This window comes from Camelina sativa, chromosome 2, assembly GCF_030686135.1.
Source record: "Camelina sativa cultivar CO46 ecotype springtype chromosome 2, ASM3068613v1".
NCBI lineage: Eukaryota > Viridiplantae > Streptophyta > Magnoliopsida > Brassicales > Brassicaceae > Camelina > Camelina sativa.
Genome location: NC_141881.1, coordinates 14,311,650 through 14,435,079, shown reverse-complemented (window position 1 = coordinate 14,435,079; position 123,430 = coordinate 14,311,650). Strand labels below are relative to the sequence as shown.

Sequence of the window (123,430 nt, the reverse complement as noted above, 5' to 3'; positions counted from 1 at the left end):
ACATAGGATGTGCATTGATTATAAGAAGTTGAATGCTGTATCTAGAAAATATCATTTTCCTCTTCCTTTCATTGATCAAATGTTGGAAAGACTAGCTAGTCATCCTTATTACTGTTTCCTTGATGGGTATAGTGGGTCCTTACAAATCCCTATCCACCCAAATGATCAGGAAAAGACAACACTTACTTGTCCTTATAGCACTTTTGCCTACAGACGCATGCCACTTGGCTTGTGCAATGCTCCTGCCACCTTTCAAAGGTGCATGACATCGATTTTCTCGGATTTGATTGAGGAGTCAGTGGAAGTGTTTATGGATGACTTCTCTGTATACGGTTCCACTTTCTCCTCCTGTTTGTTGAATTTGTGCAGGGTATTGACGCGATGTGAGGAGACGAACCTGGTGCTGAACTGGGAGAAGTGCCATTTCATGGTTGAAGAGGGGATCGTTCTAGGACACAAGATTTCCGAAAGAGGAATTAAGGTTGACAAAGCTAAGATTGAGGTCATGGTTTAGCTTCAACCGCCTAAGACAGTGAAGGATATCAGAAGCTTTCTGGGACATGCTGAGTTTTACAGGAGATTCATCAAGGACTTCTCAAAAATTGCAAGACCATTGACAAGGTTGCTGTGAAAGGAGGTTGAGTTCAAATTTGATGCAGCATGTTTGGAAGCTTTCAGCAAGATCAAGGAGGCCTTGGTTTTGGCACCCATAGTTCAACCTCCGAATTGGGATCATCCGTTTGAGATTATGTGTGACGTGTCAGACTTCGCAGTTGGAGCAGTTCTGGGACAACGTATTGACAAGAAGCTTCATGTCATCTACTACGCGAATCGCACCTTCGACGAGACTAAAGAAAGGTATGCTACCACAGAGAAGGAACTCCTAGCAGTTGTGTTTGCATTCGAAAAATTCAGGAGTTACCTTGTGGGTTCGAAGGTCATAGTGTATACCGACCATGCTGCTCTGAGACACATCTATTCGAAGAAGGATACCAAGCCGAGACTGTTGAGATGGATTTGCTTCTTCAGGAGTTTGACATGGAGATCGTTGACAAAAAAGGAATAGAAAATGGAGTTGTAGACCACTTGTCAAGAATGAGGATTGAAGATGTTGTTCCAATAGATGACTCAATACCTGAGGAACAACTTCTGGTCGCCCAGGTTTGTGAGCAGATGCATGACACCGGGGTTGAGAACCTAAAAATCAACTGTATGGTGATCACTTTGGATACTGCACCATGGTATGCTGATTTCGTGAATTACAAGGTCTATGGAGAAGTTCCTGATGACATGGATCCCTACAGGAAGAAGAAGTTTTTCAGAGAGGTCAACCACTATTTCTGGGATGAACCATATCTGTACAAGAGAGGTTCTGACGGTCTGTTGAGAAGATGCATAGCCGAAGGGGAAGTACAGGGAGTGCTTGAGCACTGTCACGGCTCCACCTATGGTGGTCACTTCGCCACGTCCAAGACAGCTCAGAAGGTTCTTCAGGCAGGTCTCTGGTGGCCAATCTTGTTCAAGGTTGCTCACAGTTTCATCACCAAGTGTGATGCTTGTCAAAGAATGGGCAACATCACAAGGAGGAACAAGATGCCCCAGAATCCGATCCTAGAAGTAGAGATATTTGACGTTTGGGGAATAGACTTCATGGGACCTTTCAACCCTCCATCAAATGGTAATGTATATATTCTGGTGGCAGTTGATTATGTTTCTAAGTGGGTTGAAGCCATTGCCAGTCCTACCAATGATCACAAGGTCGTTTTGAAGTTGTTCAAGAGTATAATCTTTCCAAGGTATGGGATACCCAGAGCAGTGATCAGTGATGGTGGAACTCACTTCGTCAACAAGGTGTTTGAAGGTATGCTGAAGAAGTATGGGGTCAAGCACAAGGTGTCCACCGCGTATCACCCTCAGACCAGCAGACAGGTTGAAGTCTCGAATAAGCAGATCAAGGGTATCTTTTTGAGGATTGTTGGGGTTTCGAAGAAAGATTGGTCTGTCAAGTTAGACGAGACTCTATGGGCATACAGAACAACGTTCAAAACGCCGATAGGCAGAACACCATTTCAGTTGATATATGGAAAAGCATGTCATCTCCCTGTGGAGGTTGAGTACAAGGCGCTTTGGGCTATTAAGTTGCTGAACTTGGATATTGACACGACTCAGGCTAAGAGGACTCTGGACGTCCACGAGTTGGAAGAAATCAGACTTGATGCATGTGAGAGCTCAAAGATTTACAAAGAAAGAACCAAAATTTTCATGATAAGAAAATTGTTGTCAAGGAGCTCAAGGGTGGAGATCAGGTTTTGCTGTTCAATTCCAGACTTAAGTTATTTCCTGGAAAGCTTAAGTCTAGGTGGTCTGGAACTTTTACAGTCGAAGACGTTCTGCCATTTGGAGCCATCACTCTTCTGAACAAGGATGGCAGCGAATTCACTGTGAACGGCCAAAGAGTACAAAAATATTTAGCTGATTAAGTCCGACCAGAGGGGTCTTTTGTGCTCCTCTATGAACCCTAAAAGGCATAAAAGCTGAAAAGTCAAGCTAGGGACTTTAAACAAGCTCACTTGGAGCCATCCCTCCTGGAAAGCTTAAATCTAGGTTGTCTGGAACTTTTACAGTCAAAGATGTTCTGCCATTTGGAGCCATCACTCTTCTGAACAAGGATGGCAGCGAATTCACTATGAATGGCCAAAGAGTACAAAAATATTTAGCTGATTAAGTCCGACCAGAGGGGTCTTCTATGCTCCTCTATGAACCCTAAAAGACATAAAAGCTGAAAAGTCAAGCTAGGGACTTTAAACAAGCTCACTTGGGAGGAAGTCCCAAAGGTATCATTGTAAATATTTTTTTAGGATCCTTGTGTTTTTGATTTTGGTTTTTAGTTTTATTGTGTTCAGGAATCTACAGAAGGGAGTATGAGCAATACAAAGTGAAAGTAACAGTCAAAAAGCCCAATCGACTAGGAAGCTTAACACGCGTGGAAATCGACTCGACCGTCAACTCATCTCACCGTGACCTGTGCACTCGACCACCATCTTCACTTGTCATTCGAGTCAATCATCTCCTACTCGAGCGGCGAGCTCAACGCAAGTATCACTTCCGTCGCTCCTATTCACCACCACTCGAGTCGGCACCGTGCGACTCGACCCATCCGGCGATCCTAGCTCGTTACACGACTCGACCGACGCAACTCGATCCTCTGTTCCGAAGTATCCCGCTCGAGTCAACTCTACCCACGACTAGTTCTAACTTGATCCTTCCGAAGCTTTAGTCGCAGTCCCGGAGAACAAACACGCATCAGTCACCCTTCGACACGACCCTCGTTGTTACACCACACGAGCTGAACGACTCGACTACCGGATCATCCACCTCGCTCGAGTTGACGTGCGTACACTTGACCCACATCGACCTGCTCTCCACGCGACCTGCATGAAGATCCACTCGCGTATCATCACGATGTTGCGACTCGACCGGACCATCTAACCCAAGTCGACGACATGCAGTGCGACGAGCAGCCAATCACTTATCAGAACACGCAAGCGGTTGAGCAGCAAGTTGACCAACAAGCTAAGACCACTCCCGCGGATCCCGAACACGGTGAAGGGTAGAGCCAGTATTACGCACCAACTCCTTGGGCGAGCACCGACTCCTTCTTTTACTACTGAGGTACTCCTACATTTCCTTTGTATATACCATCTCATCTTTGCATTGTTTCTATTATGATTCTCAAATCCTACTTCAAATTTCTCTTACACACGGGACTGCGTAATTAAAGTTTGGGGGAGGGTTTGAGATGATGTATCTGATGATGTTTTCTGTGATTCTTATTTCAAATTTTTGCATCATATCATATTTGAGTCTGCATTCATCTATTTGCATAGAAAAGCCATAAAAATTTGAAAATTTTCAAAAAATTTCACAAAAACAGAGTGTTCATGTAGTTTGCATTTGCATATTAGGATTGAGTCTAGTTTTGTTCATTTAGGAATGTTGCATTTAGCATAGGGGTTGATGATGATTGTAACCTTGTTAACATGCTGAATTCAATAGGATAGGATCAAGGCCCTTGTTATTAGTTCTTTGATGAATGTTGATTGAACTTGAAATGTAAGACTGAACCAGGTTTTGAATTCTCGAAATTGCATTCTAGTCTTGATTGAAGCATGTTTTGAATTGACATCATTCCCTATCTACCTGAACCTAATCCTGACTTGCAATTATCTTGTTATGCATTGAAGTTGAACTCATGGATACCACATACATACTTGGATTATCTTTCTCAGTTTTACCACCCTTGTTAATCCAAGTAGCTGATTCCCATCTTTGGAACAGTTTCCCGCACCCTTAACCAACCGTTCTTTCAAGCCAATTGTATTTTTGAGTGTGAGGCCTTTTCCAAGTTGAGCTTGTTAGAAAGTGTTAGGTTCTAACCGACAAGAGTAGGATCCTGTGTAGTTCTAGTTCGTGCTATCCGGACTAGTAGGACTAGGTGAGAACTCGATTTTGGGGTTTGGGATTTGAATTGTACTGAAAAAGGAAAGAGAAAAAGGGTAAAGAGTCTTTAGGAGGGGAAATGTGTTATCAAGGTTTACAAGTCTAGTAAAGGATGTGGGTTGTGTAATGTAAAAAGTTATTGGTTCTGGGCATAGAAAGAAAAGTTTAGACAAGGAAGAGAAAGCAAAATGCTTAAGAAGTCTAGAGTTCTAAGAAGAAAAGAAAGAGAACCATAGTGATAAAAAAGTTTCTCATCCGCTAGATTGATATGAAGTAACCTCCTCCTAAGGCACTATAAGAAAACAGGATATTTACGACTACGATTGGCGACTAAATGTGTAGTCGGGAAATTAAGCGACTACTTGCCAACTATCTTACGACCATTTTACAACTGCGTAACATTAGTCGTAACTCAGACGTTATTTGCCGACCAAATACAATAGTTGGTATTGTAGTCATTGATTGACGACCATTATACGACTAAATGGGAAGAACTTAATTTTGTTGCATCAAAGCAGCTAATTTGGCGACTACGTAGCAACTCTTTCTATTAGTCGGTAATTTGGCTACTAAGTAGTGACTAATGTTTTGGCATTCTTCACATATAAACTATAAATACATTTTTATATATTAATCTCATTTTCAAAGGCACAAACAAAATATATGTAAGTAATATCAATCTCATTCTCATATATTAATCTCATTCTCATATTAATCTCATTTTCAAAGGCACAAACAAAATATATGTAAGTAATATCAATTTTTTATGCTTGCTTTACTATATCTATACTTATTATTAATTATTAATTGTTAATTGTTTTAGACTTGAGCTTTTGTTTTCTATTAGTACAGTTGTGAATTGGTTGCAAAGTGAAAATTACCTATGAAAGGTGAAGCTCAAGAAAATGTATATGAATCAGTAGGTCTGATCTTTTAAAATTAGTATCTTCATTTATGCTAAGTCATAAAATGTAATTTTAATTTAAAAATAGAAAATGTAATTTTTATTATAGTAAGTATATATGTAAATAATGTTTGTAAATTTAAAGTGATCAATATATTATGTAGTGTATATATAAGTAGTATGCTTTAAATAATATGTAAAGTAAATTAAATTATATAATTTTTATAAAATTAATGTTGGCTACTGACTGGCCACAAACAAGTGACTAAATTCAAAAAAAATGTTATTACGTCTTGGACTAGATTTTGGACCAGATTTTGGACTCTAAAACAAGTCCAATTGTTTAAAATATTTTGCACCAACTGATCCGCAACTAATAAGCGACTAAGTTTAAAACATTTTGGGTTAATTAAACCCGGGAATCCATTTACGCGGTCCAGCCCATAACCCTAACAAACGAGATAACCCTAATTTTTCAACCCTAATCTCTCATTTCTCACCATCCTTCATCTTTCTTCTGCCGATTCTCTCTCAATCGCCGAAACCCTAATCTCTCAATCTTATTTCTCACCATCCTTCATCTTCCTCCTGCCAATTCTCACGATGCGTCCTCTTAAGAAGCCTGGACGAAAGAGGAATGTTGTCGCCAACGCTACTCTCAGAGTCGGTGGCTCTAACCCTCCGTCAAAGGTGAGAAAAGTCAACCCTCTACCGGCTCAATACAACTTCACGCCGGCGGCTCAAAATCCTACGCCTCAGACGCCACAAGTACAAGTCCGCATTTCCCCCCAACTTTTGACGTCAGCCGCACCCCAGGTTAGAAACTATCCACCACCACAGACTCTATTTCAGAACTCCATGAATCGAAGCGTTGATGATCAACCAACTCGGTCATTACCAGAAGTTCAGAACAATCCTCTGGTGAGATCGAATCCTTTGCATGATTCTGCAAGATCTCCAGCTCAGAACAATCCACCGGTTCGATCGAATCCATTGCATGATTCTGCGAGATCTCCAGCTCAGAACTCTCCAGCTCAAAGTCATCCTTCTTCTCACGGTAACAACTTTGACGAGTCAGATCCAGTGTTGCCGGAACTCCGGGAAGCCTAACACGACTTGGTATGTAAACACGTTTAAATCTCCAGCTCAGAACATGTTTTTATATGTTTTCTTCTAGATTAGAGTTTGTTTTCTAGATTAGAGTCGATGACTTAGTTGATTTTAGATGACACACAACATCACTATTGTTTATTTTTTTGTCGAGTACATGTGTTTTGTCGAGTACATGAACTATTGTTTATCGTGTTTGTCATTCCCAAGTCTCTCATCATTTAGTAGTAATTAGAAGAGTATATGTGTTTTGTCATGAACTATTGTTTATTGTGTTTGTCATTCCCAAGTCTCTCATCATAAGAGTATATGTGTTTTGTCATGAACTATTGTTTATTGTTTTGTCATGAACTATTGTTTATTGTGTTTGTCATTCCAAGTCTCTCATCATTTAGTAGTAACTAGAAGAGTATATGTGTTTTGTCATGAACTATTGTTTATTGTTTTGTCATGAACTATGGTTTATTGTGTTTGTCATTCCCAAGTCTCTCATCATTTAGTAGTAACTACAAGAGTATATGTGTTTATTCATGAACTATTGTTTATTGTTTTGTTGAGTATATGTGTTTTGTCATGAACTATTGTTTATTGTTTTGTCATTCACAAGTCTGACTTGATTCTTATGTTATGAGGTTTACTCGTGATGTCAAATCACAAATGGTGCGGAAGATTACCAAGGTTTTTACAAACAAATTTGATGGTCCATTCTACAATTGGTCATGTGTGCCTCCGGATAGAAGAGAAAGATACTTCCTTGAGTTTGCAGTATATTTTTCTGTCATATATCATTTATAGATAGGTTTTAATTGTTGCTTATCACTAACTTAATTCTATTTTCTTTTTCCTAGAAAACACACACTTGGGATCCATTGATAACAGGGACAGTGCAACATTTTTTCTATGAGATATGTCAACGCCGGATGAAGAACATGGTAAGCGACGTTAGGACTAGTCGAGTGCAACCTAAATGGATCGAGGGTGAACTCTGGAAAACAATGGTTGCACAGTGGGATAATGAAGAAGCACAAGAAAGGAGTCGAATCTATTCAAATGCTCGTATGTCAGACCGTAGTGGTCTCGGTCCACACTCGCATTTATCTGGGCCAACATCGTATCAACAAGTTAAACAAGGCTTGGTGAGTAACTTTAACTTATGTCTTAACCTTTCTTTTGTAACTTTAACTTATGTCTTAACTTTTTTTTTTTTTTTTGTAACATTCCAGGAAGAGAAACTTGGGAGACCGGTGAGTCTTGGTGAGGTTTTCAAAGAGACACATACAAGGCCAGATGGTACGTATGTCGATCGAAAAGCCGAGAAGATCTTCTCAACATATGAGAAAAACTTACAAGCTAAGATATCTGAGATCGAGTCAGATCCTTCACGAGCTCAGGAGCTCACAGCAGAAGATTATACGACTATCTTTCTTCAGGTAAAGTACCATTTTCACAATCTATATTTAAAGAGTCTTCAAAACTTTCATTTTCAGAACTAACAGTTTCATTTTTTCTTTTCTAAGTCCGCTGAGAAGGATTCACGAGGTAATCTTTTTGGACTTGGAAGCCTCAAGGATCATCTTCAGGATCTTCTCAATGGCAAGAGCTATCAACGAGGAGAGTCGTCATCGTTTGTAGCATTACAAGAGCAAGTGAAGGAAGCTCATCGTATAATTGAAGAACAAGCTGCTCGTGAAGCAGAACACTCCAAAGTTCAGGCTGAGCAACAGAAGAAGATAGAGCACTTGGAAAAGTTCATGCGTACGATGTGTCCGGCCTATGTCGAATTCCAAGAGTCTGAATCAAGTGATGCATCCACCGCCACTCCAACACAACAATCTCCTTTTTAGGTTACTTCTTAGGCTACTTATTCGGCTACTTATTATGGTTTAGATTCTCTTTTGGTTATTATGAACTTGTCACTTTGGGATGATGTGTCAATCATAGTTTTTGATTGATCATTTTTGGTTCTCTTTTTGTAATTGCTAATGTGGTGAACAAATTACTATTGTGGTGAACTTTTGGTTATTAAAAATATGAATTTTAGGTTTCTGTTTGATTTGAAATTCTATTTATAAAACAAAACAAAACAATTTTGATTTTAATCACTATAGTCGTCAAACCAGTCATTAAATCTGACTTAAAATCGTCGTAACATAGTCGTCAAATAGTCGCTAAATAGTAGCCACAGAGTCGTATAATTTAACGACAAATTCACAACTATTTTCAAACTAGTCGTAAACTACTTCTGTCAATATTTTATTAATCGTAACATAGTCATCCAATAGTCGTAACTAGTAACGACTAACTTACGACTATGGTTACAACTACAAGCCATAGTTGTAATATTGTCGCTATTTACCGACTATGTTACGACTGAATTTCCTTACCAACTACCGATTTACGACAACAAATATTAGTCGTAAATTAGTCGTTATGTATGATTTAGCGACTATTTAGTGACCAATAGTGCAGTCGTAAATAACCTGTTTTCTTGTAGTGAGGCTAAGTTAAAAGAATGAGAGAATGGGTTTTAGAAGAGATATCGACGAGGGGTAGAGATAGGACCAACTTCTGGGTTAGAAAGTTAGAGCTAAGTTTCCTTGGGACCTTTGGGTAGACGGGGTACTACTCTTGTATGTATCAGTTGGTTTAAACTTTTAGCCTTCTCTTAAGCTCAACTCATTTTCGTGAGAGATCCCTGTTCTATATTGTTAAAACCACTTGCAAAGGAGACCATTTTTGTCTCTACCCTTTCACCCCAGCCAAATAAGTTTGATGACATTGCATAGCTTGATTCATGGTTCTTTGTTAATGAATGTTAAAGGGAATGATAGAAATGATGGCATGTGTAGACTAAGGTTCGTAATCGTTTCAGGTTGTGATGAGCTTGTCTAAAGTTTTTAAACAGAGTTCCTTCACCATGCATCATAGAACTAATAACAAGGACCTTGATTCTAACTATTCTATTCAGCATGTTTTAGGTTCTGAGACCCCATCTTCAAACCTCTCTTCCATACTTTGTTCTTGTTTGTTTGCTTGAGGGCAACCAAAGAATAAGTTTGGGAGTTGATATGTATATATTTACATTCTTTCATCATGCTTTTGTCATTCATTTTGTTCTCTTAATTCATTCTTTTGCATTGTTTTAGGTCTTTTTTGCATAGCATGCATATCTAGGTAGTCTTTGCATTGGTCTTGCACGCATCTTGCATATTGGAGTTGTTTCAGGTGTTTTAGGAGGTGTCCAAACAATCAAATGCAAACAAGGATCAGGAAAGCAGTGAAACGACTCGATCTACACTACCCATCGATGCAAGCTTCCACGTCTTTGATCGAGTCGAGTGAAGATTTTACTTTGGGATTCAGCTTTCGACATCTTCATCAAAGTTGTAGGGAATTGAGTCATCTTTCCAATGCAGTTTATTGCAAGCCAATCGGAGTCGGGGTTCATGAGTTATCTCCGTTTTAGTGGATGCACGTACGTTCAGAAGTCCGACTCGACCCGCACGCAAAGGAGAGCTCCCACTCGATCGGATGTTAGCAGCGACTCGACCAAGACGTCCCGGGATGGCTCCTGAGCACCCTCAAGACGTGACTCTATCAGCAGCTCTCAGACGACACCTTTCAAGCTCACTCGATCGATGTTCTCAAGGTGCCACTCGATCGACGTTCTCAAGCCGCGACTCAATTGACACTCTCACGATGCGACTCGATCGATGCTCTTAAACCAACGTCCTGGTTTTGTCCTGAAGACGCGTCCGAGAAGGATTCCCGAACCGACGTTCTATATTGTCGTTTTATGTTTTAGAGATTTCCATGTTTTACTATAAATACGTTTTGTTAAGTTTTCAGTCGGACATCTTATCTTTTAGCTCGTTTTGTTCTTAAGGTTTTACCTAGCCACCTAAAACGCTCTCACACTTTGTATTCCGATATTTTTGAGATTTATTCAGATTTTGCATTTGATTCCTTCTACAAAGTTGTTCATCTTATTTTTACCTATCTTATTATGCTTGATTCAATGATTTCTGTGTTTGCATCCTTGACTATGATTTTCGGATCTGAGTAGTGTGGTAGTTCTTGAGGATGGGATAGATTAGGTGGAGGATCTTAGGATGTAGGGTGTTTAAGCTTGATTTGTATGATTCCCTTCTGGACTAGAGTTAGAATTGCTAGTTTCTCTCTGATCAATTGGAACTAGGCTCGAGGCATTTCCACACCCAAAAGGTGTTTGATGAAATGTCTGACCAACTAGTGCCAGAGACTTACGTTCCTAGTCTAAGAGATTAGTTGTCTAGGATGTCTGTTGACGTGAATGAACTTGTTTGTCATGCCTGCTCGACCACGTTTCTCTAGCGAGAGCTAGGTATGGAAGGGGTTGAGTTTGAGTAGCTTTTGCCAAGAGATTGGATTAGCTAAGTTGTGATGTTCATTGTTTAGGGATAGTTTGCTTGTGGTATGTTAAACACTCTCTAGACTAGGATACTCCACCGACATCAATTACCCAATCCTTAGGACTTCTTTCTTTCTGATTTTTATTACATTCCTGGAACTGTTTCGTTTGTTCATGCTTAGAATCGTTTTCGGTTTCACTTATTCTTGTTTGGTACTTGTCATACATTTTCGTTTATGATTATGTGACTCATTTCCGTTTTGTATTTTGACCATTCTAGGATTGTTAGAAAAACACTCTTTTTGAATTGGCTTAACTTGTGATTTCTTGAGTGATAGTAAGATTCCCAATTGGATTAACACCTTAAGTATTACAACTGCATAAGGTTAATTGAACCTGCTAGGATAGACACACAAAAATCCTAGTATCACATGCCATCTACAAACACAATTAAAGGCAACAAACAGGGATCTGTTTGAATCAGAATTAAAGAGAAGTTCAGAGACTGAGAAAGGCAAATGCAGAAAGAGAAGCTAGGGACAGCGCAAGGAAAAGGTTCATTTTTACTTTGTTACGTTTTTTCATCTTGTGTACGTACTGAACATGTTTACCCGATAAGAGTCTTGATATAGCTATTAAGATATATGAGTAAATATATTACTGATATACATGGGATACTACAAGACTTGTGTGGCACTGGGATGGGTTGCAATTATAGACTTTGGTAAAGATCAATTAGCATTCCATGTATCGTTTTCTTCAGTTAATTGTACATGCATTTAGATATTTTGGTAAAGATACATTTGGATGCCTTAATGTTTGGGACGTTCATGTTGTGCTTTACTGAATCACTTGAGGTATTTCTTCTATCTTGTCTAGATTGAGCATAAATATAGATTGGTTGGGGTTTGTGTTGACACATACGTAGGGTGCAAATATTGCAGGAGAGTATGGATAAGTTGAAGGCAAGATGTTCAAACCCGTTTGTGGATCAGAGCAAAGCCGCAGCTGTAAGCACTGAGTGGGAATCGTATGGTAACGATGTCGGAAGCTTGAACCCTGCTCCACCAGCTTCGCTTTCTGCCAATGTAGCTCAAGATTGGGAGATGTTTGATTGACATTTTATTATTGTTACTACCTATGTGGCCTTTTTCTTCATCTCTTTAGGAAACTATGTAAGTAAAATATGTTTTGTGTAATGAATGTTCTCCATAATTTATGTAATATTATATATATATATAAATCCAATTACACAAATTTTGTAAAACAGTGGTCAAATATACAAATTATATTCAATTAAATTCATATAGCAAAAAAATAATGATATGACATTCTACACACAATTTGTAACAAATTTATGACAAGTAATTCTGAAGATTTTTGTGAAAAAATAGCTACAAAATTTTGTGACTTTGTATAACTGTAAGGTACTGATCTTTATGATGCATACCTTAACAAATAGGAGTAGATAAATATAACAATTAGTAGCAACTTGCGACAAATTAATTTGTTTATAATTTGTAGCTATTTGCGATAATTTGTTATAAAGAAGAATTTTGTGACGACAAAATAGTTACAATCTTTTTTATGGTCTCAAATCTATAAAAAATTTATTTTTGCTAAGCATAACCGGTTATAACTACAAAACTTTTTGTAACTATACATTACAATTTTACTAGTGGCTACCACCAAGAAAATGGAACTACTGAAATTTAGCAATGTGATTGTCAATAAATGGAAAATCCAACTTAAAGAAAGTGTCTACAATAACTAAAGGAAAAAGAAAACTAACAATTTTTAAAAAAATATATTTACTTGCCGTTAAACAACTAAAAAGTTATGCTTCTGAACTTGGAAATTTGGAATGTCTACAAATTAAATAGTTAGGACTAGGTTTTTTATTTCGAGGGGTTAAATTTAGGAGTTAGGACTACCGTTATGTCCTTGTGGATATGCTAGCGTAAGAAATCACTCTTTTTTTTTTTTTTTTTTTTTCAATAGATCTTCTTCAAGCGTTTACTTGGATTCAAGAATCTATCAATCTAAAATGTCTTTTGATCTTTTTTTTCTCTATTTTTTTTAATATGTATGTAGTTGCAACGTGATGCGGAAGGCAAACAGCTCAAGAGAAGATTCAAAATGGTCAACTCTAGATAGAAACATACTTGCCACTATCTTCGATAAGCTTGACATGATGGACATTACCATGGGAGCTTCACGTGTATGCATCCATTGGTTCCTTGTCTCTCACAACAAATTACTGTGGGAAACCATCGACCTCACGAGGCTCAAACACAAGGGAAAAAATGTCCTCTACAAATACCGGGTCGACAAAGAAGCCCTAAGCTTTAGTAATCTTTCAATTAAGATGAGCCGGTTCTTCTTTAACTTTCGTAGAGTAAAACGCATAAAACTCAAGAATCTAATTGTTGAGATCACTAAGTTGAGCCGCACGGCTCCACGTAATGTGTTCTTTAACTTTAATTCCTATTTACAAAAGGAGGATCTCATGTTTGTTGCTGAGAGGTAAATCTCATCTTTATAGCTAAATAATAAACCATATATATATATATATATATATATATCTATAGCTCATATGTGTTTTTTTTTTTGTTTTCCAGGATGCCAAACATAGAGAAACTTGCTTTACCAGTTCCATTGTCACTGCGTAATGAGAAGAACTCATTTAGGTTTGCGTTTAGTCAGTGGAAGAATCTTAAAACACTGGTCATGGCTTATAATGAATTTACCTGGTTCTCATTCGAGATTCGAATTGTGGGAGAGAGCTGCAGTAACCTCAACAACTTGAAACTTATGGGTGATTTGGGAAACGACGATGCTGAAACAATCGTACATTACCTCCAGAGCCTCACTAGGTTGAGTTTGCGATGCTCTTTGATCGATGTTGAAGGAGTTCTCCTGCTAATCAGAGGTCTTCGAAACCTCGCTATCCTTAACTTGACACATTGCGTAATCTTGGGCTGGTATCTTATGATAAATGATGTTGTACAAGCTGCCACTCAGAAGCTTGACAAACTTATCACATGTGCAGAAGATGATTGTTCAGTTTGCGAAGATCGACCTTCCGGGGAGCATAATTTTTACAGGAAGAATTGGCGAAACGACGAGATAAAAGAACTTGAATTCTGAAATTTTGAAAAGGTTTCTTGATGTGTCTAATTTGAAAAAGTTATCGGAATCTATTTCTCAACCTCCGTTTACTTATGTGTTGTTCTTCCATTTGATAGATCATATCATAATATGCTTCATTTAATATGAACTGGATCGTATAGAGTTTTTCAGCATTTGATTTAGGCAACATTGACACACATAATCACAGAGGAGTGTCACGGCACCCTACAATTCTATCAACGACTTTGGTACTCATTGGGCAAGTCTTCAAGAAGGAAATCAACTTGATGCATTAAACTTAACGTAGAGAGAACTCTCAAACGTCGTGAAAGTTTAAATGAGGAGAAGATCTTAACTGTTAAAACTGAATAATATCACATAGTTCAGTACTATATGTTTAACTATCATGAGCAAATCTACGTAATTAATACCATAGTTTGTGATGCTCTACCGTCACCATGACAGCAATTTTATCACTAATCACATGTCTTAAAAACCTCACCATTCTTAACCTGTCACATTTCAAAGAGTTGGACTTCAATTCTAAAAGGATACATGATGACAATCTTGTTCAAGTTGCTGCAATGCTGCCACTCAAAAGCTTGAGAAATTTATCATATGTTCAGGAAACGATTGCAAGGTCTGCGAAGGTGGACCTAACATATTTGAGACGACACATTATTTTTTACGAAAAGAATTATTGATGTTTTATCCCGGATCCCTTCATTTCAAATACTATATTCATTCCATTTGGCCAGTGGAAATATTGTTATGCTTAAGATTCACTAAAAAAACCGATAGATGGGTTACACTCTCGTTATATTATAAGAAAACATTTCAAATACTATAGTCTAGAGGTATGAAAGCATGAAAGTGTCTTCCTTACAACAACCTAACACTCTCTACATAATCCGAAAAAACCACTGCTTTTGTCTCCCGATGCTTGAACTTGTAGTCTCCGTGTAATTTAACCTTGATTCCTCTAAGACTATTCGTGTCTGGATTGTAAAGGAAAACATAAAACTCATTATAATAGAACCGTGGTGCCAAAATTAACTCACCTCTATGAGTTGTGCCTCTGATAACTCTCAGATCATATTGTTTCCACTTCTTCCGAATTTTGATACTAAAACTTTCCTTCAACCATCCTAGATTCTCGGCTTGCTGATCCAAAACCCACACTTTCAAATCCGTCCCTGTGGTAGTGGCTAAAGCTACTTTCCCCTTGTAGCTAATCAAAGTTGAAAGATATAGAAACGCAGTTGGAAAATCCGCGGATACACTAGTAAAAAGATCCAACTTTTCCGACCCCAAATCGAATCTCATTAAGCTCAACTGCAACAAATCATCGCCCGTATAAGCAAGATAAAACAGAACTCCATCTATGCACACACTGTTAAGCACAGGACCATGAGGAGTTCTATAATCAATCATTCTCCATGGTTTGTTTTTATCTCCCAATGTGACTACTTGATGTTCAGATGATAGTTGTAATACTCGAGTTCGATCACCAGGAGGGCCAGGACGATGTTGCAATTTTTCCTTCATGCACAACACCAATAGTTTGTACTCATCATTAACCGGATCGTACCCGAAAAAACTATGTGCGACCGTACTGCTGGTTTCGACTCTAGGTATAGCTATGGATGTACCGGTGCTAGGGTTAACTATGCATTTATGTAGACCATATCCTAGGTTTATCAAACCATTGACATAATGAGAATGGTAGGCAGACTCTGGAAACGGACATGTAACACGTGATAGATAAGACGTTGATGATGATGTAGACAGCGAGAAGAAGTGCCAAACTTCGCAGTTCCGTTTTCTATCGAAGTCAATAAACGCGACCAGTAGACGAGGCTGCATCATGGAAGAGTACCTAACCTGGAACGACGTGATGAAATCTCGACTCCGTATCACTCCGGTCCAAAACTTAGAGAGTAGGAGACACCTAGCTACGGATTTCAAAGGCAGTCTTATAAATATATCCATCGCTAGTTCCACAGGAACATCATCGATGTTCATCTCTTTCAAGATTTCAGCAGAATTGTTCTCAGTTTTACTCTTCTTCGATTGACTTGTCGCCATGATCCTGACCCCCGCTCACTCTTGTTTAGAGAAACCCTAAATATCTCTAAGTCTCCCTTGATGTTCTTAAGTTCTATATAAGTTGAAATAGAGAGGCAACAGGCCCATATAGTCCAATAAACTCGCAAGCGTGGGATATTTTTGGTATTTTAATTTTTAACTAAATTGAAAAAAAACAAAACCCTAGTTAACTTTTTCACAAAACAAAATTTCCTCTTACCCAGCACTCGCCAGTCGCCACGAAAATGACCTAAGCAAGGTAGTTCTTCTACGTCTATCACCTTGCTATAGATTATGACTTATTACTACTATTTTTTTTTTTGTTTGATTATATTGTTTTTTTATGATGCTTTCGCTTTGGCTGGTTGTTCTGTTTGTTTACTGTTTTTGTAGAAAAAGTTTTTAAAATACTTTTTTCTAAGTAGCTAGGTATTTTGCTTATAATTGAACCTCAAATCACGACCGAATATTAAGTGCTTACAAGAACTGACTATTCGAATCTTTTTTCCCTAACATAGCTTCTTTGGTTTTGTTTTTGTTTTTGTATTTTTTCTTAAACACAAAATTAAGTTAAAGATCGTTGACATATTTTTGGTTTTAAGTACGTAGAGATGCAGTTTTGGTGTTGTAAATAAGTAGCATTATTTTGTAAGACACTACAATGTTTTGTTTCTGTATGTTAACCATTGACATATTCTTCTTTTGTTTGATAATGAAAAGTACTCTATTTCTCTTATTCAAGCTTTATGTAAATTCAAGAATCCATCTATCAACAATGATTTCAACATTTTTTTCTTCACCTTTTTTTCCCTTTGTATGTAGTTGTAACGTGATGGAGAAGGTAGAGAGCTTAGGAGAAGTTTCAAAATGGGCAGATGCAAACAGAGACATACTTGAACTTATCTTCAATAGGCTCAACTTGATGGACATTACCATGAGAGTTTCACGTGTCTGCATCTCTTGGTTCCTTGCCTCTCACAAAAGAGCTTTGTGGAACACCGTCGACCTCACCAAGCTCCAAGAATTAGATGTTTCCAACAGTTTTGTCTTTAAGAGTAAAGTACGACCAATCTTCTTTTACAAGCACTAGGTTGACAACGATGGAGGCCTTCATAAGAATCTTTTGTCTAAGATCATCTCCAGGTTCTTTCATGACTTTTTTGAAGTAGAAGGTGGCATAAGTCTCATGACTCTATTGATTGAGATCACCAAATTGAGCCGCATGGCCCCGAAGACTTTGTTCTTTCACTTCAATTCCTATATACAAGAAACAGGTCTGAAATTCGCTGCTGAGAGGTAAATCTCATCAATCATCTAATCAGATTTTCTTGCATGCATGGTGTGCCTCTCATACGTTTTTATTTTTATTTCTTGTGATTTTGTTTCTCAGGATGCCAAATATAGAGAAACTTGCTTTACCAATCTGGTCCTATCAAACCGAGAATTCATTGCAGTTTGCTTTCAGTCAATGGAAAAATCTGAAAACATTGATCATCGCCCATGAACACACTTTCACCGGGATATTTAGGTTTCACGCTGTGGGAGAGAGCTGTAGTAACCTAACCAACTTAAAATATTTGGGTTATTTGGCAGAATACAATACCAGCGAAATAGTGCGTTACCTCCAAAGCCTCAGGAGGTTGAGTTTGCGATGCTCTTTGATTAGTATGGAGGTAGTTAACAAGCTAATTACCGGCCTTCGAAACCTGACGATTCTTAACGTTTCACATTGCAAAAACTCGTTTAGTTTTCTTCCTATCGAAAAATCTACAGAAAATTTTGTAATACCCGCTGCCACTCAGAAGCTTGAAAATTTTATCAGTTGTCCTCAAGATTGTATGATTTGCAAAGATAGATGTCGTTACTCCTGGTCGTATCTCGCTGAGGATTGGCGGAACGACGAGATAAAGGAACTTCAATTATGAAATATATGAGAAGAAGTGTTTAGTGCTGATGCATGGTTTAGTATGTAATGTGCGTTTATTTTTTTTAGTTTAAATTTTAAATTTTAAATTTTAAATTTTAAATTTTAAATTTTAAATTTTAAATTTTAAATTTTAAATTTTTTACTCAAAGATAACTTTAAAATATATAGTTTTCTGTTCCTATTGTGTTGAAGCTTTCAATTTATTTCTGTAATCTTATTATATAAAGAAGATTTTGACATGTGTAAAAGTTAATATTTAATAGGAAGAATTTGATTATAACAAAAACAAATATTTATTAAAAAATATATTAATAATATAAAAAGATAATTATCAAAAATTACAAAAATATAAAAAATTACAAAATTTTGTAAAATAATTATGAGGAGATTATATATATAATATATATATTATATATTTCATAAAATTCAAAATTATAATATTACTTATTTTTAATTTTAAGTTATTAATTCTACAAAAACTAGAAATAGGGAATAAGGAAAATATACAATTAATTATTAATTCTAAATTTTGAAAATACTCACTTCTATATAAACGTCAATCGTCTCATATTTTTCATCTAATGAAATAATTTATTCAAAAACATTGCTTTCAACTTTGTTTAATTGGGAAATTTTTTTAATGGGATGGTAAATTTTTCTTATTTTTTTAAACCATAATTTTCTCCTACTTTTTCCTTTCTCAGTTACGAATATGTAAGATTAATATGTTGACCCAAAAAACGATTAATATATGCGTCTTCGTTTCCTAATACTGTATTTTAGAATTTATTGTAGTATTTTTATATTGTTTTGTTTAATTTATATTTTAATCTTTGAATTATTTGGGATTCACATATTACCGTATTTCTAATTTTCTATTATTTCTTAAATTATGTCAAAATAATTTTCTTCTGATTTCTCAACCTTGATTGGTTGGTCATAAACTCTTTTTTTTGCAAACATAATTGTTACCATTATTCATTCAATCCCAAAGGGAGATAACAAGTAGAAGCTCATCAACATAATAGGTGGATAAAATAGGCAAATTAAACACAAGCTTACAACAAACATAGATAGATAGATTGGAAAACACATAAATCGTTGTTGATCGATCCATAGGAGTTCGAAGACTGTGACACCCTGGTTTGCGGAAAGGTTTAAAAGAATTGATTTGGCCACCTATGTCACCAAAATGCACTTATATTTTCGGTCAAGGGTCTTGAGAAAACTTTATGATAGGTGACCTTTCTGGAAGTGATTGTCGGAACTGTGCGAGTGAGGACAAAACACAGGAAATGATCATTTGTTGATTTGTAGGGTCGGTAAACAAATTTTTAAAACCTCCCAAAAGAGAAATGAGAGAACCTTGCGTCCAACCTCGTCCACCATGGAGAGAACCTTGGCTGTACCTTCCTCCCTTAGGGAGATAACCTTGCGTCCAACCTCCTCCACCTCCCTCCCTTGGGGAGATAACCTTTTGTCCAACCTTCTCCACCATACAGGACAAGCTGTCACCAATTGAGCTGCAAGCTAGCAGTGGGCTAGTGGGGTCAACGGGACAGATTATTATAGAAGGTGGGCCCATGGTCTGAGAGTGGACATGGGCTCACTAAGCAAGGTGGCGGTTGGGACGCTACAGAGACAGAGGCTATATCATGGTGTTTCAAAGAAACTTCCACGAAGACATTGGAAAATTAAACATTAGCTACTATCAAAAGATTTTGTGAAGTTAGAAAATTGTTTTTACTTTCATTGGTTGTCGGAGCAGAGCCAATGTTCTCTTTATGGTGGAGAAGGTTGGACACAAGGTTATCTCCCCAAGGGAGGAAGGTGGAGGAAGTTGGACGCAAGTTTATCTCCCCAAGGGAGGAAGGTAGAGCCAAAGTTCTCTCCATGGTGGAGGAGGTTGGACAGAAGGTTCTTTCTATAAGGGAGGAGGGCGGAGCCGAGGTTTTCTCCATGGTGATCATACATTATTGTGATGATACATCATTGATTAGTATACTATGTAATATATTTTTTATTTCAAAATGTTATTTGAGCTACATCATGGTGTGTCAAAGGCACTTCCACGAATATATTGGAAAATTTAACATTAGTTACTATCAAAAGATTTTGTGATGTTAGAAAGGGTCTTTAGTTTCATTGATTTTTGGAGCAAACCATTTTGAGATAGCTAAAAGAAGTGAACATGTTCTCTCCACACATGAGGAGGGCAGAGCCGAAGTTCTCTTTATGGTGGAGGAGGTTGGGATGCAAGGTTATCTCCCCAAGGGAGGAAGGTGGAGAAGGTTGGACGCAAGGTTATCTCCCCAAAACAGGAAGGTGGAGCCATGGTGTTCTCTATGGTGGAGGAGGCTGGACGCAAAATTCTCTCCATAAGGGAGGAAGGCGGAGCCGAGGCTCTCTCCATGGTTGGTCATACACTATTGTGATGATACATCATTGATTAGTATATTATGTAATATATTTTTAATTCGAAATGTTTTTTGAGCCAATAATTTTATTAATTAAAAAAACTATGCAAAAGTGAAAGTAAAAAGACAAAATAGTTGGCTTAATGTGTTCATACAGACATTTTCTAGGTGGTGCTAAAAAGTATATTTGTAATATAGAGTATATTTAGGTGTTAAAAAATACGCTTTTAATGGTAACATAAATAAAAAATTTGTAAATGGATATAAAATCAATATATTATAGCAAAATTAAAATTTATAAATAATATAAAACAAATTTTAATATATTTTTATTAAATTTAATTTTATTTACAAAACTTTAAACCTGTACATCGGGCGGGTCCTTATCTAGTTGTGTATACACTTGTATATGTACAATTTGTAAATAATGTATTTCTGAATATAGAAGATTCACACTTTCAATGCACACCATTCATACATGACGATTAGAATTATGTGTCCTGTACATTTGTTACACACTTACACTTACGATCAAACTTCTCATATACTAGGTTTGTACTCACAAAGCTTTTCAGTTACTTCTCCTCAAATCGGATTAAAAGGTTTCAGCGGGATACGCAGATATAACAATAATTGTAAAATTATCAATCCCCTGATTTTTTCTTTTTGACATTTTTAAATTGACAAACCACAATCAATAGCAAAATTCCTACTATGTGGCATAACACAATTTAGTGGAATCGAACTCTAATGGAAAAGATGGAGTCAAGATGACTTAACCACTGGATACATCCCCACTATCAATCCTTTAAATGTAATGTTTTCGTTTTCAAAAATCTGAATTGTAAGACATGTAAAAAAAATCAAAATTCTTTTTATTATATGATGTGATGATAGCTGTAAAAAAAATATGAAGGAGAGCCCATAACATTGTTTTCGCTATGTGAAAAAACGCTCTCAGGCACCGGAGTCCAAGATGACTAAAAGGTGTTATGTTTTCAAATTGGAATAGATCTCATCCACCCTTTCTTTCCTTTTCAAGTAATGTTCAAAGTTTCCAATGGACAAAGCAATGGTGCTCCTCGTCCCCGACAGATCCACACGACATTTCTGCTCCCCTTCTCACCTTTTTCTCATTGTCTAATCCTCCTCAAATACTTTTCCTCTTGTGACTCTCCTTTCTTATGCTTTTGATTTTCTGCACCCTGCAATCTTTTCAACTCGGTTCTCTGCTCTTGCTATGTATTCAAAAAAGTTATGTGGCTCTCTTTAGTGGCGATTTTTTGTTCCCTGCTTTCCTCTTTGTTCACTCACTCAAGAAATGAAGAACTCTAACCGGAATGGTCAAGCCACCAGGGATACTACTTCCTCAGAAGATGATGAGCCAGTCCGACGCCCAGCTTTGGACAATGCCTCCTAATGTGTGTAGAATTTCACTCCAAATCTTTTACCTGAAAAGACTACACGATGACTAAAAGTGCACAGTTAATCAATTGTAGTATTTTAGGATCGATCCCACATAGAGTAATAGCAAACACAAATTGAATTAAAAGAGAAAGAACTATGGCTAAGACTAAAGAAGAGATTGGGGTTTTGGTTTTCCTAATAACTATTGCAAGAAAATAAAAAGGTTTTAAAACTATAAGACTAAGGCGTTGGGCGTTTTGGGAGTCATCTTAGGGTTTTCATGGTTTTAAGCAATATTAAGTGTAAGATCTAATAAGTAAATACTAATTTTCGGTTTAGGTTATCAACTACGAAACACTAATGAACTAACAAGCTATTCTCATAGAATGAAAGTCTAAAGTCTTCACACTCCGTTACTCAACTTTCGTAGGCAACGTCGCATGTCAACCAGCTAGCTAAACAAGTTCGATACATTCACCAAACCTCGCAACTCAACTTACGCAGGTTACGAGCAAGGCTTCGGTATAACACTAGTTCGGAGAAGTAGGATAACACGGTTAGCGCTCCCATTCTCTAGATCAGTGCTTGGTGATCAATCCAAGCATAAGCATTAAGATAAAGATGTCCCAAAAGAACTCTAATATAAAACCGAAAATAAGATCTAACAACCTAATAGAAGCGAACCTATGAATTCCCCTTGAATCATCCCATAGAACCCAACAAATTAAACTACTCGCTCATGATGCTAAGAAACAACAATGATATTATAAAGTATAGCATCAAAAGTGAATCAATAAACAAAAGGGGGTTAAAAGTAAACTTCTCTATTTGTCACAAAAGTAACTTGATCCCAAAGCAAAGATAGTATGAAAGAGCTAGAAAAAGTAGAAAGAGAGATTTGGTGTCTTTGGCGATGGCTTCTAAGAGGAGGTGAGAGAGGACGAGCTTCGACGGCGGTAGAGGAGTCTCTGGTCATCTCTAGGTCGGCTGCTGGTGGCGTGGATGAAGATCTTAGAGGCACAAAGGAAGCACACCCTGAAAACCCTAGGTCTTAAGAGTATTTATAGGGTTTTGTTTAGGGTTAGGGTTTTGTAAGTGTAGAAACGTCTTCTCTTCTTAAGTGCAGGATAAGAGGCGGCGAAATAGGCTTATGGACCGTGGAGGAGGCTTGGACTGGGCCGCCGTGATGGTCGGTGGTCAGGCCTTGAACAAAAGCCCATCGTTAAGTCGGTTGGATGAATTTCGGATGGATGAATGGATTGACTTGGTTCCACTTCGAGGAGAAAGATGACTCTTCCAGCTTTCCATAGACACCAAACATGAGATATTTTGAGTTCTTGAAGCTCTCCAAAAGTTGCCCGTACTATAAAGCTCTGAAACTTTCCTAAAACGTATTTTCTTTCCTTTTTTGTCCAAATAGCTATTAAACCTGTAAAACCTTGTTGAAACCTGAAATACTTGATAATAGACATTTTATGCCTAAAATCTCATCAAACTCTTCCTAAATGCATATGAAAACTATAGCTAATATAAGTAAAATAATGATGTTATCAACTCCCCCAGACTTAGGGGGATGTATTCAAACCATGATTTTGGAGAATTTGATGGGATTTAGGAAATTTTAAATTTTGATAGATTTTAGGGAAGTTCATATGATTTTCTGTAAAATTCTTTCAAATCCCACCTAAAACCATGGGATTTGGATTTCTATATTTTTAACTAAACAAATCCTCCAGAATCCTCCAGAATCCTAAAAATTATTAAAATCCTAATCCACAAAACTGTTTTGAATAACAGTGGATTTTAAAGTAGATTTTTAAATCATCAGTTCAATAACAGTATATTTTAATAGACTTTTTAAAATCCATGATTGAATAACATAGAATTTGTAAATTTCACACAAATCACTTAAAATGTCAAGTTGAATACAATGGTCTCTCGGTCTTCCTAAAATCAATGGTCTCTCGGTCTTGTCTTCCATATCTAGGATGTGAAAGTCGGTAGGAACTATGCAGTATCCTACTACAAGTTGTAGGTCTCGAAAAAATCCGTCGGGAACCTTTTGTGATGAGTCTCCAAAGACTAGACTGAGGTTGGATGGAGATATGTCTCGCAATCCTAGTGTATCGGCTACACTTCTTGACATAACATTAACATTAGCACCAGAATCACAAAGAGAGTTAGAGAATTCAATGCCAGTTATGGAGCATGAGCAAACAAAACGTCATGGGTCTTCAGCTTTAGGTAGTCTCCTTAAGGGGTAGTGGCTTGCGGTTTCTTTATCAAATGGACATGTCATGCGAATGACATCCTCATAATAGTCAAAGAGTGGTACCATAGGCTTGGCTTCACGGCAGTCAAGGGCTGGTATGGCTGAGATAGCATTGCAAAATCCTTTAGGATTCTCTTGGCGTGGCGTGGAACGGCATTAGCGGTTTGAGCAACTTGAGTTTCAAGCTTCTTGACATGGATAGAAATGCTTTCAAACTTCCCATTCAGTTCGGTATAGATGTTATCCATCCTTGAGTTGATATCTCTTGATTGCTTTTGAAAAGCAACAAGGAGTTCTTGCATCTTTGTGTCGGTATTAGCATCAGCTTGAGTGGTAGGCGCCTGGGCTGGTCTGGATTGGAAAGGCGGCTTGTTGTGTTGAATTGAGGTCTCGGCTGAAAGTTGTTGTTGTTGTTTCCACCAAAGTTGTTTCCTTGAAAGCGGTTAGCTTGCTGAGGATAGTTCTGATCTTGGGGATTCTCCACATTAGGGTTCCTATAAGAAAGGTTAGAAGTATTTCTAAAATTGTTGTTGAAGTTGTTGTTGTACCCACGGTTTTGGTAGTATCCTTGAGCACCAACATAGTTGACTTCTTCTTCTTGGTCATAAGAATCTTCTTGGAAAGGCTCCATGTTTCCATTGTTAATAATCTCACAAGAGTTTACTCCACTTTGTTGGCTTCTTAGAAGTTGGTTCATCATGTTCTTGAGGTCGGCAATCTCCTTAGCATCAGAATTGCTAGAACGGATGGTTCTATCAAAATCGGTGCAAGTGTTGCTACTACTTGCGGCAAGGTTGTCGATGAGAGCTCTTCCTTCTTGAACTGTTTTAGTGGTGAAATCTCCGTTGCTGGCTGTGTCGAGTGAAAGTTGATACTTAGGGTGTAATCCTCTATAGAAGGTACTTAAGAGGTTACCTTGAGCGAAACCATGATGGGGGCAGTCACGTTCATAGTCCTTGAAACGTTCCCATGCTTCATAAATTTTTTTGACCGGTCCTTGTTAAAAACTTTGCAGCTTGTTGCGAAGAGAGTTGGATCTTGACTTGGTGTAGAAGTGGCTAAGAAAGGCTGACTTGCATCCTTCCCAGCTAGTGAGCGATCCAGGTGGTAGAGACTTTAACCATCTATGAGCCTTGTCGGCTAGAGAGAAAGGAAAAAGCTTACACTTCAAGTAATCTTCGGGAACTCCATTGGTTCTTGTTGTAGAGCAGATTTCTTCAAAAAGATCAATGTGGTCCATCGGATGTTCGGTAGTAAGGCCATGGAACTGATTTTGTTTCACCAAACCAATAATTTGAGGTTTAATCTCGTAGTCACGTCTTGGAGGATGAATGATACGGATAACAGCGCGGTCTTGAACGAATTGGTTAGGAGCATCATAATCGGCTATGGTAAGGTTAGGTGTGGCACGTCTTAGAGGGTGCACATAAGCAGGTTGTCTTCCGCCAGCTTGAGGAAGTGGTGGATTAATGACGAGAGCAGGCTGGTGAGGAGGAACATCGAGGTTGTCTCCCTTGCCTAGAGGATTAGCATCACAAGGAGCTTGTAAGTTGTCTCGGCCAACTTCAGGGTCGAGTTGCGGATCAGCGGCTACAAGGTTGGGGTTGCCACCTTGTGCGAGAATTGGTTCTCCTTGCTCGTCAAGGGCAGGAGGTATCAGCGGTTGGTCGAGGTTAAGGAAACCTTGGTCCTGGTTCCTTTCTTCGGCCATAAGTTGTTGTCTTCGAAGTTTCATGATTTCACGTTCTAGTCGATCAATGTCTTGAATTGGAGATACGGTTCCGGAGGGTTGGCTCCTAGTCATGCACTACAAAATCCAAAAACAGAAACTAAAAGGGAAAATAGAGGTTATCAAAAACAAGAAAATTAAAACTAAAATTGAAAGATTTAAAAGAAAAATTTCAAAGTATCTTAGACGAGAGTTCTTATCAAATTCAATGGGCACCTAGTTACTCCCCGGCAACGGCGCCAAAAAGCTTTGATGTGTGTAGAATTTCACTCCAAATCTTTTACCTGAAAAGACTACATGACGACTGAAAGTGCACAGTTAATCAATTGTAGTATTTTAGGATCGATCTCACAGAGAGTAATAGCAAACACAAACTGAATTAAAAGAGAAAGAACTATGGCTAAGACTAAAGAAGAGATTGGAATTTTGGTTTTCCTAATAACTATTGCAAGAAAATAAAAAGGGTTTAAAACTATAAGACTAAGGCGTTGGGCATTTTGGGAGTCATCTTAGGGTTTTCATGGTTTTAAGCAATATTAAGTGTAAGATCTAATAAGTAAATACTAATTTTCGGTTTAGGTTCTCAACTACGAAACACTAATGAATCTCATAGAATGAAAGTCTAAAGTCTTCACACTCCGTTACTCAACTTTTGCAGGCAACGTCGGATGTCAACCAGCTAGCTAAACAAGTTTGATACATTCACCAAACCTCACAACTCAACTTACGCAGGTTACGAGCAAGGCTTCGGTATAACACTAGTTCGGAGAAGTAGGATAACACGGTTAGCGCTCCCGTTCTCTAGATCAGTGCTTGGTGATCAATCCAAGCATAAGCATTAAGATAAAGATGTCCCAAAAGAACTCTAATATAAAACCGAAAATAATATCTAACAACCTAATAGAAGCGAACCTATGAATTCCCCTTGAATCACCCCATAGAACCCAACAAAGTAAACTACTCGCTCATGATGCTAAGAAAAAACATTGATATTATAAAGTATAGCATCAAAAGTGAATCAATAAACAAAAGGGGGTTCAAAGTAAACTTCTCTATTTGTCACAAAAGTAACTTGATCCCAAAGCAAAGATAGTATGAAAGAGCTAGAAAGAGTAGAAAGAGAGATTTGGTGTCTTCGGTGATGGCTTCTAAGAGGAGGTGAGAGAGGACTAGCTTCGACGGTGGTAGAGGATTCTCTGGTCGTCTCTAGGTCGGCTGCTGGTGGCGTGGATGAAGATCTTAGAGGCACAAAGGAAACACACCCTGAAAACCCTAGGTCTTAAGAGTATTTATAGGGTTTTGTTTAGGGTTAGGGTTTTGTAAGGGTAGAAACGTCTTCTCTTCTTAAGTGCAGGATAAGAAGCGGCGAAATAGGCTTATGGACCGTGGAGGAGGCTTGGACTGGGCCGCCGTGGTGGTCGGTGGTCAGGCCTTGAACAAAAGCCCATCGTTAAGTCGGTTCTTCTTATGTCGGTTTATAGCACGTCCTGGTAAATCGGGCATAACGTTCTGATGGATGAATGGATAGACTTAGTTCCACTTCGAGGAGAAATATGACTCTTTCAGCTTTCCATAGACACCAAACATGACATATTTTAAGTTCTTTAACCTCTCCAAAAGTTTCCCGTACTGTAAAGCTCTGAAACTTTCCTAAAACGTATTTTCTTTCCTTTTTGGTCCAAATAGCTATTAAACCTGTAAAACCTTGTTGAAACCTGAAATACTTGATAATAGACATTTTATACCTAAAATCTCATCAAACTCTTCCTAAATGCATATGAAAACTATAGCTAATATGTGTAAAATAATGATGTTATCACCTCCCTGCTCAATAGGTTCCTTATCACTCTGATAGGGCGAGTTTTTCATACCACTAGAAGAAGTATGGAAGCGTTTTTGGCCATATGCCAAGTGCTGGGATCTAGGATGTAGATGGAAGGGTCTGTGGTTTTGACTTGGGGAATGGAAGATTCCACATCAACTTCAAAATAGAGAACGACCTGCAAAAAGTTCTCAAGAAAAGACCATGTCATTTTAATAAATGGACATTCTCTGTGGAGAGATGGAAGCTCAATTTCCAAGAGGATCTCTTGAGCTCTGTTCACTTCTGGGTGATGGTTTGCAACATGCCTCTACAATGCTGGGTGGAAGAAGCATGTAGGGGAATTGGAGCTGTTGTTGGTCGGGTGATAGAAGTTGACACAACGGAAAAAGGGTTCAATTCACCGTAAACGTCACTAAATCCCTGAAATTTAAAAAGAAGTTTGGGTCTCTCTAACCTATGAGAAGCTGCACCGATACTGCTTCTTTTGCAAGATGATATCGCATGAAGAGCAAGACTGTCCTCAGCTCAATGAGCACCAAAATCATCTCAGCAGAGACAGGCGAGTGGTTGTTGACCCTTACAATGCTCGGAGATCTGAGGAGGAGAAACCTTCAGCTCATCCTCATGAAAGACACCACCGCGATGTGGTCCGTGGGAGAGAAGAGAGATGAGCGGTAGGAAGAAACAATGAACACTGATATGACGCATAGCCCCCTCGAGACGAAACAAATCACTCCTACCAGCAGAAGAACCCATCTTCCAATCGCCCTGTGAGAAGGATCTTGTATGAGTCTCAAGATATATCTTGATTTTGTGAGCAAACACATCCTATCTTGCAATGCGATGGGACAGAGAAGATGAAACACTCCTCCATTAGTAGATAGACATCCATCCAATCTTCTTCGTGGTCAAAGGAAAAGCAAAAAGAGGCAGTAAGAGGAGCAAACCGTAGTAAGCACTGGGAACAGCTTGTCCAAGGAGAAACAAGGGTTTATGTAGTCAAGGGACAAACCTCGTAGAAGAGAATCACCTCTCCGAATCAGGTCTCCTCTTATGGAAGAGCCAATCAGAGAGCACCGACATAGTTTCCGTAGACCTCTTCGCCACCAATCAAGCTGGTCAATAAGAAACCACCCCTTGACAACTGCTGTTGTCAAAGGCAAAGGGAATATGGTGGAGAGCAAGGAAGAACACCTGGTGGAGGGGGATGAAGGTGAGGAACAGGAGGACCTTTAACTTAATTTCGGCGAACTTTGAATTTGGATCTTGTTTGGGTACTGGTGGTGACGGCGGAGCAAAAGATACCCAACTGCCGCAGCTCCAACATAACCTAACTATGCTCTTGCTCTCTGAAGGATAGAACCAGATCGTAAATTTGGCAGATCCTGCTGATATCGCAATCGCCGGTAACCTGGTGGAGGAGGAACTAGTTCTCTCAGATTGGGAAGTGGAAGAAAACCAAATTAGGATTATAAACAAAACTGGTGTGATTCAAGGAAACAAATCGATCCCCTCTGACTAGGAGAACCTCATCAAGGGAGATGATGTATCCGATAGAGAAATTATTAAAGAAGGCATGCAAATGATGCATGAGCTGGAGAAGGAGATGATCCTTGATGGTCTTCTTGAGAATGAAAATCTCCTTGGCGAGGACCTGATGGAAGTAGAGCGTGATAGAGTTGTGGATTCCGATGATAGCCAGGAAAAAACATTCTCGGAGCAGGTGATTCCTATCATTCATCGTCCAGCGGAGTAGCATACATCAGTGTCGTCTCAGTCCCCATCGAGCAAAAGAACAAGATCACCAAGCAATGAGCAACGTGGGAGAAATTCAAGGCAGTCTACTGGGCCAGAGAAAGAAGCTAGGGGTCTAACAAAGAAAAACTAATATTTGGGTCAAAGAAAGCTGAGCCCAAGAAGATTGTCCCTTGAAGCCCAAAGTGTGGGCTTTGTTGAAAATCCATGGTGTTCCCTTCATCTTCCCTACTGGGCGAGGTAGAGATTTTGGCGCACTCGATCAGAATTTGAAAATGTTCCCTTGGGTGATGTGGTACATTTGGAAGACAAGAAACAAGAAAGTCTGTAACAACCCGTCCCGTGGACCCCACTAGCCTCACTGCTAGCCCACTAGCCTCACTGCTAGCCGCCCCAACAGACCCCAAGCTGGCCCTGCAGGGCATCGATCCTAACCCATCACTGTGGATATCCCAATCCACCAGCAGGTTATTGGTGCGTCAGGCGTTCCTCGAACCCTGGTCCTCACCCTTTAAAAACCTTCCCACAGGACAAGTTGCCACCAATTGATCTGCACGTCAATTGGTGACAGCTTTTTTTATGTGACAACCCGTTCCGTGGACCCCACTAGCCTCACTGCTAGTTGCCCCCATAGACTGGCCCTGCAGGGCATCGATCCTAACCCCTCACTGTGGACATCCAAATCCACCAGTAGGTTATTGGTCACCAGACGTTCCTCGAACCCTGGTCCCCACCCTTTAACAACCTCCCACAGGACAAGCTTGTGGATCTGCAGCTCCCCACCTTTTGAACCCTGGTGGATCTACAGCTTAATTGGTGACAGCTTGTCCAGGGGAATGTTAAGCTTTTATTAAGTTTATATATATATCAAAAATATAATTTTAAAAAATGAGAATCAAAGTTTTCATCTATATTAACATTTTTATCTACATTAAGAATCGAAGCTAACATGTTTTGAAAAACAAAATAGGAATTAAGTTGTTGTTTTCTTTGTTTGCAAAGAATTTAGAGATATAATATCTTCAAAAAATAATAGAAGTGTCATTAATATTGTATAGCTTCTATTTCCATAAAATATTGATTGCAGTTTGTTATATTTCTAGTATGAATGGAATGTAAAATATTTAGGAAACAAATCTGATGTAATTGTTATTTTAGGAAATTTTCTAGGGGTTAAGATTGTAAATAAAATTTTAAATAACTACAACTAAAAGGGCATAACACAAAATGTACTTAAAAAATATTAATATAGACTAGGATTTAACCTGCGGTACACCGCGGGACAATATTTTTAATTTTAAAAATTTTAAATTTATATTATATTTATTTTTTATTTTATTATAGATTTATTAATTTTTAAAATATAAAATTTTACAGGTATTTGATATAAGTATTCAAAGTATAGAATTTTTGTAATGTTTTCAAGGTTTTAACCCGTGTGGTATATGTATAGTCTAGTAATATATTTATCTCCTGGTACACATCTAAAAGTCTTTAAGAAAAAAAAAAACAATTCCACTTAACTCCCTATATGGGATTAATGCCAACCCGTCTTACCAAAATCAAAATAAGTTTTTGCGTAAAAAGAAAATAATCAAAATAAGTTTTTTTATCAAGTTTAGTTATGTTAATTTTTTTTCCCAAATTGGCATATTTTTATAGTTTATAATTTTTCCATGTCAATATATATAGTTTATGATAATTAATAGAATTTTAATTTTTTGGTAATTCCTCAAAAAATAAAAAATAAACCAAATTATATGGGGGTTTTCAACATATTTAATGTGACAATTTATAATTGGATTTTCGATTTAGAAAATTTATTAATATTAATATAATTATGGAGATTGTAAACTTTTGTGATGGAAAATTTGTTGTATTTCATTTAAATTTGAGAGATTCTAGCATCCATAAAAATAGTTTTGGAGATTTAATAGGTTAAAACTTTAATGGGTAGAGTTATTTTTGGAAAAATCGGAATGTATAGATGTTGTTAAGATTTTATGGCAATAAATGTAACAAATGTTGGTCAATTTAAGAAAGTTTAGTATTTGAGTTTCTCTGCAATGTTATTTATGGAATTATTTTAAGGGTTAATATTGTAAAAAACAAGTTAAATAAGTAAAACTTAAAGGGCATAAACCAAATTGTACTTCAAAAATTTTAATATAGATTTTAAACCGCGGTACACCACGGGACAATATTTTTACAATAAAAAAATTAAATTTTAATTTTGTTTCTTTTGTTTAGTGTTCAAGATTGTATAATTGTACTTTAATTGTTAATTATAAAATTTGATCAATTATATACCGCAGACACGTGACAATTATTTAGTTTTATTTATACTAATGTTACATTTGTAGCGTATCAAATTTCTTATGGTTATAAAAATAGAAATTTTTACTGCTTTTTTAGATTTAACCCGTGAAAGAATTATTTTTACATTATTATATTTTTAAAATTTTAGTGTTTTTAAATTTAATCCATAAGTTTAAAGTTGTTTAGATTTAACCCGTGAAATAATTATATCCATAAAAGTTATTATGCAGTATACCGCATATTAATTTATATTATAAATACTCCAATTTATTAGATTTAACGCGTGAAATAATTATTTTTGCATTTTTTATCAGCATATTAATAACCATTAAAGTTTTAATTGTTCATATGAAACAATATAGTTATTACTGAATACAATTAGAGTTTTTAAAAGAAGAAAATATTGTATAGATATTTTTGGCATATGTTATTAAGTGTAATAAATTTCTTAATATATAAATTATTTTAGGAAATTATAAACCAAATTTGTAGAAACATTTTAGGAATCTAATTGATTCTGTTTGTATGTGCAATTTTTTAATGATTAACTTTGTAAATAAGTATAACTTAAAGGACACCAAATGTACTTCAATTTATAGAAACACCACGGGATAATTACTTAGATTTATTTATTATAATGTGAGAAATCTGAGGAATCAACTCCGAAGTACCTCAAATCAAGTAATGTAGATGACTAAATATACATTTTACAATCAAAATATGTAAAGCAAAAATTTCTATATAAAGTCTATACAAACAAAATCTCTAAAAATAGTTTTTGTGATTTTATGGGATTAAAACTTTAATGGGTAGAGCTGTTTTTGGAAAAATTGGAATGTATAGATATTGTTAAGATTTTATGGCAATAAATGTAAAAAATGTTGATCGATTTAAGAAAGTTTAGTATTTGATTTTCTCTGCAATATTATTTATGGAATTTTTTAGGAGTTAATGTTGTAAATAAAAACTTAAATAAGTAAAACTTAAAGGGTAGAATCCGAAATGTACATCTATATATAGATTAATCAAATCAACCCTTGAAGTAAACTTGTCTCCTTAATTTACAAATTAATTAATAAATCATATTATCTGAGTGTCGGACCCCAACTCTTATTATGTAGAAGCATTAATCAAATCAACCCTTGAAGTAAAATGGAATTATTGAAATTTAGCGTGTCGATAGATGGAAAGTCAAACTTGGAAATTTTCTACATTGACTAAAAGAAATAAGAAATAACAAAGTGAAAATATATATATATTTGGAATGTCTGTATATATATTTTCCCGTCAAAGAAACTAGAACGTACTCTATAACCTATGCTTCTGAACTTGGAAATTTGGAATGTCTATGAAATATTAGGACTAAGTTTTTTATTTTTTTATTAAATTTATGCAAATGTAAGGCTTTCTTCATAAATAATGCTTTTTATTATTTATAGATGTTATTCTCTATTTCGCTTGTTCAAGCTTTTACGTGGATTTAAGAATTGAAGGTATTTTTATCTAAAATGTTTTAAAGCTGCTGTTTTATGTACGTATGTAGTTGCAACGTGATGGAGAAGGCAAACAGCTCAAGAGAAGATTCAGAATGGTCAACTCTAGATAGAAACATACTTGCCATTGTCTTCGATAAGCTCGACATAATGGACATTACCATGGGAGCTTCGCGTGTATGCATCTATTGGTTCCTTGTCTCCCACAACAACGACAGAACTCTGTGGAATACCATCGACCTCACCAAGCTAAAACACAAGGGAAAAAACGTCTTCTATAAATACCGGGTTGACGATGAAGTAGAAGAAGCCCTAAGCTTTAGTAATTTCATAATTAAGATCGACAAGTTCTTTTTTAACTTTTATAAAGTAGAAGGTATAAAACTCAGGGATCTATTGATTGAGATCACTAAGTTGAGCCGCACGTCCCCGCGGAATTTGTTCTTTAACTTTAATTCCTATTTACAAAAGGAGGATCTCATGTTTGTTGCTGAGAGGTAAATCTCATCTTTATAACTAAATAATTAAAGCAAATATATGTATATATAGCTCATATGTGTTTTTTTTTTTTGTTTTCCAGGATGCCAAACATAGAGAAACTTGCTTTACCAGTTTCATTGTCACTGTATAATGAGGTGGAGTCATTTAGGTTTGCGTTTAGTCAGTGGAAGAATCTTAACACACTGATCATGGCTCATAATGAATTTATCTGGTGTTCATTCCAGATTCGAGTCCTGGGAAGGAACTGCAGTAACCTCAACAACTTGAAACTTATGGGTTATTTGGAAAATTACGATACTGTGCAAATCGTGCGTTACCTCCAGAGCCTGAAGAGGTTGAGTTTACAATGCTCTGAGGTCTATGTTGAAGATGTTATCTCGCTAATCAGAGGTCTGGGAAACCTCACGATCCTTAACCTGACACATTGCCGATACTTGTCCAATAGTTATATCACGAGAAATCATATTGTACAAGCTGCCACTCATCAGAAGCTTGAAAAACTTATCATGTGCTCCAGAAATAATTGCAGAATTTGCCAAAAAGAGCGACCTAGACTGTTTGGGTGGAATACTTATTTCGAGAAGTATTGGCGAAATGATGAGATAAAGGAACTTGAATTTTGAAAAGTTCGAAAAGTTTTGTTAATGTGTTTTGATAAGTTATTGGATTCTGTTTTCACAACATCTATCTTAAATATTGTTTCATTTGATATATGATATGCTTCATTCATTCAGTCTCTTTTTTATTTTAAGTCAAATTTTGTTTTCCTCTCTGTTTTTCCCACCTTTTCTTTTTGTTAACCTCTATGATTTTCAAATGAATGTGACGTTTATCATTGGAAATTAGGCAAAGTTTAGCAATTGACATAATCTCGGATGAGTGTCACGGCCTTCAATTTGATTGACGACATACGTGTACTCTTTAGGCAAGCCTTCAGGAACAAAATCAACTTGATTTTCACGTTCGATGATCTTTTTCATTGTAAGGCCTTAAATGTAATTATTAGTTGCTTTTGATATCCCTTGGTCAATTCTTTCAGTTGGTGCTAGCTTCATTGCGTTTGTCCTAAAGTAAAAGCGAAATTGCACCAAAGACGGAGATATAGATTAGTTTGTCTTAACGTTTTCAAAGAGCATAATTTGGAATTAAAGAGGTAGGTGGAAAAAGCTTTGTGAAGAGAGTAGACGAAATACTATGGCTAAAGGTTTTTTATGTCTAGGTATCAATGCAATGCTCTTACACCATATATGATTTGTGTAAAATAGTTGAGAGCTTTAACTTCAAACGTTTAAACTAGTGGATGAGGGAACATGTGTACTATCAAACTTTTTTTTCCAGTTTTGACTTTTTGGAAAATCTGCAAACAAAAAATCATCACTTTGTCAAAGGACGACGACAAAGAATTAGGTTTATGTAATTATAAATTTATGGGCATGCATATGATATGTTATGCGACTTATTATTGAACCTTTGGTACACATATTCAAACCTACTTATTGTGTTACGTATTGTCCATAAAGGTTTCTTCATATAAATTCATTGTTTTCTTCTTCTTTTTCTTTAGTCCTCCAAAACATCTAATAGTTTTTTTTTTTCATTTTCTTATAGAGGATATGGAGAGATTAGATGGTGCAAGAAGAATCCAAAGATGGACACTCTCTATAAAATCTGTCCTTAGTTCAATGTTTTTTTATTCTTCCTCTATTTATGTAATTTTAAAAATTTAAGAATATACTAATTCATAGTCTATCTAAATAAATGTATTATTTTCTTTCTCACTTTTGTAGCTATGGTGTGATGTTCATGAGATCAAGAAAAGTTCCAAGCTGGGAGAATATGGATAGCGATATTTTAGCCAAGATTTTCGAGAAGCTCAATGTAGTGGATATTACCGTCGGAGCATCACGCGTCTGTGTCACTTGGTTCCTTGCCGCTCACCAAAAATCTCTATGGAAAACAATCAACCTCGCCAATCCCAAACTCGTCGAGTTCAAGCATCCTCGAGTAAAAAACTCGCGGCTCAAATCCCAATATGTAAACGTAGAAGAAGAAGGTCTACACAATATGAGGAAAATTTTGATTAGAGTTACCAAATTCAGTGGTACAGTTCCGACAAATTTGTTCTTCAACTTCTATTCCTTTGTAGAAGATGAGGATCTCATCATTGCTTCTGAGAGGTAAATCTCATATACTCCTTGAATTTTGAATACCAAGAAACCGAAAAGGGATCTGCCTCCTCTCTCTTTCTCATAATTCTTGATTTTTCAGGATGCCAAACATCAGAAACTTGTCTTACCTCAGTGGTGCAATTTACGTGAGAGTTCATATAAATTTGCATTCAGTCAATGGAAGAACCTTCACACATTAATCATCTCTACACACTTCTACAGCAAGGGGATAGTCGAGTTTCGATTCATCGGAGAAAACTGTACAAACCTCACCAACCTAAAACTGTCGGGTCACGTCGACCCATATATAGCTGAGGGAATTGTGTGTTACCTCCCAAAGCTCAAGAGAGTGAGTATGAGATGTTGTGTCATCGACTCTACTCAAGAAGTTTCCTTACTCATCACGTACCTTCAAAACCTAACGATCCTCAACCTCTCGCATTGTATGTTCAAAACCTCATTGAAGGATTCGTTATTTGAGGAGAGTTTCATAAAAACCGCCACTCCGAAGATTGACACATTAATCATGTGTTCGGAAGTCGGCTGTAGGTTATGCGAAGATCGGTCTCGCATATTAGGTTCAGATGCTTATTACGAGAAGCATTGGCGTAATGATGAGATAAAAGAACTTGGTTTCTGAGATTTTGAAAAGCCTTAGCTCATGTTTTCCCAAAACCAAAAAATTATGATCTAAGATTATGATCTAATATGTAATGTAGCAGGCTCTTATTAATTATACTATATACAGTATACAGTATATAAAACACTGTCATTACAAGATGTGTGTTGTTACTATGTTTCATTTGATAAATCATGTTCATGTTCATGAAATAGGGACGTTAGTCTCTAAAATAAGGAGATTATGAATATACAAAAATGTAAGTTTCCTAAGCTAAAATAAAGAAATGTAAATTATACATTAACCAGTTTTAGGAAAATTTCCTAAATTATCATATTGACAATATCGACTTGTTTGGAGAAAAAGTAAGAGACTCTCTATGTGAACCAGAGGTTTCGAGAAGGCTTCGAAACAATTCAAAGACTCTCTTCTTGGGTTTTTCTCTTTTCTCTTCTCCTTCTTCTTCATGCTTAAGCTGTGATTCTCGTTGTTGAGCTTAAGTGAATCATTGATCTTTCTTACTGATCTGAATTGGGTTTGTAGTTTCTTGAATTGGGTTAGACCTCTTCACATCGACGGATTGAAGGAAAACAAAAATAAAAAATCTCTTGTTTTTACTTCTTTTGATTTCTTGTTGGATTGATTATGAAATTGGGTGAGTTGAGCTGTTACAAAGTTGAGATTTTGAAACATACTCAGCCATAGAAACGTAACAAAAAATCTAACCTTTGTGTTCTTCTTTTTTTTTGTCTTGCATAGAAGGTGTTCGACAGATTGCTCAAGAGTGATATTAATCTGTTTTGTAAAGTGGTTTGAGAGTTTACATTTCAGAGTTTAGTTTTTAATGTTAGTTACGATGGAGATTAGGTCAGACGGTCTCAAGGTTCTTCTTGAAAATTCTCTGTTTACGACAAATTCGACAACTCTTCTTCTTAGGAATTATGTTGTTCAACAGTTTCCAAGGTTTGTTTAGGGTTCTTGACTTATTCTTACTTTGTTTCTACTGTGTTCTATCTTTTATGTGAGTTCAAGAATTCAACTATCTAAAAATGTGTTTAACCTTTTATTACTCTGTTTGTAGTTGTGAAGTGAAGGAGAAGGTAGACAGGTCAAAAGAAGTTCCAAAGTGGGAAACTTTGCACAGAGACGTACTTGCTGTTGTATTCGATAAGCTCGAATTGATGGACCTTACCTTGGGAGTTTCACGTGTATGTACTTCTTGGTTCCTTGCCTCTCACAACAAAACTCTGTGGAACACTGTCGACCTCACTAAGCTCAAACAAGTGGACTTCTCCTATTTTGTGGTGTTTGAGGATCGAGTCCGACCAATCATCTTCTTTGAGCACCGGGTTGATGAAGAAGAAGTAGCAAAAGGCCTAAGCTTTAAGAGTATTTTTATTAAGATTAGCAAATTCTTTTTTGACTATAGTGTCGTACACTTAACCCTCATGGAATTACTGGATGAGATCACCAAGTTGAGCCGCATGGCCCCGAAGAATTTGTTCTTTCACTTCAGTTCCTATGTAAAAACGGAGGATCTCATGTTTGCTGCTGAGAGGTAAGTCTCATCTTTTATGTAAATCAATCATAGCTGAAGTCATGTTAAAGGAGGATCTCATTTTTTTTTGTTTTGTTTTCTTTAGGATGCCAAACATAGAGAAACTTGTTTTACCGGTCTGGTGCTATAAAACCAAGGAGTCATTTCAGTTTGTGTTCAGTCAATGGAAGAATCTTAAAACACTAATCATTGCTCAAGATTATCAGCTTTGTACTGGGACATTCGACTTTCAAATCGTGGGAGAAAACTGCAGTAACCTTACAAACTTCAAATATTTGGGTTTTTTGCAAGACAAGAGTGTTGAGCAAATCGTGCGGTACCTTCAAAACCTCAAGAGGTTGAGTTTACGATGCTCTTACGTCACAATTGATGGAGTTATATCGCTAATCACAGGCCTCCAAAACCTCACAGTTCTTAATCTCTCACATTGCGTATACTTGGCTTTGGATCCTGACACGGTGCCTGATGACTATTTTGTACAAGCCCCCATTCAGAAGCTTGAAGAATTCATCAAATGTACACCAGATTGCAAGATTTGCAAACCCTGCTACTCCTGGTCGTATCTCTCTGAGGATTGGCATAATGATGAGATAAAGGAATTTGAATTCTGATATATGGAAAACCTTGGTAGACGTTTTGGAACAAATGATCAGACTTTTAACATATATGATGAATGTTGTCTCACAAGTATAGATTGTGACTGAATCTTGTTTGTTGCATAGTTCCTCCTCTGAGTCAGCCAGCTAAAATGTTCAAATCAAATGATACACACATAACCTAAAGAGAGTATAGGTATGAGTGTGTACATTTGTATTCATCACAAAATCTAGTGAATTCAATAGTTAGTCAATTATACATAACCTACCATCACACAATAACAATGTAAAATGTAAAGATTAAAAAGTGCAATACCAAGCCCTGCAACTTTAAATTGAATCTTCATCTTTATACTGTCATGATCTCCATCGACTTCAGTCCCATAAACATGAAAGACTTTTACTGAGCATTACCCCACATTCTTTTATCTTTCTTTCGCTACAGTAGATTTTAAAGTCAAAGCGAAGCTCGTTAGATGTCACATCTCCTTCAAACTCAAAGATGTACAAATGATCAGTAAAAGAGTAAGATAGAGAGTAGCCAATAGGTTTGCATGGAACAGAGACGCCAGGATTATGTTTTTCCATGATGAGATACGATATTCTCATCTCTTTCATACCAAACACCTCCTTCTCCTTGTCACCACCTTCACCAACCAGCAAGATACAAGCCTTAAATCTCGAGGTTTTGGAAAGAGGCCTTTTATTCAAATTTACCATCACGGAACTTCCAGTATTAGCTCGGTAAGTGAAGTTCTCAGGCACTTCCTCACCAGGTAAGACTGTACAGCGAGTACTGGTCTGAACGATGAGTTCCCTCGCTTCTTTATTTAGTTTGAAACAGTTAGTAAACTGAAGATGCTTTGGATTGTGAAAGAAGCAATCGAGTCTCACTAATGACTCGCAGTTTTCTGCCCTTAGATGATCTAAGGAATCCGGAAGCTGTGGGATTGACACTAGCTTCTTGCATCCGATGAGTGTAAGAAATCGAAGACGAGAGACTTTCTTAACCCACGGAGAGATCTCTTGCATTTCTTTATCTTCAAATACCAACGATGTGATGATATCAAGAGCATGCGGAAACTCCTGGAGGTTTTCATTGAATGACATGCCCAAGGAAGAAAGATTAGGCCACGACTTTATGGACGAAGGTACTTCTTTTATCGCAGTTCTCGCGAGATTTAGGAGCCTAATATGTGTGGAAATCTCAGGAAAACTTTTCAGCATCAAACAATTACAAAAATTAACTTCGTCAAGAGATTCCAAGTTGATGTTGGTAGGAAGAACCTCTAGCTTTGAGCATCCTATTGCAATCAACTTTTGCAATTTATGAAGATTCCCAATAGAGGAGGGCAACTCTACCAGACTAGTGCACATATCAAGTTTCAATGTTTGGAGATTAGTGGCATTTCCAATAGAGGACGGGAGCTCTACCAGACTTGAACATCCCATGAGATTCAACAAGGAAAGATTATTGGCATTTCCCATCCAGGAGGGAAGCTCCACCAAACTTGAGCATTTAGAAATGTCCATTTTTTTTAGATTAGTGGCATTCAAGGAAGGGAGCTCCACCAAACTTGAGCAGGAAGAAAGAAACATATGTTGAAGATTAGTGGCAGTTGAGAGATCAGGTAGTTCCTTTAGGTTTTTCGACAGACTCAAATTCACCCACTTGAGGTTACGAAGGGGCTGTACAAATAAGCAAAGAAAACACATTAAATTACTAATAGAGTGCTAAGATCAGTCTTTTTAAAACCTAAAGTGTAAGAAAAAAAATTTAGGAGAGAAACACATAACAATTCCTTACCCGATCTCCTTCCCACAACTTCTGAAGTTGGCTGTCTATCATATATAATTCGACTAGGCACTCCGTACAAAAATTGGAAGGCAGGCATGTCATTGGAAAGCGATCCCAATGTAGTAATCGTAGTTTTTGAGATAGATGGTTCAAACCTAGTGGTAAGCTCAAATTATGATTTTGATTATCATACATACACTTGAATCTTAAGAATTCAAGATTAGACATCCCCTCAAAAGCCCTTTCACTTATACTTAGTTCGCCTGACAATCCAGATGAGTCAAAATGTATGCCTATAACATTTTTACTACCCTGAATACAAAGAACTGGTTAGTCATCAAAAATATTTTAATTTGGATACTGGAGGAGCAATCTAATGGAAGAATAAAACTAAAACTAACCGTGTCATTAGTGAGTACTTCACATATATCTCTAGCATCAACCAAAAACTGACGCTTCCCAGGTTTAATAATGGATTGGTTCCCAAGCTCACGACAGACAATTTCTTTACCCAATTGTACTAGCAGATTGTGCATATATACACATCCATTTTCAACAGATATGAGAGATTTCTCAGATAAAATGCGAAACTGTTGCTTCACATCCAAGAAGCTCTTTCCGAGATGATCTTCCATTAGCTCAATCATTTGATAATTGAAAAGACAAGCTATATGAACGAATAAATCTTTATCTTCATCACATAACGCATTGTAACTGAACATTAAAATGCTTTGAATGCTGGCATCGAGGCGAGTTCTTAGCCTTGGTAGTGCATCTATCCACTCTTGCTTAGACATTCCTCGGAAATGGGAGCCCATAACTCTTAACCCCAATGGTAGTTTACCCAAAAGGTTTGTAACTTCCCATGAAAGCGCCTCTAAACCCTTTTTAGGGAACTTTTGACCAAAAGCATACATACAAAAGATGTGAGAAGCTTCATATACTGACGGGAAATCCACCTTGTAAATATGGTTGATGCCATGTGACTTCAAAAGTTTTTGGTCTTGAGTTGTGATGATGATCCGACTTCCATGACCAAACCAGCTAGTCTCTTTTGCGATGGCATCTAATTGTATAGACTGATCAATGTTATCAAGAACAATCAACACTTTCTTGTCGTTCAACCTATCTTGTACAACTCCAAGATGAGGAATCTCAATATCCTTGTGGTTGAGTATCTGGGACAAAAACTGTTTCTGTAAGTACAACTTTGCACTATAGTCATCAGAAGACACTCGCCTTGTAGACGTTAACTCTTTGATATCCTCCATAAAGACGCTCAACTCAAAACTGCTCGAGATTTGGTTATACAGAAATCTAGCGATGGTGGTCTTCCCAATCCCAGATGGACCCCAAATCCCAATCATCCTCACCTCACCCGATTCTAGACCTAGCATTGGTCCCATATTTTTCATATGAGCTCCCATTCCAGCTAAACTGTTGAAGTCTCTTGATGGTGTGGAGTTATTCAACTTATTTGAAACATCCATAGCTATTTTATCTATCATGTCAGCTTCACTAACCCTATGAAAAAACACCGAGAGCAATATGTTTAATTGTAACATATCCGTTAATTATGTGTAATTGCTACAAATAAACATTCGTTTAATGTGTTTGCAAAATATGAATTAGTTAGCGTAAGTAGGAGTTAAGAGAGATAACCAGTTGCGTGAATGCTCTCCAGCGATTGTGGCCACACCCTCCAAAGCTATTCTCCATCTCTTAATCTCCTTTCTCGGTTTACCTTTACAAGTTTTATTGAATACTTTCCCAAAGGCTCCCATCTGTTTCTTGACGTCAGTTGGATCTACATCATAGAAAATGGTCATCACTATTTGACTCAACTCTTCTCTACACTTCATGATCTCCACCAACTCATTCAGGCACCACGAAGAAGAAGCGTAGTTCCTCGAAAGCAAGACGATGGCGATCCTTGATCCTTTGATAGCTTCTATGAGCTCAGGACCAATTGTTTTACCCCTCTCGATATCATTATCAATGAATGGATCGATTCCTTTTCCTCTGAACTCTTTAAGGATGTGGGTAAGAAATGTTTTTCGGACATCTTCCCCGTGGAAGCTCAGGAATACATGGTGTTTCCAAGTTCTTGACAAAGACGATGGAGGAACTGATGAAGGAGAATCTATTTCTCTGTGATTGTGTTGGAACCTGAGTTTTCTGAAAAACGTGGAAAAGGAAAAAGAAGAATTCATTAGTAAGCTGAAGAGAGGATCTAGATCTAGAACACGATGGAGAAAGGATTAACAAAGAGGCATTTGTATATATATTGCATACTGAACGTTGACTAGCTTTGTTGGTGAGTCTTCATTTTAATATTTTTTTTTCTAAAGGTATCTATTAAAAACAAAAAAAAATTGTTTATCTATTTAGGAGACGGGTTGGCGCCTAATGAATAATGCTAAAACTATTTAAGGTTTACAGCTTTTATACCAACTCTAAACGACTAAATCTTCTAGTATATAGTTGGTTCTAATTACTAAATATTTTTTCTTTTTAAACTATCTTTCAAATAATCCGGTAGGTGTATCAAAGGTTTTGGTTTAAAACAAGCTGGAGTGGTGTATCACGGATTCACAGTCACAGGGTTTGAAGCTAAACGGGACTAGCACTAAGCAGGGTTTTAAGACAAATTATTGAGCGCTAAAGCAATACAACAACATACCAAATCAGTGATCAGCTCCAGCCCCTTCTGCTCCCACGGTCTCTGAATCCTTGAAGCCCTGTTTCCACCACATAAACCCTCGTTAATAACAAGTTTACAAACATCATATATATATATATATATATATATATATTTAATCAATGGGAAAAAATACAAGTATAGTGGAAACTTGAACAATGTGCCTTCGTGTCTATGAAGTGGACATTGATGTTCTCCTTTGTTTTGTCAGATGGAATAACCAACACAAAAAATAAAAATGAAATGTGGAGAGAGAGAGAAGAACGTACAGGCACACAAACACTTTCAAGGAATCGTATAATCCCCATTACCCACTGTGCTCTAGTCAATGTCCCGATCAAGAGGAAGCCCTCTTGTGAACAGTCCCACCATACTTATCTTCTTGACCGCCTGCAAACAATTCGTTTACAAAAATTAAATACCATTCCTACTGCATCAGATATATATGCTTTGGGCTATTGTATTTCGACAAAACGACTTACATTTCCAACGGTTTCTCCCTTAGCATTGTTGAGGAATGACACTAGATTGTCTGCTGGATGAGAAACGGTTTTGCACATAACACTCCAGCAGCGTAACCTCCTGCAAAACTCACCCCGAGGCTGCACTCACTCTCTCTATATAAGGTGTAAGTTCCTCCTGTTCCTATTAAAACAGAATACTAATCAGACCTTTCATTTCTACAACAATATGATCAAGCAAAAGCAAATCCCAACGAACTAATATGATTAAACCGACCCTTTGCAGGATCTATTTCAAAAGCCATCTCAACATAGACGACAATAGCAAAGTTCGAAAGCATCGGAGCAGCAACAAGATCGGTATACAATTTCCATAAAACCAACAAAGGTAAACCAATTTCATGTTGATGCATAACTTTCTTTCTTCTTAACATGACTCAATATCTCAAAAACTTGACAGATGAAATCAACACCCACTGAGATTTTAACTTCATCATACTCTAATTAACTTGCCTTGTTAGTTGTTAGTTGTCACGAAACAGCAGGAGATTGAGAAGACATGGTAAGATGAAGGAGGTTAGAGTTATGTGAATTCGAGCTTGGATTCGTCGCAAAGTGCGAGACTGTGCAAAGTCTCGTTAGCTTCTGATCGAGCATCCTCCAAATTCACCGACGGCCGACCGATTTGGAGACTCGAAGATGAAGAACCTTCGATCGCTCTTCGGATCACCCGCGACGGACATGACCACTTGAACCCGCACACCAAACGGATTATGTCCGCTAGACCCGCTAATTTTTGGGCTTCGAAAACAAGGCCCGTATCCGCCCTGCTATACTAACTATGTAGTGAGCTACCCCCGCGGACCAAGGACCCAGTTGAATGTTTGGTATAACTATAAAGGTATATGGTTCTCACACACTACACCCAAATACTGTACTCACTTTCTCAACAAGCTGGGATAATAATATGCTTAACCTCCTTAGGGATGAGTCTCAAAGAGTACAGTTGTACATACTCTGCAGCCTTATATACTAAGCTAGTGTATAATACAAACTTAAACCAGAGAGTTAACCGGAAATAACCGGTCATTAATCCAGTTATTGAACTATCGAACCATTCACTCTAATAGAAATTGAATGTGATATGCATTTCAATCATCAGCTCTAAGCAGAAAAACGTAACAAAAATCTAACCTTTGTGATATTTTTTTAGTCTGCATAGAAGGTGTTCGACAGACTGCTCAATAGAGATATTTAGTTATGATGGAGAGATCAGACTGTCTCAAGGGTCTCAATCAAATTAGATTGTAAAGTACGTAGTCCTCGAGGATTGGGGTTTTCAATCTTTAATGTGAGTTCAAAAAATGTGTTCAACCTTTTATTACTCTGTTTGTAGTTGTGAAGTTGTGGAGAAGGTAGACAGGTCAATAGAAGTTCCAAAATGGGAAACTTTGCACAGAGATACTTGCCGTTATTTTCGATAAGCTCGGCATGATGGACACTACCCTGGGAGTTTCACGTGTATGTACTTCTTGGTTCCTTGCCTCTCACAACAAAACTTTGTCGACCTCAACAAGTGGACTTCTCCAGAACCTCAAGAGGTTGAGTTTACGATGCTGTTTCTTCAGGACCAGAGGAGTTTTATCTCTAATCTCAGGCCTCCAAAACCTAACAATTTCTCTAATCTCTCACATTGCATATACTTGGGTATGGATCCTGACTGTTATGGAAGGATGATTCTCATTCAACTATACACAAGAGTATTTATACAGAATGTGAAGACTAGGGTATTCGTATGAGAGTTAATAGACAAGATACTACTTTACATATATAGATGATTGGTATCCGATCATCATTGATATGATTGATACGAATCTCCTTGATATCCCCCTCAAGATGTAGGCAGTTGTCTGACGCCAATCTTGATCCGAAGCTCCTGGAATCGCGTACGATGAAGAGGTTTAGTAAGGCCATCAGCTAACTGATCACGCGTAGATATATGGGAGACACGAAGAGCACCGGACTGTATATGACCTCGAACGAAATGATAATCTAGAGCAATATGTTTCATCCGAGAGTGGAAAACCGGATTGGCACATAGATAAGTCGCACCCATGTTATCACAGTAAACAACCGGCACAACCGTTAACACAACCCCCATCTCCGATAAGAGTGAACAAATCCATTGCAATTCAGACGCAGCATTGGCTATGGCACGATATTCAGCCTCCGTTGATGATCGTGCGACGCTACGTTGTTTCTTCGAACTCCACGAAATAGGACTGCCACCAAGATACACGATGTACGCATTTGTAGACAAACAATCACCAACATCACCTCCCCAATCCGCATCGGAGTAAGCGTGAACCGTTAGGGGACAATCTGCGCGTAGGAAAATCCCATGGGATGTTGTCCCAGCCAAATAACGGAGAACCCTTTTAACAGCCTGCCAATGATCCGTCGTCGGTTGATGCATATATTGAGAGAGCCTATTAACCGCAAATGCAATATCAGGACGAGTAAATGATAAATATTGGAGACTACTGACAACCTTCCGATATTGCGTGGCATCAACAAGTGGTGTACCAGAGTGAAGAGTGAGCTTTGGTGATTGAGCCATGGGAGTAGCAACCGGTTTCGCACCAATCATGTTAGTACGAGCTAGTAGATCCGTGACATACTTTCGTTGCATGAGGTGTAATCCTTGTCGTGATCGAGTGGCCTCTATCCCCAAGAAATAGCTTAGAGGACCAAGATCCTTGAGAGAGAAGCGAGCGGCAAGGGAGACATTAAACGGTTGCACCAAAGATGATGGACCCGCAATAATAATATCATCTACATAAACAAGGACGTAGAGGAAATCATTATTCGTCTTGTAAGTAAACAAAGAGGTATCGGAGAGAGAACCAGTAAACCCGGAGTTAAGAAGAAACATCCGTAGTTCTTGATACCACGCCCGCGGTGCCTGTTTCAAACCATATAGCGCCTTACGCAACCAACAAACATGATCTGGACGATCGGGATCCACGAAACCTGGTGGCTGCGAGACGTACACCTCGTCGGTTAGAGTGCCTTGGAGGAAGGCATTGTTAATATCAACTTGATGAATGCTCCAGTTTTTCTTGACCGCAACTTCGAGAACTAGTCGAACCGTTGTTGATTTAATAACCGGACTAAACGTTTCCTCATAATCCAAACCATATTGTTGATTAAACCCCCTCGCAACAAGTCTCGCTTTGTACCTTGCAATTGAACCATCAGGATTATATTTCAGTGTAAATATCCACTTACAAGGTATCACATGTTTTGATGGCGGTGGTTTCTCCAGATCCCATGTGTGATGACGCATCTGAGCATCAATCTCCTCCGACATTGCCCTCCGAAAATTTGGATCCTTTAAAGCCTGAGCTACGGTTGTGGGGATAAGAGGTGTTTTGACGGCAAGTAGATTAAGTTTCTTGTTAGGTTTGGTGATGTGGTTCTTTGCTCTCGTCGTCATAGGATGAAGGTTTTGGTTTGGTGGTGGAACATGATGATGGGGTTGAGGTTCCGGTTGTGGTGCGACGGTGGAAGTCGTGGTGGATGTGGTGGTCATTGTTTGCGAGACGGGACGTGGTGACGACGAAGAAGGAGTAGATGTGTTTGATGGTTGTCGGGGTTGTGGGCTCGATTGGTCTGTTGGAGATGGGCTGGAGATTGGTGTTGTTGGGCCTGGTGAGTGTTGTGGGCTTTGACTAGCGGATCGCGGCATGTTAACAGACGGAGGTGACGACAAGCGAGACTCAGATGGTGACGTTGAGGACGATGTAATCGGCGATGTTGGAGATGCTGATGCTAGAGGAGACGGAGGTGTGTGCGGTAACACCGGAGAAACTGGAGCCGGTGATGGTGGGTGAAGGACGGAGCACGGAGGCGACGAGGAATGAGTTAGTGGCGAGGGTAACACGACCGTTGATGGAGACGGCACACACTCAGGCGTAGAAACACGTGATGCAGGCGACGATGGTAGTGAAGAGAATGGGAACTCAGTCTCAACAAACTGCACATGGCGTGACGTATAAACACGACCACTCGTAATATCCAAACAAAGGTTCGCACTTTGAGTAAGTGAGTAACCAACGAACACACACGGTGTGGAGTGGCTCTCAAGCTTCGTTGCACGATATGGACGCAACCAAGGATAGCACACACAACCAAAAACACGGAGCTTCATATAATTTGGAGGCTGGTGAAAAAGCTTGACGTACGGAGATATACCGTTGAGAACGTCGGTGGGCATCCGGTTTATCAAGTACACAGCGGTTGCTAGAGAATAGGGCCAGTAGCCCTGCGGAACCGATGCATGACTTAGAAGTGCTAGACCGGTCTCAACCACGTGACGGTGTTTTCTTTCGGCGATACCATTGTGTTCTGGTGTATGTGGTGGTGATGTGAGATGGGATACGCCATGAGAAGCCAAGAAGGAACGCAATGCAATGAATTCGCTACCATTATCAGAATAAAGAGTGCGGATTTTGTGTTGAAATCGGTTCTCCACAAGAGCCTTAAAGGCGACAAAAACTTCCTTGACTTGAGATTTTTGCTTCAACGGGTACAACCAAGTGTAGCGGGTGTAGTGATCAATAATGACAAGATAATACTTGTAGTGATCAGCGGACAATATAGGCGATGTCCATACGTCTGTGTAAAGATACTCAAGAGGTTGTGTGGAGGTGATTGTGTTTGCATGAAAAGGCAATTTGTGACTCTTATTAATCAAACAGTCGGAACACGACCATTGTTTTTGCGAGGAAGTGGAAATAGGCAATGAAAATTTGGAAACAAGTGCCTTTAAAACTGTAAAAGAGGGATGCCCAAGGCGATAATGCCAAAATGAGAGGTCGGTTTTCGGTGAAGGCGATGTAGAGAATGCGGTGATAGTGTTACGTTCAACCGGCCACTCATATAGCTCATTCCTAGTCTTGCCTTGGAGCAACCGGACCCCCGTGCTGAGATCCTTCACCTGAAAATGAGCAGGATAAAAATGAGCTGAGACTTGATTATCGTTGCATAGACGATACACCGAAATAAGATTTTTAGACACATTAGGGACATAAAGAACATCTTTAAGCCTAAGGGAGCGAGAAGGTGTGGGAAGTAAACCGGAACCCGTGTGTGTTATCGGAATACCAGATCCATCCGCAAGAGTGACCTCCTCGCCACCATTGTATGGTTGGTGAAGAGACAGATTCGCAAGGTCCGATGTCAAGTGATGTGTTGCACCGGTGTCACAGATCCATGGAGTGGTGGGAGACGAGGAAGTCATTGCAAGGTTCGCGCGTGGCTGCCATGGTGGCGAAGAAGAGTAACTTGATGAGGAACCACGACCTTGAAACTGGGAACACCAACGAGCGCTGTGACCATGAACTCCACATATTTGACAACGTCCCTGATAGCCACGACCTTGGGAACCACGACCATGAGAGCCTCGTGAGAAATGCGACCGTTGCTGCGAACCATGTTGACCACGAGACGAAGAGGAACCTCGGTTGGTCGTATTGTTCTTGTGGGTGACCATGTTTGCAGACGCAGGTGTAACAGAGGAAGCGGTCATCAAGGTTTGAATCTTCAACTCTTGATTAATCAACTTCTCAAGGACCACATTCAGAGAGGGTGTTGTATCACGACCCTCGATCTGATCCGTAACAGGCTTATATTCCTCGGGTAAGCCACCGAGGATGTAATCGATCTGATCTTCATGTGGAATAGGACTCTCGAGAAGTGCGAGTTGATCGAACCTCACCGTGAAGCCTTGAAAGTACTCTTCAATGGATTTGGGACCTTTCTTCCAATGCTTAAGCTGGTTGTGGATTTGGAGGATATGGCCACGACTGGGTTGAGCAAACGTGGTGTGGAGAGTTGTCCAGATCTCCGCGGAAGTGGTAGCTTTGGAAAGCAGAGACTGCACCGAGAGAGACATCGCACCAAGGAGACTAGAGAAGATCAGCTGATCTTGACGCTGCCAGTGTTTGTGAGCCGGATTCACGGTGGTGGTGTCATCGGAGGTGAGTGTGGCAGCAGGTGCAGCCATAGTGCCGTCGAGATAGCCGGCAAGGTCATAGCCTTTGCACAGAGCAAAGACCTGACGTTTCCACATCAGGAAATTTGTCGAGGTCAACTTAGTGACGTTAGACATGTTGACATTAAGAAGAGAGGTGCCATCGGGTGTAGCAACAACTTCAGAAGTAGAAGACATGATCGAGACAAGAAACAGGGGAAGAAGGAGAAGTAAGACGAGGAAGAAGTAGAAAGTGACCGAAAAAAAAAAAAAAAATTTTAGGTCTTTTGTAGATCTTTACTGCTCTGATACCATGTTATGGAAGGATGATTCTCATTCAACTATACACAAGAGTATTTATACAGAATGTGAAGACTAGGGTATTCGTATGAGAGTTAATAGACAAGATACTACTTTACATATATAGATGATTGGTATCCGATCATCATTGATATGATTGATACGAATCTCCTTGATACTGACACGGTGCCTGATGACTATTTCGTACAAGCCCCCACTCAGACGCTTGAAGCATTCATCAAATGTACTGAAGATTGCACTGAAGATTGCACGATTTGCAAACGTCGCTACTCTCTGAGGATTGGCAGAACGATGAGATAAAAGAATTTGAATTCTGAAATATTGAAAAGCTTCGTAGATGTTTTGGAACAAATGATCAGACTTTAACATATATGATGAATTTCGTCCCACAAGTATAGATTGTGTCTGAATCTTTTGGGTTGCATAGTTCCTCCTCTGATCCTCTGAGTCAGCTAGCTAAAATGTTCAAATCAAATGATATTAACGTATACAACACAAAAAGTAAAGAGTATAGGTATGAGTGTGTACATATTTTCCAGTTATATACAGAAACTACAACATTTTGCGAATTAAGCAACATATACTGAATTCACTCGTTAGTCAAATTACACATAACCCAACATCACACACTGATACACATAAATCAACAACTTAGCCAAGCCCTGCAACATATGAATCTCATTGAATAAATTTCACTCGTTTGCCTCTATTCTTCGTCTCTACACTGTCATGATCTCCAACGACTTCAGTTCGACAGTTCCAGTGTTAATTTCGTAGCATTTATCTTCAGACTCCATCGCCATCTCTCTCTCTCTCTCTTCATGTCCATCAATATGACAGACTTAGAGTTGGATTACCCCGCATTCTTTTATTTTTATGTCGCTATGGTCGACTTTGAAGTCAATGAACAGCTCGTTAGATGTCATATTCCCCTCAAACTCAAAGATGTACAAATGCTCAGTAAAATAGCGAACTGGAGAGTAGCCCGTAGGTCTGCATGGAACAAAGACGCCAGGATTATGTTTTTCCATGATGAGATACCATATTCTTATATTTTTCCTAACAAACACCTCCTTCTCCTTGTCCTCTTTATTAACCAGCAAGATACAAGCCTTAAATCTCGAGGTTTTAGATAGAGGCCTTTGATTCAAATTTACCACTACGGAACTTCCAGTATTAGCTCGGTAAGTGAAGTTTGCAGGCACTTCTTCACCAGGTAAGACCGTAAATTGAGTTCTATTCTGAATGATGAGTTCCCTTGCTTCTTTATTCAGTTTGAAGCATTTAACAAACTCAAGAAATTTCTTTGAATTGTGAAAGGAGCAATCGAGTCTTACTAATGAGTCGCAATCTTCTGCCCATATGCTAATTAAGGAATCCGGAAGCTGTGGGATTGATACTAGTTTCTTGCATCCAATGAGTTCAAGTAACTGAAGACGAGTCAATTTCTTGACCCACGGAGAAATTTCTTGGATTTCTGTATCTTTACATACCAACGATGTGATGATATCAAGAGCATGCGGGAATTCCTCGAGGTTTTCATTGAATGACATGGCCAAGGAAGAAAGATGAGACCATGAGTTGATCGACGAAGGCACTTCTTTTATTGCGGTTTCCTGGATCTGTAGGAGCCTAATATTTGTGGAAATCTCAGGAAAACTTTTCAGCATCAAACAATCACATAAATGAAGTTCCTCAAGAGATTCCAAGTTGATGTTGGTAGGAATAACCTCTAGTTTTGAGCATCCATTTGCATTCAATTTTCGCAATTTATCAAGATTTCCAATAGAGGAGGGCAGCTCTACCAGACTAGTGCACATATCAAGTTTCAATACTTGGAGATTAGTGGCATTACCAATAGAGGACGGGAGCTCCACCAGACTTGAACATCCCGTGAGATTCAAAAAGCAGAGATTAATGGCACTTCCAATCCAGGAAGGAATCTCCACCAAACTTGAGCATTTAGAAATGTCCATTTCTTTTAAATTACTGGCATTCAAGGACGGTAGCTCCACCAAACTTGAGCACGAAGAAAGAAGCATATGTTGAAGCTTAGTGGCACTTGAGAGATCAGGCAATTCCTTTAGGTTTTTCGACTCAGTCATATTCAACCACTTGAGGTTTCCAAGCGGCTGTACAAATAAGCAGAGACAACACAAGAAAGCACATTAAATTACTAGCTGGCGACCTTAAGATTTAATTCACATAATAACAGATCAGTCCTTTGTTAAGCCTAACAGATGTAGGCAAAAAAAATATATTGTAAAGACAAATCAAACAAAAACTTTAAAGTAGGAAAGAATTAAACACATGAAAGTTCCTTACTCGATCTCCTTCCCATAGCTTATGAAGTTGGCTGTCTACCATATATAATTCGACTAGGCACTCCGTACCGAAATTGGAAGGCAGACATGTCATTGGAAAATGTTCCCAATATAGTAACCGTAGTTTTTGAGATAGATGATTCAAAGCTTCCGGAGAGCAGCATAACTTACGACTCCTATTACAATACATACACTTGAATCTTAAGAATTTAAGGTTAGTCATCCCTTCAAAAGCCCTTTCACTTATACTCAATTTGTCTGTCAATCCAGACAACTCAAAGTGTATGCCTATAACACTTTTAGTACCCTGAAAATAGACCATAAAGAAAGGTAGAGGAACTAGAGATGGTTAGTCATCAAATAAATTTTAATATTCAGAAAGTACTCTAATATATAGAAGACCAAAAATAGAACCAACCGTGTCATTAGTGAGTACTTCACATATATCTCTAGCATCAACCAAATATTGACGCTTCCCAGGTTCACGAATGGATTTGTTCCCGGTCTCATGACGAACAATTTCTTTACCCAATTGTTCTAGCAGATTGTGCATAAATATACGCCCATTTACAATAGAAATCAGAGATTTCTCAGATAAAATGTGCAATTGTTGCCTCACATCCAAGAAGTTCTTACCGAGATGACCTTCCACTCTGTCAATCGTTTGATAGTTGAAAAGACAGGCTATATGAACAAATAAATCTTTATCTTCATCACATAACGCATTGTAACTGAACATTAAAATGCTTTGAATGTTGGCTTCAAGGCGAGTTCTTAACCTTGGTAGTGCGCTTATCCATTCCTGCTTAGACATTCCTCGGAAATGGGAACCCATAACTCTTAATCCCAATGGCAGTTTACCCAAAAGGTTTGTAACTTCCCATGAAAGTGACTCAAAACCAGTTTTGGGGAACTTTTGATCAAAAGCATACATACAAAAGATGTGAGAAGCTTCATATACTGACGGGAAATCCACCTTGTAAATATGGTTGATGCCATGTGACTTCAAAAGTTTTTGGTCTTGAGTTGTGATGATGATCCGACTTCCATGACCAAACCAGCTAGTCTCTTTTGCGATGGCATCTAATTGTATAGACTGATCAATGTTATCAAGAACAATCAACACTTTCTTGTCGTTCAACCTATCTTGTACAACTCCAAGATGAGGAATCTCAATATCCTTGTGGTTGAGTATCTGGGACAAAAACTGTTTCTGTAAGTACAACTTTGCACTATAGTCATCAGAAGACACTCGCCTTGTAGACGTTAACTCTTTGATATCCTCCATAAAGACGCTCAACTCAAAACTGCTCGAGATTTGGTTATACAGAAATCTAGCGATGGTGGTCTTCCCAATCCCAGATGGACCCCAAATCCCAATCATCCTCACCTCACCCGATTCTAGACCTAGCATTGGTCCCATATTTTTCATATGAGCTCCCATTCCAGCTAAACTGTTGAAGTCTCTTGATGGTGTGGAGTTATTCAACTTATTTGAAACATCCATAGCTATTTTATCTATCATGTCAGCTTCACTAACCCTATGAAAAAACACCGAGAGCAATATGTTTAATTGTAACATATCCGTTAATTATGTGTAATTGCTACAAATAAACATTCGTTTAATGTGTTTGCAAAATATGAATTAGTTAGCGTAAGTAGGAGTTAAGAGAGATAACCAGTTGCGTGAATGCTCTCCAGCGATTGTGGCCACACCCTCCAAAGCTATTCTCCATCTCTTAATCTCCTTTCTCGGTTTACCTTTACAAGTTTTATTGAATACTTTCCCAAAGGCTCCCATCTGTTTCTTGACGTCAGTTGGATCTACATCATAGAAAATGGTCATCACTATTTGACTCAACTCTTCTCTACACTTCATGATCTCCACCAACTCATTCAGGCACCACGAAGAAGAAGCGTAGTTCCTCGAAAGCAAGACGATGGCGATCCTTGATCCTTTGATAGCTTCTATGAGCTCAGGACCAATTGTTTTACCCCTCTCGATATCATTATCAATGAATGGATCGATTCCTTTTCCTCTGAACTCTTTAAGGATGTGGGTAAGAAATGTTTTTCGGACATCTTCCCCGTGGAAGCTCAGGAATACATGGTGTTTCCAAGTTCTTGACAAAGACGATGGAGGAACTGATGAAGGAGAATCTATTTCTCTGTGATTGTGTTGGAACCTGAGTTTTCTGAAAAACGTGGAAAAGGAAAAAGAAGAATTCATTAGTAAGCTGAAGAGAGGATCTAGATCTAGAACACGATGGAGAAAGGATTAACAAAGAGGCATTTGTATATATATTGCATACTGAACGTTGACTAGCTTTGTTGGTGAGTCTTCATTTTAATATTTTTTTTTCTAAAGGTATCTATTAAAAACAAAAAAAAATTGTTTATCTATTTAGGAGACGGGTTGGCGCCTAATGAATAATGCTAAAACTATTTAAGGTTTACAGCTTTTATACCAACTCTAAACGACTAAATCTTCTAGTATATAGTTGGTTCTAATTACTAAATATTTTTTCTTTTTAAACTATCTTTCAAATAATCCGGTAGGTGTATCAAAGGTTTTGGTTTAAAACAAGCTGGAGTGGTGTATCACGGATTCACAGTCACAGGGTTTGAAGCTAAACGGGACTAGCACTAAGCAGGGTTTTAAGACAAATTATTGAGCGCTAAAGCAATACAACAACATACCAAATCAGTGATCAGCTCCAGCCCCTTCTGCTCCCACGGTCTCTGAATCCTTGAAGCCCTGTTTCCACCACATAAACCCTCGTTAATAACAAGTTTACAAACATCATATATATATATATATATATATATATATTTAATCAATGGGAAAAAATACAAGTATAGTGGAAACTTGAACAATGTGCCTTCGTGTCTATGAAGTGGACATTGATGTTCTCCTTTGTTTTGTCAGATGGAATAACCAACACAAAAAATAAAAATGAAATGTGGAGAGAGAGAGAAGAACGTACAGGCACACAAACACTTTCAAGGAATCGTATAATCCCCATTACCCACTGTGCTCTAGTCAATGTCCCGATCAAGAGGAAGCCCTCTTGTGAACAGTCCCACCATACTTATCTTCTTGACCGCCTGCAAACAATTCGTTTACAAAAATTAAATACCATTCCTACTGCATCAGATATATATGCTTTGGGCTATTGTATTTCGACAAAACGACTTACATTTCCAACGGTTTCTCCCTTAGCATTGTTGAGGAATGACACTAGATTGTCTGCTGGATGAGAAACGGTTTTGCACATAACACTCCAGCAGCGTAACCTCCTGCAAAACTCACCCCGAGGCTGCACTCACTCTCTCTATATAAGGTGTAAGTTCCTCCTGTTCCTATTAAAACAGAATACTAATCAGACCTTTCATTTCTACAACAATATGATCAAGCAAAAGCAAATCCCAACGAACTAATATGATTAAACCGACCCTTTGCAGGATCTATTTCAAAAGCCATCTCAACATAGACGACAATAGCAAAGTTCGAAAGCATCGGAGCAGCAACAAGATCGGTATACAATTTCCATAAAACCAACAAAGGTAAACCAATTTCATGTTGATGCATAACTTTCTTTCTTCTTAACATGACTCAATATCTCAAAAACTTGACAGATGAAATCAACACCCACTGAGATTTTAACTTCATCATACTCTAATTAACTTGCCTTGTTAGTTGTTAGTTGTCACGAAACAGCAGGAGATTGAGAAGACATGGTAAGATGAAGGAGGTTAGAGTTATGTGAATTCGAGCTTGGATTCGTCGCAAAGTGCGAGACTGTGCAAAGTCTCGTTAGCTTCTGATCGAGCATCCTCCAAATTCACCGACGGCCGACCGATTTGGAGACTCGAAGATGAAGAACCTTCGATCGCTCTTCGGATCACCCGCGACGGACATGACCACTTGAACCCGCACACCAAACGGATTATGTCCGCTAGACCCGCTAATTTTTGGGCTTCGAAAACAAGGCCCGTATCCGCCCTGCTATACTAACTATGTAGTGAGCTACCCCCGCGGACCAAGGACCCAGTTGAATGTTTGGTATAACTATAAAGGTATATGGTTCTCACACACTACACCCAAATACTGTACTCACTTTCTCAACAAGCTGGGATAATAATATGCTTAACCTCCTTAGGGATGAGTCTCAAAGAGTACAGTTGTACATACTCTGCAGCCTTATATACTAAGCTAGTGTATAATACAAACTTAAACCAGAGAGTTAACCGGAAATAACCGGTCATTAATCCAGTTATTGAACTATCGAACCATTCACTCTAATAGAAATTGAATGTGATATGCATTTCAATCATCAGCTCTAAGCAGAAAAACGTAACAAAAATCTAACCTTTGTGATATTTTTTTAGTCTGCATAGAAGGTGTTCGACAGACTGCTCAATAGAGATATTTAGTTATGATGGAGAGATCAGACTGTCTCAAGGGTCTCAATCAAATTAGATTGTAAAGTACGTAGTCCTCGAGGATTGGGGTTTTCAATCTTTAATGTGAGTTCAAAAAATGTGTTCAACCTTTTATTACTCTGTTTGTAGTTGTGAAGTTGTGGAGAAGGTAGACAGGTCAATAGAAGTTCCAAAATGGGAAACTTTGCACAGAGATACTTGCCGTTATTTTCGATAAGCTCGGCATGATGGACACTACCCTGGGAGTTTCACGTGTATGTACTTCTTGGTTCCTTGCCTCTCACAACAAAACTTTGTCGACCTCAACAAGTGGACTTCTCCAGAACCTCAAGAGGTTGAGTTTACGATGCTGTTTCTTCAGGACCAGAGGAGTTTTATCTCTAATCTCAGGCCTCCAAAACCTAACAATTTCTCTAATCTCTCACATTGCATATACTTGGGTATGGATCCTGACTGTTATGGAAGGATGATTCTCATTCAACTATACACAAGAGTATTTATACAGAATGTGAAGACTAGGGTATTCGTATGAGAGTTAATAGACAAGATACTACTTTACATATATAGATGATTGGTATCCGATCATCATTGATATGATTGATACGAATCTCCTTGATATCCCCCTCAAGATGTAGGCAGTTGTCTGACGCCAATCTTGATCCGAAGCTCCTGGAATCGCGTACGATGAAGAGGTTTAGTAAGGCCATCAGCTAACTGATCACGCGTAGATATATGGGAGACACGAAGAGCACCGGACTGTATATGACCTCGAACGAAATGATAATCTAGAGCAATATGTTTCATCCGAGAGTGGAAAACCGGATTGGCACATAGATAAGTCGCACCCATGTTATCACAGTAAACAACCGGCACAACCGTTAACACAACCCCCATCTCCGATAAGAGTGAACAAATCCATTGCAATTCAGACGCAGCATTGGCTATGGCACGATATTCAGCCTCCGTTGATGATCGTGCGACGCTACGTTGTTTCTTCGAACTCCACGAAATAGGACTGCCACCAAGATACACGATGTACGCATTTGTAGACAAACAATCACCAACATCACCTCCCCAATCCGCATCGGAGTAAGCGTGAACCGTTAGGGGACAATCTGCGCGTAGGAAAATCCCATGGGATGTTGTCCCAGCCAAATAACGGAGAACCCTTTTAACAGCCTGCCAATGATCCGTCGTCGGTTGATGCATATATTGAGAGAGCCTATTAACCGCAAATGCAATATCAGGACGAGTAAATGATAAATATTGGAGACTACTGACAACCTTCCGATATTGCGTGGCATCAACAAGTGGTGTACCAGAGTGAAGAGTGAGCTTTGGTGATTGAGCCATGGGAGTAGCAACCGGTTTCGCACCAATCATGTTAGTACGAGCTAGTAGATCCGTGACATACTTTCGTTGCATGAGGTGTAATCCTTGTCGTGATCGAGTGGCCTCTATCCCCAAGAAATAGCTTAGAGGACCAAGATCCTTGAGAGAGAAGCGAGCGGCAAGGGAGACATTAAACGGTTGCACCAAAGATGATGGACCCGCAATAATAATATCATCTACATAAACAAGGACGTAGAGGAAATCATTATTCGTCTTGTAAGTAAACAAAGAGGTATCGGAGAGAGAACCAGTAAACCCGGAGTTAAGAAGAAACATCCGTAGTTCTTGATACCACGCCCGCGGTGCCTGTTTCAAACCATATAGCGCCTTATGCAACCGACAAACATGATCTGGACGATCGGGATCCACGAAACCTGGTGGCTGCGAGACGTACACCTCGTCGGTTAGAGTGCCTTGGAGGAAGGCATTGTTAATATCAACTTGATGAATGCTCCAGTTTTTCTTGACCGCAACTTCGAGAACTAGTCGAACCGTTGTTGATTTAATAACCGGACTAAACGTTTCCTCATAATCCAAACCATATTGTTGATTAAACCCCCTCGCAACAAGTCTCGCTTTGTACCTTGCAATTGAACCATCAGGATTATATTTCAGTGTAAATATCCACTTACAAGGTATCACATGTTTTGATGGCGGTGGTTTCTCCAGATCCCATGTGTGATGACGCATCTGAGCATCAATCTCCTCCGACATTGCCCTCCAAAAATTTGGATCCTTTAAAGCCTGAGCTACGGTTGTGGGGATAAGAGGTGTTTTGACGGCAAGTAGATTAAGTTTCTTGTTAGGTTTGGTGATGTGGTTCTTTGCTCTCGTCGTCATAGGATGAAGGTTTTGGTTTGGTGGTGGAACATGATGATGGGGTTGAGGTTCCGGTTGTGGTGCGACGGTGGAAGTCGTGGTGGATGTGGTGGTCATTGTTTGCGAGACGGGACGTGGTGACGACGAAGAAGGAGTAGATGTGTTTGATGGTTGTCGGGGTTGTGGGCTCGATTGGTCTGTTGGAGATGGGCTGGAGATTGGTGTTGTTGGGCCTGGTGAGTGTTGTGGGCTTTGACTAGCGGATCGCGGCATGTTAACAGACGGAGGTGACGACAAGCGAGACTCAGATGGTGACGTTGAGGACGATGTAATCGGCGATGTTGGAGATGCTGATGCTGGAGGAGACGGAGGTGTGTGCGGTAACACCGGAGAAACTGGAGCCGGTGATGGTGGGTGAAGGACGGAGCACGGAGGCGACGAGGAATGAGTTAGTGGCGAGGGTAACACGACCGTTGATGGAGACGGCACACACTCAGGCGTAGAAACACGTGATGCAGGCGACGATGGTAGTGAAGAGAATGGGAACTCAGTCTCAACAAACTGCACATGGCGTGACGTATAAACACGACCACTCGTAATATCCAAACAAAGGTTCGCACTTTGAGTAAGTGAGTAACCAACGAACACACACGGTGTGGAGTGGCTCTCAAGCTTCGTTGCACGATATGGACGCAACCAAGGATAGCACACACAACCAAAAACACGGAGCTTCATATAATTTGGAGGCTGGTGAAAAAGCTTGACGTACGGAGATATACCGTTGAGAACGTCGGTGGGCATCCGGTTTATCAAGTACACAGCGGTTGCTAGAGAATAGGGCCAGTAGCCCTGCGGAACCGATGCATGACTTAGAAGTGCTAGACCGGTCTCAACCACGTGACGGTGTTTTCTTTCGGCGATACCATTGTGTTCTGGTGTATGCGGTGGTGATGTGAGATGGGATACGCCATGAGAAGCCAAGAAGGAACGCAATGCAATGAATTCGCTACCATTATCAGAATAAAGAGTGCGGATTTTGTGTTGAAATCGGTTCTCCACAAGAGCCTTAAAGGCGACAAAAACTTCCTTGACTTGAGATTTTTGCTTCAACGGGTACAACCAAGTGTAGCGGGTGTAGTGATCAATAATGACAAGATAATACTTGTAGTGATCAGCGGACAATATAGGCGATGTCCATACGTCTGTGTAAAGATACTCAAGAGGTTGTGTGGAGGTGATTGTGTTTGCATGAAAAGGCAATTTGTGACTCTTATTAATCAAACAGTCGGAACACGACCATTGTTTTTGCGAGGAAGTGGAAATAGGCAATGAAAATTTGGAAACAAGTGCCTTTAAAACTGTAAAAGAGGGATGCCCAAGGCGATAATGCCAAAATGAGAGGTCGGTTTTCGGTGAAGGCGATGTAGAGAATGCGGTGATAGTGTTACGTTCAACCGGCCACTCATATAGCTCATTCCTAGTCTTGCCTTGGAGCAACCAGACCCCCGTGCTGAGATCCTTCACCTGAAAATGAGCAGGATAAAAATGAGCTGAGACTTGATTATCGTTGCATAGACGATACACCGAAATAAGATTTTTAGACACATTAGGGACATAAAGAACATCTTTAAGCCTAAGGGAGCGAGAAGGTGTGGGAAGTAAACCGGAACCCGTGTGTGTTATCGGAATACCAGATCCATCCGCAAGAGTGACCTCCTCGCCACCATTGTATGGTTGGTGAAGAGACAGATTCGCAAGGTCCGATGTCAAGTGATGTGTTGCACCGGTGTCACAGATCCATGGAGTGGTGGGAGACGAGGAAGTCATTGCAAGGTTCGCGCGTGGCTGCCATGGTGGCGAAGAAGAGTAACTTGATGAGGAACCACGACCTTGAAACTGGGAACACCAACGAGCGCTGTGACCATGAACTCCACATATTTGACAACGTCCCTGATAGCCACGACCTTGGGAACCACGACCATGAGAGCCTCGTGAGAAATGCGACTGTTGCTGCGAACCATGTTGACCACGAGACGAAGAGGAACCTCGGTTGGTCGTATTGTTCTTGTGGGTGACCATGTTTGCAGACGCAGGTGTAACAGAGGAAGCGGTCATCAAGGTTTGAATCTTCAACTCTTGATTAATCAACTTCTCAAGGACCACATTCAGAGAGGGTGTTGTATCACGACCCTCGATCTGATCCGTAACAGGCTTATATTCCTCGGGTAAGCCACCGAGGATGTAATCGATCTGATCTTCATGTGGAATAGGACTCTCGAGAAGTGCGAGTTGATCGAACCTCACCGTGAAGCCTTGAAAGTACTCTTCAATGGATTTGGGACCTTTCTTCCAATGCTTAAGCTGGTCGTGGATTTGGAGGATATGGCCACGACTGGGTTGAGCAAACGTGGTGTGGAGAGTTGTCCAGATCTCCGCGGAAGTGGTAGCTTTGGAAAGCAGAGACTGCACCGAGAGAGACATCGCACCAAGGAGACTAGAGAAGATCAGCTGATCTTGACGCTGCCAGTGTTTGTGAGCCGGATTCACGGTGGTGGTGTCATCGGAGGTGAGTGTGGCAGCAGGTGCAGCCATAGTGCCGTCGAGATAGCCGGCAAGGTCATAGCCTTTGCACAGAGCAAAGACCTGACGTTTCCACATCAGGAAATTTGTCGAGGTCAACTTAGTGACGTTAGACATGTTGACATTAAGAAGAGAGGTGCCATCGGGTGTAGCAACAACTTCAGAAGTAGAAGACATGATCGAGACAAGAAACAGGGGAAGAAGGAGAAGTAAGACGAGGAAGAAGTAGAAAGTGACCGAAAAAAAAAAAAAAATTTTTAGGTCTTTTGTAGATCTTTACTGCTCTGATACCATGTTATGGAAGGATGATTCTCATTCAACTATACACAAGAGTATTTATACAGAATGTGAAGACTAGGGTATTCGTATGAGAGTTAATAGACAAGATACTACTTTACATATATAGATGATTGGTATCCGATCATCATTGATATGATTGATACGAATCTCCTTGATACTGACACGGTGCCTGATGACTATTTCGTACAAGCCCCCACTCAGACGCTTGAAGCATTCATCAAATGTACTGAAGATTGCACTGAAGATTGCACGATTTGCAAACGTCGCTACTCTCTGAGGATTGGCAGAACGATGAGATAAAAGAATTTGAATTCTGAAATATTGAAAAGCTTCGTAGATGTTTTGGAACAAATGATCAGACTTTAACATATATGATGAATTTCGTCCCACAAGTATAGATTGTGTCTGAATCTTTTGGGTTGCATAGTTCCTCCTCTGATCCTCTGAGTCAGCTAGCTAAAATGTTCAAATCAAATGATATTAACGTATACAACACAAAAAGTAAAGAGTATAGGTATGAGTGTGTACATATTTTCCAGTTATATACAGAAACTACAACATTTTGCGAATTAAGCAACATATACTGAATTCACTCGTTAGTCAAATTACACATAACCCAACATCACACACTGATACACATAAATCAACAACTTAGCCAAGCCCTGCAACATATGAATCTCATTGAATAAATTTCACTCGTTTGCCTCTATTCTTCGTCTCTACACTGTCATGATCTCCAACGACTTCAGTTCGACAGTTCCAGTGTTAATTTCGTAGCATTTATCTTCAGACTCCATCGCCATCTCTCTCTCTCTCTCTTCATGTCCATCAATATGACAGACTTAGAGTTGGATTACCCCGCATTCTTTTATTTTTATGTCGCTATGGTCGACTTTGAAGTCAATGAACAGCTCGTTAGATGTCATATTCCCCTCAAACTCAAAGATGTACAAATGCTCAGTAAAATAGCGAACTGGAGAGTAGCCCGTAGGTCTGCATGGAACAAAGACGCCAGGATTATGTTTTTCCATGATGAGATACCATATTCTTATATTTTTCCTAACAAACACCTCCTTCTCCTTGTCCTCTTTATTAACCAGCAAGATACAAGCCTTAAATCTCGAGGTTTTAGATAGAGGCCTTTGATTCAAATTTACCACTACGGAACTTCCAGTATTAGCTCGGTAAGTGAAGTTTGCAGGCACTTCTTCACCAGGTAAGACCGTAAATTGAGTTCTATTCTGAATGATGAGTTCCCTTGCTTCTTTATTCAGTTTGAAGCATTTAACAAACTCAAGAAATTTCTTTGAATTGTGAAAGGAGCAATCGAGTCTTACTAATGAGTCGCAATCTTCTGCCCATATGCTAATTAAGGAATCCGGAAGCTGTGGGATTGATACTAGTTTCTTGCATCCAATGAGTTCAAGTAACTGAAGACGAGTCAATTTCTTGACCCACGGAGAAATTTCTTGGATTTCTGTATCTTTACATACCAACGATGTGATGATATCAAGAGCATGCGGGAATTCCTCGAGGTTTTCATTGAATGACATGGCCAAGGAAGAAAGATGAGACCATGAGTTGATCGACGAAGGCACTTCTTTTATTGCGGTTTCCTGGATCTGTAGGAGCCTAATATTTGTGGAAATCTCAGGAAAACTTTTCAGCATCAAACAATCACATAAATGAAGTTCCTCAAGAGATTCCAAGTTGATGTTGGTAGGAATAACCTCTAGTTTTGAGCATCCATTTGCATTCAATTTTCGCAATTTATCAAGATTTCCAATAGAGGAGGGCAGCTCTACCAGACTAGTGCACATATCAAGTTTCAATACTTGGAGATTAGTGGCATTACCAATAGAGGACGGGAGCTCCACCAGACTTGAACATCCCGTGAGATTCAAAAAGCAGAGATTAATGGCACTTCCAATCCAGGAAGGAATCTCCACCAAACTTGAGCATTTAGAAATGTCCATTTCTTTTAAATTACTGGCATTCAAGGACGGTAGCTCCACCAAACTTGAGCACGAAGAAAGAAGCATATGTTGAAGCTTAGTGGCACTTGAGAGATCAGGCAATTCCTTTAGGTTTTTCGACTCAGTCATATTCAACCACTTGAGGTTTCCAAGCGGCTGTACAAATAAGCAGAGACAACACAAGAAAGCACATTAAATTACTAGCTGGCGACCTTAAGATTTAATTCACATAATAACAGATCAGTCCTTTGTTAAGCCTAACAGATGTAGGCAAAAAAAATATATTGTAAAGACAAATCAAACAAAAACTTTAAAGTAGGAAAGAATTAAACACATGAAAGTTCCTTACTCGATCTCCTTCCCATAGCTTATGAAGTTGGCTGTCTACCATATATAATTCGACTAGGCACTCCGTACCGAAATTGGAAGGCAGACATGTCATTGGAAAATGTTCCCAATATAGTAACCGTAGTTTTTGAGATAGATGATTCAAAGCTTCCGGAGAGCAGCATAACTTACGACTCCTATTACAATACATACACTTGAATCTTAAGAATTTAAGGTTAGTCATCCCTTCAAAAGCCCTTTCACTTATACTCAATTTGTCTGTCAATCCAGACAACTCAAAGTGTATGCCTATAACACTTTTAGTACCCTGAAAATAGACCATAAAGAAAGGTAGAGGAACTAGAGATGGTTAGTCATCAAATAAATTTTAATATTCAGAAAGTACTCTAATATATAGAAGACCAAAAATAGAACCAACCGTGTCATTAGTGAGTACTTCACATATATCTCTAGCATCAACCAAATATTGACGCTTCCCAGGTTCACGAATGGATTTGTTCCCGGTCTCATGACGAACAATTTCTTTACCCAATTGTTCTAGCAGATTGTGCATAAATATACGCCCATTTACAATAGAAATCAGAGATTTCTCAGATAAAATGTGCAATTGTTGCCTCACATCCAAGAAGTTCTTACCGAGATGACCTTCCACTCTGTCAATCGTTTGATAGTTGAAAAGACAGGCTATATGAACAAATAAATCTTTATCTTCATCACATAACGCATTGTAACTGAACATTAAAATGCTTTGAATGTTGGCTTCAAGGCGAGTTCTTAACCTTGGTAGTGCGCTTATCCATTCCTGCTTAGACATTCCTCGGAAATGGGAACCCATAACTCTTAATCCCAATGGCAGTTTACCCAAAAGGTTTGTAACTTCCCATGAAAGTGACTCAAAACCAGTTTTGGGGAACTTTTGATCAAAAGCATACATACAAAAGATGTGAGAAGCTTCATATACTGACGGGAAATCCACCTTGTAAATATGGTTGATGCCATGTGACTTCAAAAGTTTTTGGTCTTGAGTTGTGATGATGATCCGACTTCCATGACCAAACCAGCTAGTCTCTTTTGCGATGGCATCTAATTGTATAGACTGATCAATGTTATCAAGAACAATCAACACTTTCTTGTCGTTCAACCTATCTTGTACAACTCCAAGATGAGGAATCTCAATATCCTTGTGGTTGAGTATCTGGGACAAAAACTGTTTCTGTAAGTACAACTTTGCACTATAGTCATCAGAAGACACTCGCCTTGTAGACGTTAACTCTTTGATATCCTCCATAAAGACGCTCAACTCAAAACTGCTCGAGATTTGGTTATACAGAAATCTAGCGATGGTGGTCTTCCCAATCCCAGATGGACCCCAAATCCCAATCATCCTCACCTCACCCGATTCTAGACCTAGCATTGGTCCCATATTTTTCATATGAGCTCCCATTCCAGCTAAACTGTTGAAGTCTCTTGATGGTGTGGAGTTATTCAACTTATTTGAAACATCCATAGCTATTTTATCTATCATGTCAGCTTCACTAACCCTATGAAAAAACACCGAGAGCAATATGTTTAATTGTAACATATCCGTTAATTATGTGTAATTGCTACAAATAAACATTCGTTTAATGTGTTTGCAAAATATGAATTAGTTAGCGTAAGTAGGAGTTAAGAGAGATAACCAGTTGCGTGAATGCTCTCCAGCGATTGTGGCCACACCCTCCAAAGCTATTCTCCATCTCTTAATCTCCTTTCTCGGTTTACCTTTACAAGTTTTATTGAATACTTTCCCAAAGGCTCCCATCTGTTTCTTGACGTCAGTTGGATCTACATCATAGAAAATGGTCATCACTATTTGACTCAACTCTTCTCTACACTTCATGATCTCCACCAACTCATTCAGGCACCACGAAGAAGAAGCGTAGTTCCTCGAAAGCAAGACGATGGCGATCCTTGATCCTTTGATAGCTTCTATGAGCTCAGGACCAATTGTTTTACCCCTCTCGATATCATTATCAATGAATGGATCGATTCCTTTTCCTCTGAACTCTTTAAGGATGTGGGTAAGAAATGTTTTTCGGACATCTTCCCCGTGGAAGCTCAGGAATACATGGTGTTTCCAAGTTCTTGACAAAGACGATGGAGGAACTGATGAAGAAGATGAGGGAGAATCTACTTGTTCGCTATTTTGTTGGAATCTGAGTTTTCTGAAAAGCGTGGAAATGGAAAAAGAAGAATTCATTAGTAAGAAGAGAGGATCTAGATCTAGAAGATGATGGAAAGGATGATAAGCTCATAAGTCTATTCGAAGAAAGAGAACATTCTTATCAAAGGATTAACAAAAATTGTATAGAACTATATTGCATACTGAGCGTTGACTGACTTTGTTGGTGAGTCTTCATTTTAAAAGGAAAAACAAAAAATGTGTTTATTAAGACACGGTGTGTCAAAAAAAAAAAAAAAAAAAAAAATTGAACAAAGGGGAATAGTTTAGAAAAAATGTAATTTTGTTTTACAATTTGAACAATGGGTAAATTTTTACTTTTTGCATCACAGTAAGGCAGTAACTTAATTGGATTATTTGCAAGAATAGACTGCTGAGAAAATCGTGTGTTACCTCAAGAGGTTAAGTTTTGCAATGATCAACGTCGCTACTCCTGGTCGTATCTCTCCGAAGATTGGCGTAATGATGAAATAAAGGAATACGAATTCTGAAATGTTGAAAAGCTTCGTAGATGTTTTGGAACAAATGATCAGACTTCAACATATATGATGAATGTTATCTCACAACTCACAAGTCACAAGTCACAAGTCAGATGATATGTTAACGTAAACAACATTAAAACTAAGAGTATATGTATAGTGTACATTTATATTTATCCCTCGTTTAAACTTGTTCCAATTATACACAGAAAAAACTAAAACATTTTGTGAATTACACGAGGAAGAATCCAAATCCCATAAGACTGTACAATATAACAGAAGATCACTTCCATCAGAAGATATCATCAACTGCTACAGCTGATGAAGGCCGCTCATGCTCATCTTCCTTTTCCATCTCCAATTCCGGTTCGAATTCCGTCAAATCCGTATCTGCAAGTTTCTTCAAATCAATAATCGATAACTCGTCTAGTCTTCTTACCACCAGCTCAGCTGCACCAAGTTCATAAATCGGGTGTTTACTAGCAACAGCCACACATTTCATCCTCCCATCATGAGCAGCTTCTATGGTCTGATTTGAGTTTCCAAACACAATGCAACGTTCCGGTATAAAATCAAGAAGCTGTGCTGCGTAAATGAACATCTCAGGATCCGGTTTACCTCTGTAAACATCTTCAGACGCAACTATCACACTGAAGAACTTCCGTATACCTACAGATCCAACAGCATTCTCTAATGTCTCCCGAGGACGAGTTGATACCAAAGCCATTGGGATCTTATTATTCAACAAGACATTCACAAACTCCTGTGACCCGTCTCTTAGTCTATACACACCTCCATGTAAAGCTTTAAAGATCTCTTCTTTACGCTTAGCCATCCTTCTCACTTGAACAGGATCTCTCGACCAACACAGAACCTCTGAGATCGCCTGCTCGTTTTTCATCCCTTCGACACGTCTGAGCATAAAAGCTGGAGGAGGAGACTTGCCTTCTTCCTGAGCTAAAGTCAGCCATGACTTGTTATCAAGATCAGGATTATCTTCAATCAACACTCCTTCCCACTCAAATATCGCACCTAACCAACCACAACCCATACGTTCTTGCCTAAGTAAAGGATTATGCAATGAAGGCTTATCAGCTTTGTTCTCAGGAGGCCATACACTTGATTTATCATCTGCACCAGAATCAAGATAGTTCCAAGTTTTTGGTAACCTCTCGTCTTTCTTCTTCTTATACGCAGGCATCTCTTTCGTCAGTTCCATTGCAACAGCCCTGATCGGTAACACAGACAACATTCGACTCTTTTTCACAGGAAACCGAACTACGTTCTGTGATCTCTGAGTTTTCGATTCGTTCTTAACCGAAACCCTCACAATCGAAGGTCTATGACCAACCAAAGACACAGCTCCAATAGCATCCACCATGATTAACAGAATCAAGAAACTCTAATTCAATTCCAAATCTCTACCAACCTATGATTATCAAACCCCAAAACCTGTGAGAAAGCTGTAAGAGACCTTAATCAAAGATAGAATCCAAGAATCCAAAAACAGCTTTCCCACCGCTAGAGAACACAAACCCTAATTCAATCACTTACCCAAAGTATCCATTTAGGAAAGAGAGAAACTTTAGAAGTAAGAAACCCTAAAAGATTAAAACTTTAGAAGACCCAGATGAAGAAACTTGAAGATCTGATCTATGTACACAAACGCAAGAAACCCAAGATCAAATCCGAAAATTTTAAAAGAGGGAATTTTCGATTGAAACCAGTAAAATGGAAACAACCGAGAGAGATGAATAAAAACCAAATCTTTTTTATTTTTTTTTCCTTGAATTGAAGGTTTTAATTGTGATTCTCTTTGTATTTCAATATATTTAATATTTTTTCTTGAATTTTATGTTTTGTTTATGTGGTATATAATAATTCACACATAATCCAGATATTTCTCATTTTTAATTTTGACGGTGTGGAAGGTATCCACGTGGCATTAATCGGAGGTGTCTACGAGAAAGTTTATTCTACGCTGGAAAATAGCGGTACAAGAGAGGAGATTACTGTTTTGCCACGTCTCTTCAAACTTTTAAGTCACGTGTCTTTTAACGCAACACGTATCAGTTTTTTTTACAATGCCGAGTCTAGGCCCAGTGTCGGTCAGGCCCATTTAGAAACTATACAACTCGATTTTAAAATTTTAGAGAGTAGAGAGATTCTCAAATGTCATTGGTACATGCAAAAACTCAAATTTGATAGGAATAAAAAGTTTAGTCGAGTTAGAATTCATCAACGCTTTACTTTATAAACATTTTCATTTACAACTTTAAAACACACTAGTCCTTCTTCGTAACGAAAAAGACGATATTGCAACGCTTTCCTTTATAAACATTTTCATTTACAATTTTAAACACACCAATCATTTTTCAAAAAAATAGAAAAAGAGAATATTGCAAAGTGCAAGTGTCTATGAATGTAACCAAGGTGGTGAAGCGATTTAAGTCCTATTAAAATCATTCGTATGAACCATTTCACAGTTGCTATGGACAATCCCTTATGATTTCTTTTAAACTCAGCATAAAGAGTCTCAGCTGTTGCATACTCCATGAAGAGCCTATAGACGTTATTTTTTTCATCAGTCTTGTGTATTGATTCTCCCATACACTGCACAATTCTAATTGCGACTCTGAGACAAGATATCACCTTAACATTGTGGTTTGCAACAGAGAAAACTCATAAACTTTTATGTTCTTAATTTTCGTTTTACTTATGTTGCAACAAAAAGAGCAAATCAATGTGAAATCTAATCCAATTTACAATAGGAATCATGATAATTGGACCACAATTTTATTAATAAATTTTGAAAATTTTGGAGTAATCACTCACTACAAACACGACTCATTAGTTATTATTTTTTATTGACAACATGCATTATGCATATCAAATATATATAGTGGCACAACAAAAAAATTAACACAAATCAGTAGACTATGTTATGGTCCAAATTAAATTTGTGTGATAGAAGTACCAACCTTCAACTTTTTCCTTCCGAATTTGAGGAAGTCATCTACATAAGTTATCATGTTTCGAGTCTGATCATATCAGTGTACATATATGCAACATGTTCTCTTCCATTGTCATATCTGATTTTACCACAAGAAAATTAAAAAAAAAAAATACTCCCTCCGTTTCAAAATATAGGATGTTTTGGAGAAGTATGTTGTTTCATAATATAGGATGCTTTCAAATTTCAATATAACTTTTACACTACAAGAAAATAATTTTATTAAGACGAAATATTTAGTCACAATAAAAAGAATTTAGTCACAATATAAATATTGTTACTAATTTGTGACGATTTTTGAATGGTTGCAATACAATGGTCACAAATTTTTATTTGTAACAAAAAAGTCACAAGAGTTGCAACGAATATATTAGTAACCATTTTGTCATCAATAATTACGATACAAAAAAGTAACAAAACTGTCTCAATTACAGACTAATAAAACGTCTTTAAATCGTCACAATTCGTGTTTAAAATAACGTTTTAATTATGTATCTTGTTATTACAAAACTATAGTCTCAAATGGTCACAAATGATAATTAAAATTTTGTCGCAAAATTTTAACAAATACTAAAAAATTATGATATTTTGTGACTATCATAATGTCCAATCTTATCATAAGAAATTAGTTTCAAATGGTCACAAGTTATTACTAAGAAATTCATTGCATATGATAAAAATTACAACAAAAATTTAATCTCAAAACAATATTATTTTTTAAAATTGATAATCATACAATTTTTTATAATCATAAACATTAGATATACATTATAAGCTATCTTTACTCATACAAAAAAAAAATCACAAATTCGACCAGGTGCACATATTCGACCATAACTTTCATATAATTCCTATGGAAACGATCTCAGGCTCTCTGGAAAGGTAAGACTCAGATCTTTCCAACGACGGGTAGATCATTTTCTGATTCAATTTGTAGCAGTGGGAAACGATTTCACAAGATGATTGATGTTAATTTGCGGATCTGCGCAGAATAGGTTTGAGAAAATATGTATAACTTTTAATCTATAAAACATGTTACAAAATCCTTTGGGGAAAACTTACATCTATGGGTTGTAAGATCCGTTTACCCCTTGTTTTCCACCATCTTCTAGGACATGTAAGATCTGTCCTTAATCTCAATTGTGGCTCCTTGTTCTCTTTCTCTCAAAGGGTTTACTCTCTCTCTCTCTAGGTTTAGGAGGCACGAAATTATAAAGAAGAAAACCCTAATCATCTCTTAAATAAGTCTTGTTAAATTAAGGTTAGACACTTAGCTTAATGGGCTTTGTATAAATGACATAACAATTTATACTATTTTATGACTAATATTTATTCATTTTAATGTCACAAACTGTGACTTGTATATCTGTTATAAGTTTATAACAATTTGCAACAACATATTGGTCACAATGTAGTCATAAGAGTGACAATTAATATTATCGTAGCATATTCGTCACTAATTGTGATAAACTTTTGTTACTGATTTTTCCGTCATAATATAGTGACGAAAATACTATGAACTTGTGACAAATAAATTTAGTCATAATATCGTATTTAAAATGTCACAAATTTGTGACGAAATTTTTTTGTCTAAAAAATACGTCACAATAGAACTATTTTCTTGTAGTGTTTAGATTAGTTTAGTATTTTATATTATGCAGTATTGATTGGTTAAACTTGTTAAAAATAAAGACTTTTTAATCTGCGTGCTTTGCTTAAAACATCCTATATTTTGAAACGGAGGGAGTACTATTCATGAATGTTCCCAATGTTCTAAGGAAATAAATTTATTATAGTTACCTCTTTTCTATGTGATTGACTGATGATAAGTAATAAACCATATGAAGATGGTGCTGTCACCATAAACCAAAGCAAAAAAAAAAATTAAAATTGATCTCGATCCACACATGATAACTTCTAATCCGGTAACTCTAGCTTAAGCTGAAATATAAAAACATAAATCCATACTAGTACTTTTAAAGTATAGTTTTGAAATAAAACATCATTTTCAGAAAAAATACAATTTACGTCATTGCTTATATCCATATCCAAACAACTTTACAATCATTTATCTTTGTTATCTATATAACCAAACACAATTAAAAGATAATTAAAAATATATAACTGGTCGCTTGAAATCAAGGTTAAGCGGTTGGTACGAGAAAACTCTGTCCTTGGGTGGAAAAGAGATTTTGCTTAAATTGGTGGCAATAGCGTTGCCGGAATATACTATGTCATGTTTTCGCTTAACAAAACATCAATGTAAATAGATCACAAACGCCATGGCTGATTTTTGGTGGAATGAATGTGAGGATAAAAATAAGATGCATCGAGTATCGTGGGAAAAGATGTGTAAAGCCATATCACAGGGAGGTCTTGGTTTTAGAGATATTGGTAAATTCAACCAAGCTTTGCTGGCTAAGCTGGCTTGGCGCCTACTGGATGCGCCGCACTCTCTGTTGTCTCAAGTTTGCAAAGATTGGTACTATGCGAATACAAACCTCTTGGAGGCTAGTTAAGGCTCCAGACCGTCATATGTTTGGCGGAGTATTATCTTTGGAAGAGAATTACTTGAAAAGGGTTCTGAAGTCGATTGGTGATGGGTCCAAACGAGTGTATGGTTGGATAAATGGGTGTTTGATGAAGTTCCACGAAGACCTTACAAAAAAGAAAGAACAATAGACCTCAACCTTAATGTCTCCTCTCTTAACGTCACTGGGGGAGTGGAATATGCAACTACTAACTAAGTTGTTTCCCCCGTGTGATGTGATAAGAATCAGGTCCTTTCCTCCGGAGCCTGGATTGCAAGATAGACGAATATGGGCTTACACGCAAGATGGTAGATACTCTGTGAAGAGTGGGAACTGGCTATTGGCTCAGTCTACGGAGACATTGGTTCCTAAAACAGTAGCTACAAAAAGTTTGAATGCGCTTAAGGAACAAATATGGGAGTTGAAGATAATGCCTAAGATTAAAATGTTTTTTGGAGGGTATTGTCTGGTGAAGAGCTGTTTCACTCGAGGGATGCATTCCGGCCGGCGGTTAACCGTATTGCATGGGAGTTGAAATGTGTTTTATGGTGCTTACAGGGATTACATGTCTTACATGTTGATTCATATGAGTTGTGGACACACTGTGGTGCAACAGTTTTTGTCGTGGAGAGTCCATCTGAGTGGCCAAAGTATTGCTCGATTATAGTCAAGATCCACAGGGTATTGCTGAGCATGGAGAAAGTTATGTTCCATGTTTCCACTCCCAAAGCTAATAGTGTGGCTAGAGACATCGCGTGCAGTGTTACTCGGGACGGTAGGTTCACAACGTACTTAGCTCTGGGTGGTCCGGCGTGGCTCCATGACCGATTAGAGTTTGATCGTCGAGACTGAGGGCCTCCTTTGGTTTATATCCTTGTCTTTAGCTTTTTTTTTTTCTCATAAGTGTTACCATTTTATTGATGTCACAAAAGACAAACATTACAGACCCAGTAATACAGGGCACGACAAAGACCCAAACATGGGCACGGCATAGACCCAACCAAGGGCACGGCATAAACTTATACAGAGCCGGCAAAGATCAATAGATCATAATCTTTCCGGACACAAAGCCGGCGAGTTTAAGGAAACCTCCCGGAACCAAAACCTAATTAACAAAAACGAATTTCCGAAAATCAGGATACAACCTTACAAACATAAAAACTATGAATACTATCACTTTGCTTCTCTCTTCTTCAATTTACTGGTTAATTCCAAGATCGGAAGTTGAGTTAAAGATCTCCGGACACCTGACGCGTCTGAATTGAACTTCTGGTCTTGTAGTCCTCGCTTGATAATTTAGAGACTTCGAAAATTAGAGATCTTGATCTACCTAAGAATGGCACGACGAAACCTCAGTAGAGGGAATTGAAACCGCCAAAAGTTTCCTGCCGGTGATGACGATATGTAATCGACTAGATCCGGTATGACGGAGTCAAGAAACATCAGATCTCACCCAGATCTGGATGTTGGTTCGAGTGGAGGAAGCTTGTAAGAAGCTGCCCTTACCTTAACACCAACCACAAAATCTACTATGGATGGCGGTGGGTTGATCGGTTGAAGGCCAAGAGAATCACCAATGAATCTTCGAAAAAGAAACTTAGCAACAATTTCATAGTCTAGAAACGAAATAAAACAAAAGCATTAAAAAACTAACGGAAGATCAACGTTGGTGCTAGAGGAGCCACCAAACGTTAATCTCCGGCCAAAAAACAACGACTCCTTGAACTGCTTCTTGAGAAGAGAGAAGGGAGAAAACTTAAAAAAAGAAAAAAAAAAAATCCTTGTCTTTAGCTTAAAGCGTATGGTTTGTTGTTTAGTTTTTTCTTTTGTTAAACATTATATTTTGACCTATTTGAAGACGATAAAAAGAAAACCATCAATTAATTAAATATATGGGTTAAATTAATATGTAGCCCCGGATAAGAAAAGAATTAAGTCTGTACCATCAATGAATTAAATCTAAATATTAGTTTTATTTTGACACGTTTTGTTTTTTTTACCGTAAACCCCCTACATACCTAATTGATATTGTGTCGAGCCTATAGAGGCATAAACAATATCTAAAACAATATCTTACTTGATATCTAATAAAATCTCTAAAATCTAATGTTGCAGATAGTGGAGCATTTAATGCACCGAGCAAGTAAATCTTCCACCGCCTGGCACATAGGGAGGAGCAAGATTTTGTTAAAAAAAAGATTGTAGTAGATATTATTTTATTTGTTGGGATACCATAAGTATTCGGCTGGCTATTTATTACCGCCATAGCTGTTTGGTTACTAAAACAAAGTGGAAGGGTAAGACACAAAGGATATTTCGAGGTTAGTGAAGATAAACACCCTGAGAATTAAAGTGTAAGATGGGTATTTACTGCAAGAAATCTATGTTTTTGTCGTGTACACCTTTATTTCGATTAAATATGGTAACATATAACTACGAAAGATCGTCGATAACTAGTTTACTCCAAATATGCTGTTACAGGTGACTGCTAACGATGATTGTACGACTGGTTCTAGGCGAGTGGAAGAGAGATGGGCATGGCAATTACGAGCACGTAGCCGCTCCCAAAGGTTACTACTTAGCTGTCCGGCTCCGCGAAACCGACAAATTTGAAAAGGTTGTCAGTTCTGTTAAAGAACGAATGGATCTACGGGCAGAGGACAAGATCGAGTTAACGTACCAGTGGCCGCAATGGATGATGGGGCCTGACTGGAAACGCGCCGACCCAATACAGATCCAGAATGATTAAGACATGACTCTATTCATGGCGATAAGAGCAGATCTGGAGGAAGTACATCTACGCGTGAAGGTTATCAAAGCAGGAAAGAAAAAAGACGACTCGACTAACCGGAACCAGTTAGACGTGGGGCCATATACGGCAAGAGAGATATCGGATATGTATTGGAATACCGCGGAAGCGAGAGCGGTATGGGACACCACGTTACTTAATGTGTTAACGCGTAACGGTTTAAGTAACACAACTTCTGGCGGTACGACAACAAGGTCTACGGATGTTAACCTAAACAGCAGAGAGTCACACTATGTATTTGGAAAGCCGTCCGTCCCTCCTTACCAAGGGATACGGATAATCATGGAGCAACCACCGCCGAAGGAATTGGAGGATCTGGAACGGGCGCCAAATCAAAGGGAAAAGAGAAGATGGTTGGATATGATCCCAATGATACTGCAGATTTCGAGGCGTTTCGCAAGCACTACCAATCGGAGATGTGGCAAGAAATAAACGCTCCGCAGTTCAGTGTCGACGGTGTACCATTGGGGACAGTTGAACAGACAGCAGCTAGAAATAGGACGGCAAGGGCGCTGCAATTTGGAGTCCCGGTGCAACCTTCTACATCTGAAGATAACCGCTTATGTCTTAGCCTATCAGGTGGTGTTGAAGTAGCTGCTAACCCGCCAGTTATCCTGTCAGTGTCATCGACAAGCTCTACAGATGCTACGCCAACGACGCCGACCACGCAACCTACAAGCGAAACATTCTCATCTGAGGAGCTGGATGACGACACAGGTAATGCATGTCCCGCGAATATTCTGAATTACACTTCCAAAACCTGTGAATCTTACTAACAAAGTTATCTCAAAACAGATGATGAAACAATGGCAGAAAATTCCCTTGGTGGGGGGGGGGGGGGAGGGGGGGTACACCTCGGTATAGCCCCTGCGTCTGCTACACATGGTGCCTTACTTGGGAATGCCAATGAGTGTGTGACCGGTGGCCGCATGGGTATAAGCGTAGTTCCGAGTTGTGAGTTCGAGAACAGTAGCAGGTCTCTGGTGGCAATTTGAGACAATCCAGTACCGACTGTGTTGCGTGACAGTGACGCACCCCCATATTTTGATGATCCTGGTGAAGAAGGTAGGAAAATCAATATCACCACGGATATATTATTAATTTGTATACTAGTTACCCGATATCATGCGTACTAACACATAATAACATTGATAAATCATAATCGGCAAACTTCGTTTTTAATTGCTAAAGATGTTACTAGATATCATTCGTACTAACATATAATATATCTGTGTTGTGGCTAATGTGTAGATCTGCTAAACAGGGCTCTAAAAGACGCTGATTACGAAGGGGACGAGATATTCGTGGGTAGGATTTTCAAAAACAAGAAATACTGTACCATCAAAATGGCTATCCACGCAATACGTCGGAAATTCCATTTTGTCACTTCGAAATCGTGCACGATGAAAGTGTTGGCTGTCTGTGTAAGTCACACCTGTCAATGGCGAGTGTTTGCGCATAAAATGGATGACAGCAACCGATTTGAGATTAGAAGCATTACTCTACAACACACTTGCAGTGTCGACGCAAGAGGAGACTTTCACAAACAAGCAACAACTGCGGTTATTGGAAGTCTGATGAAGACACGGTATGCTGGCGTTGGTAGGGGACCACGGCCAAATGAACTCCGTCACATACTTCGTCAAGAGTTCAGCCTAAACGTGTCTTATTGGAAGGCATGGAGAGCGAGGGAATAGCGATGGACAATGCCATGAGATCAGCCATAGGAAGCTTTGCATTGGTTCAGCCATATTTCAAGCTGCTCTTACAGACAAATCCAAACTCAAGAGTTGCCCTCAAAACGGAATTAGATAGCAATGGAGTTGATCGGTTTAAGTATCTCTTCCTCTCACTGCACACATCAATCCAAGGATACGCATACATGAGAAAGGTAATCGTCATAGACGGTACGCACCTACGAGGCAGATATGGAGGCTGTCTCATTGCTGCAAGTGCTCAGGATGCAAACTTTCAGGTGTTCCCTCTTGCGTTTGCAATAGTTAACAGTGAGAACGATGACGCTTGGACGTGGTTCTTACAGAAGCTAACGGACGTCGTGCCAGACGAAGCAGACCTGGTATTTGTGTCGGACAGGCACTCTTCGATATACACAAGTATACATAAGGTACATTCTGATCCTGGTACTAATATTAGAGTTAAACAGTATTGGTGTTATGAGATAACCTATGTATCTGTTCTAATCCTGAAAATACTAAAAAGTTAATGCATAAATCCGTCGCAGTGGCATGTCCACCTATGTCATATGATTAAAATAATATAGTGATCTTAACAAATATGATGTTACTTATGATGCTATCATAGTTGGTAGCTGTTCACAATATTTTTATTGTGTAACATTTTTTTTACGTCACTATCTTGATAGGTGTATCCAATGTCATCGCATGCGGCGTGCATGGTCCACCTAAAGAGGAACATCATTGCGATTTTCAAGTCAGAGGCTTTGGGCGCATTGGTGTCAAGCGCAGCGAGAGCTTACAGACTAGCTGATTTCAACAAACTCTTTGCAGAGATCAACGCAATGAACAGCAAGTGTGCAGACTACCTAACTGGCATCGGTTTCGAGCACTGGTCGCGATCACACTATGTGGGGGAACGTTTCAACGTAATGACAAGCAACATAGCTGAGTCCTTAAACAATGTGTTGACTATGGCACGTGATTACCCCGTTATTTCGATCCTTGAGACCATCCGAACCACATTAGTAACTTGGTTTTCCATTCGGCGTGAAGCAGGACAACAGGAGGAGAACATATTGCCCCCCAAGGTAAATGAAATGGTAATTGAGAACTTTGAAAAGGGAGCAGGTTATATGGTTTATAAAATAGGCGACGGCATCTATGAGGTGAGGGGTAAAGACGAATCAGCATACGCAGTTCATTTGTGGGAGAGGACATGCACTTGCAGGGAATTTCAGTTATTAACGATCCCCTGCAGTCATGCAATTGCTGCAGCTATTCACGCAGGGGTGAGAGTTGACACTTTGGTGGGGGTTAAGCACACAGTCCCAAATCTCCGTTTGGCATACAAAGCCCTCATAATGCGAGTGCCTGATATTGGGAACCTAACACCTTCACCCGGAGACGTTGGGGGAGGGAAACTTGGTCCACCATTTGTTCGAAGACCACCAGGACGCCCGCGCAAGTCACGTATATTTTCAAAGGGCGAGTTCAAGGTAAGTTAAAAGATAGTAAATAACTTTTCAATTTTCTAATAGAAGCCTCACCCGATAACGACAATATTTGCAGCGCACTTCACGCAAGCGGTGCACACGATGCCGTACACTGGGGCATAACCGTGCGACTTGCCGCAATCCTTTACCGGTAACCATTGTAGTCACCCTTGACACCCGTGTCGTTAATTCACATTGTTCTAATATTAGTAACGTTTTATGCAGGAGCTGTAAGTCTTACAAAAGGCGAATGTTTTTTGGCAGTGAAGAAGCATGATGAATAATCCATGGTCCTTGTACGTCAAAGTAAGCGGGGGAGCAGGTAGATTTCATTTTCAGATGTTGACAGAAGAAATCTAACTGCAACAGTCCATAAGGGAGCCGACTAGCATTAGAGACAATTTTTATTGTATATATCGTAACTCTAACTGCAAATGTATAATTATCAAGAAGAGGGCAACCTCATCCATGTGTGGAAAAAACAATGTAATGACCATGGCACCTAAATGAATATAAGCATGCTTAATTAGTGATTTTCTTGTTGGGTACACCAAATGGTAAGAATGATATCAACTGTTAAGCCAGTTAGCGTATGAAGAGTTAATATATGGAGAGTGCTAAAAGTAAAGAGAAGTCAAATATATAGCTGCTAAGCAGTTATTTATCGGATCAATAAAAGTATTCGATAACTCATATGGTATGGCGCGACCATTGTAGAATTGTTATCAGTTAACAATGTGATATGAAAGATGCATATATGGGCGTTAAACTGATAACGACCATATGTAGCTGCTAAGTAATTATTTATCGGATCAATAAAAGTATCCGATAACTCATATGGTATGTACTACTTTATGGCGCGACCATTGTAGAATTGTTATCATTAAACAGTGTGATATGAAAGATGCATATGTGGGCGTTAAACTGATAACAATTCTTTCAAATGTGATATCAAATGATATCATAATGAAAGCAAACTAACACAAAATAACAGGCTAACATATGTACCACAGTAATATTGGATAAATTAAAGAAAAAGGGAGATTTGCAAAGTGTTTGAGAAATAGAGGAAAAAGGTTTAGTACATAACAGAGTTAAATCTTTAATTCTTGATAAGACTAAAGTTAACCAGTAAAAAATCTTGATACCAACGTAAACTCATAAAGATAATAGTAAAACTACTTAATGCCGAATAAAATGATGGCAGATACGAGTTTCTTGGTCTCGGTTACCAAGTCCCCAACATCAAATGCAGCACATTCTTCAATACCGTCTGCAGCATGGGCATGGATGAAAAAGATAGAAAGGATCCCAGCGTCGTTTGGTGAGATTGCCTGAGGGATGACATGGGACCTTTCTACTGCATATGAGGTAATAGGTACCTGCGCCATACTCGAGTCCAATTCGGCCTGTTTAAATAGGAAAGGAAGCATTACCGCTAGAGGTTGGAGTTCACCAATGATAGCTGAATCGTTCTGCATGGATTTGGACGTTGGGATCAAGGACAATTATTTTACGGCATTTTAGATCAACACACAGTGCCACCCAATGAGTTTTGTTAAAATTGAAAGGCATGTAGAGATAATCAGCTTGTGCAAACAGCTCTACACGCTCAGAATCACCACGACCCACCACCGCCTCAAGTAATGGTTTTGGAAAGTTGAAATCCTCAGTATTTTTACACTTGCAAAACTTTGGATAAAGTCTCGACAGGCTAGAAACAAACTTCGAGTCAAGGACGTCCACCCGAAGCTTCACACCGTCAACCTCATCAACCCTCAACAGATGGCGGCTGAACTTGATAAGACCGTCCATTATCTAATAAGAGACATATTATCAAGTTAATACACATGGCGCTAAAATTCTTCAAAAGCAAAGACACGAATAAATTAAACATTACCTTCTGCACCATCGGTTTCTTCCTATCAATTAACTCCGCGATTTCTTTAGTCCCGATATAGAAATCTCCACCAAGGCATATAGAACTGAAAGAGTTATGATAGAAGGCAAAATAATTTTTAAGAATATTATTAGCAGCTACAAGAGATAAGAAATCTTTGAAAAGTAAGTAAAAAGTTACAGGTCAAACCTTGTCGTGTTCCGCTTCTTCATAGAATTTTGGAAACGTTCCTCCGGGTCCGGCAATGTAGCGGCCTTCGGCAAGTTTGGCGAGGGATGGCCTACCAGGTACTTGGTTTTCTTGTCAAAATGATAGCGCTTGTCCAGCCTGGTCGACATCGTCCTAATCCGCTTTGTCCTCTGAACCCCCACCGGCTGTACACATACAACACCCTCTTTCACACCCTCTGCATTTTTTTTCCTTCCCATCCCTAACGGGTGAGGCTTGGGCCTACAACGTTTTATTTGTGTAAAGTCACGAGATTTACAGGAATTATCATAGAAATAACATACGCGCTTTCATACGAAATATCAAGTAACGTAGGGGCTATAAACTTACATCAGCTATACCATCATCCGTGTCAGCCACGACGCCAGCGACGACACCAACCACTTCATGTTGGCCACCATGTGTAGGTGCATCCGGAAAAACCTAATACCAATGATAAAGGTTAAGGCATTAGTTATACAAACGCAACTAATGGTTTGAATACAATATTAATGGTATTCAATATCAGATATAACAACTATATTAAAATATATTGCGGTAACTCTATATTTATGAACAACTAGCTTAAACAAATTGGCGTCCACCTCGTCATGTTGACCGTCTGGTAAGATGTCAGATCCAACCTGATCCAGAAACAAATGAGTTCAGCTAAGGCTGACGATAATATATCATGTATTCAAGGATTGCATATTCCAAGCTATAGCTAAAGTTAACAATTAACAGATATATATTTCCTATATCCGGTAAAATGCAGTTTGGTATGGTAACAAACGATATTGATAGCGTCGTACCTGCGGGTTTGGGCACTCAGGTAAGGACTCGCAGTCACCCAACTGCACAAATTAGATGGGGTATGAGATACTTATACTTCTATCAGATAACATGCAGTTTCACGCACTAACCAAGATAGTCGTCATCTAACAAAGCTTTCTAAAATTTGTTTCAACGGCGTAATTAGCAAGGTCGGGGTAATATAGAACAAAAATACAAGTCTATAACTAGGAGGAATGAAAGAAAACTAACCACGCCATTGATGTCGTCTACATTTGCGTCTGAATCAACCTAAAATACAAAAATATAAGTTATCAGCTAGTTCTCATATAACAAATATATGTAAACTTTATCTATAGCTAGGAGGAATAGATATATAACAAAGAAAACTAACCACGCCGTTGAGGTCGTCTACAATTGCGTCTGAATCAACCTAATATACAAAAATATAAGTTATCAGCTAGTTATCATGTAACATATATATCTAAACTTAATCTATATCTAGAAGGAATACAAGTCTATAGCTAGGAAGAATAAAAGAAAACTAACCACGGCGTTGAGGTCTTCTACAGATGCGTCTGAATCCTACGATACAAAAAAATAAGTTATCAGATAGTTATCATGTAACAAATATATGTAAACTTTATCTAACAAACAAGATCGTGATAATATAGAACTGAAAATACAAGCCTATAGCTTGGAAGAAGTAGAGAAAACTAACCACACCGTCGGATCCGTCCACAGACTCAACCTAATATACAAAAAATATAAGTTATCAGAATGTATCACCTCGTCCATATACAAAGTTAAATAACATTACATACCTGGTCAACGTCCTCCTGGGCACCAGGGACCGCGCCGTCCAGGGTAAAAGATCGTCTTCGTTAGCAAATCAGTTACAGAGTTAACTTATTATTTATCAGTTACTTCAGTTATATAGTTTTTTGTTTGTCAGGTAAAGCCTAAATTCAAATTTGCTTATTTATCAGTTACGGAGTTAACTTCTTATTTATCAGATACTTAGGTTAATAGCTTCAGGAGATACCGCGCAAGACGGAGCGGTTACGGCAACATCATCCCTCTATACATCATAGCCAAAATAAGAAACAGCATCAGGAATAGAAAAGAAGACCAAACATAACACATAGAAAAAAGGACGTTACCAGTGAAACAGGTCTGCCGCTGCCACCTTGGTCCCCAGGATGCTCCGCCTGACTATAATAAGCAGCTACCTCAGCAACAGACGTGTTAACGGAGTCATACGCCAACTCAAATTCTGCTACAGAATTGTTCACGTTGTTTTTTGGCGTGATGCCCACCGTGGGGGGCCGGAACCCGACGTCCTCAGCGTTGCCGTTATCTTTAGACGCAACAACACCAGATTGAGGCATCCTTGACTCTTTGTTTACCTCATCTTCCCCATCATCCGCAACAATGGTTGCATTTTTTCTAAACCAGCCAATAACACCGTCGATTATTCTGCCCTCCATCCTCGCAAGCTTCTCGTCGAGTAAGCGAGATATCGAGTTAATCTCTACATTCCCTGGCTGTGAGGCCGCAAGCTTCTCGTCAAGTAGCCGAGATATCGAGTTAATATCAACATTCCCTGGCTGTGAGGCGTCTGCGTTGTTGGATGCCGACTGATTTTGCGGATTCAAAGGAACACCTCTCCCATGCTGAACCCCTCTTTGGGCACGCGGTGCTTTGCCCCTTATCTCCTTCCTATTTTTTTTGGGGGCGATCTCAACGTCCGCAGGAATGCAGCCTCCCCGGAACATATCATTAGAGAATTTGTATCCTTCTTCAACCAGCCTCACCATATTATCAACCTTGGGATCTTCTTCATCATCAGACCATGACAAATCTTCCCAACCAGCATTCACTACAGCCTCTGGTAAGATAATGAGATCCACATGAGCCTGGTAAACACACATATACATAGATTATGTTAGCAGCTAAGAATAATGATAACAAACATGTTTGTTATCAGCTCACAAAAATAGCAGAGACTACGAAGTTGGCAGTCAACATTTTTGGTAAGGAGAAATGGTAGAGACAATTATCCGGTAACTACCTTATATTGAGTTAGTTAGACACGATACTATAGTTACCAAACAATGTTGCAAAACATATAACCGTCTGATCATATAATTATCTAAATGTTTAAGACCCGATCAAGCCAACAATGGGGTTTCTGAGACAAAGGGAAAAGATGGAAGACTAACTACTTATAAGAACTACCAATTTAATTGTTATCCGCTAACGCTATGTTTATATACAGTTAGCATATAAACCATCCGTTAGTCTGTGTTGGCGATGGAAACCCGCTAATCCAACATCTGATAGCTAATCATCAAAAAATTAATAGAAAAGACTACATATACAATGGTGGATGCAAACTAACTACGCATTTGTATCAATTTCTTTGGCGTTCCCAAGCATGAATGGTACAGCCTGACGTCTAGGGTGTTCATCCTCTTCCTCTGATTCCGAAAACACTGAATCCTCTACTGCAGACCCCTCTTGGATCGAAGGCGCTGCTTGCAAGACAACAAGCTGGAGAGCATATAGTAGACCCTGGACAGACACAGACGTCGTTGCAAGCTGAAGTATGTCTCTCTCTTTGATCGATGTCATCATCATCTCAAACAACTTCCTCCCCCACGGATATGAAGTAAATCCTTCGAGGTTCTGTGACATTTCAGCATGTTCTTTAACAATCTTCGGATGGTGCGATGTAAGCAGCAAGAAACCATCGACAAGTGCGAGGTATGCAAATCGAAGCCTCATATCGGTGTCCATGACTGTTTTCTTCTTGAGCATGTATATAACTCTATCGACAGTGACATCGTCCTCAAGACCAAAGAGGGTGCTATAAAATGGGATTTTTATTCTGGCGGTACCTTTCCTCTTTTTCTTCTGAACGGCAGGAAACTTACCGCATCGCAAACCGGTAACCAGTTTAAACTCACGCAGGGAGAAACGAATAGGAATGCCCGCAAAAACAACCCAGATCTCGTTTAATTTGGATACGGACAACTGTCTCCCCAGTAGAAACAATCCAAAAGTCGCCGACCAACTTGGTCTGTTGGGGAAATCGAACAGACATCCGAGGGGGGATTCTCTTATTGTCTGTATCTCTTCCGGATCCAGTGCATCCATGATAGCGAAGAGGGTTTTGAACTTGAAGTAAACATTAGCCCTTTCCCCCAATGGTTCTTCTCCATGCGCAATCAACCGGTCTGGTAATCCGACAGTCTCCATCTACGAAAAAGGAAAAAAAATGTCGGATTAGAAACGCCAACTTGTTAGACACCGAAAGATTGAATCCGAAAGCTTTACTTATCAATAAAAATGGGATTGTACTGTTCCGGCGTCTCGTCAACTGGTCTCTCTAACGCCGGTTTCTAATCGATAGTAAGATAAGGACTACAGTAGGTGTTTTTTAGGTTAAATTGGATAATCTCCTTCGTTATGTAAGGAAAGAAGACGACGATTGGAGTTTTGGGACTGCAAGCGACGTTTATTGTTTTTTTCTTGTAAATAACGAAGGGTGTACGAACACAATCCCCAACATATCTAAAAAAAGACTTAAGTCTTCTGACAGCCCGTATCTAAGAAGTAAAATAAAATCTTTTCATATATCTCATATATCTGCACATGCACGAATAGTAGGGGCAAAAATGTGAAGAATAAATACACAGTGCAATGCTACAGTGTCTTTTTTTGTGTCAGTTAATTATCAAATTTTCGGATGGTACAGATTGCAATTTCCCTAAATACATCGACATACTTGACCACATAAATCTTATTTTAGATTTTATTTCATAGAAAGAATAAGATATAATTTTTATACATGTGTTAGACTGTTAGACAATATTTTTAGAAAATTTAGTTATCCATCAGAAATTAAGGATAATAATATAAGCTAATTCAATTTTATTAAAAATTAAATTATTGGACTTTAGAGGCTTTACTAATTAAGAATAATAATATAAGCTAATCCTACTAGTAAAGCCTCTAAAGTCCAATAATTTATCAACTAGTCATTATAAATAGGCTGATAGGCAGACGCAGAGGAACCCATTCTCTTGTTGCCTCAATCTGAAAGTAATAAAAAAAAAAAAAAACATTAAATACAAAAAATCCAATTTTTGTATAAATTTACTAATTTTTTATTTTCCGATTTCTCGAAGAAGAAAACGATGGTGTTGTCTCGGCGATTCGCTCAAGTGTCGAGTGACGAAGACGACGATGTACCGATCACTAGGGCTAAGGGAAGGAACTCGACGAGTCCTGAGCAGATTTTGGGGAAACGGAAGAAGCGTAAGACGGTGAAGCTCTACGAAGAGATAGAAGAGAAGGAATCGGAGAGGAAGAGGAAGAGAAAGGGGAAGAAAGGGGATGATTATGATGAGGATATGGTGACGGAGGAGGAGGAGGAAGAAACGCCTCCGGAGGCTGAAGAAGAGGAGGAAGAAGAAGAAGAAGAGAAGCCTGATGATGCGAGTCCGGTTGGTGATTCAGTTAAGGTTACGGGTAAAGGAAAAGGGAAAAGAACTCATTTTTTGCAATTTGAGTATGATGGCAACAAATATGATGTGGTGAGTTGTTGCGTTTTATCTCTAGGGTTTTCTGATTTTGATGGAGGTTAGATGAATTTTGGGTTTTAGATTGCTTTGATCGAGTTGAGCTTGTGGGATTTGTTTTACATGTTCTGATCCAATTTTATAGACTTGGGATTGAGGGTTCGTTGAGATTTTTTTTGCTAATTGAGTCTGTTTTGCTTGCTGTTGTTACATTGTTGTGGACATTGAAATCTAGGGTTTTAAGGAATTTTGATGTCTGTATGACATTAGAATGTGTTAGTCGCTTTGGGTTTACTAGGTTTCACGGCTATTGCTTATGAAGAATCTAAGATGGTGTAGAGTGTCAGCAATAGCTGCTCTGTATATACTACTTGAACAGGAACTTTTGATCTTATACGCTCATGGTTGTTGTCATTTGCTGGGTACTCATCGATGAGTCAGAATGTTTCTCTCTCGTTTTTGGAGTTGAGGCTTCTAGTTTCTGACTGCACAGTGCCTAGAGACTTTGGAAGCTTTTCTTTTACTTTAGGATCGTATGTATGTTTTTCATTAAATGTACATATAGTGTCTGGTTGACTTAATGCTTGAGAACTTAGAGACATTTGCTTCTAGTCTCTCTTACACTCTCTTTTTGTGTAGGAGGATCCGGTGCTGTTGGTTCCTGAGGATAAAAGTCAAAAACCATATGTTGCAATTATTAAGGTACTGGTGTGCTAGAATTTGTGTTCGCTTTTTTAGTTTTTGTTGTATCATCCACATGGAAATAAAGGCTTGCTTCTTTGACAGGATATTACGCAAACTAAAGATGGAAGCATGATGATTCTGGGACAGTGGTTTTATCGCCCAGAAGAGGCAGAGAAAAAGGGTGGTGGAAACTGGCAATCGAGTGATACAAGAGAACTGTTCTACAGTTTCCATCGTGATGAAGTGCCAGCAGAATCTGTGATGCACAGATGTGTTGTTTATTTTGTCCCGGCCCATAAACAACTTCCGAAACGCAAAAATAACCCTGGATTTATTGTCCGGAAGGTCTATGATACTGTTGAAAAGAAGCTGTGGAAGCTGACTGACAAAGACTATGAAGACTCTAAACAACATGAAATCGACCTTCTTGTCCAAAAGACGATGTCGCAATTGGGTGATCTTCCGGACCTTGAATCTGAGGAAATTTTTGTTGACCAGGAGAATATGTTGAAGGCGAAAAGATCTTTCCGGAAAGCTAACATAAGTCCTGTTGATGTTAGAAGGGAGGAAGACGCCTCTCTAAAGGCTGAAACTCCTGGAAGTGGTGCGGGTATATCATCAGAGCATTATGCTATCTTAGAGAAGTTTGATTCACTAACAGGTGATGCTCATCGTGACAAGTGTTTGGGAAAGCTTCTGGAGGCAGTCCAACACATATGTTATAGTCCTGAGAACAAACCAGTCGGCGACGACGCAAAGATGGGTTCAAATGGATCCCATCTTGAACATGATGAGAAAGATACAAAGCCTGAAAATGGAAAGGTATTAACTAAACGTTTCAATCATTTTGATCACCCTAAATATTCTCCCTCTTCATACAGTCACCTTTCACATTCTTTCCTACCAAATTTGACCAAATTACGTTTTAAGAATTCAGTAATGCTGGAATAACTCTTTTGTTTAAACTGATTGGCAGGATGAGAAATTTCTCTGGCCAGATGCTGCTGTTCCTCCAGTGTGTGCTCTTGAGAATGCTTCTCATGCGTCTCTTGCATCGGATTATCAGAAATACAACCAAAAGATGAGGACACTGGTTTTCAATCTCAAGGTTAGAATCTGCATTCATGCCATTTCATTACTTTTTCTCTCCCAACTGACCGTACTGGAATATTTGTACATGTATGCTCCTTATTCATGAAAGTTGATATATGAATTTAATGTGACATTCTTAAACATGGTAAAATTTCAATACATAATGAATGGTTGATTGCTGGACTTCTCATTCGAACAGTAATATGTTTGTTCATATTTGAGACTTTGTGGAGGTACTCAATTTGCATTAAACATCATTCTTGCGTTTCTTCTAAGTATTTAATAAATTTTAAATTGTTTTGTCTGCAGAACACCGCACTGCTGGCTAGACGACTGCTCAATGGCGAGTTAGAGCCTGCAAAGATTTTGAACATGTCACCCACTGAGTTAAAGGTTAGAGACTTTTTATGTTACATATATACACACATATTATCTCCCCATTTTGTCTTCAGCTGCCTTCCATAATTTCACTGGCATAGATTTCATTTCAGATCTCTTCTGAATGTTGTTACTCTGTTCCATAGTAAGAAAGTAGTGAGTATATCTTACATGTCAAAATGAGTAAAAAGTGAGTTTTTCTGGGATGCAGGAGGGTCTAACTGCTGACGAAACAACAAAGAAGGAGCCTGATGAGGCGGATCGCATGCAGGTCTTTTATTTTTCTGAAAATTTAGTTTTCAAATTGGTTAGCTGGATTTCAGTTAGGAATTGTCTATGACTATCATGTGTTTGTTCCGGATACAGATGACTGATGCAAGATGCTCGAGATGCAATCAATTGACAGTGGGCCTGCGGGATATTATCCAAGCTGGGCATGGAGATCGCTATCAGGTTCTTATCCTTTTCCATATTACGCAGTCTATCCTTGGATAAAATACAATTTGCCAAACCTAAAGATGGTAGTTTGTTGTATATAAGCCAGGGGCATCATATACCATGATCTTCTTCTCTTACTGTACAATTCCATGTACCCTAATAATCACATTCTGCTGCTGTTTTGCATCTAGCTGGAGTGTGTTGACTGTGGCTATTCTTGGTATGCCTCAAGGGATGAGGTTTCAACTCTGACAATAGGCATAGAAAAACCTGCCCAAGGCACAGAGAAGGAGGATACTGAGAAGAATGTGACCAGTCCTCGTGAAACTGAGAAACCAAAAGACGAAGCCTTGAAGACCAATGACTCAAATGCTGACAACAATCCAGAAGCCTCCAAGAAACCAGAGTAAAGCTGTTCCAACTTTTAATCGTATGTTTAGAGTTTCAGATGTGAATTCGAACTGGGTTTCACTTTTAACAGTTGGTTAACCGTATAGATAAGTCGGATAAAGCTTTTATTATGACAAGAAAACTAAGACATTGGTTATGGGCATATATCAATTGTCAGTTAGCTTTATTTTCCTGTACTTTTTTTCAACAGTTGTCTATCTTATCGCTCGGTAACTGTCATTTTGTCTTCGTCGACAATCGTTTCTTTATGTTTGTCGACCATGCTCTTTGCCTTTGTTGACGATCGTTTCTTTATGTTTGTCGACCATACATAATTCGATGCGGTTGGAACATGGCCAAGTAGGGAAGTACATGGATAGAGAGTCGCAACTTAGAGGCACAAGACACAAGGCCCATAATTCTCTTTTGCTCAAAGTGCCGTACTTATACCATGACTGTCCCAATACGACTGTAACTATATAACACCATTTACTTCACCGTTATTATCCTCTTGCCTCTCCTACTTTAAACAAAATATGCGCATTTTCAAAAGTATCAACCTATTGACAAATGCGAGACTGAGTTTTTGAGTATCTATCCTTTGTTGAAAACTTTGGTCTAAACACATCATTCTTCCCTCGCCATTGTGTTTATCAGCAACCTCCAATCTTGCATCCGTCCGAGAGTACAGAGCATGTTCCACCGCATTAAGCTGGTACCCACGGTGTCGACGTCGCCGATGAGCCCACGCGTCGGCTAAAGAACACTGCCTACTAATTCCCATATCAATAACTCCTCTTTCGCCGACCAACTCCATAAGTTGACCCATGTCCGACCACCTATCAAACCAGAAAGATGTGCTCTCCCCATTACCCACTTCTACCTTGCAGAGATCGTTAGCAACTCCCCTGTATTTAAGAAGCTTTTTCCAAATCCATGAACCGACACGTGTTTTACCCTTAACTGACCAAAAAGAAGCCTCCTTCATCAAGTTCGAATGAACCCATTGTACCCACAAAGAGTGACCTTTCGAAACTACCCGCCAAATCAACTTCAGACAGCTAACCACATTGGCTTCATGAAGAGATCTCAAACCGAGGCCCCCTCTGCTTTGGGTTTACATACTGCCTTTCACGAGACTTTAGCCTTTATAGGGTTCATGTCTGACCCCGACCAAAGGAAACCCGCACACATCGCATCAATAGCCTCCAAACAATGTTTTGGAAGAAAGAAAGCACCAAGCCAAAAGTTACACACACTCCAAATAACAGAGGAAATCAGATTGAAACGGCCTGCAAAAGATAGATGACATGCTGTCCAAGACCCGATACGCTTCCGAATTTGCTCAAGCAAAGGAGAACAATATGTAGAGGTAAGCTGCTTAGTGACCAGCGGCAAACCTAAATATCGAACCGGTAAGCATCCCACTGCAAACGGAAGGCTATCTACTAGAGGAGCCGAAACTCCAGCCAAATAAGTTGTGGACTTCTCCATACTAATCTTTAGCCCTGAGAACTTAGCAAACTCCTCAAAAACATCAATAATCCTTCAGATAGAACGCCTCTTACCATCCGTAAGTACCATGAGATCATCCGCAAAACTTTAATGAGTGAGACCGAGATGTTGACACCGTGGGTGATAACCAAATTAGGGCTCACCAGAAGCCTTGTCCAGCATCTTAGATAGGAAATCCATGCAAATGACAAAGAGATACGTCAAAATAGAACAGCCTTGACGAAGACCTCTAGAGCTTCTAAAGAAACCGACAAGTTCATTGTTCACTTGAATGAAAAAAGAAGCTGTAGATAGAAACGACCACTGAACCGAATCAAACGCTTTGGAGATGTCAATCTTAATAGCACACCAACTAGAAATGGATTCCTTGTGGTAATCCTTAACCAATTCTGTTGCTAACAACACATTTTCAATCAACAAATGATCCTGGACAGATGTCGACTGGTTGGTGGATATGAAGTTTGGAAGCACTCACTTCAATCTATTGGCTAAAACTTTGGAGCTCACCTTATAAAGCACATTACAACAGGAAATAGGCTTATAATCCTTCATTTGCCTTGCTTCCAGGGATTTGGAGATGAGCGCAAGAATGGTTGTGTTAATGCCTTTGGGCAGAAATCCTTTTGCAAAGAAAGACTGAACTGCTACAACAAACTCCCTTCCAAGTAACGGCCATGTAGCTTTATAGAACTCCACCGTATATCCGTCTGGGCCAGGAGACTTATCACACGGCATAGAGAACAAGAACTTCTTAATTTCGTCACCCGAGACTTCCCTGACAAGAGCTTGAGAATATGCATTTGAGCAACGGTACGACAAAAAACTCTCCAGAAGTTCCACCGTTGCACCCTCAAAATCACTCAGGATGGCCTGCAAAAATTCTCTGAAGTGTCTTTCAGCCTCTACTTTAATGTCATCAACGGTCACAACCACATGGCCATCTAAGCATTGTATTTCCCGTATACTGTTATGCATTTCCCGCACTCTAGCAGCTTTATGAAACGTTTTGTTATTTCTATCCCCCACCTGTAACCAATGCAGCTTCGACTTCTGCTTGAGATACTTTTCCTCCAAACCAGCCAAGAAATCTCATCTCCTATAGGCCTCGTGTTCCTCCTTCATGGCCTGTGGTGAAAGTTGCTGCAAATTGGATTGTTGCTTTTGACACAGTGTTTGGAAGGCTACCTTTGTCTTTCGAACAAGATTCCCCATTCTCAGCTTTGCCAGGCTCCTTAGTCTAGGTTTTAGTCCTTTCAACTTCTTTGAAAACCGAAATAGAGTGGAGGTAGATAAAAACAAAGGTTCTTGATGTGATCATGAAACCATCCAAGAAGATCCTTGAGTCTTGCTCAACACGAACGAAGTCAAAGATCAACTCTTCCGGCCAAAATATTATTTCGGATACATTCTTACCTCATCTAGAGCATATCATAAGGTGTAATCAGTCCATTCAGAGTTTAGATGAAGGAGTTATTCATTTTAAAAATCAGGTGAATCTAATTCTACACTTGAAGAGTTTTAGGTCCAATTGGTTTAGGAGCTTCCAGAATTATGTTTGGCAACCATGAGCTGTTTCTACTAAGCCCAAGGTAAAGAATCATTCAACCCATGTTGTTTCTCATCAGAAAATTGGACCAAGGAGTCAAAGAGAGAGAGAAGATCAAGGAAACACTTAATGGGTCAAATCAAGAGCTTCTGGCCCAAGAAAGCATGAGAAATTCTATTGGGGATGTTGTCTATCAAATCCAGTCAATTTTCAGCCTAATACAAGCCCAAGAAAGCCCAAAATAATCACTTTATTTTGTGGTCAAAGAGGAGTGACAAAAATGGAGTTCAACACACCTTGGAAATGACATCTCTGGAAGGACACCTTGGGAAGGAAAAGTTCAAGTGTTGGGTCTCCATTCAACTATCTATATTCATTGTCTTTTAGTTTCAAGAATAATCAATACTTGGCTTTCTTACCAAGTTTCTTATCCCTATATAAACTCATGTAATCTCATTTGAGAATAATCAATCAGTTTCTTTTTTCATTTTATGAGTCTATATCTTTGTTCTTTGTCTAAAACACTTCTTTGTTTCTTGGTGTGTAATATCCAAGCAACAGCCTCCTCTTGCTGGACTAGTGTGTCATATCTAGCAGCGATTGGAGTTGGGAATATCAGCAGTCTTCCGCAACTGCTGTGTGACCCCTCAATCCATCAAATCTCCCTTGTTACACCTTGCACCTTGGCGAGTTTCTATCCTTTCTAATTCGGCTGAGTGATCCTCGAATTTGGGCGTATCAGTTCTGTTTCATTCCAGTAGTCACTCATTAGTGGCAAGAACTCCTCCATTTCTGTCAAAACATTAACAAATTTGAAAGGTCGCCGTTTTTCAATAGGACGAGCTTCACCATGAACCATAAGCCGACTAGGCAGGTGGTCAGAGCAGCCCCGTGCAGCGAAAACAGTATAGCTTTGTGGGAAAACACTATCCCAAGCTGCATTTACCATCACCCGATCCAATTTCTTGAGGATCAAATCATCTTCACTTTTGTTACACCACGTAAACAGAGGACCATGGGAAGTTATATCTACTAACGAACAAGAATTTACCACTGCTTGAAAGTCCCGCATCCCCGCTGTAGTCAATGGACTATCATCAACCCGAGAATGTTCTACCATATCCAGAGTTTCATTGAAATCACCTAATAATACCCAAGGCTTATTGCGAAATAAGGGGGATGCATAATGATCCCGAGTCTCCTGCCACAACACATTCCTTGCTTCCACCGTATGTAAAGCATACACAAAGAGCAAAAAAAAAAATCCTCTTCTTGATTTTCCAACTTCACCGAACACGTAATGATCTGCTCACTTTTGAAAAAAGGATCACATTGTCTCTCCAGAGCACCCAAATGCGCCTTCGACTACTATGCTCATAATTTGTCAAAACCGACCAGTTTGGAAACAACTTCTTTCCCAACCTCGACGCATTCCCTTCTTTAACCCTAGTCTCCAACAGACAACCGAACTGAAATTTACTCTTCTCCACCCGCTCTTTGATAACAGAATGTTTAGACGTCTTATTTAAACCACGAACATTTCATGAGAACCCTGACATTAATGTTTCGATGAGGCATTCCTACCCCAATTTCTAGGCTAGTCCCTAGTCACAAGAGCAGGAAGGGTATTTTTATGAGCCGTTTTATTGACTATCTATATATACATTTTGAAGTACATTTTGGGTTTTACCCTTTTATTTGTACTTATTTACAAAGTTAATCCTTACAAAATTTCGAAAAGTAGCATTACTTCAGATTTTGTTTCCTAAATATTTTATATAGCATTCCAACTTAAAATATACTGCAAAATCAATATGAAAATATAAATTATGAGATATTTAACCACACTTTTTTTTTTGTGTATTGAAGATATTCCATTTCTGAATCCTTTGCAAACAAAGAAAACACAACAATTTGATTCCTATTTTGTTTTCCAAAACCTGTGAGCTTTGATTCTTAACTTAAGAAGAATTTCAATTCACATTTATTTAAATATTATAATTAATATATATAAATTAAATAAAATTTTAAAATATTATGAATGTGTAAAATTTAAAAAAAAATACTATATAATATGGTTATACAGTAGATGGGTTATAAAGAGGACATGTTGGAATTAATAAAATATCATTAAATTTGTGCTAACACGGGTTAAATCCTCATTTTATTATTTGTCAACACTATTAATATTAGAATATTTGACATATAAAGATTAAGTTGATTTAACTATGATTGTGTAAAATAATTAAATCATTAGGAAAAATGTGACTTAATCATAGCATATAAATGACTAACTATGTATTTAGATCTCTTATTTTTTTGCTATAATAATTTATATTAACATTTTTGAAGTACATTTTGTGTTATACCCTTTTAGTTATAGTTATTTTTAAAAAATTATTTACAATCTTAATCCTTAGGAAATTTCCCAAAATAACGATAACATCATATTTTGTTTACTTAATATTTTATATTCCATTCCTAACACAATACTGCAATCAATATTTTATGGAAACAGAAACTATAATATATTAATGACACTTTCTATTATTTTTTGAATTCTTTGCTTCTATTCTATGGAAACAGAAAATTATAATATTTTATGGAAACATAAACTATAATATATCACGTGACGGGTTATATAGCAGGACGGATTTGAGTTGATATAAATATAAATTAAAATATTATTAATTCTGTGTTCATCATGTTATTATATTATTAACACCATCAATATTAGAAGATTAAAAAATTTAATTTAATTAATTAAATTACGATTATGTAAAAAACAATATCATGCAATATACCACGAATTAACCCTAAAATTAACAGTCTAAATACAATTATACGATCTCTAACACTAAACAAAATCAACAAATAATTATAACTTAAAATTTAAAAGTTTTAGTTTAATAAAAAATTGTTCCGCGGATGAAAATCTAGTATTATTAACAATAGAACATATTTATATAATTTTTTTTCCAAAGCCTCTAAATCTATGAGCACGGCACTGAGCTTATGTTGTATATTTTAGTAATCTATAATTAATTTATATATAGTATAATTTTTTGACAGCACAATTGATTTATACTGAATCTTGAGAAAAATGATACTTACCCATTAAAAAAAAAATTAGGTACAACCATAACTCGATAGCTAGCTCATTTGGATATTTTATAGCCTTTTAAATCTTTAATTATATTATACATAGGTGGCTTTTAAAATAGTATTTCTCCTGTGAAATGACCTTAGTGCAGTGGCAGAAGATAAGTCCATTTGTAGAAGGCATTATCATATCTGGGATCGAATCTCGGCTCCTACGAATGTAAAAATTTGGTTAATGGGTCGGTCAGTTGTGGTCATGGTTGAAAAAAAAGAAATAGTATATCTCCTTATAGCATAGTCAATTATTTGTGTCTTTAACTAATAAACCAATAAAAAAAACTAATTTAATTGCTGTAGGATGATCCACTAAGTGCAGCTTTGAGATTAAACGAAGACTTTTTAGTAGAGAGAGAAAGAGACTAGAAAGGAGCCTAGAATTGAGATCTCGGATTCAACGTTTCTTCTTTCTTCTTTCTTCTTTCTTCTTCAATCTTGAAGTATACGACCATCGGAGCATGGAATCTGAGGGAGTGTCCCTACCGTTGATCCACGAGCATGTTATGATGCCTTTGAATAATCTGCGGAAAGGTGATTGTTGTGGGCGGTGCGGATTCACCAGTGGTGGCTATTACTGCAAAAGCTGTGACTTCTTTGTTCACAGAAAATGTGTTGACGAGTCCCCTGAATATATTGAACACTCATCTCATGCGGTTCACCCTCTTAAGCTTCAAACTAAACCACACAAAGACAATATATGTGATTTATGCCAAGAGAGGATCGTAAATCTATGCTACCGTTGCGAGATCTGTGACTTCGATGTGGATCTATTCTGTGCCCAGTACCAGCCACCATGGGTTATTGCTATGTCCGAGCCAGATGGGTTCACCCGTTGCAGGGACAAGGAGCTGTTGAAGTTAGATTGCGTTGCTAATTGTGGTAGGATTATTTGTTATGAGTATTATTGCAAAAAGTGGGGTTTAGCCTTCCATGTGGATTGTTTAAGGAATCGGTCGTCGGTGACAAAAGACCCGTCAGAGGTAAACCACACTTACCATCCCTTACACCCTCTTAAGCTCTACGAAGGTAAACCACCGGAATATTCTGATAGAAAATGTCGTCTTTGCGCAAAAAAGATATACTTTGATAAATTGTTTTATCATTGTTCTTTTTGCAACTTCAGCTTGGATACGGGATGTGTTTTAAAACCACCCCCACAATCTGTTCTTAATTTGAAAGCTCATGCTCACCAACTCATCTTCCGTCCACGACTCGATTCTTTTACATGTAATGCTTGCGGGTTGAGTGGATATCGATGCCCTTACATATGTGTTCAATGTGATTTCATGATACATCAAGACTGTCTTGACCTTCCGTGCGTCATAAACATTAATCGGCATGAACACCGTGTTTCGCGCACTTCTGTTCTTGGTGTAGTCAATTCTGTATGTGGAGTTTGTCACCAGAAGGTGGATTGGACTTGGGGCGGGTATTCTTGTCAAAGGTGTCCTCGCTATGTCGTTCATTCAAAATGTGCTACTAGAAAGGATGTGTGGAATGGGATAGAACTCGAAGGAGTACCTGAAGAGGTGGACGATATAAATCCATATGTGGTAATAGATGACAACACAATCCAACATTTCAGCCACAAAGAGCATTACCTAAGATTCCACGTTAATGGTGTTCTCTGCAAGGAAAACAAGCGATGCCGTGCTTGCACCCATCCCATATGTCTCCAACCCTTCTATGGATGCATTGATTGTGACGATTTCATTCTTCACCAAAACTGCGCTGAATCTCCTACAAGGAAACGACATGTGCTACACAATGAACGGCTTACTTTAGTTACAGGCGTGGCCAATTTCTCTGTGTGTTATGCTTGTCAAAAATTGTGCAATGGTTTTATGTACCAATGTGCGGATAAGAAGTTTGATGTTCTGTGCGGATCAATTTCGGAGCCGTTTTTCCATCCAAGCCATCTCCATCATCCCTTATATTACATTCCATCAGAGGAAGGAAAACAATGCAACGGTTGCGACAACAATTCTTCATCTCTTGTTCTTACGTGCATTGAAAGTGGTTGTGGATTTGTGTTAGGCTTCGATTGTGCCACGTTACCACAAGTGATAAAGCATAGAGTAGATGATCATCCTCTCTCACTATGCTATGGCGAAAAGACAAATGGTAAATACTGGTGTGATATTTGTGAGAAAGAAATGAATCTGGATACGTGGTTCTACACGTGTAAAGATCAACAAGCAAGTATGCATACAAAGTGCGTGCTAGGAGACTTTACTGGGCTCATGCCAAGAAGCACAATCGATTATTATGACATATCATACGAGGTGGTGCTCAATAATAGTGTATCTCGCCCATTTTGCAGGGTGTGTGAGTCTCATTGCATGTACCCTATCAACTTGAAGATGCTTGGAACTACGTATCACATTTGCTCTTTACAATGCGCATATCTTGCAGGATCCAGAAGACTAAAAGCAAACTGAAGATAGATCGTTAAAAGCCAAAAATGAATAAAGTTTGTGAAGCCAAGATAGTTTTAGAATTCACTAAGATAGTATCCGCGCTACGCCGCGGGATTATTTTTTATTTTGTTTTTATTTTAATTATTTTAAAGCTAATTTTTATATTGTTTGCAATAATAATTAAAAAAATCAAACCATGTGTTGATTGATTATCATTTTTAATTTTTTATTTACCTTAAAACATGATTTGTCAACATTAAAAGAAAAGATAATATTTAAATAATAAAAAACTCTAAGATAGCAAAAGGCCAAAACCATACCATATAAACTCATAATGAAATTCAAAGAAACATAATCCGCCTCAAATCCAAACCAAAAAATATTTTATAATCCGTCTCAAACCCAAACCAAAAAATATTTGAACATCCACCTCTGTCGCATATTCGAAATCACATCATAACCAATCGGTTCCTAGTAACCACGACGATCACGTATCTCACGTCACTAATGAGATGAAAAGTTTTCAGACTCATTAGTCATTATTATCAATTTATTTGGAATTGGAAATTTTCACATAAACTACTATATTTGATTACTCTTCTACTATTCATAATATATATACATTTTTACAATAACAATAAATTTTTATAGGTTTTAGTAGCATATCACACTTTCAAATCCTTCATTTTCAATAATAGTATAATACTATGAGAAAGTAATGAAAATATTTTCGAGTAAAAATCAAATATGATTCAAAAAAAAGTCAAAACTCAAAAGTGCAACGATGACAAAAATAAAATATTCAGTTGTACTTTTCTATGCCACTGAAAACAGTTACGATTATTGATTAGCATCTTCGTTAATGAGCAAGACATAACTCAATATTTATGGACTTTTCGAAGATGCGTGTTTGTCTTCTCTCGAACTCAAGACCTCAGATAGCCACTGTAGGATCTTGCTGTCTTGTAAGCGTCATCTGCGATGGGAAGCTCTATGTGGCCAATGCGGGGGACTCACGGGCAGTGCTAGGACAAGTCATGAGGGTGACTGGTGAGGCTCACGCCACTCAGCTCTCGGCCGAACACAACGCATCTATAGAGTCAGTGCGACGGGAACTTCAGGCCCTACATCCTTGATCATTCCGATATTGTGCTTCTCAAACATAACGTCTGGCGAGTCAAAGGCATCATTCAGGTACTCTATAAGATATATAAGATATATCTCTTATATATCTTACAATTAAACTCTTGTCTTGTCTATCTGAACTATTAATCTATCATCACGAATCCCTAACAAAGAAAAAACAAACAGATCCCTAACAAAAAACAATTCAGTGAACAACGAACTATGTTTCGTAATTTTATCTATCTATTAATCTATTTGAAACTCAAACTTAGCCAACCTCAGAATCTTCGATGAAGCAATTAGTATAATATAGCAGATCTTCCAATCTCCGATCAGCTTAAGATTAGATATGCAACTTGGTTTCTCTGTCTGAGATAAAATGCTCTCACCGAGATAGATACATACAATTAAAACAAACAGAAATAAACCAATTCGCATAATTCACTGGATTATATATAACAAAAGCACCAATCTTTATAGGTCAAATCAAGTACCTCTCTTGGACCATAGACAGCTGCAATTACTTTGGTATTGCCCATCTCGAAAACAGCAGAACTAAAAACAAAGTTGAAATTTTTGTGTTCATATATAAGTATATCATTGAATCAAACAAAGACAAGGAATCAGCAAACAAAGACAAGGAATAGAGAGATGGGAAAATACCTCATTGAACCGGCGACATCTAATCGAAGATCTTCTGGGTTTAGGTACTTTATTGTTGTGAAATCCACCACAAGCAATCAATCAATCGACTAACGATTGGTAATGGTAGAGAGAGTAGGTCGAAGGTTGGTATGAGGCGACGAAGAACATAAATTTGTATTGATGATTAAACGCAGTGATACAAAGCGTTTTTGATTTGCTTTGTCCACCTAAGGAAGAGAAAAGTTGAGCTGTATTAATTGTTATAATTTGATAGGTTGTTGATTTTTACTGAGGTGTCAACACCTGCTTCAATACAGAAGCTGAGGTGTCAACCTCTGGAAAGAAACATTGTATTTTTATTGTATTGATTAATTTTCCAGTTTAAAGTAATTTCTTTCTATTATTATATAATTCTAGAGATTTTAATGATTTTTTGTTTTTTTTTAATTTGGCAACAATGCCATCTGTTGTTTACTTTTCACCGTTGCAACGATGCCATTCAGTTTTTTCATAAAAAATAAAAAGAGGATTTTTTTTTAAAAAACCCCATTTTAAGTTTTTTTTTTTACAAAAATACAGTTGTTAAGTTTTTTTTTCTTTGCCAAAAAAAATACCATTAACAGATTCCATTTTCTTTCCAAAAGTACCATTCTTTCAATAAGGTTCCTTGATGTAAAAAAAAATCAATGAGGTTCATAAAGCTAAGGGAATATTCAGTGGAATATCTGTATTAACATTTTTTAAGTACATTTTGATTTATGCCTTTTAAGTTTTACTTATTTAATTTTTTTTTACAACATTAACCCCTAAAACAATTCCATAAATAACATTGCAGAGAAACTCAAATACTAAACTTTCTTAAATTGACCAACATTTGTTACCTTTATTGCCATAAAATCTTAACAACATCTATACATTCCGATTTTTCCAAAAACAACTCTACCCATTAAAGTTTTAACCCATTAAATCTCCAAAACTATTTTTATGGATGCTAGAATCTCTCAAATTTAAATGATATACAATAGATTTTCCATAACAAAAGTTTATAATCTCCATAATTATATGAACATTAATAAATTTCCTAAACTGAAAATCCAATTATAAAATGTCACGTTAAATATGTTGAAAACCCCCATATAATTTGGTTTATTTTTTATTTTTTGAAAAATTACCAAAAAATTAAAATTCTATTAATTATCATAAACTATATATATTGACATGGAAAAATTATAAACTATAAAAATATGCTAATTTGGTAAAACAATTAACATAATTAAACTTGATAAAAAAACTTATTTTGATTTTTTTTTTTACGCAAAAACTTATTTTGATTTTGGTGAGACGGGTTGGCATTAATCCCATATAGGGAGTTAAGTGGAATTGTTTTTTTTTTCTTAAAACACTTTTAGATGTGTACCAGAAGATAAATATATTACTAGACCACTAGGAAATATCCTGTGCTTAAAGCACGGATCAACATTTTTAAAAAAATTATAATAGAATAATAAAATTTATTGTTATATTTTTTCAATTAAAACCTTGAAAACACTACAAAAATCCTATATTTTGAATACTTAATATATTTAAGCTGTAAAATTTTATATTTTTTTTATTTTTAAGCTGAAAACACTACAAAAATCCTATATATCAAATAGCTGTAAAATTTTATATTTTAAAATTAATAAAACAATAATAAAATAACAAATAAATAGAATATAAATTTTAAATTTTTAAAATTCAAAATATTGTCCCGCGGTGTACCACGGGTTCAATCCTAGTTACAATAGCAATAAACGTGACATTCTTTTCTTCTACTCTTCCTTAACCGATTCCTGCTGGTTCAGTCCTTGTATTTGGTATTGGTTTTCTCACTTCAACCGGTAGACTCCCATCACTTATTACCATGTTTCCACTTCACGTCATGTTTCCTTATTCGTAGGATAGTGTGTGATTTACTTATTTTTCCTTCTTGTATTTATAGACCTTAGCATCTTATGAATGAGTAGACTTGAAATTGGACAAAACAGAGTTTATCTCTTTGGTAACTTGTTCATGTGTTAGACATAACACATCTCTTTGGCTTTGAAGAGGGACCATTCTATCAATACATGTCAAAGGTAAACCACACTGACCATCCCTTACATCCTCTTAAGCTCCACAAAGGTCAACAACTGGAATATTCAGATGGAAAATGTCGTCATTTCACAAGAAAGATTAATGATATATTGTTTTATCATTGTTCTTCTTGTAACTTCAGGTTGGATACCGTATGTCTTTTAAACCCACCTCCACAATCTGTTATGGATTTGAAATTAGTTCATGCTCACCAACTCATCTTTCGCCCAAGACTTGATTCTTTTACATGTACTGCTTGCGGATTGAGTGGAGATCGAAACCCTTATATATGTGTTCAGTGTGATTTCATGATACATCAAGAGTGTCTTTCCCTTCAACGCCTCATTAACATTAATCGGCATGATCATCATGTTTCTCGCACTTTTGTTCTTGGTGTTGTGAATTCTGTAAATGCAGATTCTGGAACAACTCGCTGTGAGAAAAAAGTCGTTGTGCCGAACATAGCGTTGTGCCAATAAAGAAGCTGCATCAGATCACAAACGCCCGAGTTGCTGACATGGATGTGTGAGCTGACGTGGCAAGACATGAGTGGATGTGATGATGTGTCAAGGAAGGCTGCTAACTTGGCATTGAAGATAGAGACAAGATTGTACTTGGAGATATGGAAAATATTCTCTGCGATAAATAAGGAAAGGATAAGCTTGAGCAGCAAGCAATTTCCGTTTGCTTGGACATATGAAGAATATTCTCCGCAACAGTTAAGGAAAGGATAAGGCTGAGAAACAAGCAGTTTCCTTATCCCGTGATACTTGGAGATTTGCCTTCCAGGGTTTTTCAAGTCGTGTATATATATTCTAGGAGTAGGCCACAAGCCAATTTGAGCACTCTAGAATATTGATACAGTTGTAAACTTCGAAGCCACAAAAATAAGGCTTAGAAGGTGTGTTCCCAGTTCTCTGTGACGTTAATTAGGGAGGTGATTAAGTGCACAAAGAATTGTTTTTCTTTCTCTTAGATCTATACTGGTGAGAGTTTAGATAGAGAAGAGAGAGGGTTGGTTTTACTCTCTTAGATCTACACAGGGTGTTGTGTTAGATAGAAAAGAGAGAGTCTCAGATTCATTCTTAGTCGGGATAATCCTATTGGGTAGAATAGGTTGAGTAAGGGCCGAGACAAAATTGTATCATTGTAAGAGATAAATTTTGTTAATAAAATTGAAGAGAAAAGCGTTGGCTTGGCGCGTTCCAAGTGTAAATCAGTGTGTTGTGTGTCTCTATACCCTTACAATTGGTATCAGAGCGGACGCCTGATAAAAGAATTGTTTATCTTTTCAACAGGTGAGATCTTGAGACAAGGTATGGAGAATCTACAACAGTTCGTTGATGAGAACAATCCACTGATGCTTGATGCTGAGCATTATGATGATTGGAAAGCACAAATCAGACAGATGATTCAGAGTCGTGATATGGAAGCCTGGTTCGCTGTTGAAGATGGATGGTCACTTCCAACACTTACGAACATGAGAGGAGAAACTGTAGTAAAGCCCTGTAAGCTGTGGACGGCTGAGGAGAAGTTAAAGGGAAAACATAACGTTGAAGCATTATCTACTATTTTCTGCTGCTTGCCGATGGATCTGTTCGCGATGGTACAAGAGTATATGTCGGCGAAAGAAGCTTCGGATATTTTGGAAGCCTTCTTTGAGGAAACCAGAAGGGTGAAGAAGGAAAAAACTGATGTATCACCATCCTGTCATTTCAACAGTCAACTAAGCTCGCCGTGTCAGGAAGTTGTAGTGCTGAAGAAGGTATATAAGGATAAGAGGTTTGTCAAGGAATTTCTCAGAAGCTTATCACATGGATATCTTTCTCACAAATCTGATGGTAAAGGTGCTCTAAGTTCTGATGAACAGAAGGTTGATCAGTGTGTGAAATTAGTTCAGACAGATGAACTGCAAATGAGAAAGAACGATCAGAAGGCTGAGGAATCATTCACTCTGAAGACTGTAGAAACTCAGACGTCTGTTCAAGGTAATGAGGGAGTACTGATTAAGAAGCAGTTCAGAAGTTTGAAGGGTGTGTAACGTCAGCATCAATCTTCATCATCCAGATCTGATGCAGAGAAAGAATCTCAGAGTTCTGAATATCAAGGTTATGGACACTTCCAATAAGAATGTTCTAGACTTAAAAGAAGAAGCATGTTGAAGTGTTACAACTGTCAAGGTTGTGTTCATACGAAATCTTGTTTGACATGGAGTGATATTGATTCAGCCAAAGAAGATGGTAAGAATCAGAAGTCTGTTTTGAAGCCTAAGGATGATGTGGCTGGCTTATCAGTTGAGAAACAAGTCATCGCTCTGTCTAAGGATCTGATTTTGCAGAAGAAGGAGAATTATGATCTGATGTCTGAGAAGAAAGAGCTGCTCTATAGAGTCTTCACTCTTTGAGAAATTGTTGTCTGAGGAGAAAGTTATTACGTCTCTGTTGAGACAACGTCTTGAGGATCAGCTAAAAGATTAACAAGAGGCTGAGTAAAGGAGCAAAAGATCTGGACAGGCGGCTGGTCACTCACAAGGCTACTATGATTGCAAACTGTGGTATGAAGAACCATGGAAGAAACTCAAGTGGTGACACAAGTGCAGTGAATGGGTCAATAGTGCTGCAAAACAAAGGTGGTGTTGTCAAACGAGCGTCTGACTTCAACCTGCGGAAGACTAAACAGATGATTATTGTGAACAACCTGAGAGGGGAACTGCGTCGTTGTTGGTACTGTGGTGTAATTGGTCATATTAAGGTTGATTGCTACAGATTTAAGAATCGTGTAAGTCAAGTATTAAGCGAGAAGAAGTTCCACAATGTTGGAAGAAGAGGCAATCAAGTATTCATTAAGAAGAATGATATGTATTGTTATAGTGGATCTTCAAGTACCACAATTAACAATGGTTTACACCTCAAATCGATGAAAGAAAAGACAAGATCAGAAGTTGAGACAAGAACATGGAGTGTCGGAGTTCTGAACAAAAGAACATGTCGCTGTTTTTATGCAAGTCAGAGCCTCCACAAAGCTTCCTGTTTCAAGTGTCTGGATTGCACTATACTACTCACGCATCTGAAGGAGTGTCACAAAATGTTCGAAGATACAGGAGAGTAAACATCAAGAAGCGTGACATGAACTGTATGTTTTGCACACTGTTGATGGTCAACAGACTGTTGTATTGAAGAACTATGGTTGTTCAAGGTACATGACTGTGAATCACGGAAGGCTATACAACTTTGAAGAAGGCTCAGCTGACAAGGTCACTTTTGGGGATGAAGTTGTAGGTACAATCAGAGGCGAAGGTGCATCTCGAGGTAAAGACCAGCCCACTATGGAATCTGTCAACCTTGTCGATGGACTAAAAGTCAATCTGATTAGCATCAGTCAGTTGTGTGACAAGGGTTTAAATGTTACCTTCACCAAGGAAAGATGTCAGGTCGTTGATGAGCGCAACAATATTTGAGTCCAAGGTCAGCACTCTGATAATAGCTGTTATATATCGAAGTCGTCCAATCCACAAACAAAAGAGTTCAATCAGCAGTGTTCTATGATGTCTAGAGACATGATCTGAGAAGGAGTGTATTAACTAGCTGTTGTCAAGTGTAAGCTGTAGCACTCAGAAAACTGTGAGAATCACTTCCATCAAGAAGCTGCTGGAAGGATTCAGGAGGGCAGAGTTGTTGTTTCTGCTGCTATTACACAGAGTTGTTCGGATGCAGTTAGTGGCGTTGCATGTCAGAGCTTTGCAAATGGAGTTAAGTTGAAACATGGGCGAAGCTAAAGAGAAGCTGGACAAGTTGGAAAAGTTGTGGAGCACAGGGCACGATGGTCGTACAAAGCTCTAAAGAGAGTTCGCTAGACACAACACATTCACTTCATCACGAGATGATGAAGTATTCATATACTGATGCAAGTATGTCAAAGGTTTGATCAGTGCATATGAGTTACAGAGAAGTGGAGATGAAGCCACATCCATGATCGTAAAGTATCACACATGCGAGCTGCTAATGGGGTTGTCAAGTATTTTAAAGGTATATCCAACATATGGTTGGTGTTGACAAAATGAGCTAGCAGAAACCTGAAGAGATCTCGCTCTCTGAATCATCGTGAAGGATCGAGTGGCTGTTGCCTTCTGAGAAAAAATATGATCTTCAGCTATGCTCAGAAGCTTGTCAAGGTACCTCGTTCAATTTTTAAATATGAGGTTAATGCCTTGGGAACCTGTTTTCATCACCTGATGAGAATCAAACAATTGAGAACATCGTACGGTACATTCTTAGACCTTGATCAATGTTGTGTGATAATCGTTTGTTTGTTAATATTGTTGTAGATCATGTGTCACATACTAAAATTACAATTACAGGATCCTGAATATTAGTTTATTCATAGTATAGTTGTGGAGAAACTGATAAGTAATAGAACATCAGAGTATTGATTTGCGAATTGCTGATTTGTTTATAAAACCATTGGACTTGGATCAAGACATGATTCTGAGAAAAGTCATTGGTGTTTGTGGGATCTAATATGTTATGTGAGTTGTGTTGATCAGATACAGGAACATGCATCAGAACAGGCCATGGAATTCCTAGAATGTATAAAAGAGCAACACTCTGTCTAAACGAAGAATCAGTGGAAAACAGCTGCCTGTCATGCTAATTCATATGGGGAATCTCGTAAAACGTTGTCGTGAAGGAGGAGGTTAAAGAGCTGAGGAGTGGCATTATTATGCATTCCATTCTGAAAGAAGTACCAGTTGTTTGCAATTAAAAAAAAAAATGTGGCTGGTACGTGTGCAACAGAGCCCTGAAGAATAATAACAAAGGAATGCACAAATATCTGCGGTTGAGAAGTCAAGTGATATCGCTGATAGAAATCAGGAGATTCAACAGAAGATCGTTCATATCATCAAACTGTGAAGATCACTCGTGCCTGTTGGATCGAAGGTCTAAGGTAGTGTATCATGAAAAGTAAAAAAAAAAAAAAAAAGGACTTGATACACTCCTGTCAATGCACTCTCCAAAGGAAATTCCAGCTGCCTACTTCACGTTGATGGTGAACCATGAGAATCAAAGGCATGCCAGAGGGAAAGACTAGCCACTGATCATAGAGTTGTTCTTTGAAGATTCACAAAAGGTTGTGGTAGTTTCTGGTGAAGTCCTGAACAAGTGGTTGGCACACATCACATAACAGATCTCAAGGTATGAAAGCCTCTTACTTTAAGAAGTAAAAATTAATAGAAAATTACTCTTGATGGTCTATTGCTTTTCTGGTTCCCTCACCTCCTGTGATTAACAATGTTTGGATGTCTGAGGTTGTGTATAAAATGCTGAAAAGAAAACAATGTGTTGTAGAATCAATGTTTTGTAGTTAAATTCATATGATTGATTGTTGAAACAAGAGGCTGATTGTAAATATTGTTGATGAGAAGCGTTTGTATGTTTTCAACAAGTGTGTGTTAAGTGTTTTAGGTTTAAGCTCATTTGGTTCAGCTCATAGGAATGATCATGACTCTCTAAGAGGTAAACTCCAGAGAGCAGCAATGGATCAAGGGTCTGATATCTTGAGTGATGGATTGATCATGGAAGTAGGATCAGAGAGCTGCATGTTCATCTAATTATGTCGGTTGTGAAAGTGTTTTAGAGGATTGTTGTTGAGGTTTCATGTGTCTGAAGGCGAATCGAACGACTGATATTGGGTCTCAATCAATGAATGAGTATAATGTCGGTTCGATGATGCAAAGGAATGAAGCAACCTCTGCCAGAGGCTGATGAGTGTTCCTAGACAGAAGATTGTGCTTGCAAGTTGTTATGTGGCTATCATGTCAATACAACACGTGGTCGTTCATTTGAGTTCCATCTTTGATCAAAGTATTTGATGCAGGGGACTGTTACCGGAAGATGGTTTGTGCTACGAGGCAAGTGTCTATGTCCCACCAGCTGCTTGACTTGCGCATTATCGTCTGTTTCACCGATATATTTGCTCCAAATTCTGTTTCACCACGGGTCACTACGTCCAAAGCTAGGGTCTGTTTTATCTTCTACAAGTGAATCTAGAGAAGATGTCATCTTGCGGTTAAGGAAGATTATGTAGAAGTGTGTAGATGCTTCAGTTTCTTGAAGCCTACAGATGGATGAAAAGAGATCAACTCATTCCTGATAATCTGCAGGGGCAACAGATTGCAATGAGACTTTTGGTTTAGGTTTCTACAGGAACAACAGAGATGTGATGCTCTGGTCATCATCGTACATGCATGTTTGGACAATGTTGTGTTAAAGAACAGACGATTGTGTTTGCTCTCAATGATGCTAAATGCAACTGTTAAGTTTCTCAGGAATGTGTTTGCGTTGAAGACTTGCTTAAGAGAAGGTGTATGAGGTTCTTGCACTAATCTGTCAACTGCCAAGGGTTTTGATCAAGACAGTGAATGTTCTCTTCAAAGAACATGGATTTTATGAAGTCTCACTTATGACAGATTCGGGAAGTAGAAAATGCCTTGCTCATCTGTTTATAAGGGCAACACGGTTCTGTGTAGAATCGATCGAAGAAACTGATTTGGATGCAAGGATGAAGGAGATCTACAGTGAAGCAGAGTTTTGAAATAATACACAAGAGACTGTTTTTTCTGGTAAAGCTTGTGTATGGTCACCTCATTACTATGATTCGATCACAGTGCTACTTGCTGTTCGAATTCTCGACTATCAGCGTCCTATAGCCCAACATCCAGTTGTGGTTGCAAGGAGAGTCAAAACGCCTACAAACATGAAGCTGTTCCAATAGGTGAAGAGACTGATCATCAGAGTGCTTAAGGATGCGAAGCACTGTTAGCAGGTAAGTGATTCCCATAACTCAGTGTTTGTTGTGATACATATGTCTGTTTTTGACTTAGTTGATCACTCAAGCTGGGGGAGAATGATTCTGGTTCTGGTTTTTGAGAATGATTTTGGTTTTGATATAATTTTAATCAACGCCTAATGCTAAGGAGTTCTGTACCTGTGGGGGAGAATCCTTGTAGCTACTTGGTTTAGGGGAGAATCATTGTTTATGGGGGAGACTTAATGAATTAATTGGTTGGTTGACTTTAGGTTGTGAATGATTGAGGATATGCCAATTGATTCAGTCTGATTAAGAGAGCTATTAAGAACTTGGTTTCCGCTGCAGTCCACTGGGGTTTCTGATTGATTAGGTTCTTAACCATAGTTCTGTTTGAACAAGCTGTTGATTGATTTTGCTAGATAATGATTGTTGTTTTGTCTAGTTGTTGCTTGTTCTGTTTTTGGCTTGTGTTTGTTGGAGTGTCTTTTCAGGTTGAACCAGAGAGATGCTTGAGTATCAAACTCAGTCAAAAAGGGGGAAATTGTAAATGCAGATTCTGGAACAACTCGCTGTGAGGAACAAGTCATTGTGCCAATCAAGAAGCTGCATCAGATCACAGACACCCGAGTTGCTGACATGGATGTGTGAGCTGACGTGGCAAGACGTGAGTGGATGTGATAAATGTGTCAAGGAAGGCTGCTGACTTGGCATTGAAGATAGAGACAAGATTGTACTTGGAGATATGGAAAATATTCTCTGCGATAAAAAAGGAAAGGATAAGCTTGAGCAGCAAGCAATTTTCGTTTGCTTGGAGATATGAAGAATATTCTCCGCAACAGTTAAGGAAAGGATAAGGCTGGGAAACAAGCAATTTCCTTATCCCGTGATACTTGGAGATTTGCCTTCCAGGGTTTCTCAAGTCGTGTATATATATTCTAGGAGTAGGCCACGAGCCAATTTGAGCACTCTAGAATATTGATACAGTTGTAAACTTCGAAGCCACAAAAATAAGGCTTAGAAGATGTGTTCCCAGTTCTCTGTGACGTTAATCAGGGAGGTGATTAAGTGCACAGAGAATTGTTTTTCTTTCTCTTAGATCTATACTGGTGAGAATTTAGATAGAGAAGAGAGAGGGTTGGTTTTACTCTCTTAGATCTACACAAGGTGTTGTGTTAGATAGAAAAGAGAGAGAGTCTCAGATTCATTCTTAGTCGGGATCAATCCTATTGGGTAGAATAGGTTGAATAAGGGCCAAGACAAAATTGTATCATTGTAAGAGATAAATTTTGTTAATTAGATTGAAGAGAAAAGTGTTGGCTTGGCGCGTTTCAAGTGTAAATCAGTGTGTTGTGTGTCTCTATACCCTAACAAATTCTGCATTTGGAGTTTGTCGAAAAAAGGTGGAATGGACTTGAGGCGAGTATTCTTGTCAGAGGTGTCCTCACTATGTCGTTCATTCCAAATGTGCAACTAGAAAGGATGTGTGGAACGGGAAAGAACTCGAAGGAATACCTGAAGAGACGGAAGATATATATAGAGCCATACATGGTAATAGATGACAACACAATACAACATTTCAGCCACATAGAGCATTACCTAAGATTCGACGTTGATGGTTTTTTCTGCTAAGAAAACAAGCGGTGTGGCGCTCGCACCCATCCCATTTGTCTCCAATCCTTCTATGGCTGTATCGATTGTGATTTCATTCTTCACCAAAACTGTGCTGAATCTCCTAGAAAGAAATGGCATGTGCTACACAATGAACAACTTACTTGATTTACAAGCAAGGTAGATTACTTTCACTGCACTGCTTGTAATAGACTCTCCAATGGTTTCATGTACCAGTGTGGGGATATGAAGTTACATGTACAATTCAGTTCAATTTCTGAACCATTTTTCTATCCAAGCCATCCCCATCATCCTTTATATTACATTCCACCAGTGGGAGAAAGAAAATGCAGTGGTTATGGATTTGTCTTCTGCTTCAATTATATGGGGTCATCTCCTGTGCTTACGTGCATTGAAAGTGGTTGTGGATTTTTCTTATGCTTTCATTGTGCCACTTTACCACAGTGTTTACAACATAGAGTAGACAATCATGCATCATCTCTCACTATGCTACGGGGAAAAGGCAAGTGGCAAATACTGCTGTGACATTTGTGAGAAAGAAACAAACTCGGAAGACATGGTTCTACACTTGTAAAGATCTTCGAGCTAGGTTGTAAAGGTATAGAGGTTACACACACACTTCTGCTTGGAAACGCGCCAAGCCAGCACTTTTATATTTATTCTTAATAAACAAGTTATTGATTACAGGAATAAATATAAGCATTCTCCAATTTTCTATCTAAACTACCCTAGGTATTAGATCTAAGAGAATAACCAAACACTCACCTTCTTAGCTCTTTTTGATAGCCTTGAAGTTTACAATCTCTCACCAAAAGTTCTGAAGTGTTAAAAGAAACCTACGACTAATCCCTCGACCCTTTTTATACTTGGCCTCACAAATCCTAACTATAAGATCTTCATATCTTGGCTTATGGCAATTGCATGTTCGCCAAGGTCTCTCCTTGCTTAATTGTCGAGAAGAATATTCTCCAAATAATTCCTTTCCCGATTCTGTTTTATCTCCATATCCAGCTCGCACCGGCCATAACACGTCAGCCGCTGAGCCGCTCTTTTGTCATGCATCACACGTCTGATCACAAATGCAGAATCCAGTTTCCTCGCAGCTCCTTGTTCCAACAACAGCCTGCTACAGCGACTGCATCTTCATAGTTTGCATACAAAGTGCATGCTGCGAGACTTTGCAAGGCTCATGCCAAGAAGCACAATACTGTATGTCTCGTTCATTTTGCAAAGCGTGTGGGTCCCATTCCATGTACCCTATTGTTGGTATCAGAAACAACAACTAGAAAGATTTGATTAAGAAATAAGATCTGGGCAGACTTTCGGTATAAATCGACAAGAACAATGAAGAACAAACGAACTGGATTTTGTATTGATTTTCTCTGTTGTATTCGTTAAAAATTACATATCCCTTTTTCTTTACATACTTCGAGTATTTAAGCTAAAGCGATTCCAACTTCTCCTGGATCTCCTCCTCAAATCCCGCCTATGATCTTGACCGCGACCTCCGGACCTCATCTTTGGATTGACTCCGCCACATAGCCAAACTCTCTTCCTGGGCCCGTGCCCGGCCCATTTACTGGTACGGCCTCTAGTTTTTAATGGACTTTTCTTTTCTTTGGGCTTGCGACCCGCGAAACCCAACACCAACAATTGTCCCCCAGCCTTTGAACATAATTTTAGAGGTTGAAAAGGCGAATATTGATATGCTCAAATTTACCCTAGAGCTACTCTCTCAAATTAAGAGGTCAATGTAGTATTTAGGGATCAAATCCACAAGAACTCTAGATTCACACAATAGATTTAATAATCTTTTAATTATGCTAAACCAAAATTGTAATTTAAATAGCAATGCAAAAACAGAAAACAAAGGAGTTGTAAATCAATAGGAATAAACGCTAGACTCAGGGAAATTCTCAGGAAATCATGGAAAATCAGATCAATTAATTAAACAAGCAGGATTCAACAATTAAGCACTGTTCTTGAACTCTAAACACAATTATAAAATAAATCAGTTCTCACTGCAAATATTATCTAAGTTTTAAAACCAGAAAATCAAAATCTCTTTGCAAAATTCAAGTTAAAAACCAGCAATAAAATCAAGTTTAGATAAGTTCACAAAATTACTAAATCAAATCTCTTTGCAAAAAGTAATTTTGCTCACCAAAGGTTTTATCAGGAAAATCAATTATATTCTCATATCAATCAATAATCCTAAGATCTAAATTCAGATGACTAATCAAAGATCTAGCATTAAGAACAATCTATGGTAAAGAACAAGAAAGATAATGAATCCTAAATTAACAGATCTAATAATCCATGAAATCCTTAATCAGAAACCCTAAACCTAACAAGCAGATCTACTCAGACATAATCAATGAAACACAAAACATCTTCTGAATAAATTGCATTAAGAAAAAATATTAAAGAAGAAGTAAAGGAGTTCTGAATCTTCTCTGAAGGAGTATTGATTCTTCTCTCCAAAAGCTCTCTAAAATTTCTCACAGGGTTTTGCTCTCAAAAGTTGCAGGGAAAAATAAACCTTAGGTCTAAACAATGACCATAAAAATCTTATTTATATTCCAACACGTCCAGGGACTATTGATGCAAATATGGAAAACTTTGGGGCAGCTTTGTAAATCTTCAAAACTTGTGAGAAAAACCTCCGATTTCGTCTTTGGCTATGCATCGATCGACACATATGAAACATCGATCGATGCTTACTCTTGATCTGGTCTCCCAACTTCGTAGCTCAGCCTCAATGTTTGATTATACTCCAAATCCTCCTATTTAGCTTCATTATGCTCCCATCCATGCTAAATCCTATAAAGACTCAAAAGACTCTAAAAATACCAAATAGACTCTACAAATAAGACTTATATCATGGCTAAAAACACCTAAAAACCATGATATATCAAATATCCAGAAAATCTTTCGTCGTTTCGGTTTTGCGATCCTTCTCGGGGGAAACATACTGAATCTCGGCTTCCAGGATCTTCGTAATGATTACCCTCTCTCTCCTAAGATCCGACGGTAGAGGTGAACGGTATGGACGGCCGAGATTAAAGAAGCGAGATCCGTGGGATTACGAAAACCAAAACCATTATGACTTATAAGTCATTAGTCACACGTCTCGTCATAACCGCGCACTCATCCACTACTTCAAGGTAATACTTTCTCTTCTCCTCTTTGCTTAAGAATTTTTTTTGAGATCTTCCCTCTGCTCGTTAATTGCCTTATCTTCTCTTTCCTGCTACGTTTATCTTTTTCTGCTAAGGCTAGTTAATTCCGCAATTATCATTCTTTCTATTCACGTTATTATGGCACCTCTTGAACTCTGGGGGAATCACACCCCGCCGATCACTTCTGTCAAGCATTTGACCGACCTCCGTCAGAAGCACGGAGTACCTCCGAACATGGAGATGATGCTATCTACCGACGGCTCGTTTACTCCAGAGACGGTTCCTCCGGACTACTGCTGCGCGTACACCACATACTTTGAGCGGTGCAGGCTCGTCTTTCCAATCCCGAGGATCATTCTGCAGATCCTTCAACGTCTTCGAATGGCGTTTCCCCAGATGTGCCCAAACTTTGTGCGGCATGTTATGGGCCTCTACGTTCGGGGTCGCGAAATGGGACTTGAACTTGGGGTGGACGACATCCTCCGGTTATACCATATCAAGCACAACTCGGGCTTTCCCGGGACATTTTATACATGCCGCCGCTGTGGCCCGGAGATAATCCAGGCGCTCCTCGGAAAAGACGAACGATGGAGAGATAAGTATTTCTACTTCCGCGTTACTCCGGCGTCGGTGGGAGACTTCAACTTTGCTCGCCTTCAGACCCAATGGGCTGTTTGCGTTGGTCAGAATGACATCTTGGTCACTTGTAGTCCTCCGTCGCTGCTGTGACTATAACGTTTTTGTTATCGGACTAATATACTAAAATTTTCCGTTTTACAGATTCCGGAGATCACCCAAACACTTCGGTGATCCGAGCACTAACGGAGAGGTTGCAAGGAGGAGAATTTAGGTGGATTTTGTTCACGTGCTCCCCCTTAATAGATTGGTAGGACTCAGCTTCGATCCACTTGGTGAAATAATCGGTTACAACCAATAGATTGGCAAAGCGTCGTTTTCCCGACTGCTCGAGAGGTCCAATAGCGTCCATCGACCACCGCATGAAGGGTTAAGGGGCGGAGGCAGAGTTCAACAGCTCAGCGGGCTGGTTGATTATGGGTGTGTTACATTGAAAAAGGTCACATTTTTTGGCGTGCTCGTTACAGTCCACGAGCATGGTTGGCCAGAAATATCCCTGCCGTTTTATTCTGAGGGCCAATGATCGTCCTCCGGAATGATTTCTGCAGGGTCTCTCGTGAGCCTCTTTCATGATGCTTCGGGTTTCATCCCCGTATACACATCTAAGATATGGTCCGGAGATGCCTCGCTTGTACAGCTCTTCACCGATGATACAGAACCTCGCGCTTTGCGCTTTGAGCTTACGCACTTGCCATCGGTCCTTAGGGGTAGTTCCGTCTGCGATGTACTCGCGTATCGGGACCCGCCAGTCCGTTTCTGGTTCTGCCTCGCGCTCGTCTCCGGAGATATGGTCGTCTAGGAGCTCCTTATCTTCGCTAGGCGCCTATTCGAGTTCTTCCTCGTCGGTGCTGGTATTGACCTCGACTTGGTGGATGCTGTGGGCTTTAACGGGGATGGAGATACTAGGCACGTTAATACCTTCGACGGGTATGACTCGTTTGACCGCGGGGTCGGAGGTGGAAGCCAGCGCGGGGAGGGCGTCGGCGGCTGAGTTCTCTCCCCGGGGGATTTTGGTGAGCTCAAACGACGAAAACTGTTATGCCAGCGACTGAACGATTCGGAGGTAGGCGTCCATTCGTTTGCAATTCGTATCGTAATTCCCGTGGAACTGACTGGTGACAAGCTGCAAATTGCTATAAGCAGCGCGCTCCCTAGCTCCTACACCTAATGCGAGCCAGAGTCCGGCTAATAAGGCTTCGTACTCGGCTTCGTTATTTGAGGCCGCAAACCCGAGCTGGAAGGACTGTTCCATGATTTCGTTGGTCAGAGATACGAGTCGAATTCCGATCCCGCATCCCTGCCTAGATGATGCTCTGTCCGCATACAGCAACTACCTATTGGAGTGGTCGCGGTGAGCTCGATTACGGAATCAGCGAGGACTTGCGCTTTGGCGCAGGTCCTAGGTCGGTACTCGATATCATACTCGCTGAGTTCTATAGCCCACTTAGCTAGTCTGCCGGATTGGCTGGGACTATGGAGGACTGACCGAATAGGTTGAGACGTCATCACCACGATTGTGTGTGACTGGAAATAAGGGCGTAACTTGCGGGCCGACATCACAACCGCTAGGGCTAGTTTTTCCATGGCAGGGTACCATGTTTCGGCGTCGACCATGGTTTTGCTAACATAGTAAATAGGTTTCTGCTCTCCATCATGTTCCATCCGCTGGCTTCGAGAGGACAGGAGGCTTGGTGAGGTGTTTTTTCAATTGCCGGAATGCTTCCTCACACTTGTCATCCCACTCAAATTTCCTGTTACCTTTCAGTAACTGATAAAACAGGAGGCAGCGGTACGTGGATCGTGCAATGAATTGGTTCAGGGCAGTTATTCGCCCTGTTAATCTTTGTACCTCCCGGGTCGTTTTTGGAGAAGGCATCTCGAGGAAGGTAGCGATCTGTTTTGGATTCGCTTCGATTCCACGTTCCGTGACCAGATATCCCAGGAATTCACTGGATGAGAAGCCGAATGTGCATTTGGTCGGGTTGAGCATCATCCCGTATTGGTTCGGTATTTTGAAACATTCTTTGAGCTGGGGAGATGTGGTCTTGCTCGCGCATTGACTTGACGAGCATGTCGTCGATGTAAACCTCCATGGTTTTTCCAAGGTGTTCGGCGAACATTTTGTTGACTAACCTCTGGTAGGTCGCTCCAGCGTTTTAAGTCCGAAGGGCATTACTTTGTAGCAGTAAGTGCCTCGATAAGTAATGAAAGCGGTTTTTTCTTGACCAGCGGGGTCCATCAGAATCTGATTATATCCTAGCAGGCGTCCATGGAGGACAAGATCTCGTGTCCGGTGGTTGCTTCGACCAATCGGTCGATATGAGAGAGGGGGTAGTTGTCTTTCGGACAAGCTTTGTTAAGATCTTTGAAGTTGATGCAGATCCACCATTTACCGTTTTTCTTTTTGACTATGAAGGGGTTGGCCAGCCATTCGGTGTATTGAACTTCGCGGATAAACACTATTTTCAGGAGTCGGTCCACTTCGTCGTTCACTGCTTTGGCCCTTTCGGGGCCGAGCTTGCGACGTTTTTGCTTTACCGGTTTGTAGGTGGGGTTGACGTTGAGCTGATGAGAGGTAACGTTAATGTCGATTCCTTTCATGTCCGACGAGGACCAAGTGAATGTGTCGCAGTTCTGACCCAGGAATTGGATCAGGTCGTTTCTAGTACTGGCGTTCAGGTCGGCTTTGATTCCGATGCATCGGTCAGGACGACCTTCCGCAATTGGGACTTGGTCGACCTTAGTCATTATGGGTCTGCGGGCGATGGGGTCTTTGTGGCCTACGAGCTGGCGGGCTTCGAGTTTGCCGCCGATCATTAATGAGTGGACTTCTTAATTAAGTCGTAGCCGCCTCTATAACATTGTCTAGAGGTGCATTGGCTGCCATAGATGGTTGCGATCCCGCCCCGAGATGGGAACTTAACGCATTGGTGGTATGTTGATGGGACTGCTTTCATCCTGTACAGCCATGGTCTGCCAAGGATGGTGTTGAAGGACACGGGACGGTCGACGACCACAAAGTTGACTAGACGCCGTACCCCCCGGGCTTCTACTATGAGCTGGGCGGTGCCCTTGGCTAAAGTTGTATCACCGGCAAACCCGCCGAGTGGGGGTTTGGCCCCTTTCAGCTTGGAATCAAGATAGCCTATTCATTTAAATGCGTCGTAAAACAAGAGATCGACCGAGCTCCCCGTATCTATCATAATGCGAGTAAGCTCGCATCCTCCGACATCTAGCCTCACTATTAGAGCATTGTCGTGCGGTTTATCCAGGTCAGCGGTCTCGCTCTCTCCAAAGGTGATCTCGTAATCGGGATCGGAGCGGGGTTTCCGCTCTCAGTGGTAACTCTCGACCCTGTGTTGATATGCTTTGATCGAGTTAACTGAGTTACAACATAAAGAAGATCCTCCCGTGATGTAATCAAACCTATGGATTGGGTCGGGGCTTCCGAAACACCGGGAGATATGTGGGCTGCAGCTCGTGAGCTTACGAGGAGCCGGAGGCGGTGTAAAGACCGACCTGGGAGAGGTGCGACAAAGGGTGAGCCCTCTGAAGTTTAGGTCAATACATTTCTTTGGGGCTGGAGGGGGGGGGGGGGAAGAACCCTCTGCCTCATTGGTTCTTTCACGTTTCGCGGTGGTGTCCTTGGTGTTTGCATTGGCTTCCCTGGCCTTCTTTCCCTCTTTTTCGAGGTCGATTTCGCCAAGCTCTCCTGCTTCGTGCTTTCGCGCGAGGAGGCACCCCACAGTTCTGCATTCTTTGGTTGAGTGGCCTCGTATTTTGTGATACTTGCAAAACTTCTTGGGGTAGAAGTTTGGATTCTTGGTCCTCGGTGCGGAGTCGACTGCGAAGGCGTGAAGACCAGATTCAAATGGTTCTTTCCGGAAAGTCTTTTTGGGAGGGTTAAACGGCGCTTTTGCCGATTTATAGAGCTCGGCCATAGCGGCTCGTTCTTCTTTGGCTCTGGCAAAGTTAATTGACCTGTGGAGCGCGTCGTCGAGCGATGGGGGCTGTCGGACGGTGAGCTCTTCTCGGAATTTCAAAGTGTACCATAGGCCATGCCGGAGGGCCGCTAGGGCGACCGCGTCGTTCAATTTGGCTATCCTCGCCTTGGTCCCTTTCCCTGGACTAGAAGCCAAAGGTCTAATTCGGTCACCTTAGCTTGGAAGAAGACCGAATATTGTTTCAAAAATGTTGAGGCGAGTTGGTCGAAGGCATCAATGGAACCATTCCAACGCCGGTCCAACTAGATTCTCAGCAAAATAGCGGCAGTAACCGGCCTCGCACTCGTCGTCGGTGAGATAGGCTTTGGTTATTGCCAGTCTGAAGGCTCGGAGGTGTGCTCTGGGATCCGATGCGCCTGCTTATTCGGGTAGACGAAGCTTGCCCACGTCTCGCAATTCGGTCAGTAAACGGGGTGCGCCTTGTTTCAGCGAACACGCGATCGATGTCCGGAGCCGTGCTTGTGGCTAAATGGACTTTGGAACGGATTTGAGCCATCTTAGCGCTCGCTTTATTCATGTACTCGGTTAGGAATTGGGCGCTAATCGCGCCATTCGTTGGAGGGCCGGGGAGGTCAAAATTGCTGGTCGTCATGAGACGTGGCGCCCCGTTTATGAGTTCGTCGGTCAAAACTGGATTTGTTCCTGCTGAGTGGTTTTCGGGAGCACTGGGGGTACTAATATCATGTGCCGCTGAGCCAACGTACCCGATGGAAGGCTGGTCGATAGGTCGTGAGCTCGGTGAGCTTGGAGCTCGGGGATTTTCTGAGAGCGTGAATACAGGCAGGGCTCGTGGCAGTGCTCTATCCCCGGGGCAGTGCTCTATCCCTGGAGTCGGCTAGAATCATTTCTGAAGGCCACGTGGCACCCCGACGAAGGTCGGGATTTGCTCGGGGTGCGAGTTCTTGTTCGTGTCGCTCAATCCTGCTCATGAGAGCTCGATATGTTGCGTCTTGACTTTGAGTCTTATCTATCAGGACGGCAAGCATCCCTCGTATCTCGGAGATATCAGTTCCGGTGGGAGTCCCTGCGGGATGCGACGGCGTTGGGTGTTGCCCAAGCCGGTTCGTTCCGCTGTTCTCGGGATGAGTCCACACGCGATAGTGGCTCCTATTTCCCGCAGGTATCATGGAGATCGGGGGTATAACCCCGACGGGGCCTCCTTGGTTCGGGTTGCATGGATCCCGACCTGAGAAGGGTCTCTGGTGGGTGATATCCGAACAACCTGAGGAGCTTTGGTCCGATACCCGAGTGCCATCAAGCGGTGACTCTGTCCTGGGTCGGACCGAATTCAGGTTCTCACGGTCAGACTGGACCTGAATCTGCTCTCCCCGAGAGGGGGCATTGCTGGTGATGGACCCCTGATGTGCTGCTGGTGGTGCGACGTCGCGTGTGATTTCTGGCATGGTGGTGTTTGTTGCGGATGGATCCATTTCGCCTAAGTTCCTTCAGAGTAATCGATTTTTGAGAATAGAAAGACCTAAGTCCCCACAAACGGCGTCAAATTGTTGATATCAGAAACAACAACTAGAAAGATTTGATTAAGAAATAAGATTTGGGTAGACTTTCGGTATAAATCGACAAGAACAATGAAGAACAAACGAACTAGTTTTTGTATTGATTTTCTCTGTTGTATTCGTTAAAAATTACATATCCCTTTTCCTTTACAGACTTCGAGTATTTAAGCTTAAGCGATTCCAACTTCTCGTGGATCTCCTCCTCTAATCCCGCCTATGATCTTGACCACGACCTCAGGACCTCATCTTTGGATTGACTCCGCCACATAGCCGAACTCTCAACCTGGGCCCGTGCCCAGCCCATTTACTGGTACGGCCTCTAGAAGATGCTTGGTGAACACCTATCATCTTGAAGATGCTTGGTGAGGTCCATTCCATGTACCCTATCATCTTGAAGTTCTTGACATTATTTCAATAGAAAGAAAATTTTATTACTGTTTGATGAGGTCTCTTATTCATAAAGAAAATTCTGAACCCTTTTTATTCATACAAAAACAAAAGTTGGACCTCTTTTATTTATACAACAATTTTAGACTTGGATACGAGGCGGTCGTACTGCCCTTGTAGTTAAGCCGGTGTACGTGTTGAAGAAACAACAATTTACATGTTTTTTCCGATATGAAGTTAATGTTATCTTCGTTAATGAATTAAAATATCACAAAGTAAAACCCTTTTTTATCACTCATAAACAACTGTTAAATACTTTATACACAAATACACATCTTTTCTAAAAGAAATAAAAAATACACAAATCATCAGGAGCATTTTTGAAAGGAAAAAAAGGTTTATGCTCCTGGCAATATTAATAGCATTGGTGTTTATAAGTAACATGGACGTAGCAGCAGGAAAAGACGCGATTGGCTATCCAGCAATAGGACGTGTTTCTTGTTCTAAAATGTATGTATATGTATGTAATAGAGATCACTGACTAAAACAAGAGAAGATGTTGATACTTTCATATTTTCATTACAGTGCCAGTATATATTTAAAAACCTTTGGTTAACGAGGGTCTAAATCTGTGTTCGATACGTAATTGGTAGAACCGGGAATAGACATGCTTGTGGATTGTTCACTCCTGTTTGAGAGGCAAAAGCCGGGTGCTCGAGGCACAAGCAATGTGGCTGTGTTACTAGTGAGCATCATGATTATTCCTGGCAACGTTGGTCGATCAGCGGGATCTTCTTGAACACATAAAAGTGCGATATGGATGCATCTAGTAGCCTCAATACAATTATAGCTTTCTCCTATGGCTGGATCCACCAGTTCTAATGGTGACCCGTTTCTCCAAAGCCTCCAAGCCTAAAACAAGTGATAAATTTAAATAATATCCTTGGCTTACTCATATATACTCACTAGAAAGTAGCCCACGCGATGCGTGGATTATGTATGCATTATTAGTTTGAAATAAAGAATCAAGTTTCTATTCAATTGTATATGAAATGTACATGTAGTTGTTAATATATGTCTTAAAATTTAATTTTCATAATATTACAGTCTAACTATAATATTCTAATATATAATTGTTATATGATGCTTCATAAAAGAGTCATTTTGAAATAGAGAAAAATTAAAGTTAAATTACACAGAATCGTTGAAAATATTTAGACAATATGTTACTATAATAATAGTACCATTGTTTTAGTTACCGCAAAATCAATTTAATTTGGTCTTTTTGTTAAGTAATTAAGATAAACTATATTTATTTACATTTTTGTTTTTTTTGGAAACAAACTGATAAGTAGTCTAAAAAGAAAATTGTAAGACCTTACTATATAAATACTTTGATAGATAATTTAATGTTAATTTTACTTTCATCATCTAAAAGTAATACTTAACAACAAATAATTTTAAAAGAAATACCCTCTCTTGTAATCCATTTTCAATAATATCATTATATAGATACAAAATAACTAAATTCTAAACCCTAAACTTCAAATACTAAACATTATCTCTCCATCACTCTTGAATGAACTTGCCTCAACTTTTTTTTTTTTTTTGTGAATGATTTCGTAAATAAAACATTTGACTTTTATAAATTTTATACTATGGAGTATTGATGTACCATTTTTTCTATTGCTTGCCTTTTTTTACGACTCACCTCTGTATAATTAACTTTTATTTTGCTTGGTCCAAATGTTTGAAGTGCCTTTGATATTGCCTCCATCTTCATGGATAGTGATTCTCCACAATCCAGCCTGGCCAATATTGTAATATGAAACAAAATCCCTTTCATCCAACAAATGAAAATGTTGCCACAAATAATAAGCCGACCTTCTCTCCATTTATCATTGAAAAATTTAAATAGTACATTAGTTTAAAAATTATGTGGGACTGTATTAAATGGTTATATTAGACAAACTCCCTCTGTTCCTGATTAATCCATATTTTAGGATTTTCAAACATATTAAGAAAACATATTAGAAACTGACTTTAGTCGCATTATTTTTCCGATTAACAAATTTCAACCCATACTATTTAGTTTCTTTTTTGAAGTTTACAATTTGTCATTAATTACTTATTAAAAGTATATAGAAAACCTAAAATTTGTTTTTTTTGTGCAACATTGTTTTTCTCTAGAAAATAGATTAATAAGGAATGGATGGAGTAGATTTTAGTGAGAAAAATGTTATTTTACAAAATGTACCTTGTCAATGCATCTATGTAACTATTATACCAAAAATAAAATGCGTCTATGTAACTATAAAAGTTGGAAAAGACTTGGCCATGTTTTTCACTCTTCTTCGCATCTGTGTACCACAGAACACATGAAATATATCTTGATTATGGAGAAAAAGAGTAAATATATTTTGATTAATTATAAGGACCCCTTGCTAGACATCAAACCTCTATTTGATCATCGAGGATTGGAGAAGAGTACCATCATATCAAGAAACTTGACGATCTGTTTTCCTCTTGCGGCGATGATGATTAGAACATGTCTAGAATTTGAGAGTAAATTTCAGTCCAAGTATTTAAGTAAATATCTACCTATGGCTATATATGCGTACACTATTTGAATGTTAGATAGATGTTATTCTTAGGTTCAAAATATTTTATTGACAGTTACAAATTTGGAGATTATGGAATATGGTGTCATAACTTTTGTAACATAAATATTTGCAACGGAACTTTTCATTAGATTAAATACATTTCAATGCATGGTTATTGAAATTATAAAAACGCATCTCTCTTTAATGCATGGTGAAAGAAATTTGTAACCCACTACATGATATTAAATATAAAATTTCAATATATTTCCATATAACAAATAATCAAACTTAATGGTTTAATTAATACTATATTAACTATGTCACTTACAATTGTGTAAAGAAATAAATAGATAGAAAATCAAGAAAAGTCAACATATATCAAAATCTTCTTATATATATATATATATATATATATATATATATGTGTGTGTGATTTTGAACATGACAACAATTCTGAAATGCTCTTGACAGATCGCTATTATTGTGTAATTTATACATTATTATGTAATTTATACATTATTATGTAATTTATCATAATAAATAGGATTATGTAATTTATCATAATTTAATAGTATTGATACTAGGATTTTTGTGTCTCCTAGTAGGTTCAATTAACCTTAAGTGTTGTAGTATTTAAGGTGTCAATCCAAATGGGATGTTGCTAGCAATCAAGATGCAATCAAGGAATCACAAGTCAAGCCAATTCAAAAAGAGTGTTTTTTCTAACAATCCTAGAATGACAAAAATGCAAACGGAAATGTGTTCTGGAACTAGAAACGAGAATGCAAGACAAGAAATGAAAATTAATAAAAACAGAAACGAGTCTAAGCATGAACTAAAAAGCAAGAAGCGAAACAATCTCAGGAATGTAATATCAATCAAAAGGATAAAAGTCCTAAGGATGGGAGTAATTGATGTCGGTGGAGTATCCTAGTCTACAGAGTGTTTAACATGCCACAAGCAATCTATCCCTAAACAATAAACATCACAACTTAGCTAATCCAATCTCTCGGTAAAAGCTACTCAGACTCAACAACTTCCATACCTAGCTCTCGCTAGAGAAACGTGGTCGAGCAGGCATGACAAACAAGTTCATTCACGTCAACAAACATCCTAGACAACTAATGTCTTAGGCTAGGAACGTAAGTCTCTGGGACTAGTTGGTCAGACATTTCATCGAACACCTTTTGGGTGTGGAAATGTCTCGAACCTAGTTC

General features: G+C 38.9%; 8 protein-coding genes, 1 long non-coding RNA gene, 1 other non-coding gene and 8 pseudogenes across 16 annotated transcripts; 10 read left to right on the top strand and 8 right to left on the bottom strand.

Moving 5' to 3' along the window:
- The first annotated feature begins 13,008 nt into the window (after positions 1-13,008).
- On the top strand, positions 13,009-14,054 carry LOC104749043 (putative F-box protein At4g11580 pseudogene; annotated as a pseudogene).
- An 864-nt stretch (positions 14,055-14,918) lies between these two features.
- Positions 14,919-16,124, bottom strand: LOC104718657 (F-box protein At4g11590-like). Its single transcript, XM_010436438.1, has one exon. The coding sequence runs from the start codon at positions 16,122-16,124 to the stop codon at positions 14,919-14,921; it is 1,206 nt and encodes a 401-aa protein (XP_010434740.1).
- An 826-nt stretch (positions 16,125-16,950) lies between these two features.
- On the top strand, positions 16,951-18,049 carry LOC104749049 (putative F-box protein At4g11580 pseudogene; annotated as a pseudogene).
- Positions 18,050-25,070: 7,021 nt separating this feature from the next.
- Positions 25,071-25,179, top strand: LOC147948600 (small nucleolar RNA R71). The gene has a single exon (XR_015586203.1). It is a non-coding gene; the product is annotated as a small nucleolar RNA R71 (small nucleolar RNA).
- Positions 25,180-33,328: 8,149 nt separating this feature from the next.
- On the top strand, positions 33,329-34,392 carry LOC109126428 (putative F-box protein At4g11580 pseudogene; annotated as a pseudogene).
- Positions 34,393-35,359: 967 nt separating this feature from the next.
- Positions 35,360-36,717, top strand: LOC104718663 (putative F-box protein At4g11580; annotated as a pseudogene). The gene is made up of 3 exons (XR_015573692.1): positions 35,360-35,453; positions 35,557-35,946; positions 36,038-36,717. The product of XR_015573692.1 is annotated as a putative F-box protein At4g11580 (transcript).
- A 151-nt stretch (positions 36,718-36,868) lies between these two features.
- On the top strand, positions 36,869-38,833 carry LOC104718671 (putative F-box protein At4g11580). Of its 2 annotated transcripts, XM_010436463.3 has the most exons (4): positions 36,869-37,211; positions 37,316-37,519; positions 37,638-38,114; positions 38,200-38,833. In XM_010436463.3, the coding sequence occupies exons 2-4, from the start codon at positions 37,401-37,403 to the stop codon at positions 38,723-38,725; spliced, it is 1,122 nt and encodes a 373-aa protein (XP_010434765.2). In that variant the 5' UTR covers positions 36,869-37,211; positions 37,316-37,400; the 3' UTR covers positions 38,726-38,833. The 2 variants fall into 2 exon arrangements, with proteins under 2 accessions (XP_010434765.2, XP_087339163.1); XM_087483037.1 differs by lacking the exon at positions 36,869-37,211 and having other exon boundaries at positions 37,277-37,519.
- A 30-nt stretch (positions 38,834-38,863) lies between these two features.
- Positions 38,864-44,665, bottom strand: LOC147948599 (putative disease resistance protein RPP1). Of its 2 annotated transcripts, none has more exons than XM_019234161.2 (8): positions 44,184-44,665; positions 43,692-43,854; positions 43,479-43,599; positions 43,192-43,249; positions 42,171-42,686; positions 40,910-42,032; positions 40,518-40,820; positions 38,864-40,399 (listed from the first exon to the last, which is right to left on the bottom strand). In XM_019234161.2, exons 5-8 carry the CDS (start codon positions 42,368-42,370, stop codon positions 39,086-39,088), a joined length of 2,940 nt encoding a protein of 979 aa, XP_019089706.2. In that variant the 5' UTR covers positions 42,371-42,686; positions 43,192-43,249; positions 43,479-43,599; positions 43,692-43,854; positions 44,184-44,665; the 3' UTR covers positions 38,864-39,085. The 2 variants fall into 2 exon arrangements, with proteins under 2 accessions (XP_019089706.2, XP_087339152.1); XM_087483026.1 differs by having other exon boundaries at positions 43,692-43,848.
- A 5,825-nt stretch (positions 44,666-50,490) lies between these two features.
- On the bottom strand, positions 50,491-56,526 carry LOC147948598 (putative disease resistance protein RPP1). 2 transcript variants are annotated; one of them, XM_087483031.1, is made up of 8 exons: positions 56,045-56,526; positions 55,553-55,715; positions 55,340-55,460; positions 55,053-55,110; positions 54,032-54,547; positions 52,771-53,893; positions 52,354-52,659; positions 50,491-52,160 (listed from the first exon to the last, which is right to left on the bottom strand). In XM_087483031.1, exons 5-8 carry the CDS (start codon positions 54,229-54,231, stop codon positions 50,871-50,873), a joined length of 2,919 nt encoding a protein of 972 aa, XP_087339157.1. In that variant the 5' UTR covers positions 54,232-54,547; positions 55,053-55,110; positions 55,340-55,460; positions 55,553-55,715; positions 56,045-56,526; the 3' UTR covers positions 50,491-50,870. The 2 variants fall into 2 exon arrangements, with proteins under 2 accessions (XP_087339157.1, XP_087339160.1); XM_087483034.1 differs by having other exon boundaries at positions 55,553-55,709.
- Positions 56,527-62,351: 5,825 nt separating this feature from the next.
- On the bottom strand, positions 62,352-66,681 carry LOC104718681 (putative disease resistance protein RPP1). The gene is made up of 4 exons (XM_010436481.3): positions 65,893-66,681; positions 64,632-65,754; positions 64,215-64,520; positions 62,352-64,021 (listed from the first exon to the last, which is right to left on the bottom strand). Exons 1-4 carry the CDS (start codon positions 66,450-66,452, stop codon positions 62,732-62,734), a joined length of 3,279 nt encoding a protein of 1,092 aa, XP_010434783.2. The 5' UTR covers positions 66,453-66,681; the 3' UTR covers positions 62,352-62,731.
- A 351-nt stretch (positions 66,682-67,032) lies between these two features.
- LOC104718697 (5-amino-6-(5-phospho-D-ribitylamino)uracil phosphatase, chloroplastic pseudogene) lies at positions 67,033-68,755 on the bottom strand (annotated as a pseudogene). Its single transcript, XR_015579243.1, has one exon. The product of XR_015579243.1 is annotated as a 5-amino-6-(5-phospho-D-ribitylamino)uracil phosphatase, chloroplastic pseudogene (transcript).
- Positions 68,756-70,618: 1,863 nt separating this feature from the next.
- On the bottom strand, positions 70,619-71,116 carry LOC147948597 (uncharacterized). The gene is made up of 2 exons (XR_015574730.1): positions 70,989-71,116; positions 70,619-70,908 (listed from the first exon to the last, which is right to left on the bottom strand). It is a non-coding gene; the product is annotated as an uncharacterized LOC147948597 (long non-coding RNA).
- A 5,589-nt stretch (positions 71,117-76,705) lies between these two features.
- Positions 76,706-78,733, top strand: LOC104749058 (uncharacterized). The gene is made up of 3 exons (XM_087467799.1): positions 76,706-77,391; positions 77,650-78,459; positions 78,533-78,733. The coding sequence occupies exons 1-3, from the start codon at positions 76,945-76,947 to the stop codon at positions 78,731-78,733; spliced, it is 1,458 nt and encodes a 485-aa protein (XP_087323925.1). The 5' UTR covers positions 76,706-76,944.
- Positions 78,734-79,634: 901 nt separating this feature from the next.
- On the bottom strand, positions 79,635-80,784 carry LOC147948596 (uncharacterized; annotated as a pseudogene).
- A 118-nt stretch (positions 80,785-80,902) lies between these two features.
- LOC147948595 (uncharacterized) lies at positions 80,903-84,619 on the bottom strand (annotated as a pseudogene).
- Positions 84,620-85,382: 763 nt separating this feature from the next.
- LOC104718706 (ASI1-immunoprecipitated protein 3) lies at positions 85,383-89,113 on the top strand. The gene is made up of 8 exons (XM_010436505.3): positions 85,383-85,959; positions 86,584-86,646; positions 86,731-87,450; positions 87,605-87,736; positions 88,030-88,113; positions 88,310-88,369; positions 88,465-88,551; positions 88,728-89,113. Exons 1-8 carry the CDS (start codon positions 85,561-85,563, stop codon positions 88,944-88,946), a joined length of 1,764 nt encoding a protein of 587 aa, XP_010434807.2. The 5' UTR covers positions 85,383-85,560; the 3' UTR covers positions 88,947-89,113.
- Positions 89,114-95,434: 6,321 nt separating this feature from the next.
- On the top strand, positions 95,435-97,807 carry LOC104718721 (uncharacterized). 2 transcript variants are annotated; one of them, XM_010436523.3, is made up of 2 exons: positions 95,435-96,172; positions 96,270-97,807. In XM_010436523.3, the coding sequence occupies exons 1-2, from the start codon at positions 95,605-95,607 to the stop codon at positions 96,290-96,292; spliced, it is 591 nt and encodes a 196-aa protein (XP_010434825.1). In that variant the 5' UTR covers positions 95,435-95,604; the 3' UTR covers positions 96,293-97,807. The 2 variants fall into 2 exon arrangements, with proteins under 2 accessions (XP_010434825.1, XP_010434819.1); XM_010436517.3 differs by having other exon boundaries at positions 95,436-97,807.
- A 3,637-nt stretch (positions 97,808-101,444) lies between these two features.
- LOC147948594 (uncharacterized) lies at positions 101,445-113,798 on the top strand (annotated as a pseudogene).
- The last annotated feature ends 9,632 nt before the right edge of the window (positions 113,799-123,430 follow it).

Bases quoted from the DNA above. Each gene is read 5' to 3' on its own strand.
- LOC104718681 (XM_010436481.3), bottom strand. From the start codon at position 66,452: ATGAATTCTTCTTTTTCCATTTCCACGCTTTTCAGAAAACTCAGATTC. The intron at 64,521-64,631 runs GTTGGTTCTATT...GTCTATTTTCAG, and splicing joins AAGTACTCACTAATGACACG to GGTACTAAAAGTGTTATAGG. The intron at 64,022-64,214 runs GTAAGGAACTTT...TTATTTGTACAG, and splicing joins AGCTATGGGAAGGAGATCGA to CCGCTTGGAAACCTCAAGTG.
- LOC104749058 (XM_087467799.1), top strand. From the start codon at position 76,945: ATGGAGAGCGAGGGAATAGCGATGGACAATGCCATGAGATCAGCCATA. The intron at 77,392-77,649 runs GTACATTCTGAT...CTATCTTGATAG, and splicing joins TATACACAAGTATACATAAG to GTGTATCCAATGTCATCGCA. The intron at 78,460-78,532 runs GTAAGTTAAAAG...CAATATTTGCAG, and splicing joins TTTCAAAGGGCGAGTTCAAG to CGCACTTCACGCAAGCGGTG.
- LOC147948598 (XM_087483031.1), bottom strand. From the start codon at position 54,231: ATGAAGTGTAGAGAAGAGTTGAGTCAAATAGTGATGACCATTTTCTAT. The intron at 53,894-54,031 runs GTTATCTCTCTT...GTTTTTTCATAG, and splicing joins GGAGAGCATTCACGCAACTG to GGTTAGTGAAGCTGACATGA. The intron at 52,161-52,353 runs GTAAGGAACTTT...TTATTTGTACAG, and splicing joins AGCTATGGGAAGGAGATCGA to CCGCTTGGAAACCTCAAGTG.
- LOC104718706 (XM_010436505.3), top strand. From the start codon at position 85,561: ATGGTGTTGTCTCGGCGATTCGCTCAAGTGTCGAGTGACGAAGACGAC. The intron at 86,647-86,730 runs GTACTGGTGTGC...CTTCTTTGACAG, and splicing joins CATATGTTGCAATTATTAAG to GATATTACGCAAACTAAAGA. The intron at 88,114-88,309 runs GTTAGAGACTTT...TCTGGGATGCAG, and splicing joins TGTCACCCACTGAGTTAAAG to GAGGGTCTAACTGCTGACGA.
- LOC104718657 (XM_010436438.1), bottom strand. From the start codon at position 16,124: ATGGCGACAAGTCAATCGAAGAAGAGTAAAACTGAGAACAATTCTGCT.
- LOC104718721 (XM_010436517.3), top strand. From the start codon at position 95,605: ATGGAATCTGAGGGAGTGTCCCTACCGTTGATCCACGAGCATGTTATG.
- LOC104718671 (XM_010436463.3), top strand. From the start codon at position 37,401: ATGTTAGTTACGATGGAGATTAGGTCAGACGGTCTCAAGGTTCTTCTT. The intron at 37,520-37,637 runs GTTTGTTTAGGG...CTCTGTTTGTAG, and splicing joins GTTGTTCAACAGTTTCCAAG to TTGTGAAGTGAAGGAGAAGG. The intron at 38,115-38,199 runs GTAAGTCTCATC...TGTTTTCTTTAG, and splicing joins CTCATGTTTGCTGCTGAGAG to GATGCCAAACATAGAGAAAC.
- LOC147948599 (XM_019234161.2), bottom strand. From the start codon at position 42,370: ATGAAGTGTAGAGAAGAGTTGAGTCAAATAGTGATGACCATTTTCTAT. The intron at 40,821-40,909 runs GTTAGTTTTAGT...CTTTGTATTCAG, and splicing joins AAGTACTCACTAATGACACG to GGTAGTAAAAATGTTATAGG. The intron at 40,400-40,517 runs GTAAGGAATTGT...TTATTTGTACAG, and splicing joins AGTTGTGGGAAGGAGATCGG to CCCCTTCGTAACCTCAAGTG.